We start from the raw sequence: 144,179 nt of genomic DNA, 5'->3' as shown, positions 1-144,179 counted from the left end.
CATTTCATCTGGGTTTGTAAACTCTTTTCTTTGAAACAAGTACTAGATTTTAGCTAGTGTAACTCGGATTTCCTGGTAGTCTCTCACTCTTTCTCAGCCACTTTAGGGATCACGTAGCTGGGACAGTCAGTAATTTTTCTGCTTTACGTCCAAGTGAGTGAACCCTGGTGCACAAGGACTGACATCCATCCCCTTCAGGGCGTTTAATGATCTAACTGGAGCAAACTTTTGAGCATCACTGTTGAAGAAGCAGCAGCCCAGAAGTGCTGAGGTGCGTTAACTCTCAGAAATTACATTGCTCAGGGAGAGTAAATCCTCCCCTTTCTGTTGTTACAGACTATTGTTCTGAAAAACAGGTCAGGTTGCTGCTTGTTCATATAATTTTTTGTCTAAAAGCTAAACCATTCCTGCTCCAGTCATTGCACAGATATCTGCTCTGGTGCCTCTCTGTTGCTGTTACCCTCTCACTCCTCCTCTGGCTTGCTCGAGGTATGTATGTCAAGTTTGTCAGAGTCACATCCCTGTGAAATTTTGTGATATGACCAATTGATTTGGTTTGTTAAAGTAATTCCTCGTGTAAACATTCCTTTCTGGCTGTCCTTTATTCCTCCTGCTGTACTGACTATTAACACGGTGTTAGAATTGTGGCTGTGGAAGGTTTGTGGATCTTGCCACTCAGTTTGTGCTCTGCTGCACACACAGAGCTGCTGACAAGAATTTATGATTCTTTACATGTCTCTTCATGAAACACAGGGAAAATGCGGGAAATTGCTGAGTTTCAAGAGCTGTAGGCTGCCAGAAGAGATTTCAGCAGACAGAGCTCTTTGGCCAAATAATGGTGCATTTTGCTCTCAGCAGCTCCCTGTAATTGTGAGTGCTTTTCATTCCCACTCTGCAGCTTCTGTCCTTTACAAAACTGTTTCACTTTCCACACCAGTGTGTGGATTACTCACCTTCCCTACTACTGGTGTCCCCTATTGGTGCTGCTCAGCCCTGCCACTCCCTCTGCTGCCAGGGTTTCTCCTCCTTCCTGCAGTACTGCCATTCATCCCAATTCCCTCTGCCTGACAAAGCTAGCAATCATTCCTGGGCATGCCCCACTTGTGGAACACTTGCCATGGAAATGAAGTCTCTACAGCATCTTCACTGAGGTACCAACTCTCCCTACACCAGGTGCTGGCAAAGCATCCCTGAACATCTGACTCCCTTTGAAATCCAACAGCTGCTTTTCCATTTAACCTCACACTTGTCCTTACTCAGGGAGAAAATGCAAACTCCAAAACAGCCTGTATTTTGGGTTGTTTGTGATGCATTTTCTAAAGGTTATGAGTGAATTCAAAAATCTATTGAACCAAGGCAAAAATAACTGAGCTCGACTGAAGGAAAAAGGCCAGCAGAAATTTCAGGGACATTTAAGAGCTTTCATACATCAAGCTCCTTTCCAAATGTTCTCAGACACCTGGTCCTTTCCATGCAGGGCTGAAGAGCAGCTTCACTGCCTGCTGGAATGCTGAGAAGACAGGGGGAAGAGTGACCTGGGCTGGTGTCAGGCAGAGCAGATGGCCCTTGCTGGAGGCCCAGGGAATATGGATTTGACCTGCCTGGGAAGGACATGTAAAGATCAAGTGTCTGGGCTCAGAGTATTCAGGGTCTTGTGCCACATCTGAGCATCCCAGGAGCGCAGGGAAGCAGCCAAGGCAGCATCAAATGCTCAAGGGATTCTGTCCCACACATCAAGGCTAACGCGCTGCTCATCACTGAATAAACACCTTTACAGATAAGGGTAAAAATCCTGAGCAGAAATCAGCACCAACCTCCTGGACCTGGGACTTGGGACAAGGGCTGGAATGACAGGACACAGGGAATGGCTTCCTGTGGTATTCACATTCTCTGAACTGAGACAGACATGATTCTCTCTCCCAGGATTTTTCCTGGGAAGTTGTGAGATGCAGTGAGAAGGCTCAGAGAAAGAAGAAAACAATTCTTATCTCTATTCGCTGCTCCTGTTTGGCACATGTGGAATGTGCTATGGAGATTGTTTACCCAAGAGAGGTTTGTTAATTGGACACAGTGATGGTTGTTTGGACTGACTGGCCAGTTGGGTCAAAGCTGTGTTGTGACTGTCTGGAGACAGTCACGGGTTTTTTCTTGAGTATCTTTTTAGTATGATATAGTTCTAGGATAGTATAGTATTAATGTAATATAATTTAGCTTAATAAAAGCAATTTATTCAGCCTTCTGCAACATGGACTCAAGCGCATTATTCCTCTCGCAGGGGGGTCGCACTGCTTCGATAGCTTCCCACATCCAGAGGGCAGGGACGGATGGGATATTGGGAAGGAATTGCTCCCTGTGAGTGCTGAGGCCCTGGCACAGGGTGCCCAGAGAAGCTGTGGCTGCCCCTGGATCCCTGGCAGTGCCCAAGGCCAGGCTGGATGGGGCTTGGAGCACCCTGGGACAGTGGAAGGTGTCCCTGCCACGGCAGGGGGTGGGATGGGATGAGTTTCAATCTCCCTTCCACCCAAACAATTCTGTGGTTCTATGACTGCTTAAAAATGTGAGAGTTGTCACCTGAAAGTGGCAGGTTTTTTATACTAAAATATAGTGTGTTCCTTGTAACCCCCTTGTCTGCAAAAATCAGGTATTTGGTATGCGCTTATCAGCTCCAAAGTGCCGATGAAACTTCTTTGTGATTTAGAAAGAAATAAGAATGTAATTTTGCATTCTGAATTGTGCTGCTGGTGACAGCAGTCAAATGGTAGATTTTCAAGGGCAGGAGCAGGGATAATCAACTTGGTCAAATTACAGTTTTAATTTAAGAAAAACTTCTTTCCTTACCAAGAATATTACCATGCATATTTTCATTTTATTAGTTTATGTACACAACCACTAAGTTATTTGCATGTTATAGGATTTTATTTTGTACTTAGCAAATGAATGACATCCAAGCAATTTTAGATTTAATTTGATCAATATTTAATGAATTATAATTATCATTACAACTCTGAGTTTTGCACTGCTGTATATTGCTGCATAATGTTTAATCAAGGGGAGAGAGAGACTAAAATATAACTGGAAAACAGCTATAAAGTCTATGTTAAAGAAATGTAGTGGGATTATTAACTAAATTACAGCAGTCTAATTTAATAATTTTACTAGTTACAGCTTTAAGATTGAATTTCAAGAGCATTTCCCTAATTTATATATATTGATGCCTGCAATATATATTTTAAAAAATACATACACAAAGACCAAAATTACTCTGTGATATCAGAGTTTGAAATCTCTGCATGATTGGAAAAAATTCCCAGGTGCTGTACCTGGGAAAATGGGAATGCCAGATAAAAAGGATACCAGCTTATATAGACAGAAGAGTCAAAAGATTTGGTTTATACATTGGTAAGGGCCAGGTATGTAAATATTGCAGGAATCAGCAAAACCATTTAATATACCTGAAAATAGTGAAATAGGTCAAGAAAATACATGAAAAAATGTAATTTTAAAAAAGTCAAAAATTGAACCTCTTTTTCCGCAAGTTAAATATTTATTTTCCTCAGAAATCCAGGTCAAGGTTTAAATTTAGTCATATCAAGGTGATTCCTCAATTTTGATAGTTAAGTAAAGCTTGTGGACTCTGAAGCACCTTCTCTGATACTGCCAGTGAGATAGAAACACGTGTGTGGGCAAAACTCATTAGGAAGCCTGGAAAAAGTCTAAAAAGTTCTGTTTTATAGAATCTCAGAACTGTTTGGATTGGAAAGAACCTTAAAGCCCAGCCAGTGTCACCTCCTGCCATGGGCAGGGACACCTTCCACAGTCCCAGGCTGCTCCAAGCCCTGTCCAGCCTGACCTTGGACACTGCCAGGAATGAGGCAGCCTCAGCTTCTCTGGGTACCTGTGCCAGAGCCTCACCACCCTCATAGACAAAAAATTCCTTCCCAATATCCCATCTAAACCCTCTTAAATTGGAGTTTCCACCATTATTTCCTCTTGTAATTTCCCAGTTTCGATTGGAGCTATGTGAACGTTTCAGCCATTTTTGAAATTATATTCTAACAGCTCATCTCTGGAGTTTTTCCATTGGCTCCTGAACCCTGTGAGTTCTCCTGTGGTTTACTCTGCAATATAAAGGGGCAAATGATGGCATTCTCGACTATGGTGGAAAGAAACCCTTTTTCCCAATGAGCCCAGTATTTTCACACCAGAGTTCTTAACCCTAAATTTGGTGTTGCACATGTCTGTTGTGCAAGAGCCTCTGCATTTTTCAGTGGGCCTTCAACTCTGGTTTTAGAAGGGAATTCTCTGGTGAGTGTGCAATTATCACACTTATTAGACACCAATAAATGATACTCTTGTAGTTTTTGAGCATTTTCCACAAGTCTTTATAACTTGTAATTACTTATAAATAAATTTCAGCCTGCAGCAATGCCTTCTACAACTCTACAGCTGTGCATGATGTGAAAACACACCTTTTTAAAGCTGTGGCACAAGCAGTGGTTTCCTTTGCAGTCATTGATTTGTCGGTGGGAGAAGCTGTGGCACAGCTCTGTCACTGCACTCCGCACACACTGCTGTGCCAGCCGCTCCCAGCTGCTTCCTGTGGGAATCTAGAGCATCCCTGTGGCCACCCTGGAAGGTCTGCGACCCTGGCAGGGGGTCAGGAACCCTCCAGTACAGAGCCCTGAGAGACATTGACTCTGCTCTCTATCCATGGAAAAGAGTTTTCAATCTTACAGGATGAATTACAAGCTCTGAGTGTAGCAATTAGTGTGGCACGGGTACAAAAGTAGAATTTTAGGATTCTAGATAAGGGGTCAAAGGGGGCAAGATGGAGGAAAATTGGGCATGCCTTGTCCTTCTCCTTCTTCTTCATGCCCTCCATGTTTCACTGTGGTGTTGGCATTTTTCTATTGGTTTAGGATGGGGACACACTGTTCAACATGGGTGATAGATATTGGCACATTATTGTAAATATAGCACACGTTGTTTCTAGTATAGAATGTTTGTAACATCCCACTGAGGGGCAGAGCCCCGCACACTGTCCTGCCAGACAGACCTGCTGCAGCTCAGAGAGAAAATATTTTAGATAAGAAGAAATAAACAACCTTGAAAACCAGCACAGACAAATTACGACTCCTTCTTTGGCAGTGGGGCTGAAAGACAGAGACTTTCTACAATCGGGATCATTTAAATATCACAGATCCCGACACTTCCAGCTGGTTTGCGGCTGGTTCTGAGCCCCCGCTGTCCTCGGGGTGCTGGGGAGTGGCCCGTGGGGACAGCAGCGCGTTCCGGGGTCCTTTGTGCCAGCCATGGCACTCCTGGCAGAGCTGCAGGGAGAGGAGGGGTCCTGCTGCGAGGAGCTCAGGGCTGGCCCATCCACAGGGTGGGCAGAAGACACAGACCTGAGCAGGAGCGCTGAGGAGGAGAGCACCTCAGGGTCCCTCCAAAGTGAGCTACTGCCAGAAGAGACACCAGGCAGGATGACCAGGGAAAAGAGCACCTCAGGGTCCCTCCAAAGTGAGCCAGAAGACACAGAGTCAGGCAGGATAGCCAGGGAAGAGATTGGCTTGGTGTCCCCGCCACGTGAGGCTTGGGCAGAAGAGCAAGACCTAAGCCAGAGTAGGGAGGAAGAGAGCACCTCATGGTCCTTTGTATTATTTTCCCAGCTGAGCCGTATCTATTAAACCTGCTGTCAGGGACTTCATTTACTGACAGTGAGAGTTCTCTCTTCCTTTTGTCAGAGAACTCTCCAATCTTACTTCCACTGGATTACAAATCTCCCATCTCTCCTCTGCTTTTATGGAAACTGAAAGCGATCGTTACCAAGCAGAACAGGATGGTGTTTTGAAGGTATTGCAGTGGACACGTTTGTTTTGATGGATGAAAAGGAAGTCTCACTTGAGGAGGGAAATGGTAATCTATGCATAGCTTTAATGTAAAAACCAAGAGCTTTGGAGATAAATTTCACAGGAAACAAATCTGGTTGGAAATAGGAGCTAATCCTAATATTACCACAGGACCAAGATACAGAAACCTACCTGGAGAGACAGCAGTAGGGCAGGCTGAGAAGTCTGAATTCCTCAGGAAATGTTTTGTGATATGCTGGAATTGGATATGAGACAGCAGCTGAAAGAAAGAACAGAAAAAAAAAAACAGGTTTTAGCCTTGAAATAACTTTGGGATTTGTGGCTGCAATAAAGAGTAAATACTTTTCAATTATTAATTTTTTTTTAATTACAGTCTAGTTAAGCCCATCTGAAGCAGTTGAGCCTGGTCAAGCTGTAGATTTTCACTTGGATCCAATTCCAAACTCCAGACCCAAGGCAGGTCCCAAAATGAGGTTGCGTTTCACTCATTGCAAAGTTAAAGAGAATATGCAAAAAAAACCCACATATCAAAATGAGCCGTGTGAAAACCACATTATTCCATGGCTTTTGATCAAAAGTTGGTGAGGCTCAGAGGTGAGATCTCTGTAGAGACAGCTGAGAGAGAGAGATCTATAGAGTTCTATTTAGGATTTCTCTATGAAATGAAATCAAAGGAAATAAAGAACAATAAATATGCCTGACCCATCTATGTACTGTCTGTGAAAATTATCCTGCTCCTGGGGTGGTTGGTTTTGGTTCAACAATTCAGGTTTATTCTTTAGCAGCATGTCCTCAGAAGAAAATCTGTAGTCTAATTTGTGTCTATGCCTGAGCAATTTGCAGAGGATTGTTGTTGTTACACAGAAAGTTTCATTTTTAGGATTTTTTTTCCCTTTATTTTCCCCTTATTATTCTCACTCTCTACTCTCAGGCCCACAAGCTAAAAAGCCACAAACAAAAATACAATTAGGGAAAGAACAGAAATACTCTTTAACATCTGTTCTTGCCCAAACAGGAGAATTTATCTAAGGCAAAGGTAAAATAAATTATAGTATGTTTCTATTTCCACTTGAGAAAGAGTTTCTGCACTCTCAGTTTCTGCACTTGTTTGGAACTCTCCATATTAGCAAAGAAACTGATTTTTCTCTTTCTTAGTCTTTGAAACACCTCCCCTTACACACTCTTTTATTTATTTTTAACTCTTATGTTAAAGGCTTTCATGAAATAACATTTTTCAACTTCATATCATTAATAATTTAAAATACTGGTTGTTACTGAGCTACAACATAACTTGTACATTGATTTTCCTTTTGATACTACTCCAAAATTAAATCCCTGGACTTAGAGACACAAGTGTTATTATCAAAGCTCTCAAGCAGAATAATAAGGAGATACCAATAACCATCTTGTCTACAAAGTGGAAAGAATTTTATTCTGTGGGAATTTCACATTTACATAAAACCACTTTGGATTAAATGTTGACTGCTACACAAGTAAAATTTGCTCACTGGAATTGTGGAAAACAAGGCTGTTCATGGAAATTCATAAGCATGCACACACAGCAAAGCACACAAAAAATCAGCTATGGCACTGCTGTAGGAGTCCCCAGTTCAGTGAAAAATTGCCCAGCCCACATTGTCCAGACTGGAAAAAATATATAGGCACTTACTCTGCGCTTTCACATCTTGAAACCCCAGAAGGGTTCTGAAATTCTTCAAGATTTTTGCCCTCCCCATCTAAAACAGATTATTTTCAGTAAATGGATCATATTAGAACCGGTGCCTTAGAAATTAAAGGGTTTATGGTGCTTTATGAGCTGTCCCTCACTCCACAATTGTTCTTCATTATCCCTCAACTCCAGCTGTACTGTGCTTCCCATAAAACCGACTGCATGCCCACACTGTGAGAAATGCTCTGGAAATGGCACTCGAGGCTCTCTGAAACATCTCCCATAAATGATCTGGAGTCACTGCTTGGGAAGAGATTGGGAAGGTTGTTCTCCCCTCAGCTCCTCACATGTCACCTTAATGGCAAATACAGCACAAGAATGAAGCAAGGGGAGTTTTTGCTCCCAGCACTGCTGTGGGCAAGCTGGCTCCCAGCACAGCAGGTTTGCCACTGCTGCTCCAGGAGGGATGTGCAACACAGCACTGAGGAAGGAACAAACAGTGGCCAGGAAAGGGCAGTGTAACATATGTGGGGAAGTAATGCCAGGGCTAAAAATAAGTGTGAGTAAGGGTTCTCTGTGATTCTGGAGTTCTGAGGTAAGAAACATTCTGCTTGTGCTTGGAGCAATGATATACAAGGTGTCAAACACAACTGAGCGTTGGGGTGAGTGTGGGGCCTTGGTTGATCCTCACCCTGTGACTGTGACACTACTGAAAATTCCGAGGGGATCAAACTCCCTCCCCACCAAAAAAAAAAAAAAAAAAAAAAAAAAAAAAAAAAAAAAAAAAAAAAAAAAAACCAGACCATCTTTTATAGATTAAAAAAATACAAAAACTTGTTTCTCATTCCAGCTTTCCATAGAAAACTCTTTCAAAGCCCAGAACAAAACAGGTGGATGGCTGAAGATTGGAAATCATAGAACAACAGAGTGATTTGGGTTGGAAGGGACCTTAAAGCCCATCCAGTGCAACCCCCTGCCATGGACAGGGACAGGTTGCTCCAAGCCCTGTCCAGCCTGGCCTTGGACACTTCCAGGGATCCAGGGGCAGCCACAGCTTCTCTGGGCACCCTGTGCCAGGGCCTGGGTCCCATCACAGGGAACAATTGCTTCCTAATATCTAACCTGAATTGCCCCTCTCAATTTGAACCCCTTGCTCCTTGTCCTGTCACTAGAGTTCCTGATGACATTTTGTGGTCAACTAAAAGCTCAGTTCAGATTTCCTAAAAATCTGCAGAAAAGCCTTATTGAGCTACCAAGATTCCCTGTTCAGGAATGGCTCCCAAGAACCATTTTATATTCTTTATCCAACAGATGATAAAACAATAGAGAGTAGGTGGTTATTTGGTAGTTATTTGGGTGTTCACTGGAATCATGGAATCATTAAGGTGGGAAAAGATCTTTAAGATCACCAAATCTTCATTCTAGAACCACCCCCATGTTCACCATTAAACCAATTCCCCAGTGCCAAAAACATCAAATCTGTCCCCATCTACTGCAGAATGAGTTCAGTTTTATTTTGGAGCCTGTATAAGGGATCAGATCAAGTCATAATCATCCCATGCAGGTTTCCCCTTTGCCACACCACCTTTCCACTTGGGGTATTTCCACACCTAAGGACCACAAAAGAAATTAATGTCTCAGTGTACAAAAGAGCAAGAATGTGACTTTTCATCACCCTTTGTTTAAAAAGAAATCCAGCCCAGGAAGCAGTGCAGCACAAAGGACACGCTGTCTCACTTCCCCTAGAATTTACATGGAATATTAACCAATGAAGAATTTTGATAATTTATGTTCTTGACAAAGGTTGTAACAAGAACAAGAAATGAGGGAAACTAATTTTTCATATGGGAAACAGTAAAATTATAATTCACTGTAATCGCTGCCTTGGATTTTAATTTTCTGGTTCCCTTGGGCTCCACAGTAGGAGAAACTGAAGGACCTCACAGAAGAATTAAAAAGGGATTTATATCAGTGAAAAAAATGGACTCATAAATAGTTATAGATATATATTGCAAGCTCTCACCAGACTGGTTGAAACCAAAGCAGAGAGCCTAATTTAGCTTGTCAGGGGTTTTTAATAATGATCCTTTCAATTAAAAATCCAGTAAATACATAATGGAAAACTTATATTGTTTTCAGTAAACAAAACTGCGGAGAGAGCTGATGGAAAAACAACATGCCAGATAAAATCTCTTCTTCCCTCCCATCTGCTTTCTCTCCAATTTTATTCAGATTTGAGCTAAAAAGCCCAAATAAAAAGCATCAGCACCCCACCATTATCCCAGAGAGTCAGGGAAATGTAGTTCCCTGCCTGCAGACACCAGGGACGTGGGAATGTGTCCCTGCCAGTGTCCAGCAGTCACGGCACACAAAGCTCAGATACTCTGCCTTTTGTTCCCAGAAGTGTGGGCTTTAGTGCTGGGAAGCTCTTGCAAGGAGACACCTCCTGTCAGGGCAGCATTTCTGTGCTCACACTGCACAGCTCTCACCTGCTCTGCAATCCATAGTGTGGAAGAAGGGAAGGGAGTGAAAAGAAATCAGTGAGACAACACCCAGAGTGAGACAACAGCTTGGAAATCCTGTGTCAGGAAGCCTCAGCTTTGTCATTCTCTTTCCCACAGCAAAAAAAACCCCACAGCTATTACCCAAAAGCTGTTAGGGTTGTTCAAACCCCTTTCCCAAGCACAGCCTGCAGTTTCCCAGTGGAATGAAGCACCACTCCCCTCAAGGAGCACTCCTGTCACTTGTTCCCTCTTGAAGAGCACCTTGGCAGCATCCCAAGGAAATTCAAAGTAGACACATCTCGCTGTGGGGCATTTTAACAAGTGCTCTGCCATGAAATGCTGCTTTGCCCACAGCTTAGGGAACTTGGTTTCATCAGAAAGCAAAAGTAAAAAAAAAGATATACAATAAGGAAGTGATAATTGAGAAAGGACACATTTCTATTTTATTCTTATAAGGAATCAGATTCCTTGGCATTTTTAGCAAGGAATGAACTTTATTTTAGCAAGAAATAACTTTATTTTAGTGGAAATTCATTCAATTTTTCTGTTCTTTAGCAAAAGATGATCAGAGGGATGGAATACCTCTCCTGTGAGGAAAGGCTGACAACTGGGATTGTTTAGCCTGGAGAAGAGAAGGGTCTGATAAGAACTTATGAGAACTTTGAGTGCCTGAAGACCTGGAGAGGGACCTGGGACAAGGGATGGAGGGACAGGACAGGGGGAATGGCTTCCCACATCCAGAGGGCAGGGATAGGATGTGATTTTGGGAAGGAATTCCTCCCTGTGAGGGTGGGCAGGCCCTGGCACAGGGTGCCCAGAGAAGCTGTGGCTGCCCCTGGATCCCTGGCAGAGTCCAAGGCCAGGCTGGACAGGGCTTGGAACAACCCTGGAAGGTGTCCCTGTCCCTGCCCATGGTAGAGGTGGAACAAGAGATTTAAGGTTCCTTCCAACCCAAACCATTTTGGGATTCTGAAGATAACTTGGCTCTTTCCCTCCACTCATTTTTGAGCACTCATGGAAACAAAAAAGCCCCAACTCTTGGGAACAGCAAGGGCTTCACAGCACAGGCTGGACAAGACCTCTGCCATGTCAGAGCTGGATGTTCCCAAAGCCATTAGGAATGGAGCAGCAGGAGAAGCTGGCAGGAACAATGCATCCTTAAGGATACAGGAAGCCTTCCTCTCCTCCCTGTCCTTTTCATGACAGTCCATCAGAGTTTGTCCCTGGCTGGGGACAGACACCTCCTGCACCCATGGGGCTGCCTGGTGGAAACACACCTGTGACATTCACATTTTCTGGACAGAAAGGCATAATTCTGTCTCCCAGGAGAAGCACAGAGAGAAGAAGAGAAAACAATCTTTATCTCTGCTCCTTTGTTTTCCCCATGTGGAATGTGGTGTGGAGATTGTTTACCCGCAGTGATTGCTGGGTTGGATTCTGGTGAAAGGTGTTTGGGTTCAGTGACCAATCGGGTCCAGCTGTGGCTCGGGCTCTCAGCAGAGAGTCACTGGTTTGTTAGTTAGATAGGTAAATAAGAAGTATGTAGAACAGTATAGTATCTCTTTAAATAGCATATTAATGTAATATAATATAGTTTTAATAAAGCTATCCTTCAGGCTTCCGATCTGGAGCCAGACATCAGCATTTCTTCCCTGAGTCGGGGTTGCCTTTTTTACTATATAAACACAGTCAGGAGCTCTGGAGAAAATACAGAAAACTCTTATTTCTTGCAAAAAGAGAATGAGGATTTTTGGTGGGAAGGCAGATTTGTGGATAAAAATGTGTTTTTCTCTCTCATACTTGAGCTACATGGGAAAATAGAAAAAAAAAAGAGAATAATTTAGTTCTGTCTTTACTACATTTTCTTTTGGTTTTGCCTGAGGTTCCTGATGGTTTCTCTGCTTTTCCCATGTCTTTCTAATAAGCCACCATGTCTTTCCAATAAACCATCAGAGTTTGCAATTTGTATTTTTTGTGTGTGGTGGGTAAACCCACGCTTTTTGAGGTTTCACATGGCCTCACACAGGTGAACCCATATTTCTGTACCTTGTTACATAGTACCTTAAATGTATAAAAAGCAAGTTTTACCCAGATTTTTCCCAGGCATAGCCAGGCTAACCCAGAGGGTGTTTGGGCACAGTAGTTCCCTGCAGCCTTCTCTGTTTCTCTCCAAGAAAACACACAGCTCATCTCCCTCTTCCTAGCAAAATCTGCAGCAAATCTTAATTTTCAGCCCGACAGCCCAGCTGAAAAATGTGTTTTCTGCAACACTGTTGTGCTTAAATGATACCAAAAATCAATTGTAATTAAAATAGAAAAAAAAATGCACCAATAAAAAGCTAAAAAAAGCAAATTTACACATTTTTCCAGAATACTGAGGTGTGTTTACCTCAGCCTAAGCACTGTCCCCAAATGGCCAGTTCTTCACTCAAAAAGTTGTCTACCCCCAGTGCACAGTCAGTGGGCGTTACCTGAGGAGCTGTAGCAATAATATTTAGTATTTTATTTTTTATCCCAGACAGGATGGTTTGCCTTCAGCTGTGGATTTCTACACCCTTCATCCTCAAGGCTAAATATCAACACCAAAAAAAGAATGAAACTGATACACAAGAATTATAAGAATGAGCCTGATTAGGCCATTATTTCTACAGCATCCAGATAGATTGGAATTATTTTCTGTAATACTTAAAAAACCAGATCTTTTTCATGTTTCAATTTGCACTGATATAAAAACACTTTTTTTTTTTTAATGAAAGAAAACCCACCTTATAAGTATTTTCCTGTTTCAAACAAATCCTTTTATCTAAGGGTGAGCCCAGGTTGTTACTTGAGATTGTTTGCATAAAATCTCATTAGCCTACTGATTCTCCTTCTAACACCTTAGGTAGTACTTCATTACCATGCAAATAGAGACAGGCTTTTTACATGTACCTTAATGCAGCACTGATTATTCTCCTTTCATAGCACCAGCAACAAAGCCCCGTAATGAAAGTCATCAATAATTGTTCAACAGGTGAAAGAGATTAGAATCAAAGAGACACTGTCTTATCAGCAAGAGCTTCCTTTTCCCCTCCAAAACACAAATTTGGCTGATGCCGTTCTCAGGGATCTGCAAGGCTCCCAGTTTCATCTTTTCCTCCCACAGACAGGCACAGTGCACTACAGGGTGAGATATTTTGGAATTCAGAGTGCAATCCGGGACCCAAAGGAAGCAGTGGTGCTTCCAGTGCTGCCTTTTCCCCCCATTCCCAGCCCTGTCCTTCCAGCCAGTTCCAGTGATGGCTCTGAAGCACCACCTCAGCTTTTAATTTAAACAATTTTGATGTGGAGGGTCCCTGCTTTAACGTGGCACACGGCTTGTGAGAAAGAACAACGGAATCAGAGAGTCGTGGAATGGTCTGTGTTGGAAAGGACCTTGAAGATCACCCCGTGCCACCCCCTGCCATGGGCAGGGACACCTTCCACTAGCCCAGGTTGCTCCAAGCCCTGTCCAGCCTGGCTTTGAACACTTGCAGGGATCCAGGGGCAGCCACAGCTGCTCTGGTCTGGATGATGTTTGAGGTCCCATCCAGCCCAAAGCATTCTGGAAAGTCATATTGGCAGTAGAGTGGCTACAAATCTATCTTCATCTTCACCCTAAGCACCCTCCAGGATGTCAGCCGAGCATCTCTGGGACTGCCCTTGGGACAGAGGTGCAAGTGCAGAAACTCCAGCAGGGAATGTTTGTTGGCAAGCAGCCTCTGTTGGGATAGAATCACAGAACCCCAGAACATCCTGAGCTGGAAGGGACCCACCAGGATCATCCAGTCCAACCCTGTCCCTGCCCAGACACCCTAACAATCCCACCCTGTGCATCCCTGGGAGCGTTGTCCAAACCCTCCTGGAGCTCTGGCAGCCTCGGGGCCGTGCCCATTCCCTGGGGAGCCTGGGCAGTGCCAGCACCCTCTGGGGAAGAACCTTTCCCTGAGCTCCAGCCTGACCCTGCCCTGGCCCAGCTGCAGCCAGGCTCTGGGTCCTGTCCTTGTCCCAGAGGGCAGAGATTGGAGCTGCCCCTGTGCTGGTCCAAAGGTGGGGATGCCAAAGATGTCCCTGCAGGAAGTGTAGCTCAAAGGAACCCATGCTCTTCACAAAGAGCTCAGCAGAGACTTTGGTAAGGAGCAGGACTGAAAGCAGAAAGAAAAAAAAAAAGTCCAACAAACCAGATTGGAAAGGCAGCAAAATGCAAGTGGCTTCACTGGTGCAAAAATGTCTTGAGAGAAAGCCCAGCATGAAGCAGGTAACCCAGTCCACCTGACTGAACAGTGATTTTATTGCTTCTTCTTTCATGTGATCACACCCAGGAGCTGCCATTTGAGACACCACAAACACTATTGATAGAGGCAGGCACTACCCATGGGGTGAAATTCGTGCAGAGCCAAAACAAAAGTGGAGGGAGGGAGGAAGGAAGGGTAGCTGGATACAAAACCTGCTTGGGAGAGAATGCAAAACCTACATGTGACCAAGGTCCTCTGCTCCCTGTGACAGGGACATGTGACACACCCAGGGAGTGGCTGGAGCTCAGGGAAAGGTTCTTCCCCAGAGGGTGCTGGGCACTGCCCAGGCTCCCCAGGGAATGGGCACAGCCCCGAGGCTGCCAGAGCTCCAGGAGGGTTTGGGCAACGCTCAGGGTGGGATTGTTGGGGTGTCCTGAGACAGAAGTTGGACTCAGTGGTGCTTGAGGGTCCCTTCCAGATCTGGAGATCCTGTGATTCCATGAGCCAGGAGCAGAGGTGTGCACAGAAGAAATATAGGGATGCAATAAAAATGTTGGAGGCAGCCTCCAGCACTTTTTCCTTAACAAGCACAAATGCAGGCACAGAGCAGCAGCACCACTAGAAATGTGGCTGTGAGAGACAGTAAAAGACACACCTGTCAGTGTAGAGTGCTAAGTGGGAAAAAAAAAAAAAAAAAAAAAAAGTAAAATAAAAAACACCTGGGATTTTAAGTGAAGGAAACACTTCCTACTTGTTTCTCCCAAAGTTAAGGGCAATGGCGTCTCCCGTGTAGGCAGACAGCACTTGGCTGTTAAATTTTCCTGCAAAAAAGAACATGTAAGAAAGAAAACATCAAGTAACCAGCCAAATAAAGGAAAGTAAATTTCACTTTTATGTGCCTATAGTTTATAATGAATTGGGCCCAATTTCTGTAGCAATTTTGTGCTGAAAGCCAGAGCTTTGCTATAATTCAGTTTGATTACTATTCTTGACTTCCTTTTCAATACTTTTCCTAAGAACCAATAGAAAAACCCAAGAATCTATTATCAAAAAGTCCAGCAAGGAGGGGAGGAGGAGGAGGAGGAGGGAATACATGAAATAACAAAAATTTAGATGTTTTGAGCAGAACCTCCTATTAGAAGGAAAGGGTTTACTCCAATGGCAATTTTTACTCCATTGCCAAGAAATAACCAGCAAAGGAGCAAAAAAATAAATATGTTGGAAATTCTGTTGTCTTGTCAAAAGCAAAGCACATTAATTGTGTAAATATAAATGTAATAGTAGTGATATAATTCAGCTCAAGCAAAGCCAGCTAATTCAGAATCCCACTGTCTAAAAGAGCCTGCTTCACTTATCAGCATTCCAGTCACAACTGCCACAATTTCCATTTGTGTTGTCAGAACACAGAAGTGGCTCAAAAGAAAAGGCAAAAACCCTAGAAATGCATGTATAATATTTACTAATCACTACTAATTCAGAAAGATTTAGGAATTTGTATGCCTTCAGCTGCCAAATATCATCTGAAATGTTTTAATACTCTCCAAGACCCTTACTGCCCTTTCACTTGCAAATTTTAGACAGAATTACATTTTCTTGCTTGCCTTCTTTGCACGGAAAGTGTGCTCTATGCAAAGAATCAGCATTATGTGATTAACACAGACAAGAAACAATCAATACAAATAAACAGTTTAAAATGAGCTGGAGTGACAGGACAATGAGGAATGATTTCCCTCTGCCAGAGGGCAGGGTTAGGTGGGATATTGGGAAGGAATTGTTCCTGTGAGGGTGGGCAGGCCCTGGCACAGGGTGCCCAGAGAAGCTGTGGCTGCCCCTGGATCCCTGGCAGTGTCCAAGGCCAGGCTGGATGGGGCTTGGAGCAACCTGGGCTGGTGGAAGGTGTCCCTGTCCTGGCAGGGGTGGCACTGGATGGGCTTTAAGGTCCTTTCCATCCCAAACCATCCTGTGGTTCTGTGATTCAGTGGATGCTGTTGGTAGCACCCAAACCGATGTAGGATGAGAAAGAAATGCCATATTCCTGCCTCTATTAGGGAAACAATTCCAATACAATGTTACTTATCATCCAAAACATATCAGTCAGAAAACTTAACATCTTTAATGGAAAAGATAACAATGTTTTGATCATGAACAGGTCCTGGCACAGGATCATACAAATTTGCAGTGCTGCTAATTCAGAGAACTGCTGCTAATTGGTTCCAGACAATCTTCTCCATGTTATCTTCTTTGATGCAATTAAGTAAGTTGATGAAAAACACAAACCCAGGGCTTACCCCAAAAATCTGTGGGTCTTTGGGTTTGGGTTTTTTAAATTGTTTTCCATTTTCTAAGCACTGCAACCCATAGATCTAAGCATGTGTTGATTAGCCAACCCCAAAACAACATTTTGTGAATACCACTAGCAAAGGGAAGAGAGGAAGAGAGAGCCCACCAGTTCTGAAAGGGTCTTTACAGAACAGGGTCAGTGTCAACAAACAGAAATGCTACCTGGTACACACTGGATACCAAGGAAATATATGAAAATATGCAGCTGGGCCTATGGCTGAGTGAGTTGTTTCTATCAGAATTCACTTTGAAAGCTATTCGATTAAATTGGACCATGGCAAATTGTGAGACAATTTGCATTATTGCTTAAAAATCTATGGTCTGAGTAAATTGCCCTCAAAGCTTCATCTCTGTTAAACTGAAACATAAGACTCGGTATTAAAGAGCAAAATTTACCTGTTGACAGCAGTGATGGAATGTCTTTGCTCTAAAGACATTGCTTAATTAAAAACAAATGGGGTTAATGTGAGTTAAAGCTACGAGCTCAAGTGCAATCAACAGTCAAGTCAATCTGAGAATGGGGTGACCTTCGAAGGAGAATGTTTTCACTCCTTAAACACATTGCTGGCTTTGGGGAAAGAAATATAAAGTTTAAAAAGAAAAAAGAGAAGAGGTTGTTAATAGGCTGTGAGGAAAGGATCTAAAGAAAAACAATCTTGCATCTTGCTCTTCCGTGGGTACTGAGACGAGGACCTATATTTTTAATGAATATTTTCTGTGCACTTTCATTTATCTCCTCCATATTGTTCTCCCTAAGTGTCTACAGTTAAATCAAAAGAGACACTCACTAGGGAAAAATAACCCAGTCGAGCCTAACAACAACAAAAGGGCTGTTATCCACAGGAATACCACAGCTTCTAAGGAAGAGAGAAAATCAGGGAGCCATTAATTAGAAAATTAGTTCCAACCAAGCTGGCAAGGTTTATTTTTATGTGGAAAACGGGAATGTTGCTGTTTACGTCTCTCAGAGGCCTTTAGAGATGCCAACTGTGAAGAAAGTTAGAAATGCTCAAAAATAAAGGAATTTTTTCTACACTTCAAGGCACAATGGCAGAAGAATCGACTAATTACATCCCCTCTTCTCCACCAGCACATGAACAACGGGATGTGTTGAGGAGTGGGGTGTGAGAGAGCAGCCAGCCAGGGCTACCCCAACCCACTTTTTATCCATAAAGATTCTGGAAAGCTTGGGAGAAGTTTTTTATGAAATTTCAGAGAATAAGAGTCTTTAGAGGATGCCATTCTGCCAACAGAGCCCCAGACCTGCCCACTGGGGAATTTCCACTAGGACAGGGGAATTTCCACAGCCCCATGAGGAAGTTCCCAGGGAATGAATGAGATTATAATTTTATAGCACAGTTACCTGCACAAAACTTATTTCATCTTCACAACTCGCTTGATTGCTTTTCCCATTATTATTGGAAAGTCATTCCAGAACCTCATTTCCTCTATCTGTGAGCAAACTTCTGGAGTCCAGCCGGAATTTATGAGCAGACTATTTGAAACCCCTCATTCTTATGCTAACATTTCCCTAGAACTTTCTCCATTGATTACTTTTCTCTCTAAAGTGCCTCTCCAGACAAAGGCTATCGCCTGTCAACTTTAATTTCACAACATATCATCATATAAAATAGGTCTCTATTTCTTTAGTCAATCTAATCATTTCAGAAAAATACGGGACATTTTGCAAGATAAATGTTGGAGAGACAGGATTTAACATGTGTAATAGGAGTTGGAGTAAGGGAGTGCCTGGAGGCAGGAGGCCTTTCTGTGCTCCATCCCTCCTGCTCCCTTCTCAGAAGTGGCACCTCCAAAAGGTGCTTTAATGAGCCTGAACCAGGCAATAAAACTTTACAAACACGTATCACCTACACACAAAATAAACCAGGAGCTGTCCTCTGTAATAAGCAATTTCCAAGGATTGAAGCACTCAATCCTTTCCTTTCTTTCCAAAACAAGGGTATCTTCACCTCTTTTTCTCACTTAAAATACAATTTAAGACTTTCTACCAAGGAATAGAAAAGGTTACACAAACTAATTGTGTCACAATTCATTTTCTCAGGAAAGTTCCCAAAATCCCAGACTGAGGATTAAAAGCCCTAGCTCGGGTTGGTCGTGCACAGTTCCCAAAGCCAGGAGGAGAACTAGCAGAAGGAATGCTCTGTCTGCACACTGCAGGAAGATAATGAGTCCTCAATTTACTTCAGGAAAATGATATGCAAAAAGAAGAATCTCCCATTATACAAAGGATTGTGGGAACACCTGCATGCTCCAGAATACCAGTTGGTTTTGGGCAAGTCACAGATTTTTTATGTCTTCTCTCTGTGTCTTTTCTAAATGTGGTTTCCATGGTCCACATTTAGAAAAAAAAAGAAGCCAATTTTTCTAGGTGCTTGCAAGATCCTGCCTGTGCTGACCCTACAGATGGGATGAGTAAGTGAGAATGTAGTAGTAAGTAAGAAGGGCAATGCCACCCAATCTGACCACAAACAGCTCAGTTAAAGTTAAACCAGCCAAAAAAAAACCCACATTTAGTGAGTGGCTTGGGGCTGCTATAAAAGAGGGGAAGACAAAAGATTGGGCTCATGTGGTGTTTCATGAAAGGTCACATGAGAATTGTGACAAACCAGAACAAAATCCATTTCTTCCCCATCACCAACATGAGGCCATGCTCTCCTCCAGACCAAGGTTATTTGTCTATCCATGTCCTAATTTGCTGATAGGCATCACACACTTCCATTCCTTTTCATTCAAAATTAGATAAAAGTTAGGAAATTGGGCAGCACACCGTGTCCCTGCAGAGAGACACTCAGATATTCAATGTCATCCAAAGTCTCCCTGATGTGAGGAGCCCAGACTAATTTACTGCCTCTCCTAGTCTCAACAAAATATAAACAACATCATTTACTGTGACCTGTGGTGTGCTGCTTTCCCTTCTATTTTTCAGATATGTTTAATAAGTTTCAGAGAAGCACAAATGCAGAAGTCAGAGACCAAGTGACAGGAATAATTTGCTGAAACCTGGAGATACACATCCCTCTTGTTTTTAACACAAACGGCAGCTTTCACTGCCTTTAAAAAAGATACTGAGAAGCTGGGCACTCTGCATTAGCCAGGTTTAAAACTCTCTCCAGGAACTTTCATTTCCTCCGAAATAGCAACATGAGAAGAAAACTCGAGTCAGGATCTCCACAGTCAGCTCCAGGACGGGAGGATTTAACACCACCCACCAAAAAGGATAAATGAGCCCCCAAAAACACCTCTGTCTGGAGCCAGAGGTGAAAGAAGGACTTTAACAGAAGCACTCCCTGGCCACGGGAGCCACAATCCTGGCAGGGCAGCTGCTCTGTGCCTGGAAATCAGGGACAGTTCAGGGAGCCAAGAAAGCCCAAACCTTTAAAGACAAGGTGTCCATCTCCACCCCAAACCCTTCATCCTTCAGGTGTTGGGAGAGCATCTACTTCAAAGAACCCTTCTCGTGGCTCTGAGAGCTTTGGAAAGTGTTTCTGTGCTTAGCTCATTCAGTTCCTCGTTAAGCTCGGGTCTGGCAAGGCTGGAGAGGATGTTCCACCCTCACACAGGGAGGGTGGAAGGAGATCAGCCTTTGAATCCCCGGCAGGGATGTTGCACAAGGCATTCACGTTTCCAGCCTCCCTGGAACACCCCAGAGCAGAGGAAATGTTCTGTGATTTACTGCCATCGGTGCTCTTGCCCAGAGCTCTGATAAAAAAAGTTGGCTTGGACAAAGTAGCAATAAATGAAACAGAAATAAAATTTTGCGGGGTTATTATCATTGCTGCTCTCATTTCAGAAGAAAGCCAGAAGGGGGATTTCCCAAGAAACTCTGTTTTTTTTAAAGACCTCCTAAGAGCCGATTGAAACTACAGCCAGCCATCCCCACTGTGGGACTAAAAAGAAAGCAAAGGCTACAATGAAATTGCAGCAGTTAGAGACACTTAGGGTTTATCTCGGGACATGAGGGAAATGCCTGATTTCCTGTAGCTGCTCTCTCTGTGATCCCAGTGCAGGAGAGACTCACCCACCCTGCTCAGCATCCCTTCTCATTCACCCCTCCCAGCCATTAGCAGATCCTCAGGCAGTGTCGATTTCTGGCTAATGCCAGGCTGGCTGCCACTGGCAACACTCAGATGCAGAGAAAAATCCTGAGCACTGATATCCAAGATATTATTGGAACAAAAAAATGCACTAGAGCACGTGCCTTGTCTATCCCATGGCATCACTTTGTCCTTTAGCGACTATAAATCCAGTAACTTGTTCTGATCCTGGAAGAATACAAATCTGGAACCTCAAATCTGCCAATCTCTGTGTATTTTGCTGGCTTAATTTATCAATACTACAATGAATATAATTTATTCAATAGTAGCAGTGAATCGAAAAAAAACCAAATGCACAAATGCTCCTTCTCTCCTGCTACTCAGTAACAGAGTGAATAAAATCCAGTAAAGGGGTAGAGAGGACAACTAAACAATCACATCTTTCTCTCATTCACCAAGACATGCTGAAGGCTTGCCTAACACAAACCCCTTCTAAAATAGAGAAAAATACCACGGAATATGAAATAAGAGATCAACACAGAGTTTAAAGCACACTCGTGCATTGGTAACAGGGTTTTGTGGCGTAGCCACAGTAAAATAATGCACGAGGGGCTGTAAAAAAACATTAAAACCCACACAGGCCTGGATAAAATTTAGCACTCTTTTACAAGAGTGGGCTGCCAAGGGGCTCTGGATTCACCCATTGAGGATTTCCCCCCTGGAAAGCCCAAACACACAGATACGTGTCTGCCCAAACGCATCTTTTATTTCCAAGTTGAAATTCTCAAAGAATATTTTGATCTGATGGTTGCAGCCATGCAGATATTAATTTAACGCCTGTAAATTTAAATTCAAGTTGGCAGCCTGTGCATAGAGCAAGAGTTGACAAGCTGCTTCCTTTCTGCGAGACAAAATGTTTATCAGGGTGCTCCCCAAATCAATGCTGGGGAGCTGCAGCCAATTTAGAGGCCCCTGACACTTATGAATTATGAATTTACCACTCAGTATCTAACTAGAGCCCAGCTATAATTAATATTAGCTTGCCTGGAATGCAGGAATAAGCAAACTAAAGTGCCTGTGGGGTACATAATTTTTGGAACACCACGATGACACAGCCAGGCACTGTGGAAGTGTGGAATGAATGTGACTCCCAAAAGGGTTGAGATAAATGTGTGCAGCTGCTCACAGGAGGCACCCAGCAAAACTATTGATTAAAATGTTATACTCAGGAAACCTGAGTTCTGTTTTGAAGCTGAACCCTCCAGAGTTTTCCCTGTCTCTCCATCCAGCCCTTCCTCCTCTGCAGCACAGGGAATGAAGAAACCCCAATTTCCCTCTTCCTCAGCCATTTGATTTAAACCATCCTTTACAAGCTGCTCAGGTCACCCTTTGTATCCCAAAACATGGACATGAAGCAGGATGACCCACATGAACAGGGTAGATGACATTTTTCCAAGGAATGTGATGGAGCCACAGAGCTCCTACTCCCACCTCCCAACACACTGCTCCTGTGCACCCACAGTGCTCTCCAAACTGGATATTGAAAAGCCTCACACCAGAAGAGCAGCCCAGGTTAATTTTGGATGGAGTTTGATAATTAGAGTTATCAGACAGTAGGAGCCTTCCTCGGGCATGTTTGAAACTCCCTCAAAGGAAAAACAATGTGATATTGTGAATATATTATTTCTTTGCAAAGATAAAAGCTGGAGTCATGCTGTGGTCATCATAAAACTTCTCTCTATTTTGGTTTCTGATGTTTTTCTGCACTTTCTGTAGATCTGCTCTTCCTTTTCTTCCAGATGTATCTGCTTTAGACAAAAGAATCTGAAAATCTGTAGTAGTGTGACACCAGCTTACTACAGCAAACTAGATCTGAAAACACTCACAGCCCACAAGTCCGTCCATTAAATGGATGGTTATTTGCATAAAACAATATATAAATTCTAAAACCTGCAGAAAATAGCTGAGGTATTTGAAGGTTATCACATCTTGCACCAAAACTCTGAAATATAATCAGCTTTGGGAGTAAATTTGTTCTGGCTGCAATGTCCCAGTGCCCAATTCTCCCTGCATTGCCTGGTGGGAAACATCCTTCTAGTGCAAGCCAGGGAAAACTCAAATTAATTCCTATATAGAAAGTTGTGGTTATAATCACCTTTTTTTAAGGAGGTGGAAGTTTGGGGAGCAGACTGTGGTCAATAATGAACCTGCTTGACAAGGTCAGGTGGTTTGTGAGGAGAAAATTGTTGCCTGTGTAAAAGTAATTAGGTTGCACTGAAGAGAAGCTGCCAAAGTCCATGGGGTAAAGCAGAGTAATTAAAGCAGTTTTAATGCCTATTTTCACCAGCAAAGTCTGGCTCTAACACTGGCTGTCAAAAAAAAAAAAAAAAAAAAAAAGCACACAGAGGTGATGAAATTGCATCATTTCATAAAAAGCTACTACTAAATAGTGAGGTGCTGGTGCTGAAATGCCCAATTATCTATCCACTGGAATATTAACCTCTGTGCCCACAGATGTCCAAGCAGGAAGCAGAAGTGGGGAATTTGGTGCAGTCACACATTCCCTGAGCCTTTACCAACACCTAAAGCCTTGCCAGCAGAGCAGCCCACAATTTAATTTGCTGTGCAGCTCCAGCTCATGTTCTGCTCTGCAAAACCCCCTGGAAGGGTCAGCCAAAGCTTTCTGCATCAACAAAAAAGCATTGACAGAAAGCCTTTGGAGCAAGGGAAAAGCAGGAGGAGCTTTAAGAGCTTGAGCAGAAGCTGGATAATCCAAAACTCAAGTTTTCCAGGCTGTTCAGGTGAGGGTGCCTGACCTCAACTCAGCTCTCCAATACCCAGACTGTAGCAGTCTTGGATTTAAGCACCATTTCTCCTCCCATATTTCCTGGGAACAAATTTGCCATCAAGACCAAAATTCCATCCACCAAAGAAAGGAACCAAAGATAACCTCAACTGGTAAAGAGATAAGATTTAATTATTTCCTACCACTACTGATGTTTTTATATTTCCCATAAGTTGTTGAGATTTGAGGGGCAGGCGTTGTTTTGCCTTTTGTTTTGTTTTTCATTAAGCAAAGCAGACAATTTGTACTCACTCTGTAATTTTCCCCTCACCCACAGAAGAGCTTTGAACAACAACTTCTTCCAGTTCTTTCCGTTTTACCTGCAAGCTCAAAGCCGACTTTCCTCTGCTGCTGACAAAGTGAACCTGAGCAGTGGGAAGCCAGTAAATCTCAAGCAGCAGTGATGCTTTATGTACCTTAAGTACTGCAAGATTAAAAATGTGGTTTTATCACAGTGTGATACCGACGTTAATAACTCGTCTGGAGCAGGAATTCAAAGCTTTCACTCTTCTATAATTGAAAGTAGCCCAGTTGCACACGGATTCAGGTAGCAACAGAGGAGCTCAGATCATCTTAGTCAGTGTTTCACTCCAACAGGAGCCTGAGAAGGGCAGTGGAGCATCACTCAGTCAGCATTACCAACACTGGGGTTTGCATTAGCAAATGAAGCTACATGCAAGTCACAATCCCACGCCAGCCGACTACAAAGCAGGTCAGGCATGCAGAAAAATTCATTCGTGGCACTTGCTGAAAGCAGAGAGAACATTTAAATTTCAGATTTTCAGCCCATCAGCAATAGCCTTACCTGCTGCTACATTCTCAGTTGTCCCAGCAACAAGCAATTCCTTCTCTTTCAGCCTTTTTATTATCGCTTCTCCTTTCCAGTAGGCTTTTGTGAGACAATTATTTCATAAATCTTAATTACTGTTTCATTTTGTTTTGACTGGGCTCAACATAACGACTGCAGGCTGTCACAGAAAGCAGCTGTCCCTCCAGCACGGCCACGGCCACCGCAGCTCTCGCTGCAGAGCTGGCACTCTCACTTCAAAAGGAGCCAGAGCAGCAGGAGCAGGACACTGGAGGGATTTCAGGGCAGGACAGAGGGACACAGGTTTGTCAGCCTGGGAAGGGGCAGGAGGAGCTGCCCTGTGCTGGCTATGGCATCTCCACAGTACCAGGGACAGGGTGGGAGTGCCTGGCTGCAGGGAGGGTGGGCACAGGTCACCAGGAAAGCAGGCAGGGAGCACGGGCAGGGAGGCTGGACTCCATCCGCTGCAGGGAGTGCTTGGGATGTCACAGCTCTGAAAAGGGTGGGGGGACAGTGGGGTGAGGCAAAGGCACAAGGGAGGCCAGTCAGGAGCACTCTGGTGGAGCAAGGAAAGGAAAGAAACCTTCCTCAAAATAGTTTGAAGAAGGCTTTACCCTGCCTGGGAGCTCCTGAACATCCTCTTTGCAGAGAGCTCTCCTCATAGGGTGGGCAGGACAAGCCTTCTCAGCTTGCTAAGCAAAAGGAACATTTAAATTCTTGTAACTCCTTTAAAACTTCTTCACCACACAGAGTTCACTTCAGCATAAGAAGTCAAACAACCACCAGCAAGAGCAATTTGAAACATTTGTCTGGATGGCAGTGCTATTTCACATCTCCTCTTTAGCCATTGCTGGCATCAAACGCAGCACAAAACCCAGAATCTGAAACGGTTCCCAATAAAAGCAGGACTTCCATAGCTGCCCTGGAGCACCATTAAACTGGGGCCACCTTCAGTGGTGGAGCTGCAAGTTAATTTTTAAATTTTCCTTAACTGATTTCAGCTAGCCATGTTGTTCCTAAACCCTATCTCACCTCCACACTTGGTTCACCCACAGACTTTTCAGGGAGCTGTTGCACATTTGGTGCTCCCTTATTCTCTAGTCCTGGACTAAATCAGGACTAAATCACTGTTAAGGATTAACTGCAGCATAAAACAGTTTGAGATGGGAACACTGCTGTTGGAATCTGAAATGCGGGGAACTCTCAGACCTTTGTGCCTGTAAGCCAAAGCCTAGAATTAAACACAAGATTTGATCAGAAGACCTTGGAAAAGGCTTCCAAACTTAGGTGCTAGAAGCAAGAATGTGGATTTATAGTTTAAAGCAGAGACACGTTAAGAAGAAGAAGGTTTAGAGTTTTGGAGTTTAAAATATAGAAAAAATAAAAGTTACAGAGGTAAACAAGGAGTTTAGAATGCAGCACTGTAGGTTTGTGTGTCATAATATGATTGGCTAAGAAAGCTTACACTGTAACATAAATCCATAAGACAAAATATTTAAGGATTTAGTCAAAAACATAAATGTCCTTGTTAGCAGTGTTTTATTAATCAATAAATCCTTAAAAAGTCTTGTAACTAGGAGTCTTGTGACCTTCTGAACCATGCTGTAAAGATGTGAGCCAAACTCACCCTTCCTGCCTATGCAGAAAATAAGAAAATAGACCTCATCATCAAAAACAACTCAGAAGTCCTGTCTCTCACTCATTCGAAATTCCTTCAAAAAGCCCGATACACTGCTCTTGTGCAGCTGCATCCATCTGGGAGTTTTGGGTTCTGTCCAAAAAGGGACACAGAGCAGCTCACTGCCTCTCAGAACTCATCACAGCTCCCACCAGCAGTGAGCTGGGAGTAAGATGGGGTTATAGACAAGGTGCTAACGCTCAGGAAATACTGAATCACACAAGATCATCCACTCCAACCCCTGTCCCTGCCCAGACACCCCAACAATCCCACCCTGTGCATCCCTGAGAGCATTGTCCAAACACTTCTGGAGCTCTGGCAGCCTTGACCACTACCCTGATTACTTGTTTCCAATAAAAGTGTCATTTTGACAGCTTTTGGTTATAATTTCACCCCCTCCTCTCCCAGGGCACACATTGCACCTGATTTTAAAAGATTATAAAAATGTCAAGGATGCAAAAATTCTCTGTGTGTGTCCACAGCTTTGGACCTAAATCAGCTCTGCAGTTACAATCATCTCTGAAATCCAGCAAAAGTCTCTGGGCACAAACTGTCACCATTTCTATTTCCTAAATCAGCTTAAACCAGCCTAAAACACAGGGCTCAGTTCTGCCTGTAAGCCTGTGTAAATGGCTCTCAGTGCATATACATTGCTCACTTCCCACCTGGATTTCCTGCTATTCCATCTCATTTGTGCAAAGCAGGCCCAGCTCGTGTTCCTGTTCCAGGTCAGCCTGCAGAGGAGCAGGAGCTGAGCACACAGGGAAAGAAAAAATTCACTCCTCCCTTGTAAATCATAAAGAAACGATGTAAGCAGAACACAACTCAGGCAAATCCCTGCATTTCTGACTAAAGAAATATAAAGGCAGCAACCAGAAACTTGCCAGACACCTGCAGGACTTTTTTAAAAAATCAACTTATGCAGACATTTATACGTTTTTCAAAAGTAAGAATATTTAAATGAAGTGGGTGAATGTCCTAAGGTGGAATTGAGAGTTTTAGTCAGCCATAATTTCATTTGAAAAGCCTAATAAAACCCCTGGATTTAAATTCCATATATATTCTGCTTTTGTTTTGCAGTTGTTGAAAATGCCATCACAAGAAAACAATGTACACCATTTCTAGTAGTGCATATTTATAGTTTATGGCTTCTCTATCCCAAGAAATTGCCATGTACATAAAGAAAATCAATCTTTTCCATTTCCAAACTGTTTTAGAATTTATGTTCATTTTCTATTATAAGCATTTGATCTGGTATATGAGAAGTCAGATGGAAAAGTTTCTACCCTTTACAGTCAGGAGAAATATATTCATGAGTATTTTTAGACTCTGCAATGTGCAAGCCTTAAAACCTGAGATATCCATTCACATTTTATTTCCTGATGCTCAATATCTTTTCTGTTGCCCGTTGATGATAACAATTCCTTTGAGGCATAATGAGGAAAAGCCAAAGTTTGTTCCACACAAATTCTTCCTTCCATTAATAACACTGACAGGGGTAGAGATGCTGAGGAAGTTTCTGTGCACTCGACAAAAAAAAAAGCAAAAAACCTAATATGAAGCTGTAGAAGCATTTTTTGGTTATATTTATCATCAGCTGTTGCAATTAAAGACTGACAAGTTTGCAAAGCCAGCAAAACAGAAATAACAGTTGAAGCCACACCTCTGGGGGGAATGGGAAAGTCAGGGTGTAAAATTATCACCTCCTGAACCTGGTCAGCATGGCTTAACAGAGATCTGGAGGAAAACACAGGTGTATGACATAGATGTATATGAATTTAGCTCATATTTAGCAATTAGCCAACTTGCTAAATACATAGAACTTCTGCTTGGAGGCCAGAAATCTCAAAAAGTTGTGAGTCACTGCTACAACTCAGTCTATGTGACCACTTTTCATCCTTAAAGGCTCAGACAATTCAAATCTGTTCGTCTGCCCTTCCTCACTGTCAGAAATGCAACTATTAATTAAAACTCTGAGTGGAAGCAACAACAAGCAAAAAAACCAGACTGATGCTGTCAAATTTTTGGAAAATGGCTCATCATTTTTTATTCCATGTGGCTGGTGACCAACTCTGGGGGTTACATTCCTGCTGAGACGAAGGCACCAGGAAATCTTGGAAGTGTTGGGTTTTCCCTCTTTTCAAATAAAAAACGTAGAGCAACCATGTCTGAGAAGATGCTGACACCACTCAGCAACCAAAGTGATGGAGAAAAAAACAAGGTTGGGAAGTCACCTGCTAGAGTTTAAACCATTACCTTGAAAAGCAAAGGTGAAACTCAACAAGGCAAGGCACAACTTCTGAATGATCTGCTGGGGAATGCCCACACAGGCAGGAAGGATTCCCCACAAAATGGCCCCAGAATTGATAAAAAGATATGGCAGAACTGTTTTCCAGAAAAGATTTCCCTGTTTTTGCTATCAGCACTGAAGCTATGCACCAGTTCCTGGTCATCATAAATAAGAACAGGGCAGAAAAATCTGGAACCTCAGTGCAAGGTATGAGAGGAGTTATAGGATTGTATTCTGCTTATTTTGCCCCAGGATTATATTTTGCTTAAATTTTAGTGTGCTCTGGTGAAATTTAAAAATCAAAAAGTAAAATGTGCACGTGGAGTGGCACTGGGAGAGGCTGAAGGACCTTCTGTGTGACAGGATTAACTCAGGAGGGGACAGGGAGAAGTGGCACAGAGAACACGTTGTGCCAACACTTCCTCCTCTAGGATTTGGCACCAAAACTCTTGAAGGACACAGGAAAAATTCAAACCCACAGTGAAATTGAGAGGCTGCAGCTCTCTGCCAACAAGTGACAGTGTTCCTCTCCAGTATTATGGGGGAATTTCTTCTTTTGGAAATGTGGAGCTTAGCAGGATTTCCAAAACTCTGTTGCATCTCAGGGATGAAGTGAATCAAATCTAAACTAATATAAATCAAGGTAAACACTCAGAAAGTACAGTTTGTCTCTATCCTACTTACACATTTCTGGTACTTCCTCTGCAGTTTCAATCACTTTTATTTTTTTAATGAGAAGAGAGGCCAGTCTGAGGAATTGCAATATAATTGTGAAATTTAAAGGTTGCCATCCAAGTATATTTTCATTAATCCTCTTTAGGTCTGAAATACCCCACCGAGCTGCTAATATCTAAAAACCCATTTAAAGAAGCTGAATGTTATCTGTAAAAATTAAATTGTTTACATTCACCATGGCTTACTGTAAATAAAAATGCTCATTTATTATTTAAAATGCAGCAGAGCTTGGTGAATTTTGTATTTTCCTTGCTCAGTTTTGGCTCTAACCAACTCCATAAATACATTAGCACCATCTTTTGGCTAAACTGGGTCCTGACCTATATTTGTATCTTTAACTTGCAAGTGGGGTTGTTGCATTTTCCTGGAATTTCCAACCTTTTGAACATGAGGAAGAGCCAAACAGGGAAGTGAAGCTCAGGCTGTGCCTGACAAACCAACCAACACAACATTTTCATATCTACACTGAGGTGCCTTTATGTTGTTGCAGCCCTAAAAATGAATTTTTAAAATTATTTTCCTTCTCCTAAAATTGTGTAAAGGTGATTTCTTTTTGTACAAATGCAAATCACCTCCACTAATTATTAATCAGATGCTTGTTTGCATCATATCTTTTTCATAAAACATGGAATGTGGGCCTGCTCTAGGGATCTGCTGCTACTTTGCCATTCACTTGTACTTTCTGTTACTGGATATAAAAGGCTCTAAATTCAGAGTTAAGGTGGTTTGTTAAAAGTATTTTCCCCTCTTTATTTTATCTTAGGTTTTACATGTGTTTATTGAAATTAATTGAAAGGTGGGATGAAAATGCAGCTTCTGTTTAGGCAAAAAATCTCCCCTCCCTCATGTATTCCCTTTATCCTTCTGACATCCCATCAGGAAAACCATCTTACGTCCTTGCTCTGCTAATGGTGCCTCAACAGGATCACATCAGAGCAAGGATGGAGGGAATATATGGCAAATAGGACAAATTCAGGACTTCAGGACATTGCACAAACTGGACTGCTGGAATTTCAAAAGTAACAGGTTGGGGTTTTTTGTGGGGGTAGGTTTGGTTTGTTTTCTGGTTGATTTGGTTTTGGTGTTTTTGTTTGTTTTGTGGGGGGTTGTTTGTTTTGGGTTTTGCTGTTTTGTTTTTAGTTGGTTTTGTTTTGGTTGGTATTTTTGGTTTTTTGTTTTTTTTTTTTTTTTTTTTTCTTCTCTGGATCTGAAGGGATTCTGGATAGACATTTCAAATATGAGCACCTGTGGAGCACAAAGGACCTTGGAAAAAGTAGAATTGTCTTGCTGAGGATCCTCTCAGTCCAGCTGCAGCCTCACTCCAGTGAAGTGTCCCAACCTGCTCCCACGGAGCTCTCTGGAGTTTGGCCAAACTCCTGTGGGATTACCTGGACCTGCAAGGAAAGGGTGATGAGGATCCTGAACTCCTTAGTCTGATCTGGGGAGAACAAACACAACTGCAGGTCACTCAGGGGGTTTCCATCCCATGAAATCAGCACACACACATGATGGGCTGCAGAGGAAAGGGCATTTCAGAGCAGGACAACAGCCAGCTGCAAAGATGGGTGATTTCAGACAGAAAGGACACAGTTTGGCACAACCTTCTGTCGAGTTTACATCATCCACAGACCTATTAATCCCACCAGAATCCCCTCTACCTCATTTGCAAAAAAAAAAAAAAAAAATATATCTTCCCAGAGGCAAACCAGCACGAAGTATTGTGTATTTTTAGTAATATTGTCTATATTCCAGCTGGGGAATGGGATCATTTGGACACTGTGTCTGCAAAGCTCTCACCATTCATCACCACCCTGGTCCAGGAGTGCAGATACATCAGGATTTGCCCCTGGCACTGAGTGTTGCAGCTTTGTTAATCTAGAGCAGAAAAATAATTTACTGCATGAGAGCAGCAGATAGCAGAGCTGAAGCTCAGGTGAGAGGGAGGCAATGAGAAATACGTGCCATGTATATTTATATATGTAATATGGGCATTAAAAAACACATCTTTGCAGTAACAGCTACTAGAGTAGGGTCAGTGAAAGAAAGTCAAAGAAACTTGCCTAAAATTGGCTGAACCTGTCCAAATAGAAGGCTCTTCTTTCTTCCTGTTCTTCCTTTGGACTTGTTTAGCTGCAATGAGAAAAACTGGTAATTATTTGCTACCTTATGACTTACGGCTAAAGCAATGCAGTTCAAAAGTCTCCTGTGTAATATAATATTTATCTATATAATTTTTACCTCTATAACACACATACCCACACCAAAACATATTCTTTTATCCCTACTGATATAATTTCCGGACTGAGAAGTCTGGAAAGATTGCTTGGACTGGATGATCTGAGAGGTTTCTCACCTTCATGATTTTATTATTTGGTGATTCTAAAAGAACATGTGTGGGAACAGGGATTTTTAAGGCCACAGATGGAAATAGGAGGCAGATAATAATGTCTTACAAGAATATTGACAGATATCTGAAGAAAATGATGCTAAGATGGGGAGAAATGCAAGGATGTACAAGAGCTTGTCTCATTCTAGCTGGCAACAACCACATCAACCACATCAAGGAGATATATGGGATGCAAAAACCCATAACTTGAAATTTCAGGAAGGTAGGGGAGGGATTTTTCCATTATTTACCAAATGAGGGGGAAAAGATATTCCAGGGCTACATTGCCTATATGATTATCCTACACATATCTTTTCAGGCAGGGAAAATCTTCAAGGAGCTGGTGGGATTCTGTTCCCATCTGAAGAGCCAGATGATCATAACTTTGCATCATTGACTGGAAGCACAGAGTTCAGGAAATGACTCTCCAGGGACCGAGCCTGGCTCCATCCCATTCCAGGTCCTTCCAACCACATCCAGGGGAAAAGCTGCCCTGACAGCACACACCAGTGACAAAATCCATGCCAGCAAAATCTAATACAGGAGAAGAGAAGGGCAAAGAACCAAAAGGAAAGAAAACTTTTATCATGATATTTGCAATGCAGAGGCAAAAACTGAAATCACCTGAAGCAAGGTAAAACTGCTTGAACTGAAAAATTAGAAATAGATGTTTCTCTTTTAATTCTGAAAGGCTAAAAATCTCACCACGTACCTATTTGCATGAGGAGGTTTAAGTTCAAGGAGATGTTTTAGATAAATTAAAAAAGAGTAAAACCTGGGTGTTCCTCTAAAGGTACTACCTCAACTTGTTGCAATTAGTTTAAATCAATTCAGAAAGTCTTTGAAACACACCAAAAATAATTTCTAAATAAAAATATGGTGAATATTGGGGAGGGAAGGGTTTGAAGGATTTGCAGGAAGGGTTTTGCAGGAAGGATTTTTCTCCTTGTTGCACTGGATTCACTGGTCATTTCTTAAAATATCTCCAAGGCTTCTAAATCTATAGAAGTTAATTTTTCTTTCTATCATCTGTTAATTTTTCTGTTAATTAATCTTATTTCTATAATCTGTTAATTTTTTTAAGTGTCAAAGCTTTGAAATTTCAACCAACAAAACATACCATTGTTTTTTTTTTCACCTTCCCAGTTGCTATTTAATAATGGGCTATGAAACCACTTATTTGAAGAGAGCCCAGCCAGCCCCAATGGCTTTGGGCACCTGCATTAAAAGCAGCACTGTTCTGCTCTTTAAAATGGCAATTTCCCCAAGCCAACCACACATTATTTGGATCCTTTGGCACAGTGTTTGTATGCTGTACCATTGTCATGGGAAGTGTTTTGTTTATTGAAAACCCACTCTCTGTGAGCCACTAAGCCAAGTAAAATTCTGTATTTAACAGCTCTCTGCATGTTGGGCACTGAGAAAGGACTGCTGCAGTCACTTTATTGCAAACAGCAGAAAATCAGCTCCTGCCAGACACTTAAATATTCATTTTTTAAATCACCTAAGAATATCTGATGGAGACTGGCTTGTTTAGAGACTGGTGTCACTGTTAGAGCCTCTCTCACTTCTTCATAAAGATCATTTGGGATGATGTGGGAAGACTAACCAGATTTTTCTTGTGGATTGAAGGAGAGCTGGGAAAAACAAGACAACTGGTTTTATCTCTCTACTATATTGTCCTCCCTAAAAATAAAAAAAAAAATAATAACTAAAGAAAAAAACAATCAGGAACCACACTGCAGCACCTTAAAAAAATCCCAAACAACAATCCATACATCATCTTGGATGATCCATTCCCTTCCATAAAGATAAACCTGAGCACTGCTTCCCTTCTGGCAGGAAAGGATCCTTTTAAATAACCCTAGCAGACACGTGTCACTGCTCAACAACTGGACTTTCTTACCATATTAAACCATCCTACCAAATACCAAGAAGGCCAAGTTTTCCCTGGCTCTTAAAAATCAGCCTCAACATGAAAAAAGATATCAAACTTCTCACCAACACTAAATCAGTACTCCCCAGGCTAAACCATAAATGTATTCAACCAAGTCAGCCTTAGAAACTTTTCATTTAGCTCTATAAAGATAACACTAGATCAGCATTTTCATTAAAAAGAAATGTCATGGCTCATTCCTTTCTGTGATTGAAGAGGAAGCAGCAACATCTTCCAAAACTCAGGAGAGAAACATATGCTGCAATAAAAAATAAACACAACTGTGATTGTTGTTCCATTTAATATTTCAGTCTGTGATTATAATTACTTCCTGATTGGGAAGAATTCTCATGTTAAAAGCCCCATGCAATGGCAGCTCAAGTAGATCAAAAAAAAGCAATGGCAGAACTCACAGGATGAGCCAGGTACGAGGTGCAGGGACAGAAACTTGACTGGTCTTCATTTGCTCTGGTTTTATTCTAATTGTGCAGCTGAAGAATATTTCACCCTCGCCACCTCTCTGCTACCTGTCCAACATCTGTAATTTAGCAAAGCCCTGGAACAGAACTACTGGAATACCGAAAACTACAGCAGATTTTGGTCGTGGCAGGTCAGCAAGTCCTTGTCCCAGATTGCAAGGCAAGATGTATTCCATTTGCCATCTGTTTGGCAGTTGTCTTCTGTTAAGTGGGCAGTTTTCCTTATCTCTTCTACAACCAATCCTCCCCCTGGGGAGACATCTGCTGTTAATGGGCTATTGAATGTCACTGCATGGCTGATAAAAGTTACAGCATCCCATTGTGAGATGCTCCGCCCAGAGGGAGGAGCCAAGCATTCCTACCTGGATATAATCTGAGCTTTTGGGACACCAGACTCAGCCTTTTCTGCTGGATTTCCAGGAGGACTGCAGCCATTCCAATTTGGACTGCTACCAACACCCTGACTAAAAGGGTGTCAGGTTGTAATCTGACTCTGTCAGTGGTTTTCCTTTTGTATTATTGGATGGATTTTGTTCTCTTTTTCCCTTTTCCTAATAAATTGTATTTCTGACTTGGAGTCTCTCACTGGTTTTGCTTTCAAACCAGAACAGTCCTTACCAGGCCTTTCCCTTTGATATCTGCAACAGCCAGAGACCGGGTATGAACGAGTCCTTGATTACAAAGGAAGCCACTGCCACAGAACAGGAGGCAGTGTCCCTGCGCTGGGCAGGCACAGACCCCACAGACTGTTATGGTCTGTGCTTAAAGGCTCCTAAGACAGACTAAGGAGTAAACATGGAGCAGAGCAAATGGGTAAGGGTTTGGCAAAACATCTTCCTTCCCTGCAGATCATTTGAGGTCAGAACTTTTCACTGGAGTGGGGATGAGTTTCGAGGAATGATTTGTCCATAAGTTTTTCTTCAGGATGAAATGACTGGTTAGAATGAAGGGCTGATGGAGAAAATGAGGGAGTAGGAAGGGGAGAGCCTCAAGAAGCAGGAGCTGAACTTCCCAACATCATGGCTGGCATATCTGGTTCAACCATGACCCAGAACTGTAAGAAGTCTGTGACCTGAAAAGCAGGAGGTGCAGCAAAGGTGCCTTTCAGGCAGCACACAGCCATTCCCCAGGACCCATGGCAGGGGACATTAATGGGATGGAGCCAAGCCCCAGGCACATTCAGCCTCCCCCCAGGAGTGCAACACCTCTGTGCCATTTCCATTGCTCCCCTGCCAGCAAACCCCTCTGCTAAAGCCTGATGCTGTCCAGGATGGGAGTTGTACTTGAATCCCAGAAAGATTTGGGTTGAATGGGACCTTAAATCTCTTGTTACACCCCCTGCCATGGGCAGGGACACCTTCCACTAGCCCAGGTTGCTCCAAGCCACTTCCAACCTGTCCTCAGACACTTCCAGGGGTGGGGAAGTCACAGCTTCTCTGGACACCCTGTGCCAGTGAGCTGCTGGGTATTTGGTGGAAGCAAATCCTCCAGATTCCTCTGTTTGAGAGTCAGTAAAATAGACTCTGATAACTGGAGAGAAGTGATGAGCAGTCTCAAGCCAAAAGCCAGTTTCTAAAGTTCACACATTTTCCCTTTGACTAAAGACTTCATGTTCAACCAGTGCGTAAACTCCACCAGAAAACAGCACTAATCTTTCTGCAGGAACCCAAGCCCAAATTTGCAAACCAAAGTGAAGACCTGAAAGAGTCTTTTTGTCATTTACTCAGCTCTGTCCTCCAGCTCTTTAGTACCACAATGTAGAGCACTAGTAATTCAACATAAATACATAACTGTACGTAAGGAGTGTGCATAGACTCACTCACAAACAGCATCCCCAAAACCCACAGACAAGGAGCTGGGAACCTTTGCTGTTGATCATGACTACTTTCTTTGTGTTAACTTTAAAATAGTAATGATCTTCTTTTATCTTAAATACATGAACAATGAAGTAAAACAATGTCAAGTCAGATGAGAGAACCCGGAGTCACTTCAAACAATCGAAATGTGACACTTACTGTTAAGTACAGTTCTGCTTTCCGCAGATTAAAGTACTCTCAGATCTATTTTTTGTTCTAGTCAAAGGCAGACACATTGCATAAAACATCAGGGGGCTTTCTTTGATCAGATGCATAACTTTACATTTCTTGTTAAACAGCTATAAAAATAAAAAGACCTTATAAGAGGTAAACTCAGAGGCTATTTATACTTTTCTGATGACAGCTCAAACGAGGTCTTGAGTTTAGCACCACTTTCAAGATGTAAAAATAATTATTTGTAGAGTAAGTTTTCAAGTTGCATCTCTAGAGGAGTTAAAGGAATGATCCACAGCTCTGTGCAAAACAAGCCCCACTTGGAGAGGGTTGTTACCTTCATTGAAATAAAGCTCTGCTTAATATCACTGGATTAGAATAGAGAGACTTTCTGAGCATTAATAGGGCCTTTTTGTGCCACTCTGCAAGTTCACAGGAATGATAAAACTGTCTTAATTAAGTCTAAAGATTTTCTCAGCATAAGAGATTATCCCTGGGAGAGGCTGCCAGAGCAGTTCTTTGTCTTTGACAATTAGATCAGATCTGAGGCACAAATGGCAAAGCCCAGAACAGGAGCTTCTAAGAATAAAGCATGGCAAGGACAGGCTGGTGCTCAGCCTCAACCTATAGCCTCGTTTACTGAGGGTTTTAAGGCTTTTCCAAAAATAAAAATGAATTTGAGCTATCAAGTTTTTATATTGATTTTCCTCTCTCTCATTAAAAAAAAAAAAAAAAAAAAAAAAAGGAAGGTTAATCAACTGCTGAGGAATTGGAAGGAGATTAACCATAGGAAAGAACTTGTATACAAAGGAAAATGGGGCTGTTAAGATCCTCATATGTAGGGTGAGATAAAAACCATGCTGGACTAAAGGCTGATTTCTCCAAGTTTTTTTATCTTGCAGCTCTGCAGATTTTAGTGCACAGCAAAATAAATCCAGCCACACAGCAAATGGCTGCTTTTACTGGGAGCACATTTTTTTGTTGGATCACCAAGTGAGCACCAGGGATGCATGGAACAGTTTTGGTTTGTGTGTTTCCCAGGCAACTTAGTTTTAGCAGTCAGAGCAAAGAGAGAAGAAATTCTTCTTAAAACATCAAAAAAAATCAAATAACCTGCTGGAAGATTAAATGAGTTTTATCCTCATTTATCTAAACTCATCATCAACATCCTTAAACTCAAAGGGGTGTGGGTCAGCTCTGCTGTCCTTTCCTGAGCCACATCTGAAACCATGACAGTGTTCAACCACTTTGAACAGCATCGGCTCTGTGTGTGCTGCCAATCTCACCCCAACCCTCAGGAATGTGAACTTTCATCCTCTGAGACACTGGGTTTTAAAAGTGCATTTTTTTTTCTTGCCATAGTGATACAATAGCATTTCTAAAGTCTTGGTCTCTCCATAAAAAAATGCTTGTTGGTTATGCAAATAAAGGCCAGCTCAATGATTTGGGTTGAGTTAATTGACACAGTTAGGAATTCATACACGCAGCTTTTCCAGACTGTAGAAAAGAATTTCACTCTCATTTGCAAGACCAGCTCGGAATCATCAAAGTTGGAAAAGACCTCCAAGATCACACAGCTGCATTCCTTTAGTGGCCCACTCTGCACAATCCCTCACCTGTTTTCACAGCTGGAAAAACAGCACTTAAATTCCAGCTCCACACTCATTAAAATTACATACAGGTACCTGTGTTGTGTACCTGCCAATGTATTATTTATTCTCCTTCCCGAAACTGGGATGGATTGTGCAGTTCTCCTTGAAGAGGAAGCCAGGAGCAGAGCTCAGACAGCTGACCCACAGCTGGCCAGGGGGATATTCCATCCCATGGAATGCCATGCCCTGTGCATAAACTGGGGGAGCTGACTGGGAGGGAACAATCACTGCTGGGGGACTCAGATATTGGGCATCACTCATCTTTCCTGTTGTTTTCCTCTGTCTCTCTCCCTTTCACTACAATTATTATTATATTTTATTTTGTTTCAATTATGAAAATGCTGCTTTCTTCCCAATCCTCCTCCCCACCATGGGAGGAGAGGTTAAACCTCAACAGACAGGTGATTTTTGTCTGCAGCTTTGTTATTCTCAGACAAGTCCTTTGGCCAGTCCCAGTGCCATCCCTGGCAGGATTTTTTTCACTTCAACCAAGAGAGGAACCACGAAATCCACTGAGGCTTTCAATTTATCTTTCAGCTGTACATCAAGCATTAAAGGATAAATATCCACCTGGTGAACAAGGAGCTTTGGTAACACATCATGGGAAAGAGAGCTCTATTCCACTTTCCAATATCAGATACTGCCAACTGTTCATGTTTGTGCAAAATAATTTGCAAAGAGCAGATACCAGGAGATGGGGCAAGTGGTGATGAAATCTCCTTCCTTCCTTCAAAGGTTTGAGGATGTTCTTTTCCATCAGTTCAGCTGGATCTGTGCTAAAATGCTAAATAATCCATTTGTATAATCTCCTCTGAATAATAAATAACAAGAATAATAAAAAACTAGGAAGAATGACAGAGTGAATTCTGTGTCTACACCAACAGGAGCTGATGTCAACCTCACACTCTCCTTTGCTGCTTTCAGAGCATTTTTGTTTCACTTTCCTGTGAGACCTAAAGCAATATTCTGCTTTTATTTCAAAGTTTACATTCCTATGATTGATCCTTCTTTGTAGTGAGCTCCCCTGTGGGTGCTGCTCCACTCAGAGCTCAGAAAACATCTCTCCACCCGCCATGATCTGGTTTTCAGGGTGGTTTAGACAGTTCCAGGCCAGGCTGGATGGGGCTTGGAGCAACCTGGGACAGTGGAAAGTTCCCTACTGAGAGGGACCTGTCACCTGCCCATGGCAGGGGTGGAACAAGATAAGCTTGAAGGTCTTTCCAACCCAAAGCAACCAGTGATTCTGTGGTATCTGCAATAAAATCCCAGTTTCCAAGTCACAGTTACTGTCCAAAGAAAACATTCTGTCTGTATGGCAAGTGATGACTGGAAAGCAGAGGGAAGAAATTCCCTGTGCCTCACAGGACTGCATCCATGCAGACGTGACAAATGGGGGGACAGGCAATTTGGCAAGACAGAGAACAACCAGAATTCATGAGCATGTTCCAGGTAAATGTTAGAGGATTATCCCTCAAAGAGACACAGGTTGGGGTCTGGCGAGGAAGAACCTCCCAGCTGCAGCCAGGCAGCACAAGCCAGAAACAATTAAATTGAACTAATCTCAGCTAATGAAGCAGCTCAGATGGAAACCCCTCAGACAACTGTGACACACAAACAGCCTCCTCCAGTGAAGCTTTGGGAAAAGGCTGAAACTTGGCCATAAAGCCAAAGCACACACATCACTTGTGAGCAGGTCAGCACCTTGTCCTGAATCCTGGAGTTCTGCATCAATATGAGGAATGTGGCACTGGACTATTCAATGCTAGCCAATAAACATACAGGAAGGTTCCAAGATACAAGAACAGTCATCAAATAAACCAAGGTAGAAGATGAGATTCATGTCTTTTAACAGTTTTTGTGCTGGCCCTTTCAAATTATCCCAGAATGTTTTATACCTAAATAATTTCTAAACCCCCTTTCCGCTTTTCTTTAACAGATATGTTCTACGCTTTTTTTTTTTTTTTAAGTTAAACTAAATGGTAAGAATATTTCCTCATACACTTTTTATTTTTAAATGAAACATGTCATGTTATACATCAGGTTAGGAAGAATTGTTGGCATAGAGTGACTTTAAAAAAAACCACAAGGTTCAGAAACTTTCCATTATTATCCCGTTATGGTCAACTTTGAGTAAATATTTTCTCCCATGGGGTGAACCTTGCTTTAAGAAATTCCATTCTTCCATACCAAAAATGTAGCATAGCTAAAACCTGATGTTTGCAAATGTACAACCAACACCATCTAAAATAAACTTCAGAAGGCACCAAGATTGATGTTGCCTTTGCTTTGGAAATTTTACCGTGGTACAACACTAGAAAAACACAAGACTAATCATTATCGTCAAACTTCTCGAGGAGGAAAAATCAAGCTGACCAAGACCATCAAAATACTCCATGTTTCTAAATACCACAGCCAAGGGCTGATGAAGTTTCCAGTCAGGGCTTTTAAATCAGAATTATCCTAGGTAAAGGCACCAGGAAAGCTCAGCATGCTCATTTCAGGTGCAAATCAAGCTGCTCCCAAAGGATGGGCAAAAAAAAAGTTAACAAAGCCTTGGCTGGCACTCAGCTTGAACCCTGGTTGAATCACATGTACAGACATTGTGTTTCAGGGAAAATAAAAGGTATTGCTGACATCAATACATCAGAGCCAAAGCTGCACAAGTGTCAGAACTGAAGGGCTGCTTGATGTAGCCCAAATGGGGAAGCAGGAATTACAAATGGCCAACACCTGCTGCATTACTGATCTGGATTCTCTTCTTCTGAGCCTGTGGGCATAATTTGAAATTTCTGTTCCATTTGTACTAGACCAAAGATTTCTGTCAAGGCACCATCTGTAGCAATGAAATCCCCATCCAGTTCCAGTTCCTGACACAAACCAAACTGAACCAAATGGAGATTAAACCTGCAAAACACCTACATGCAAGCACACCCTTCCAAACTATCAAAGTCCTCACCCATCAGATTGTATTTACACCCTGTGTAAAATCCCTTCTGGGATCATTTGGAACAAGCCACAGCCAGGAAAAGCCTCAGTGGAAGCAAAAGCACAACAATTTGAAAAAGGCTGACAGCCTGCATCCCCAAGGCACTCTCCAAAATTGTTCCTTTTATTCCTCTGGGGACAATTGGGGTGTCTGGGGCACTCCAGCAGCTGCAGGTGCTGGTCCCAGGGTGGGCAGGAACCACATGCACGGTGCAATCAGTGCTTTGGAGCAGAAAAGGGAATTGTTTCTGATATAAATTGTTTCTGAACTGCTCTGTTTTCTTTCTTTCATGATCTGCTGAAGGAAGTAAATGACTGGGGATGGGACAAGATCCAGCACTTTTGCATAGTGGGTTTTTTTTTTTTTGTTGTTGTTGTTTGTTTGTTTGTTTGTTTCCCTGGAGCATTCAGAAAAACACTGGATTCTCAGCCAGGTAGAAAAATAGAAATGAGCATCTTACAAGGAGAGAAAAAGGAAGGGTTTTCAACACTGCACATTTTAAGCTGGGACAGGGCACACAACCAATTGTTGTGCAAACACAAGATGTAAGAAGAGACATTTGTGCACATTCCTGTTTTGCTGAGCTGTGAGAGAGGAAGGGAAGGTCTTGGAACACACTACTACAGGGTGGGACCAGGAGGAGCTCTGTGCAGTGGGGTCATGCTCAGCACCTCCCTCACCCAGCAAATATTAATTATCTGGGGCTGGTGACCCAGCAGAATTGTTTGGCATGAGAACTTCTCTTTGAAAGGAGTTTAAGATCTTCCTTTTGCAAGGAATTTAAGAAATTGAATGCCTTTGACACCACTGGCATGAGGATCATCAGCAAATATCCATACTGAGTTTACTCCCAAGGGAAGCTGAGCTTCCAGGCAGCAATAAAGAACCAACCTGCTGGGGAACCTCCTGTTCTTGGAGAAGTCAGTTAAAACCTTTCAGGGAGAAGAGATAGCTGTAACATGGGTCACCATGGAATGCCAGAGTGGTTTGGGTTGGGAGGGACCTTAAAGCCCACCCAGTTCCACCATGGACAGGGGACGCCTCCCACTAGACCAGGAAGGTCCAAGCCTTGATGTCCATGAGCCCTGGCTGACTTTCCTAGGAAAGACATCCCACATTTTAGCACCAGTTCATGATGATCCTGCTGTCCCCTTCTCTGCAGATCTCAGGCAGATCCAGCACAACCTGGGCTGGGGCAGGACAAGCACTCCCAGGCTGCTCCCTTTGCTTGTCCACAGCCAACCATGAATCTGCCAAATCCCACCTGCCTGGGGCTCCTTACAGACATGAAATACTTTCTACAAGAGACACAGTTGGCTGGGTCAAGAAAATTTTTTGAGCTGTTGCCACAGACAGTTAAAATTTATGAAGGGCTTCATATTAACTAGATTGTATATAAACATTTTAAAATGTAGAAGTAACTGGAATAACTCAAGAGCTGAAGCCACGGGGATTTGCTTTGAAAATGTTGCATTTTTCCTCTGCAAACATTTACATGTGACCAGAGGTTTTACACCACACCTATGTAGTTGTGGCTGCTGAGGGAGAATTTTGTGGCTTTTGTCCAAAGTCACTTTGAAACAGCATCCCCTCTGAGAGGATGGGTGGATGGTTTGCTGCTCATGTCTTTTCTGACCTTTGAAAAGAACACCCAAAACTGCACAGAAGCAGCTCTTCCACAGCACAAGTGGTCTATTTTATTAATTAACACTCAGCTGAGCCCTTCTCCCTGGTCCCTGCAGACATGGACAAGGAAGGGAAGTTAAAGTCAGACTGGAGAGGTAAGGAGAGGCTGAGCGCCCAGCAAAGCCCTGGCACAGGAATGCAACCTGGGATTTAAACATCTTAACCCTGTGAAGGCCAGGATCTCTCTGTAAAGTCCCAGAAGCTGTTGCTGCTCCCTCATGCTTCAGTTCTAGCTTGCCATTGATTTGTGATTTATGGTTAACCCATGCAACATCACCTTGCTGAACCTGCAGGCAGCCTGAGACGATTTTGGGGCCATTCAGCAGGATATATGGATGGTCTTACCTTCCTTAGACCCCTCAGTGTGATAGCAGATTGAAAACCTCCTCCTGACTTTCTGCACTGGGATGTTTTGCTGAAGGTCTCCCAGTGAAGTGGAAGGAAAAAGAGTAGAAGTCAAACCTGTGAGATAAAACTCAGTTTTACAATTAATCTGAGCATGTGTCAGAGGAGAGTTAGGCTTAATATCAGAAAAAGGTTCTTCCCCCAGGGAGTGGTCGGACAAAAACACAACAAGAAGGGACACAAAGACACACAAATTCTCGTTAAGAAGACATTTTCCTAAGTGCTAATGTAACAGAACAACAACAGGTGAAAACACGAGAACCTAAAATTAAAATTAATGGCAAACTTCACAACACATTCCTTTAATTCCTGAAATAATAACAGAGAGTGCAAAGCTCATTAGAAATTCCTCACAGGACCGAACTCAGACTCGGGGAAGAGTTAAAAGAGTTTAAATGGGCAGCCTCGCTATTTGCTGGTTTGCTCTCAAAGTGTTGCCTTGCACTGGATTAATTTAATGTGCTAAGGAAAAGGGCGAGAGAGGTCCCTGCAACCAGAAGATTTCGAGGGAAATTGTCACTTTCTCCTCTTAAGTGACAATTTTGTAAATTCTCGCTGTGACAGGAACAATCGAGAAAGGGAATTAGGGGAGGGGAGGGAGATGCTGATGCTGGCTTTGGCACAGAAGGAGCTCCACAGCTCGGCTCGGGGCTTCGCTCAGGAATTCGGCTCCTGCAGAGCACGAGTAGCATCTAGAGGATGTGGGGAGAACTTCCAGAGCAGGGAAAGCTCATCCTCGGGAATGGGAACGGATTGGGGGAGAAAACAAGGGCGTGCCCATACCCCCTCCCCATTGCTCCTAGAGCTGCTTAAACAGCTCCAGGCAAATCCCACTTTGCCAAATTTAAATGGGATATTATGCATTTCTGCTGACAAAAGAGGTAAACTAATAACACACATACACACAAATATCCCACAAATCCTACAGCAGGTGGGGAAAGGTGACAGACTGCAGGGAGGAAGAGTCCAGTGGAAGGTGTCCCCACAATGGCAGGGGTGGAAAAAGGTGAGTTTTAAGGTCCCTCCCAACCTAAACCAATCTGGAATTCTGTCATTAGAGGGTGAATATTATTTCTCCATTCTGCTGGAATTAACAGCCAGCAGTGGCAGAGGACTGGTCACCTGGCTCAGCCACCTGAAGCCTCATCTCTGATGAGAAGGGATGCAAAAACATCAGCTCTTGTAACAAAACATCTGAAAACTACAATCCAAACCAGGAGACTAAATTAAGAGCTAGATATTAGGAAATCTTTTTGAAAATAACCTATTTTTCCCCCCTTCAGAAGTAGCTTTTACAACACAGTCAGTTTTCACTTAGACTTACCAATGAGCTTGGCTGTACAGTCAAACCTGTGCTTTTCTGAGCAGGAAGAATAATTTCCTACTGCTTCAAAGCAAACAGCCTTGGCTGGGTTTACATGTCTGAATGTCCCTGTGCTAGAAGACATCCAGCACAAGCTTTGGAAGGGCACCTTCTCCTCCTTTCCTATTTCATTACACATTTACTAAAATCAGAGCTCATTTTTTTGCACCCCCCACAGCTGCAAAAAAAAAGCAGCAGTAAAAATCCAGGCAGATTTCAACCAATCTTTCTCTCTTCCTTTAGTGAAAGTCCACCTAAAGCTGCAGCTGTTACCACGACTTCTGCCCAAGGCACCACTTCTTCTGTTTGTTCTGGAAGGGCACAAAAAGCCCTTTAGCCATCCCACATTAGTGTTGCTCCCGGAGGCAGGTGACTTCACCAGCTCCCTGCCAACCCACCTGAGCCAAAGGAACACAATTTACATGCAGGGCCAAGAATTTATTGACAGGTTAATTAAAGTCTTGACAGTCCAATCCAGGAATTAGTATTAGTCCAACTGCAAGGATACAAACATTTGGGGTGCAAAGCACCCAATTGTCTCAGCCCTTTTGCAGCAATGGGGTGGTTACAACCTGCACATGCAGAACTTTCTCACATCTCCCCCTTTTTCTGGGAGCTTCCCCTTTTCTACTTCTTGACCCACCCGTCCCTGAATGTCCTTTCATTGTCCTCAACATCCCACCTTCCTCAATGGGGGGAGGATTCTGTTAATGGGATTTCTTCTTCTCCACTCTGTGGCTTTCTGAATGGTTTGCTTACTTGCTTTTTCCTCATTAGTGCATAAATCACATGCTATATCCAGTTTTCCTTTTTTTATGGGCAGTCACTTTATGCTGGATTCTTCTTTGTTCCCTCTGTTATTCCCCAAATCAGCTTTATCAATGTCCTTGTCACATCCCTGAGTGCCCACTCCTTGCAGGTGTTTACAAGGAGTAAACAACCTACAACACCTACAGCCCGCTGTAGCTTCTCGTGGCAGCATTCTGGGGGCTCTCTGCTATATTCTCCTCTTTTTGGCTGCTAATAAGGAGTTATTTCCACAAAGATTCCCCTCTCCAAGGTGCTGCAGAATGATCCACTCCAGCGGAGCAGGCATCGGGAGGCAGAGTAATTCACATGGATTCATGTGCAAATAAGACAAAAGTACCAGCAGCTCTTGACTTTCCTTCAGTTTTTTTTTAAAGAAATTCTTTCTCCTCACTCCCAATCACCCTCTGAAACTCCCGACCAACTGGAATTAATGGTTATTTGAAATATTGTTTAAAAGCCTAAAGAACTAAACGTAAAAAACTCAGCTTACACTCTCTGGGGCAAATTCTGCAGGGCTGTCAGATTTGGGCTCATTTGTTCTTCTTCCCAAATGTTTGTTGTTCCCCACTTCAGGGTTTGCTCCAGCTCCTGCTCCTGCTGGGAAGTTTCCAGCTGTGACAAAGGAATATCAAGCCCAGGAGGGCTGGTATCTCCTCCACAAGTGTTTTTGTAAGATTAACAGCTTCCAGCAGCGTCTCCTGAAAACTGGATCCCACCTGTGGTGTCTTAGCCGAACTCTTAAATAGATCAGGAATTGGGAGCCGATTTTGCCAGGGGTCAAATTGATGGTGGGATCTGTTGCTTCTTGATAGTTTCTCACTTTTGGAGAGGTTAAACCACTGTGGTTTGGTTTTCCTACCAGCTCAGAACACGTTGGGTGCCTTTGCCTTGCCTCTACTCTCCTCCTGCTATCCCTGAAAATACATTGGAGTCTCTGTGAAAAAGTGATTGCTTTTCAAAGAAAGAAAAAAAAAATCCCAGAGATAAAAAAAAAAAAACAAAACCTCATTAAGTTTCCCAGTAAAATTTTCCTGCATGGGAATGAGCTTGACGTGGCATTCAGAAACAGCAACCAGTGATGCCAGGGACACTGTGGGACAGAGAGCTGTCACCTGGGTCTGATGTACAAACGTGGTGGCCTGGGGAACTCCTGAGGAGCCCCAAAAGAGGGGGAAATAGCAGTACAGAGGTTAAAGCCTACCTGGAGAGAAATAAGCTGCACATGCTCCTCGTTCCCATGGAAAAATAGAAATTGTGTGCTACAGTGTGCTAAGCAAGCAAATAGCAAGTAAATCTGTTCCTGTGGAGCTCCTGCAGCACCCCATCCCCTGGGAAAGCAGGAAAGCTTTCTATCATCACCTCGGGTGGCTCATGCAGGTCGGGATAATGCAGCCTCGAAAGCCGAATTCCCCAGCACTTCATTTCAGGGCCCTGTGACTTCATTTCCAGGGCTCTCCACTGAAATGCTCGCAGCCCTGAGGGACAGCAGTGTCACATTTTACTCCTCTACCTTTAGAGACAGACATGATCTCGAGAAGAAGCTAAATTCTCTTCAGCTACAAGACCAATTTAGCACCATAAATGTGCAGTGAGAGACAACCTCTCTGTCCTGGCCTTCAGGGAAGCCTTGCTGGACCACAAGAGACACATCAGCATCGTTTCCACCTCCATCTCCCGGACTCCCTCCCCTCAAAGAAACAAAAACGTGAATAAAGCGTTAAGAGCCGACACTACCCACAAATGACAGATTGATTCCGTTTGTTGCTTACTGCTCTCTTGGGCTATTTAGTGTTTTTCAATGCTAATCCATCTTCTCCCATTTACTGTTTGTATTTAGCAGCAACCCGGGGTCAAAGCTGAGGGTGAGATTACAAAGGGGATTTCATTGCATTTTCAGAGGATGTACAAACACATATTGACCTCTTGGGGTACTCCCTTCAAAATCCAGCTGTGCAAGGTCGGATCAAAGCACCGATCACTGCAATTGTCCTTTGAGCCATTTGCAGATTTCCTGACCCCTCATAGGAATAAAAGCGAAGAAGATTTCAGTCTTTTTTCAGCCCTGAACATGCACCCACACTTCCCAAAACCCCACATTACCAAAATTATTTCCTGTGGCTTAATTCCCATTTGCTCAACAGATATCACACAGAATCCCAGAATGGTTTGGGTTGGAAGGGACCTCAGAGCTCATCCAGTGACACCCCCTGCCACAGGCAGGGACATCTTCCACTGTCCCAGGTGGCTCCAAGACCTGTCCAACCTGGCCTTGGACACTTCCATATCCCATATTTGTCAAAAATTTGACCTGAAATTTCTATTTCAAATGAAATATTTTTCATTCATTTATTTATCTCCAGATAAAACTGTTATAATTAGAGATTTCACTCCAGCTTGTTTCCAGGTTCCTACCAAACAGGAGAGAAAATAGGAACCACTTCTTTTATTTTTAGCAAACTCATTTTCTACCTGTTTTCCTTTACTTTCCCTTGTCTTTTGCTCCAGACACAGGAAAACCTGGCCATATTCTAGGAAAAGAAAAAACCAAGGCGATTTGATGGAATAATTCCAGTTTTACTGCTTGGCACACAGGAGCTGGAGGAGGATAAACTCAAATACTCAGAAATATAGAGCAGTGTTAGAAGCCTTATGAGTATCTGGCTGGCCTGATTGATGTCCCTGAGCCTCCCAGCTTTGCCTGGACCAGCCAGCCAAAGAGAACACCAGTCCCTGGGATGCCATATGGAAAATGGGCAATGACACACATCCTAAGGGTGGCCTGTAGGGTAAACAAGGTGAGTAACGATCCCCATGAGCTCCTTTCTGGTGCTGGAAATGAGTCTGCAATTCCCATCTCTGTATTCAACTCCAAACATAACCCATTCACAACAATTTCAGATTCACAGAACAAAGCTGGGCCCTTGAATTATGGCTGGGACAGCAGAAGGTAATAAAAGAAAATTTTATAGAGCTGATAGTCATCATTATGCACTTGTAATCATAGAATCATTAAGGTTGGAAAGGACCTGTAAGAGCATTGAGTCAAAATCCTGTGTTTGGCTGGGGAGGAAATAGAGGGGACACAGATCACCACATTTTCATTTAAGAAAAAAAAAATTAAAATAAACCCTGGCACTTTGATCTCCAGTGTTTTGCTCCTGCCCCACTGAAATTTCTGTCCTATTTAATCCAATAATGACAGAAAACAATTGACGACTCAGACTTGTACCCATTTCCAGTTCCGTTCCTTCTTAATGATCCTTTTGACTCCAGGTGCAAAATTGTCTTCTGAAAAGGGGAAAAAAAGAGAGCCACAAAAAGCAACCTGTGCCAGGGCCACACCACCCTCACAGTAAAAAACTTCTTCCTTGTGTCGAAGGGGGGGGAACATTTACACCAGATTTTCACTGGTGCAGCTTGATCTTGTTACTTTCTGCTTTGCCTTCACCACCTGCACTTTCCAGCCTGCTCTTTAAAGACTCATGGACCCCCCTCCATTCCTATAAAACTTTTAGTGCTTCTTGTTAACAATTCCTTAATATCTGTCAAAGATGGGCTAAAATGAAGGAATATCCTTGTGCTTTTCCAAGCCATCCCACAGACCCAGGTGGTAGCGCTGTTCTCTCTCCACATCCTGGCAATTAATGTTGGCTCCCCCAGGTAGAGCCAAACTGCAAATAAAGAGGAACATAAAAATGTCCAGGCCCCATCTATTGCAAAAGGCAGAGGTTGGCACCCCTTGTTGCTGGAATTTACGGACTGCCTTTTAGTTTTATCATTTTATCCCCCTTGAACGCTAAACTCAGTTAATCCTGGGTAGCAGCATAAAACTTGCGACCAGAGACAGACTGTAAATCATCCGAGGGTGTTGTGGCACAAATCCCTGTTGGAAAAAAAGCAGCAGCACTTAACTCCTTCCCCTCCTGTTCCTCTTTAGGGCTCCAGGCAGGCTGCAAGGTGGTTATTTATTCATTAGCACCTCTGAGGTGTGCTGCAGTAGGTGTGAGAGGAACAGGTCTCATAATTAGCCAGTGAAGTCCATCAAGGGTGAGAGCAGGGGAAGGCCCAGAGACAGAGGAGGTGATCAGAGGACACGGTGATGCTCAAATGCTGCAGGCACAGGGCACGAGGGTTCATTTTAAGCTTCAACCCTCTCCTTCCATCCCACTGTGAAAAACACGTTCATTCTGCTGTGAAAATGTAAAAAGTTTAATAAAGGACAATAGGAGACAAGGACCACAAAGCAAAGGTTATTATGGCTGGGTGCATCTTGGCACTGAACCAAGAGCACAGTGTTATCTTCGGGGATATCCCTTAAATACCTTTTCCCTTACATCAGCCTGTTGCATATTCATAGACCGTTATGCATAGTAAACTTTTTCCCCAAACTAGTTTACATGTTCTAAGAATTGTTTAGCATATCTCCTCTTCAGATCCGCCTTTTTTGTGTATTCCTTGGTTGTGCTTTTAGTCCTTTTTTATCATCATCTTCAGTTGATGATGAAAGCTGTCTTCAGATGGTGAGTGCTGATAGTTGGCAGATCTGTAGCAGGTGTTCTCCTCATGTTTATTGCATGTTATCCCATCCAAGCAGGCATTTTAACACAAGCATACTTATATCAGCTATTTCACTACTATGTCCAAGCTTAATTAGCAACAGAAATAAAAACTATATCTTTATAACAAAGTTACTTTAACATTACACATATAAAATGCATTTTAATATTTGTGACAAGCCAATATTATAATATATATGTATAACACCACTCCTTCATCTGCAATTCTTGGGCTCAGGCTCTCCGGGAGCCACTCAAGCACTTGACAAGAAGGAGCTCAGGAATGAGCTCTCATCCAAACGTTCAGGTGGGATCCCGAGGAAAGCCATTCCCACCTGCTCAGGCTGCTCCCCAAGTGCCCCCAGGAACTGACAGCCCACCCCCTAAATTATAGCAAAAGTGGCCCCCTACATTTAGGAAGAATGAGCTCTGACTCCAATGATTTCAGAAGGCTAATTAATTACTTTATTATACTACATTATACTAAAACTTTATTACACTATATTATACTATAACTTTATTGCACTAACATACTATCACTAACTAGCTATATCACTAATAAGAAAAACCTGTGACTCTCTGCCCAGAGTCCCGACACAGCTGTGGATCCAATTGGTCAATGAATCCAAAACACCATCACCAGAATCCAATCAAGCAATTACCTTGGGTAAACAATCTCCAGACCACATTCCACATGGGCACAAACAGCGAATGAGATAAGAATTGTTTTGATTCTCTTTTCTCTGCTTCTCTCACAGCTCCTCTCAGGAGAAATCCTGAGAAAGCTAAGTCTCCCTCTGTTCAGAGGGCATGTGAATACCACACTAAATCACTACAGCAGGCACCATCCTGGGAAATCTGCCTTCCCAAGAACAACAAAGAATCCCAAATGCATTGTCTTAATCAGTTAGTGGAACTTTAATCAGTTGTGCAAGAGCATGGATGGATGGATGGATGGATGGATGGAAAGGCAATGGAGAAATGCACCTCTGAGTTAATGAACAGGATGCTGAACCTCATCCTGTGATGTTTCCACTTCACACCACAGTCTCCCTATGGGATATAGTGGGTTTCTCTGGAAGATCTGGTATGGGCTACTAATGGGGACTAAAAAACCCCACAAAAACAATATAAGGAGTAAAACAGCAACAAAACCCAACCGAACAAACCTCATCTGACCCAAAACATGAAATTAATCAGTTTATCAATCCGTTTCAGCTCACAGCTGTGTCGTTCACAAGGGCAGGTCTGGAATGGGTTTCAGAGATGCAGGTATTTCTCATTTCCCCGGGTGGTGGTACTAAACTTGCAGCTGCTGCTGCAGGGACGTTTCAGATGAGCTGCTGCCCTTCACATCCATGGCTTTCCTCGCTGGAGAACAGAAATCTGAGCACAAAGTCCCTCAGTCCCATGTCCAGCACAAACGGAGGAGCTGTCCCAGCACCAAGAGGTGGCGCCCAGAAACCAGGAGATGCTGCCCGTGGGACTGGCGTGTGCTGGGGCACTGTCCAGCACGGCGAGGCAGCATCAGGGTGAGGAGGGCAGGTGGAAAACACACATCAGGACGGATATAAAAACTGTACAAAATGAAGATCAGCCCTTTCCAGCCTCCATTTCCAGCCTTCAGGGCTCCTCATGCTCCAAGCACCAAGCTCAGGTTGCTGCAGCTGTGTGCTGTGCACACACCAAATCAGCAATTTGTTCTTTCTCCATATCTTTGCTATCCATTTATTCCAGACCAACACTTGACTCCTTCTCCTGGCCTCAGCTTCAGTTTTATGCACCCTTTACAGGAACACTGTAACAGAGTAAATTACAAAATTCCATAGTAAAATTCCTTATTGTGTTTTTCAGTTTCCTTAAGCTAAAATCTCTTGGGTTTAAAGTGAGAAGTGAATATTCAATTTCCATGGTTTGAGCACAAACTACTGAATGAAGAAAAACAAACCTTTTACTGTAGAAATTAATTGAATTAGGAAAAAAACTCAAAGTACAAGTCTAATCATGATCTTTCATGTTACAAACGTAAATTGATGATCAGCAACACATTGAAAGAGAAAAAAAAGAGAAGGGGGGAAAATCTGGGTAAAGTTTGTCATTTAAATTCACTGCAAAGAGATTTCACTGAGGCAAGACATTTTAAGCATTTAAAAAATAGATTTTTTTTTTTACCAAAAAAAAGAAGGAAAATATTTACACTGAGAAATTGATAAGCCAGTACTTCAGAGTACCCAGTCACTGACTGAGTGCTGTAATTTATGGGCTGAGATTTCTATGGCTGATGTATTCCAGCCTTTCTGAACACTGATGAAGGACATAGCAATTAGCAAGGAGGACATCCTGTAAACCCAAGGGAAAGAAGCCAAAGTTAAGCAACCTTCTAACCACTTTAATAAAATAGTCTGGATTAGTACCCTGAGCAACCTGGTCCAGTGGAAGGAGTCCTTGCCCATGGCAGGGGCATGGAATGGGGGGAGCTTTGAGGTCCCTTCCCATCCAAAGCAGTCTGTGATTCCATAATTCCTCACAGCTCTCTCTTAAAAAATAAATAAATTAATTAATAAATAAATTAATTAATAGAAAAAATTGTGGAGGGCACTACATTATTTTAAGGCACTTTTGAGAAAACTCTGAAGTTCTGTTCTGTACTGAACCCTGTGGAGCCTCTTTGGCCTCTTAAATACTCTGTATTTGTTTTTACCATTTCTTCTCAGTGCCAAAGAGAGCAACATTGAATTTCTTCAAAGTACTCCCTGAAAAATGACATTTGAATTTAAACACCTCACCTGCTAGAACTAAAAATATGTACAGTGCCTGGAATTACATATTTTCCCCCCTGTGCTTCTGCATCTGCCTAATAATTATTGTCATTCTGATTTAGGGACAACATACAGGGGACAGCTGAACACTGCTGGGAGGGTAACCTGGACAGAGCTTCAAGTAAACATTTTTTTTTTTAGGAGACAAGGAACAAAATAGGAGCTTTGCTGCAAACACAGGATCTAACTAAATTTACAAGGGGGAAACACAGAAAAAAATATTGGACTTCTGGGCCACTCCATCAATTTTGTTCCCACTGAAACCACCCCATTTCCACAGTGCCACTAACCAGGGTTGGCTTAGTGCTGGAAGGAACTGTCATTGAAAATTTCCATTCATGTCCATTTCAGAGTAACAACAAAATGTTCTCTGGGATCTTTTTTTTAATTCTCACATCAAAGAAACATATCCTGTATTAATTCTAAACCTAGGAAGTGTTAAATTAATTTTTAACATTTCTCCCTGTTACAAATTCATTACTTTTGGAGATATTTCTTGTAGTTTTTACACAGTTCTGAAAGTTTCCTTGATTTCCAAAGAGATATTTCTTGTAGTTTTTACACGATTCTGAAAAGTTCCTTGAGTTCCTAAAAACAATTATCATTGTGGACTTATTTGCTGAATTCCAAAACAAATTTTGCCACTAACTGGACAGAGTTTGCTCTGGATAAAAATACAGATCCTGCACAACTGTCCTTAATCAGAGTCCTGATGGATCTGAGCCACACTTTGTTACAGTATTTGAGTGTCTTCCAGCCTCAGGATTCTGTGATTCGTTGTCAGGAAGGCAAAATAAAGCAGGTAACGATTACAAACTAAACTGGGAAGTAATCCAGCCTCATTTGTGCAAGTAAATATTAACTGAGAAGGAATGAAGAGTTTGTTTAGTTCAGGTTTGGAGACTTAAAACAATGCTGTGCACGCCTGGGAAAAACCTGATGGCTCATTAGTGCTCCTGTTGGGCTGAAGGGTCGGGGAGCTTGGAAGTGATGCCAGTCAGAGGCTACAAAAAAAGGCTGGATGACTTCCAGTGGTGTTTCGATGGAAGTCAGGCTGTTGGGGATGTCCATGGCAATGTGGGGAAGAGGTGCTGAAATTTCTTCTCCTTTCTTGGTGCCTCCATTCCTCCTGTTCTTCATAGAATCCCAGACTGGTTTGGGTTGGAAGGGATCCTAGAACTCACCCCATTCCAACCCCTGCCACAGGCAGGGACACCTCCCACAGGTTGCTCCAAGCCCTGTCCTACCTGGCCTTGGACACTTCCAGGGGCAGCCACAGCTTCTCTGGGCACCCTGTGCCAGTGATCTTCCCCCAGACCTGCCTCTGTGTGAGTCCCCTCACTATGGAATTCCGACACAGAAAATGTTTAACCTGAGATTTCCCCTTGCTGCTTACAAAATGCAAAAAAGTGCCAGAGACCACTCTGTGGTCGGATGTGTGACCCTCAGGACTTTCACATTCATAAAGATGGGAGAGAAGAGTAACTAAGTTTAGGAAATAGTGGCAGGAATTTTTGCTCCTGGAAAAAAAAGAAAAAAAAAGAAGAAAAAAAAAAGGTTTGAGATCAAACCTCCCATCACTCCCATCATACTATCAGCACAGGTAAATGCTCTACACTACATCTGAGTTTTCCTCTAAAAACAGTGAATCAACAGATCTTATCCACTGGAAAGGATAACCCTGGCAAAGGGTTGGAACAAGGTGAGCCTAAATGTCCCTCCCACCCAAACTGTTTTGGGATTTTTATGGATGAATGTATGGAATGCCAGCCACAGCAGATGAAGTACTGCAGTAGAGCACACCCAGAAAACATTACCCAAGACACAACCCAAAGCTCACAAAAATACAGGGACTCTTCCAAAATTTGTTGCTAAATCTGACACATCTTGAATGTTATGTTGGCTCTGTCATTTCTAAAGAACAACTGCTATAAATAATTGTATGTGCTTATCTGCATCTAAAAGTCTTACAGTTTAAAATTAAGCCCAAGTAAAGAGTCTCATTTTCTTTCTTGCCTTCTCAGAGTGATAAATAATAATTTATGAGCTACTTATCTATTAGGTCTTTACAGTTGAAAATACCTAAAGGCAAGAAAACCAATAGGGCACAGAGCAAAATATGAGAGACACATGAGGATCCCTCTCTGCCATTCCCAGCCACAGTGCCAAGGTCTCTCCTGGGCACTCACTGACTCCCGCAGCTCCTGTTGGATAAGAGAAAGGGCCAGCAGCTCTCCCTTGGTTTGTTGGCACCCCAAAATCATCAGAAATCTCGATTTTCCTACTTTTAGATGCAGAGGTTTATTTTCTTTTTGTTTTTACACACAGTTGTCCTTGTTCATAACATGAGTTATGGGGTGGCAAAGGTTTTAACAGCCACAGCCCCTAGGAAGTGAATGGATCAATGTGTAAAACACTTGGCAATTAACCGTGCATTAACTAACTAAACTCAGAGCCTTGAACAGCACTCACAGGTGGAGGGGGCTGGGTTAAACTCGGGGGCTCAGTGCACAGAGGCACTGAGAGTGCCGTCTCCGTGTTTTCCTTACACTTACCTAGAGAATCCCAAAAATATACAGCTGCTCAACTATTCAGTCATGAATGTCTTGTATCCATGTACAGAATTCTGAGGCAAAAAAGCAAAGAGAAGACTTCCAATTATTTTTCCTGCATTGCCACTGAGGAGTAGAGGAAGAGGAAAGCAAGTTTTGGGGTAAGATTGCTGAGGAAAATCTGATGACAAATGGGCAGCTAAGCCTTCCTATAAGAGACGACTCAGACCTGTCCAGTTTTCCACTGAAATGATTTCTGCTCCAAGGTTAATCACCTTTTTTTTGCAGCTTGAAGAACTGTGATGTCCCTGAGCCACACATTTGGTTACAGAGGTTGCCTGAGGGACAGCCAGGTTGCTCAGAGGCACCTGGTATTAATGTCCTGCAAAAAGCTGTTTGTGCATCCAGGAGGAATGTCAAGAATCATTAAATCCCCATTTACTGGCCTTGTACATCACAGCATTTATCACTTGGGCATGGCCTGGCAAAGGGCTTTCTCACCTCTGCGGGCTGAGGGAGGCTGGAACTGCCCGGGTTTTGCAGGGAGCAGCCCCTGGCTGCCGGGACTGCCCTTCCCTCTCCGGGTTACATCGCTCTGCCAAAGACCTTCAGCCCACAGTGAGGTGGGCTGGGGACAAGGGGACGCCAAGGACACCATCTGGGAGCCACTTGAGCTCTGTGTCCTCCTCCTGCTGGGAAGCAAAGGCTGGATCTTCACATTAATTTTATTTTTCCTAAACGCCCTGTGTTTATTTGGATGGTGAAATATCGTTGCTTGGCTATTACCTGAGGATTCATAACACCAAGTTCTCTGTTTTGTAAGAGCTTTCCTCGGTGTCCCACCACACAGGGAACTGGGAAAACATGAGCAAGGGCTGTTTTCCACTGCAAGGATTTGCCATCAGAGAAGAGTGATTCAGTGGCATCCTTTAAGCCAACAAATATTTGTAAAGTGCATCTTACAACACCACGGGCAATTATAAAAAACTATTTCAATGAAGTTGAATTTGTCAACCTGACATTTATTACATTACACAAGAGAGCAGGAGAGTTGGCTTTGGTCACACTGCAGAACACAAATGTTGGAATTTTACATTTTACATTTACATTTTACATGGAATTTGTAAAATTCCAACACAAATGTTGGAATTTTACAAACTTCACCAAACGGAGCTCCATAGGAGGAGCTCTGGTCTCACCCTTCCAGCCACACACACAGAAGGGGCTGCTGGGTTTGGACCTTGCCCTTTTGGGCATCCTCTCCTTTCTATTAACATCTGTTTAAGGAATCAAACAGGGTCTGGGGGGGTTATTTCATTTCAATCAGCTCCACCAACACTAGATTAGATGTTGGGAAGGAATTGTTCCCTGTGAGGGTGGGCAGGCCCTGGCACAGGGTGCCCAGAGAAGCTGTGGCTGCCCCTGGATCCCTGGCAGTGTCCAAGGCCAGGTTGGATGGGGCTTGGAGCACCCTGGTCTAGGGGAAGATGTCCCTGTCTATGGAACTGGATGAAATTTAAGCTCCCTTCCAACCCAAACCCATCTGTGATTCTGTAACATTTGCTGACCTGTTTTGTACTCAGCCATGCCATTGGCCCAGTCCAGATCTCTCCTGCTAAATCCTTTTAAATCAGTGCACCAATAACAAGCTCTAAAACAAAACATGAAATAAAAAGGGAAAATGATAAGACACTGATTAAAGACCACTCATGCCCTGGGTTACAAGAGTTCAGAACTGCCTTGGTTGGGCAGAGGGAGAACTCACAGCAGAAGGATGGTCTAAAACCCAGTGTTAGACTAAACTCTGTGTCTTCAGATTTTCACTCAGATTGATAGGAATTTGGGTGATATTGTGGGCAGTTATCACTGCCTGGAAGAAAAACATCTACATTAAAGTGGGTGCTGTACAAAACACCTGAGGCTGCAGCCTTCAGGACAGAGAGAGGCTTTCTGACTCTGGGAGTGCATAAAGCCCACAGTAGGCAACTCAGTGTCCCTCAGTGTTCTCTACTTTTCACATCCTCACTGTTTTTAATAATTTTATTAAATTTAGGTCACTCTCATCACATTTTGCTGCTTTCACAGCTCACCTTCCTTGCCACTGGTACTAAATAATTTACAAACACAAAGACCAACCCCAACCCTGCTGCCCTTTCCTCACAGAGAGACCAAACAGCAGGACAATGATCTTTGGGACTTTAAATATTTCCTTTATCTGGAAACGTGCACTGGCCCCCAGGGGTGAGAAGAAAAGTGGGTGGGTTTGGTCTTGAGCAATGAAAGTTCATAAGTTGAATATAAATTTTAAATACATATATTTAACTATATAAATACCTGTGTTCTTCATCTAGAAGATTGTATTTCCTGTATTTCAAATAATTTACACTGAAACATTGCTCCCTCACACCACCCACACCTGCTGCTGGGTCTTCCAGCTGTCCCAGCTCACAGCCATGCCATGGACCGTGGTGGAGTCCCCATCCCTGGAGGTGTTCAAAAACCATGTGGATGTGGCACTTGGGGACCAGGTCTAGTGCTGAACCTGGTGGTGGTGCTGGACTGATGGTTGGACTTGATGGTCTGTTAGGTATTTCCCAACCTTAATGATTCCATGATCCCAAGATTCCAAAATAAAAGAAAAGGAAGTGAGCAATAAAGACACAGTGGATTTCAGATGTCAAATTATTCTCTAATTTGTTTTCTGGCAGCTCTTGAAAAAAAAGACAGAAAAGACACAAAAGGCTTGTGGTCTGGTGGGTTATTGAAACCTGTTCTGTATCACCTTGGAATAAATTTCTTTACCTAAGAATGGGTTTAAATCGTGGTTTAAAACAAGGTGTTAGAAGAGGCTTGAAGCTGAGGGAGGAACAGCAAATGAGAGTTAAAAAGCATTACTAACTTCTGGACTTCTGCAAGATCAAAAAAGCATCAGTTCAAAACAGCTTCCTCCCAGGGTTATAAAGGGACAGAGCAGTTATAAAGGAGGAGCAGAGGGACCTTCCCGTCACAGACCCGACCCCAGCCCTCCAGGCTGTTTCTCTGTGCTGGCAGCATCCTGGGATTATTAATTAATGCCAGAAGCAGGGGCTGACCCGTCACACAAAAATGCCCTCAAGGCAAATCCCTGGGGTTTGGTGAAACCGGACCAGAAGGATTTGCATTGAATCCACAGCTGCAAAGCATCAGCGTCTCTGCTTCCCAAACACGCTGGCGAAACATTTCCCTCAATCTCTTTTAAAGCCGTGGCGTTAATTCCGGTTTGTGTTTTCCAGCACACGCCCTAAACGAGCTGTGAGAAAACGTCTGGAAGGTGTTAAGCACCAGCGGGATGTAGAGGGTGTCTCTCCTACGTTCTCCTCCTCATCCCAGAACTTACAGACTGCCTGGCACAAGTCCTGTGTCCCCTGCTGTCAGTGCTGGCCCAGCATCCATCCCCCCAGTCCATCCAAAAAGTTGGGTGAGGAGCAGAAATGCAGCTAAATTACAAAATAGCACCAAATAAATGATACAGAATCATAAAATCATGGAATGGTTTGGGTTGGGAGAAACCTTAAAGCCCATCCAGTGCCATCCCCTGCCATGGGCACAGTCACTTTCCACTATCCCAGGTTGCTCCAAGCCCTGTCCAACCTGGCCTGGTACACTGCCAGGGAAGGGAGGTGTAGCTTTACCAGTCTAATTCATTCTTCAATGGCACAAGTTACAGTTTCACACTCAGATAAGCCCAGAGATGCCTGTTTTTCCCTGCTCAGTTTTGACTTGCCTAAAGCAATGTACCTGGGTGACAGTTTGAGAGAGACACAAAGGCCAAAACCACCTCAAGGTTCCCAGGTTTCTGTGGCCAGTTTGGCCACAGCCTTTGAGGAGGACACACTGGAAGAGCATTGTACTGATTAAAGACAAAATATTTAAGTATAAAGGTGGTTTGATGTTAAATTCCCCGAGGTTTTTCTGACAGGTCTCGGGCCGGCCTCACGAATGGGCTGCTGGCTCCAGGTGAAGATGGAGCGGCAGGGAAGCCCCAGGTGCTGCAGAACAGTTCCCTCTGCAGACATCAGACCCAGCCCAGCACCAGTGACCCCATCACAGCCGGGGTTCCCCTTTCAGTGCCCCGTTTCTCCACATGTCTTTCTCAGACCTGGCTGTGTTCCTGGTCCATCCAGGCCCATCCTACCACATGGGTCTCTCCAAGCTCCTTGCTGCCTGCTCAGGGAGTTCTGTTCCCAAACATCTCCTGACAAAACCTAACAAAACCGGGAACCTTTTGGATTGACCTTTGTTCTCTGATTTCAGGTTTGTGAGGCCTGGCACTCATGGGTTACACAGCCACCGAAGAATTCCTGTTCCTGTGGAGTTTGGTTTGTCTAAAGGTTAAGGAGTTGCCGTGTCCTGGCTGCGCCCCAGTGCCTGTTCCTCGCGTGCACAGCAGCGCTGTGTTTGTGTTGCCATGGGGAATTCCTGGGAACCCTCAGAGCCCCGGCCTCCCACCCTGTGTGAGAAGGGCCCTGTGTAACCTCCTGGGTGAGTCACATCCCCACACAAACCTGTCCATCCCGGGTGCCAGCAGTCAGTGAGGGGTGAATTTACAGCTCCAGGAAACGTCTGCTCCGCTTTGCTTCCAGCGAGCAGCAGAGCAAGACCTGTTATGTCAACACAAGTGGTTGCACAATCTGGTGTTTGATCCCACATCCACTCACGAGCACACGCAGCTCTCCTGGAAAACCAGCTCTGTGTGCTCTGTAGGAACAGCTCTGCAGGTCATCACTCAGTGCTCAGGTGTCATCCCACAGACAAAACATGCCCAGGGGAACGGAAAAGGGCATTGGCTGCAGCCCCAGGCCCTGCCAAAACACATTTTCTTCTCACCAACACAAACACGCCAAGGCCACCGCTACAGAGCTCCAGTGCAGCCCAGGTCAGTGGGATTTATTCTGAACATTCCTTTCTGCTGGTAAAGGAAAAGGCAGGCAGAGATTTCCTGTGCCCATCCCAGCACTGCAGCCTGCCCCAAGGTCCCAAGGAAGAGATGCTCATGGCCACCCTCAGTGCTGGGTGTCCCAGAGCCCACCAGAGCTGCTCTCCAGAGACCACCAGAGCTGTTTTCCAGGGCCCACCAGGGCTGCTCTCCAGACAACACTAGAGCTGCTCTCCAGAGACCACCAGAGATGTTTTCCAGAGCCCACCAGAGCTACTCTCCAGAGAACACCAGAGATGTTTTCCAGAGCCCACCAGAGCTACTCTCCAGAGAACACCAGAGATGTTTTCCAGAGCCGTTTTCCCACCAGAGCTGCTCTCCACAGCCCACAACAGCCATTTTTCCAGGGCCCACCAGAGCTGGTTTCCAGACCCCTACCAGAGCTGTTTTCCAGGAACTGAGCTCACCCCCAAGGCTTCACCCCCTTCACCAGTGCAGGGTGGCACTTCCATGTCCTTCAGGCATGAAGGATCTTCATGTGCTGCCCCTACAGTAATGTTTGAAGCCTGAAAGGATTCATTCTCTAAATCCACCTTTTTATGCCTCCTAGGGATCACATGCTGGGTTGGGAAAAAAAACTGTACACACAAAGCAGAAGAACCTGGATTAAAGGGAGGGAAAATGAGAAAGGATCAACATTTCTAGGTATGGGAAAACTCTGTGTGGTTGGTGTCACATTGTGTGTCAGAAGAAGGTTTTTCCTGCAATATTATTCTCCTTCCACATTATTTTTAATAATGTCTATGGAACTTCCCTGCTTTATAAGGAATCCAAGATTGAAGGCAGCAAAGACTCATCCCATGCACTGTCAGTCTTGTGAGCTGCCCCACACCTCTTCACAAAAAAACTGAAAATAGCCCACAAATTATCAAAATAAAACTGTCTGAAAACAGCAGGTGACAAATATAGTTTTATTTTTTATCATCTGGTAACACTGTGATAATATAAATTGTATAAAGCTGATAAAACTCTTCCATGAAACAGAGTAGGTACATATTATAAAATAAAAAATACAAATATTACATTACCAAAAGGAAAGGCGACATTTAAAAGAAAATATTACAATAATATAATGGTACCAGTTCCTTTCCATATTCCAGAATTTATGGAAAATGTTTAAATTATGCAGCACTAAGATAAGTTACTTTTATTTTCTCCCTTGATTTTAAACATGCACTAACTCAAACAGAAATAAAACCTATTGATCAATAAAGGAAATGTTATTTAACCACACAACTTTGCATGTAGACTTGGACCAACCTAGGCTAGTGGGAGGTGTCCCTGCCTATGGCAGGGGGTGGAATGAAATCAACTTTAAGATCCCTTCCACCCCCAACCATTCCATAATTCTTTGGTGCAGTGGCTGTTAAAAGAAATGCACTGTAATTATTTCCCTTCCCAGGGATTTACTGATTTTAGCAACTAAAGTTTTCAGAGGTGCAGCTGCATTTTCTGTGCATTTGCATGGTTGCAGCAATACTGGTTGAGATGGTACTGAAATAATCTCTCTCTATGCACGGTCTTTCATTATTCAAAGTACTAAGAATATATGTTTAAAATAGCCCTTAAGACTTCACATTCTTACCTGGGCACGTTCTACCAATCCCCAGCGAACATTGCCACTGTCCCTTTGCAGAAATGTGTTGTTTTAATCATGCTCAAATGCAAAATCACTGTCAATTCATGAAGAAACATTCAGGTCAGAAATACACAAACAATAATTTAACACATGGTTGCCAGTAGCTCAAGAGTTCAAGCAATGTAATTTTGAGGATTAAATAAGAAAAAGAAAGTATCAGAGGTTTCGTTTTTTGCTGAGTGGTACAGACATTCTCATATAGCAGTAAAGTGGATTTCATTTTTCTTTTCTAATTCCATCTTACCCTTCAAGCTATGCCAAATTTACATCAATTAAAATCAAATTACCCCCCCCCAAAAGAAACCAATTGTTTACAATTTTATATGAAAACAAAAAGACACTGAACCAAATGATCTCCAACTAATTCCACAGTTCTAAAAACAAAGATCTCAACCTACTGAAATGTTTTTATCTCTCATAAAAGCAGTACAAGGAACGTGAGCATTCACAAGAAGATGTGTTCACGAGTGTTGCACAGCCCTGAGAGGAGCAGGGATGCTCCACTCCAGTCCTTTTGCCTGCAGTTCCAAAGGCAGGAGCAGTTTCTGGGCAGGGCAGGGGCACAGCCTCTACGTGTGGTTGTTGTTGAGGTTGCTCTTGTTGAAGAACCTCCTGGCCTCCACACTGCTGAGGGACACGGAGCAGCGCGAGGGGTTCTGCTTCCTGTACTCGATGCTCTCCATCATCGCCTCCTTGATCACCTGCAGCCAGCAGCAGAACTCACATCTCAGCACTTGGAAATGGACAGAAACAGCCCCTCCTCCCATTAACAGCTGCTGCTCCCACTTTTAGCTCCCCTCCATCACTGAGCAGAGGGATCAACGAGTTTTAGTACAAATAGTATTTCTTGAGTGTATAAAATACTGATTTTAATGTGGTTAGTAAAAATATGAGGGAGGCCACTAACACCAAAGAAGTCACACAAAAATATACAGTATTTAAAAAGCCCCAGTGAAACTCAGAAATGTAAATCCAAACATTGAGAAAAACCCATATTTCAAGGATGTAGAAAGTAATTATTATGTTGAGAAAGATTAAATCTTCACTTTTATTTCCTTTGTGCTGATGTAACAAGTTTTCTTCACTATATTGATTAAAACCCCTGTATCTTTATCTGGGATGGTCATTACACTTGTCACTCCACAGATGTTGGGATCATGATGTCATGTTTCACTATCAATTACAAATAATTATTACTGAGTTAGCTGATAAAGAAATTTCCTTCAGAGAAAACCTCCAGTGTCCTTTTTGTCCAATTAGACCAAAAAAACACCCTGAGTATGAAGTCCTGCATATCATGTTTACATCTTTAACAGTGCCCTTTGCTCAGCTATCCTGAATGGTTTGGGATTGTAAAATGGCAAAACCAAGGCAAGAACCAAATGAGAAAATCAGGCAAACACTGAGGCAAAGCCCTGTACCTTCTGTAGGGCAGATCTGGGGCTTTCCTCACATCACCCGCTTCCCCCTGTAACAATCCAGCCCCTTTAACCCTCCATACTTACATCCATGTTGTTGAGGGTGTTGAATTCCATGAGGTCATGGAGTCTCTTGAAAGCCTCATTGGGATACTGGAAGTTGAAGGTAGAGAAAGGTGTGTCTGGATCATCAAAAATATCAAAGTCTGCAAAATCCTTTTCTTCTTGTGTTTCTCTGGGAACGCCTGCACAGGACAGATACAAAAATTCCATCCAAATGTTAGGGCTGAGGATTTTATTATTTTTAACAGCTCCTTTGAATTAATTCCCTAAGGACTACAGACAAAGCTGGAGTTGTTTCAGAGGTAAAACATTCCTAGTACATAACCACCAAGTGATTCCAGAGGAACAGGTGGATTCAGCATCAGGAATTGTGAGCTCACCTGGAGCTTTGTACTTCCTGAAGTCGATGTTGGCCAGCACGAAGTGGATGATGGTTGGACAGTCCTTCTCCGAGGAGGTGTCCTTTGGTTTGAAAACATAGCACTCCTTCATGCCCTCCCTGTCAAACACGTTGGGGTCTATCTTGGGGAAAGGAAGCTTGTTCATTTTGGCCCATTTTTCAGCCAGCAGGATTTCCTGGAAAGAGGAGAAAGACTCAGGTGCACAAAAGCTTCCACTGCAAAGGCAGGAGGTGTGCAGAGACAGGGATCATGTTGGGTGGTTAATGTAATCTGTAAATTAGTAAGTCTCCAACACAGGAAGGACATGGAGGGAGTCCAGAGGAGCAGCTCTGCTGGGAAGAAAGACTGGGAGAGTTGGGATGGTGCAGCCTGGAGAGGAGAAGCTTCAGGGTGATCTCATTGTGACCTTCCAGCGCCTGAAGGAGCCGACAGGAAACATGGAGAGAGACAATTTCCAAGAGATGGAGTGACAGGACACAGGGAATAGCTTCCCACTGCCAGAGAGTAGGTTTAGATGGGATATTGGGAAGAAATCCTTTTCTGTGAGGGTGGGCACAGGGTGCCCAGAGAAGCTGTGGCTGCCCCTGGATCCCTGGCAGTGTCCAAGGCCAGGATGGATTGGGCTTGGAGCACCCTGGGATAGCAGAAGGTGTTCCTGCCATGGCAGGGGTGGGATGAGGTTAATGTCCCTTCCAGCCCAAACCACCCTGTGGTTCTCAGGACTAATCAAGTCCATCTCAGCACTGATGACCCAGCAGGACCAACTGAGCACCTCACTCACCCTGCCCAGGCTCCACCACCTGCCACATGAGTCACAGGAAGGAATGTGGTCTGCCCCAGAAACCTGGGGGTGAATTTACAGAGCTGACAGTGAGGGAAAAGCCATCCATAATTTTACTTTGCAAAGCAGTACCAGTGCTGTGGCAACCACTGAGAGCTCCTAAACACCAGGCCATGCATTGCTGTACTCAGAATTAATCCCCACACTCAGGGGTTTCTCAAAGCACGCCGAGTGGAGAGCTCTGGAAAACAGGATTCTTTTTCCTCATGACAACCCAGTAAACAAGATAATTTGTAAATAATGACTCAGAAGCATGTAATGAGGGTGTGTGAGAGGGAGGAGAGGGAAGGTCAAACATCTTTAATCTTGGTTTTCAATGAAATAGGACCCTTCTCTGGCCTACTGTTTTGGATACGCAGGAGATTAAGAGATAGTGGGTGTAAAATGGTAAACCAAGGCTCAAGTCATTGAGTAAAATATTAGAGTGCTACCATAGATACAGGCCCACTTCTGAAGTGGCATTTGCTCTTTGCAATGCACCAATGGGACAGAACTGGTTCCTGTTCCTGTCCTCTGCCTCAGGAATACACCTGTGTCTGTCTCAGCAAACATCCACTTGTGCTCCAGAAACAATTCCCTTCTACAGAGGCTTCTGGAAAACCTCAGGCACCATCTAGTTTTCCCACCATTTTTTAATCGTGTTGAGGAATTTTTTGCATTTTGAAAATGAAGGTTTAGAGAAAAACCTTCAGGATGCCACTTGAGTGCTCACTAATCTCTCCATGTCCCCCAAAACAATCCAGAAAATTGCAGCTTACAATGACAGAATGCTAAGGGTAGCAGGGGTGACCATATACAGCCCTTTGCATGGACTCCACCTGTGGAATGTTAAAAAAAGGGAGGAAAAAGATGTTTCAGAAGCAATGGCAGTGCTGTGTCAGCAAATTTAGCTGCTAGGGCAAACACTCTTGACAAAAAAAGGAGATATATTCTTATGCAAATAGAATATTAAAGGAAAAAACAGACTCTGGGATTCAGTTATTTAAAGAAAAACAAAGGGTCTCAAGCACTAGGAAGTCTTTTCAGTGCTCTATTCTCCCCAGTAGCCCCAAGAGATCTAGAGATTACAGGAATTTCTTCTTTTTATTCTGTAATTTGGCTTTGCAGTTGGCAGCACTGATGTCAAGTTCATTTTGCTACTGCTGTTATTTTCTAATGTTGTTTTGTGGGTTTTGTCACTCCATAACAGCTGCAGAAAAAGAATTCTCCATTTGTTCTAACTGAAATTTGTCTGTAAAGCAACAAGGAATGCCAGTTGTTTCTCAAACAGGAATGTTTTCTGAGTTCCCTTAAAAATAATTTTAAAAATCCATTTGAGTTTGAAATAAATGACTCTTTTGAGGATGGTAGAATCACTACTGTTGGAAAAGACCTCTAAGATCACACACAACCAAATCGCACCATGCCCACTAAACAACAGCACAAAGTGAGAAGCTCACAGCAGTCTCTGAAGTGCTGGTTTTTCTGTAGCAGTTACCAAAATGATCCATGTAAAGGCTTTGGGATCAGCTGGAGCTGTGTGGATGTGCAGGTTGTACAGACTGACAGCTGCGCTTTCCACACCTGCTGCAGAAAGCAGCCATGGCATTTACTCCCTGTTCTCCTGTTGCTGTTTTACTCTGGGCTGGATGGATGTAAGAGTTCCACTTAAACCAGTGCTGGGATTATCCTGGTGAGATGTAAATGAACAGTTAGCCCTGATTCCAAAAGGTTATTTATTTAGCAATCCTGAGATGATGCATTTCTGCAAGATGATGACACGAAACCATCCATTTACATCACAACACACAGAGGAGAGCAGCTGGGCGGAGGGAGACTACGGCTGGGAAAATGACTTAATTGTTTAATTCTGACAGAAAATAAAACTCTGCAATCAGTGCCAAAGCAAAACTTCCATAAAAACAACCGAGCTCCTGCTTCAAAGCAAGCTCATTATCCCTCTTTGTGCCAGCTGCCTCATGAAGGCATGCAAACAGGAACTGAGGCACAGGGCAATATTTTGCCTTGACGTGGAAAGAAATATTCCAAAGATGTGGATACAACAGCACCAAGACCTTTCTGGGACCATGAGGAATAGAACCGAGTCACCTTGAACTCCTGAAGGCAGGAAGGGTCTGTGTCACTTACTTTGAAAGGAGGGCTGGAATCACTTGGCCTGGCTGAGAAATCAAAGGAGATGATGAGATCCACACCTCTCTGGGGCCTTAGGATGAGCGGGTAGGGCAGGTTAAAGGTCAGCCCACTGTCCACAATGTGGATCTTCTTGCTCTTCACATCCAGGGGCTCATAGATCCTCTCAAACTCGTCAGGATCTGCGTGGAACACGGGAAAACCAAACCAAGCAGGGACACCTGAGTTAAGAACTGAGGTTCTGATGAGCTTTCCAGTGCTTCCCAGGTTCTGGGAAGAGCATGGAATTTGACCTGCACAGTGTATGTCAAGAGACATATGGGGGTGTCAGAGGATGGTCCCAGACTCTGTTCAGTGGTGCCAGTGACAGGACAAGGAGCAATGGCCATAAACTAAAACACAACAAGCTCCACATCAACACGAGGAGGAACTTCTTCCCTTGGAGGGTGCAGAGCCCTGGAACAGCTGCCTGGGGAGTGGAATCTCCCTGTCTGGAGACATCCCAAACCCCCCTGGACGTGCCCCTGTGTCACCTGCTCTGGGTGACCCTGCCTGGGCAGGGGGTTGGACTGGCTGATCTCCAGAGGTCTTCCAACCCTAATATTCTGTGAGCCCCTCAGTGTCCTACAACCCCTACCCAAACCTATTCCCCCAGGCTCCTTCCCAATCCCACATCCTTCCTAGCTCTCCCAAATTTACCCAGAAATCCTCAATGTGGCTCTGCCCTCCTGTGACACTTGTCAGTGTCTGTTTCTGCTCATTAAATTGGGACTATCAGATCTTGTTTTCCAACCTGCACCAGACCTGATGACCTCACACTCACCACTCCAGCAGGAACAAAGAGAAATAGTGACCCATATCCCTAATTCAGGCACTGGACAGAATTCCCTGCCAGCCACTTGCTGCTGGTGCTGTCCCACTGTGGTATCCACCACTGTTTTCTCTAAGCCCAACCTGATGATGTTTCCCTCTAACCCCAACATTCCCTCAGGTACAGCTCAGGAAAAAACAATCCATTTTCCCTGGGTGTCTTCACACTTGTCCAGGTCTCTGGACACTAGAAAATGAAAGTGTCTGGACACTACTAAACTATCCCTGCTGTAATTAAAAACTTTCCCCCAACAGTCTTTTCTTGTTCTTACAAATATTTCCAGTGCATGGTTTTGCTTTTCACCAAAAAATCTAATGCTCATATCTGTAGAGGGCAGTGTAATGTAAGGAATGCTGGATAGAAAAATGAAATTATTTCTGCTATAATTGAATTTCCTGGCACCTACTTATTGACAATGATAGTAATCTGGGGAAAAAAATGGCATTTTTGAAGCAAAGAAAATCTATAGAAAATAACTCTAAGTTTTGTCCCTGTCATTTCAGGAGCAGCATGTTGTGAGGACCAAACAAAATCTTAAAACAGATTATTTCATTTATTTCTGTTGTTATTTATAAGAGGACTCTTTTCTAAATAATAAGGCACCAATTTCCCACTATTTGCCTTGATTTCTAAAGGAGAGAACAGTTTAAATCACTGCATATTGTTAAAGGGCTAAGTGTGTTTATAAACCTATTTTAGAACTAGATGTATTTCATAATCATAAATTAGCATAAGTGAAAAAAAATGTATCAGTACTTATCAAATTCATCAAAATTTTAAAAAACAGTAAAAAACCCACATTGACTGCAGTTCTCTTTAGCACAAGTACACCAATCTGGTTTTCCTCTTCTTGTTTAAAGAAAACATGTCAAGTATAATTTAACCCTTGTTTTCACTAGAACTTCTAAGGAATTGCAAAAATATTTTTTCTCAAGTTTCATCTTTTCTTATGTTACAAAAATTGAATTTGAAAGATCCTTTAATCAGGAACAGCATCAGCTGTAACAGTGTTTGTGATGGGAGTGTTATTACTGCCACACAAACTTCCTCCCAACACTGAAGAACGAGATGGATCCTCTTGCTTACAGCCCTCATGACCCTAAAATCAAATTTATCAAAATAATCTTATTATATTTTAAAGGAGAAAATGTCTTCATGTTGTCGATAAATTTATAACAGCCATATAAATGGGTTTTAGTAATCACAGTCTTCATAGAATCCCAGAATCCCAGAGCCTGGGACATGACTTTTCAGTCTTTTAGGAAAGATGCATTCCTATTACCAGCACCTTTCAGTCCATCAAACAGCAGACTGGGAGAAAATGGGAGGACAATTTGGGACAGGGTTTAGTGGTAGTGCTGGGTTGATGGTTGGACCTGATGATCTTAAAGGCTTTTTCCAGCCTTAACAACTCCGTGGGTCTGTGTTTACCAGCCCAGCTCCATGTTTAGCCAGCTCAGTCCTGTCAGCTTCCCAGCAATGGGATACACAGACAGATATTTGTTAGGAAATCATAGAGGGCACGTCCTAGAGACCAAATCTGCCACAGCTCCAGTGGGAGGAGGGCAGATCAGAAGGGCACTTGCTACTGACGTCCATCTACTACAACTGTTTCCATAAATACTGAAGTAAGGAAGCAGGGATTAGGGGTTATTTTTCCCCATTGTTATGCACTTGGCATTTTCTCAAATCATTCTGGTGTGTTGTAACATCAAGAAAAGAAACAGAACAACTCTGAGTTCAGAATGAAATCACTCCTGATGAAATAAGAAAATGTTTAGCATTATCTCCACAAATAGAATCTGTGGAAAAGCAAAGCCAAGGGCTTTACTTCCAGACCAAGCAGCTGGGATCTCTGCTGCAGGCACTGCAGACCCTAAATTCAATCCTCAGCAATGACTGTAAGATTGCCCTAGGTCAGCCACAGCTCATCCTCTGCAGAGGGTTTGGGACAACTGGAGATGGAAAGTATTATTGATATCCTTTTTGATTCACTTATTTCTCCTTTGGAGTGTATGGCAATAAAGGAGAGTAAGTCTTAAAGCAATACAGACTTCCCTCTGCACTCAAGCTGACAGGTAAACTGCCAGTGCTAGGAATAAATATGCACAGCTTAAATGCATCCAGTGCCACAGTAATCTAAGGATTTAAATTTTACACCACAGTCTCCTTTCCAGCTGTGCCTCTGGGCTCCTCAGCTCTTCCACATATTAGGAAAGTTCACAGCATTAAAATGTGGATACACTCATCATACTACTGAATGATTACATTTTCTATTAACTACTGACATTTCAAGGGGTTTTAAACTATTCTTGACTATAATATTGCAACCACTCGCAGCTGTCAGATCTGAGTTATAACTGCAGGTTTATGAATGTGGGCTTTGGCTAACAGCAAAAAATTGCAGTCATGTCAAACTTTTCCCATTTCAACCCACAGAAGTTTCAGGCACTCCGAAGTAATTGTGTCAGAGGTGCAGAGATCTGTCAAACCAGCATTTTATTTCCATCTAAATCAAATCCCAGGAAGTTGACAGTTGATTCTGAAGACTATCCACGTGTCTTAATTATGCAAAATTCTCATCAACTGTCATTTTTTCCAACCATAAATTTCCTATCCACTTTCCTCCCTCTTTTCTAAGTACTATAAATATTAAGACTACCCAGTTGTAAACTCCTCTGAGATGACAGAAATATTTAGAAAGTGGCGTCCAGATGGAAATTACTCTTCAAGCCCTGTAAGGGATTTGTTACATTAACAAATACACATTAGAGCAGGGCTGCTACTTAAGCTTTTAAATGACATCAGGTATTTACTGTTGCTTAATGAGCAGTTGAGACAATCTCCTTCCTCTGAATAGGAAATGAGGGCTGAGGAGAATGGTGCTGTCACCAGGGATAGTTGGGAGAGCTGTGCTGGGAGGAACAGCCTGGAGGGAACATCCCCTTCAGAGAGGTGTAGTGCTTGATGGATCACAGAATCATAGGATGGGTTGGAAAAGACCTTGAAGACAGCTCAGGACCATCCCCTGCCATGGGCAGGGACGCCTTCCACTATCCCAGGTTGCTCCAAGCCCTGTCCAGCCTGGGCTTGGACACTTCCAGTGCCAGAAGAACACCAAGAAATTAACTGCCTTCACTGAGCAGACTGCAGTGAATATTAAGGCAAAGGCTCCAAAATCCTAACCAAACACAATTCTTCACAGTGACAGTTCTGCACACCACATCCCTCACAGAGTGAGGGAAGACTTTGAACTTCTTTTGCAAATTCATATTTTTCTGACATTCTTATCCTCTATCAGCATTCTTGTTTAAGCCAACATGAAATATAGGTGCACCTGCACATCAGGGACCCTGGAATGGGAATGGTTTGTCAGGTGGATTCACACTGGCAAGAACATGGTGCAAGCAAAGTAAGAATCTATCAGCCGTGCCAGGGCAGGGTCAGGCTGGAGCTCAGGGAAAGGTTCTTCCCCAGAGGGTGCTGGGCACTGCCCAGGCTCCCCAGGGAATGGGCACGGCCACAAGGCTGCCAGAGCTCCAGGAGGGTTTGGGCAACGCTCCCAGGGATGCACAGGCTGGGATTGTTGGGGTGTCTGGGCAGGGACAGGGGTTGGACTCATGATCCTGGTGGGTCCCTTCCAAAATTCACTGATTCTGTGATCCTACAAGTGAAGAAGTGTGTTGCCTCCAGGGGTTTTTCAAAAGATGAAGACAGCAGATGAGCTACAAAGGTTTTGCAACAGGGAAGCCCTGCAGGAGAACAAGGAAAGGTTTAATTTCCACCAGCAGGCTTAGCATCAATAAGAGCCAAGGAACACCCTGGATACCCTTTGGAGAAGGCCAAGACAGTGAGAAAGCAGATGTAACAAAGGGCACCATACACAAAAGCAGCTTGGTCCCCTTCTGCCAAACCAAGAGCCACTGTCCCTCCAGTGGCTGCTCCACACAGTGTGCCAAGGGACAGGGCAGGGAGCAGGCAGGAGTCACTGTGTGGTGCCCTTTGAGCCCCCCAGTCCCCTCACAAGCTCCACTGCTGGACAATGTCCACAGTGCTGCTGTGGCCCTCCTGGTGTGATGGTACCGTGCCGGGAACTCGCTGCCTCTGCCTTCATTAATAACCACGCACAGCACCAGCGTGCTGGGAACTGACCTGCCACTGCTGCCGGCTCCTCCTCCTCCAGGGACTCCTGGGTGAGCAGCTCTGCCAGAGGGGACAGGGGGTAGCAGCTGTTGAGGTTCAGCCCCAGCATGAAGTTGTGCACCTTGCCAGCACGGCCCTCGCGCGTGTTGAACAGGGCGCTGTCCCCCACCAGGGCCATCAGCATGCGCTGCACCCAGCTCTCCTGGCTGCTCTCCTGCTGCCTCTCCTGCTGCTCCTGCCTTGCCTCAGCGCCCTCGGTGCCTGCACACAAAAATGAGAACACCCAGCAGTGGTATTTAAACACAGCAAGTGTAACCCCAGCATTGCAGGGGCTATAAAATAAAGGATCAACAAAAATAAAAAGGTTCTTTCAATGAGCCAGGGGCTGGATGATGGAGCTTTGAAACAATGATTTCAGAGAAGTGCAGAGAATTCACCCTTTCAACTTCACAGCCCAGTGAAACTTTTCTTCTACACCACAATAGTGTGGATGCGTCCATCGGGAAAATAGACTGGGAACATTAAATGACCTGAGCAGGGCTTTCTCTGTAAGCTCTGCTGGGCTCAGCGATAGACCTGAGCTGATAAGATCCATACTTGATATAGACTTAAATTCATCTGGATGTGCACTGACAGCCCTTCTCCACCTTTCCTGCCTGTTAGAAATCTAGCTTTGCTCAGGAAAGCAGAATCAGTCTACATAAAGGATAATACTATAGCATGGGAATTCTAAAATACCTGAAATTATCATTACAGTAAACTCTAAACTACAATTAATATCTGGCTTTAATTAAATAAAGAATTCAATGAAAGATTCAGACTTGGATGTCTGCAGTTGGAGCTCGCAGTAAAAATGACCTGGACTGGCACCACCCTGCATTCATTTACCTGTCAGAACTTGACTTTTTGGTGGTGTTTTGGATAAGAAAATAATTCAGGCTCAAGTTTGATACTTTAAATCCAGCTTTTAAACATGCCTCTTTAACCCACGCTTTGAAGTAACTGAGTTTTACATAAGCAGAGAGAAAACAAGCATCAGAGAAGACCAACATCTGTCCAATAACATTCTATGAAAGTGAGAAGGATTTACAAATGTTTACAATCCCAGATTTGTTGGTTGTTCACTATGGCTACAGACTAGGAGAGAAATGTGTTTGGTGCTGGCTGTAGTGTTCAAACAGGAAATCCAAAAATAAACACAAAACCTGGTACCACCTACGGTTTTACACATAAGGGGAGTTGAAGAAGCAATCAATTAGCTGAGCTAACGACATAACTCCCTGTCTCACCATACAGGATTTTCTCTTCTTCTGTAGATCCTGAAATCACAAACAGCTGCATTCTCATCTTTGCTCCACTTGTTAAAAATAAAACTCCATTTTTGCAGGTGAAAATCACTCCAAAATATAATCAAATACAGAAAGCTGACTAAGACACCAGAAATCTCCAGGTGCTTTAGGTTCTCAGAGGTAATTGTCAATAGAATCTTTTCTTCCCACTGCCCAACATTCCCTTTGTGGCTGTGCCTCTTCTGGGCACCTGGATTTGGGCACTGTTACAAACACTGTGCCATGCATGAGGAATTTCCAGTATCAGATGTCATTTGTAAAGGTGCTAGAAGACACTTGTGAATGCTGGAAACACACATTAAACCAATCTCAGGTAAATATTTGATCACAAAACCCTTGAAAACAATGGATAGTGTTGGTTTAGGGGGTGGGCAACAATTCCAAGGTGCCTCTCAGCTCAGCAGCTTGCTGGAAACAGACTTCCAGAGAGCTGTGGCCCAGCAAACCACATTTTTTGGGATGTATGTGGAATTCCAGACGTGTGTGAGAGAATCACCTGATGATCAGCTTGAGCAGGAGACATGAAGTGAAGCCCAGAACCCCCTGGGGTCTCTTTTTCTCTATCTTGCTGAGCCACACAAAGCTGATGGGAAAAGGAAACGATGAAATGAAAACTGAGCATTTCCTTACCTTTTGGATGCTGTGACTCATCTTCACTGTCTGAGCTGTCATTGCTCACAAGGTGCTTTAGCCTAATATTTTCTGTTGAAAGAAATATAAATTCCTTTAAACTGCAGGGGTTTAACTGGCAGAACAGTTAAGAATTTCAAAACAATCTGAGTCATAAAATTGTCATAGCCTTTGTAATAGAAAATACAGCTGAAGAGACTGGTTCTGCTGTGGACATTACAATGTGAGCAGCAGGTGAGCAGATTGAGCCTGCAAGTTTTGGGCTGGAAAAGAAAATGTAATCCTAAAGCAGTACCTCCCACTCCCCTCTGCACCACATACCTGACACACTTTATTCACCTTCATTAAAATGTAGATGTTTAGCTTCTGTCCTCTCAGTAGCTCCTACTGAACTAGGAAAATGTTACTGTGGTGCCAAAGTGGCACTGGGACATCTCCCGCTCTGGTCCAGACTGTGGTTCAAGTCACATGAATATTTTCACATCTGACCCCACTTCAAAGAGTATTTTTTAAATGGTACATGAAACGAGGCACAGATGACAGATAACATTCTGTGTCTCACTACCTTTCAAAAGCAAACTTTTCCATTATCACATTTATTGGCAGGGATCCTCCATGAGGAGCTGTTAACACTCATGAGTTCTATCAGAAATAGGAGGTCTCGTTATCATCCATGAAGAAGAGATTATCAAACAGCTGAATTCCATCCCTTAGGAGGCAGACAGAGGTTATTATTTAAAAACTATCTCAATCTACATTTGCTCTTCTTGCTCTTCAGAAAGATCTGGCTGTCTAGGACAATTTATTTATTGGTCAGATCTTCCCCTGTAATGCTGTTTTCTCAACAGGAAACAGAAGTGTAAAAAGCCTTCTATCATTAACTACATTCTCAGATAAAACTCAATAAAGTCCATCCAAACCAAGCCACAGCTCTTTCATTACAGTCATCTTGCCATTTCTGTGCCAGGAGTGAAACCAAAACCACTCATTTTGCAAGCAAAGGACCAGATAATCCACAGGCTGTGGTTAGAATGGAGCAATTTAACAACCCAGAGATGAGAAAATGTAGCTGCATTCTGCTAAACCCTTTAATAACACATCCCAGTGTCAAGAGACTACACAAGTAACTATTAAATACTTGTCAGCTTCTGCTGTCCAAAAATCACACAACAACATAAAGAGAGGATTCTATTAGCTACCAGAAAAGAGCTGGATAGATGCATATGACTTTCAGCAGCTCCAAGTGACAAGAAACAAAAATGAAAGAAAGGAAAGAACTTCCCCAATGCTCTTTCCCCACCTCAGCAGCATCCAGGAGTGCCAGCAACTAAAGGTAATTAATTCCACATTCTTAAATTACTACAAGCAGTGCCATACTTGCACAGAGGGAGAATCTTGCTAGTAATTGCTCTGCATAGTGGAATTATTTACTAATAGTACCTAATTCTTCTTCCATGGTGGGTCCTTTATTCTGAGAATTGGAGACACCAAGGACTCTGTTAAATAATATTGAAAATGCGCTGCCCCAGACACCTAAAAGAGAAAAAATAAACGATGAATGGTGCTTGGCAGAAGGAAAATAAGACTCCACAAACCTTAATAAGCACTGTTTAAGCAGTTGGTTGCTTTCTGAACACACCTCTGAGTTTGGAGCAGGCCAAGTCATAAGCTCAGATGCCCAAATCAGAACAAAAACCCATGGAAATTAGAAACAAATCAACAATGCCAATCCACATTGGTGAAATCTTTCAAATGAATGTCTTCCACAACTGAGAGCTTCACTTCCTGTCTCACACTTTGTGTGACTGCATTTAAAAGTCCATGAACTACTGAAATTGCATTTATTTTTTAAGCCTCTTTCTGTCACATACTCACCCATCAGGAAATGCAAGGGATTTTCAGTATATTTCTTCACCACTGTCCCCATAAAAAACTTGCTTCCAAACAGATCAGGAGACATGAAAGTGCCATACTTGGCCATTCCAATTTCATATGGACTGAATTCCACCCAGTCTGCAAAGTCAGAAACAAAACTGCTCAGTCAGAAATCTCCGGATGGAGGAAAACACAGAAATGAACCAAGCAAAGAAATTTTGGTGAAATGGGAAGCCAAATAACCATTAGGAATATCAAATCAAGGTCAGTGATGTCTCAGCAGGGAAAGAATCCTCATTCTCCCTTATCACAATAAACTTTGGTGAAAAGAATGAGGTTGGAAAACCAGAGGTATAAAAGGAGAGATCACAAATGAGGAACACACAGTGACATCTGGTTTTCATCCCCTGCTTCAGCATGGTTCGCTGCCACATGTGGGTCTCAGCTCCAAGCTGCTTTTCCTTCACTGCAATTCCACCAAAAACATGGAGAGCAGTGACTGAGGTGGCACAAAACCAATTACTAAATAGCCCAAGGGTTGTGAAGTATTCTAGTAGAGGCATTTGGATTCTACCCAAACCAAAAGTTTTGTAGGAAATCCAATATCAAAAGGCAAAGCTGAGAGGCAGCTGATAAACTTATCAATTCAAACATTGCCAAAGATCTCCTTAAAAGTCCATTTTATTGAAGAGAGAGCTCAAGAAAAATATGGAATAAAATGTTCAAATGTATTTTCTGATCTTTGCAGAAAATATCAGAAATTATTTGCATTCTATTGATGTAGGCCTTTGAAAATGGATCTTAGCTGACTTGGAAACACTTTGTTTGATACCAGTGGAGTTGCTTCCATCAGAGAATTCAGTTCAAAAAGGGAGCAAATAACAAACAAAACATATCTTCTCTTTTTAGCATTTCACCCATTCATCTATTTCACTTTCCCTATTTTTAGCAGGGATTGGTTTGACTGGAAATAAATCAGAAGTAATTCTGAAAAAGAAAGGCAAAAGAGACAGCTTTGAGATATCCCCACATGTCATGGAATGCCATCCACCCTCACAATATTCCTGCTGACGTGTGGAGCAGAAGGTGAACACTTGTCCTGAAAAGGAAAGATTTAATCATGACTGCTGGGAGTTTCATTTCACAGGGTAATGCTTATCTGAGCTAAGTCAAATACAACATCCTATTTTCCAAATAAGTCACCCACAGATCTTCACATTCACTGGAACAGAAGGAAATTCCATTGAAGACCCAGTCAGAAATTTCATATTTCCTTTTAGCTGTATAAACATGAATTGGCAGATACATGTGCAGAACCAGGGAAACAACAGTGCTGAACTGAGAATTAGAAGTAATTTGTGTTAGCCCACCTCCAGCTTGCATTTGCACTGAAGGAGATTTCTCAAATCACAAAGCCTGCTCAGGGAAATAAAATTTCTGCCTTAGAATCAATGTCAATTAGGAAGTGAAAATATTTCTGTTCAAAATTTACTATGGCTCTCACATCAGGAATAGCTAAAAGGAGGAATGGAGCTTAAAATAAGAAGCAATCAAGATCCAGCACCCTCTGTAATGACAGAGATGTCAGCCTCAAAAGGCAAACCCAAGATCCACTGGCACAGGGAACACCTTTTTATAGAGGAAAGTAAAGCCTACAGGTGCTTCTGATCTTGCTTAGGGAAAGACATTATTAACAAAAGATAATTTTGGTTTTAAAACAGTAATTCAATTAAAATATATTGAAAAACAGAAATTAATCTAAAACCCAAAATACTCCTATATTCAAACAAAAAGGTATCCGTTTCCTACGTAGTAAAGTTAAAGACACATTTTCCCATGAAATATTTAGTCTAATTTACAATTCCTCATTTTCATTTCCAGCCAAAGCTTTGACAGCAGCTTCTCCAAATAACTATTTTAGGAAATACAATACAAACCACCTGGCACTTCCCTTTCCAGTCTTGTATATAACTATACAGAGATGCACACATCCTTGTCTTAGTGTAGCATCATCCACAACTGGACCCACTCTCACCTGAAGTTACCAGAGGGGATTAAAACCTATGGAATAAATACAAGTAAAAGGGGCTTTTTTTTTTATGTTACCAACAGCACCTCACACTGGGAAAGAAGTGAAAAAGAGACATGATATCCAATTTGTTTGTCCAATTTTAATCACGGAATCATTAGAGTTGGTAAAGACCTCAAAGATCATCATCTGTTGATGTCACCCTTCTCTGAATGAGAATGTGACTGAGGACATTTTCCTTTTCCTGTTTGATACACTAATTTCAACATCTTTTCCCCGTTGAAGTCACCAGGTTTCTCTTTGGCTTGCCACTCCTACCTGAATATGTCATCACTTATCCCTGAGTAACTTCTTATCACTCTGTCAGATTCCCAGAAGTCAGATGCAATTAGTCTCAGGTGCATTAAAAACAAGGGTTTTTTAACCAGCCACACACCTCCCCTCCTTGCCACAAGTGACTCAACACAGATTGGGAACACACCTGCAAACATCAGCTCTGAGACATCTGGTTTGACGTGCAGACAGGTGAAGAGTGGCAGAGCACACTGGGCATTATTGACCTTCTCTTTCATATTGCTCAGAGTGGTGTCCATCCTCTGCAGGGAAAGAAAGACATTGGTCCCAAACACATCCTCTAAAGGCCTGCTGATATATATATATATATATATATATATATATACATACATATATACACACACATATCTATCATATAAAAATAAATATCACATATTTTTATTTTATATAAAGATCTGAGTGACTCCTCTTGCCAATGAAATTTGATAAGTGACGTGTCAGGTTCTGATTTAAATTAAACATCTGTGAATTTTTTTCATCCCTTGGTACACAGGGACTTGTCACCAACCTCACACAATCATTAACAGCCCTTCAGCATTAGAATTCTATAACATCTGCCACTAAATGCTGTGTTGCCTCTTTTTCAGTGTTTTAAATTGTTTAAAACCTATTATCAGTGTACACTCATGAGGGACAGAAATGCCTAAATCACATCTGCAAATCTATTGACACATTTCAATCTTGCCACAAGATCAAATCCAGCTGCTGCTCACCCGACTCATTTGAACTGGAAGTTTTTGTGCCTGATGCAGCCAATTAGGAATTTTCAATTATAGAATACAACAGTATGAAGCTCTCCTGTTGTCTTATTTTCAAACAAACCAAGGGGATCTTTCACATTGAAATTAGTACTTTTTAAGCAAATGCTGTTTCTTATAGCAAAATGTGCACTATTAAATGTCACTAAGGTAATTAAAAAAAAAAAATAGTACCAGTGGGAGTTATATAAGAGTTTGACAGCTTTAATAGCATCAAACAGTACTTTAAGAAAATGCTGATTCTTATAGCAAAATGTGCACCCTTTATTAAATGTCACTAAGGTAATTTCAAAAAAAATACGGTAACAGTGGGGATTATATAAGAGTTTGACAGCTTTAACAAGCACTCACATCATGGATCAGTGTTTCCCCTATGAGCATCCCAAAGATGTCTGTGAAGGTGACAGGCTGCCCTGAGCTCTTCTTGTTCCACAGAGCCTCGACGTAGCGCTTGACCTTCTGAGGGGTGAGCAGCAGCAGGGGGTTGTGGCTCACCGAGTTCATCAGCTCCTCATTGATCTCCTTTGGGCCCTTGGCTGGGAAATCAGGGTGGGAATACAGAGTTGACATATACCTGCAAAGGCAAACAGGCTCTGTGAGCATCAAACCTGCTGCAGTGTCAGCTGCCTGGAAGCTACACGAAGCTCATAAATGAGTTGGTACAGTTACCGATTAAATCAGGTTAATTAACTCTCCATTTATACAGAAAACTGTAATTTTCTTTTTCTCAAAGCACAGAAAGCTGAGCAATTTGTTCTCAACACAAGCACAGGATCAAACACTCAACATGCATTTTCCATAATGTGTATGAAGCAAATGATTAAAGAGTCCTCATTTTTCTGTTTAAGGGATAACAGACAGAACATCCTAAGCTGAAAGGAGCTCCTCCAGTTAGCACAGCTGTGTGGCAGACTGCAGGTCCTAGAAGGACACATGCAGTTCTCTCCCTGTAAGAGGCACCTCTCTGCCCTCCAGTTCATTATCACTACTAAAAAATTCCTAAAATATCACAGAATACCAGAATGGTTTGGGTTCGGAGGGACCTTAAAGCCCATCCAGTGCCACCCCCTGCCATGGGCAGGGACACCTTCCACTAGGCCAGATTTGCTCCAAGCCCTGTCCAGCCTGGCCTTGGACACTGCCAGGGATCCAGGGGCAGCCACAGCTTCTCTGGACACCCTGTGCCAGGGCCTGCCCACCCTCAAAGGAAAGGATTTCTTCCCAATATCCCATCTAAACCTACTATCTGTCAGTGGGAAGCCATTCCCTGTGTCCAGTCACTCCATCCCTTGGAGATTGTCTCTCTCCATGTTTCCTGTTGGCTCCTTCAGCCACTGCAAGGCCACAATGAGGTCACCTCAAAGCTTCTCCAGGTGAACAATCCCAGCTCTCCCATCCTTTCCTCCCAGCAGAGCTGCTCCATCCCTCTGACCATCCTGGTGCCTCCCCTGGACTCTCTCCAGCAGCTCCAGCTCCTTCCTGTGCTGGGGCAGCTCTGCAGGTGGGGTCTCACCTGAGCACAGAGGCAGAATCCCAATCCCTGTTCTGCTGCCCATGCTGGGGACTCAGCCCTGGGTACAGGGGGTTCTGGCCTGGATATGGCCCCACTTCCCAGGATATGATGCTTCCATAATAAACTGAAGCACAGTAACTACAGCCTGTGCAGAGAGTTAATTGACTGTGAGGATGAGGCCAATCATGAGTTTGTCACTGAGAAACAAGCTTAGTTTTACTGCAAACAAACCTCAGACACACGTGCAGGCAGCCCTGGCTTCCACTTGGTTGGGTTAGGCCACACCAAGACAGGCCCTTCTAATCTGTGAGAGGCTCATTTACTATTATTTACCCAGTGACCTGGCCCAGGTACACATCCCTTAGTCCAGGCACAGCTCTGAGACACACACGGGGTCAGCCTGGCCCTGAGGTCATGCCCAGCCATTTCTGTGACAGCACAACCAGCCCTGTCCCACGTGGGCTGCCAGGACTCCATCCACGGGCTCCGCGTCAGCTCCTGCGTGCAGGGAAAGGGGAAGGCAGCTGGAGAAGTCAGCACAAGGTTGAAGCAAGATGGCAGAGAAGCATTGATCCAAGGTTAGGCATGCAGCTGAGGGGACAAGCAAAAACCTGCCTGTGCCACCAGGAAAGGAATTCTCCACCCTTCAGGAAAAAAAGAAAAGAGAATTATTTCCAAAAGATAGACTGAATGGAAAAGAAAGAAAAGGAAGGGAGTGCCAAAGTGTCAATTTATTTATTCATCAAGCAAGAAAAGACTGAAGGATGACATCAGAGAGCAAAGGCAAATTTGTTCAAACACAACTGTCTCCAATCTGTTCCTGACTGGAGCAGTGCAGATAATCTAATATAAATAATAATCTCGCTATTTTAATTCAGATTTTATAGGTTTACATTAGATCAACTATGTATTCACCCCTGGGTTTTCCCCAAAAAAAGACCTCATAGCCAGCAAAGTGACGTCTGTCCTGAGCAGGGATTGCAAACCCTTCCCTAGAAACACAGGTAATGTTTTACAACACGACATTGCACTATTCCACTGCTCTTCATCCACCTTCTGCTTTTCACAGCTGTGACAGAAGTGCATCCATCTCTCTCAATGGACAGGGATAAATCTGTTCCCACCACGAGAGAGAAAAATGGGTTCCCACCTTTTATAGTCCAATCTAAAGGACAAAATTACTCCAGTTCACAGACACTTCTGGCATTTCAAAACCTCCTGGCATTCTGAAAGCTTCCCTCTAGTCTGGGAGAGGGGAAGCAAGCTTAACACAATGAAAAATAATTGACAAAAAAAAACCATACAAGGAACAGAACTGATCATTATCTCCTTCAAGAGTCAACTCTGGGGTTAGAGTGTGGAATTAAAATTCACATGCTTCCTTAGAGCTAAACCAGGCAGATTCCCTGCTCGTTCATATTACAACAAGTCTTTTACTCTCAAAGAATTGAGACATTTGTATAATCTCATGCCCGAGTCTGAAAGGACCCTCGAGGTCTCTGCTTCAGCCTCCTGCTCAATGCAGAGCCAGCCTAAGTCAGATGAGGCTGCTCAGGGCTGTGCTCAGCCAAGTTCAGCTTCCACATGAGCACTGCCTGAGTCAGACTGAGGATGACACCGTCCCCAGCCTGCTCAGGTGAGCATGGCTCAACACATTCCAGTGCTTGGCCACTCTCCCTGCAACATAGTTTCCCTAACAGTTAATCCAATTACTCCTTGTCCTTTCCCTGAGCATCTCCAAAAAGAATTTGTGTTCTTCACAGATAGTCATCAGGAACTGAAGATAACAGCAAGATCTCCTCCATCAATGCCTGTGCCTGCTCCTCAAGGTTAAATGAACTATTTTAAAACCTGATGTACTGTCTAAATTAAACAGTGCCAGTGGGACTGAGACAGTGGGTAATCCACAGAGGGATGCCCTGCAGGGTTGAAGCCAGGCCCCAGACATTCCCAATAAATCCACCAGGATTTTACACTGGGTGTAAAATGGAGCAGAAGATCTTTCAGTGATTTTGAGGAGTTCTAAAAGCCCTCCTGAAGCATACAACACATTCTGGGTTGATTTGAGTCATCAGCTTCAAATCACAAGGGATTTTTTTGGTTTTTCACTTTTAATCAGGAAAATAAAACAACACACATTAGGTGTTGATACAGAAATATGGGCGCATATGTGTGGCACCTCCATCCATCCATTCCTGGAAGAGCAGCTGGAGTCTGAGCTGTCCTTGCCCTTTGGGGCACCCAAAACACTTCCCCCATCAGATCTGGATGTGTAAAATGTGCTGTAAATTATAACCATAGACGTAAGTCAGCTCTGGTGACAATTCCTTCAGGACTTGCTGCAGGGAAGCTGAGGATAAGCAAGAGGAAGGCCTTACCAGGTGGATCCAGAGAGCCCAGCAATGTAGGTGGCACAGTCCAGGACTCCTGACTCATAAAGTGCTTTCATGACTCCAGCAAAGCCCACCATGGCCCGGAACCCCCCTCCCGAGCCCAGCACAGCGATCACAGGCACCTGCAGGGATGAGACAACACAAGCACCACATCAGGGACAAGGGACACGCCCTGGGAGCACTCAGTCCAGCCCCTGGACACCCCAAGAAGAATTACAATTTATTTGAAGAAGTCACCATTGTAGCAAGATTTCAAAACAAAAAACATACTCAGAATTTTTTTAGAATGTCTGTCCTTCTTATCCATGATGTGAAATAGAGGAGATATTAAATTTAGTTATTAAAGGAACTATTTAGTTATAAGACCACATGGATTTTTAAAGCAGCCTAAACACCAGCTTTAATTCAATTCATATCGTGACAGAGACAAAGGCAGTAAAATCTACTAATGAGAAATAGAACAGAGACAAATAATATTTTGACTGGGAATTTAAAAACAAGTTTTATAACAAAAACATCCACTATTACTACAAAGCATGAAGACAATCTCAATTTTACCACCACTTTGCAAAAACTACCAGAGAGCTAATGGGAATTCATAGGCATCTGGACAACTACTCAGCCACCAAGAGAGGAGTGAGCAGAACCATGTTTATTATGGCATCAGGTTAAAATTGTGTCCACAGGGGTTCATTTTACACTTTTCTCCTTCTTACTTCCCAGCCCTGACATCCAGGCTGTTCCCCTCAACTGCACAGTTTCCCCAGGTATCTAAAAAGAAGACAAAAATAAAATAAAAATTCATTTGCTCCCACCATCATATGTTTTGGCCTAAGTAAAGGGCTCATCTGGTTCCCAGTTTCCAAAATCCAGGAGGATTTTCCACTGTTCAGGGGTGACAAAGGAACCACCTCTTGATTGTTACTGAGCATAAAAAGAATGGCACAGCTGTGCAGAAAGACCCTATCTGATCAAACTGCTAATCTGTCAAAAATCTCCCTGAAAGGCAATTCCAGGTGCCAATAAACAGGATTAGTGACAGGAAAAGGATCCATGTGATGACAGAGTCCTGTTCTTTCTGCAGACTCCATGCTCCAAGCCATGAAACTCCCCTGAGGACTGACAGTCCCAAGGAAATGCCCATGAACAATGACCAAGGCACTCAAGATGTTTCTTGAGGCTTCCACTCCCCAAAACTGCTTATTCTTGATGCAGTGAGATTATTTTGTTACCTCCTTCATCAGTGCTCAGCTTTAGTAATAGAAACCACAGGTATTCATCGTGCAGCTCTAGAGATAGGGATCTATCCCAAAAATGACACAGCCCCGGGAAGGATTTGGGATATGTTTTGTTAAGCCAACACCCCAATAACGGAGCAGCTGCTTTGAAGGAAGAGCCATGTCAGTAATCACTCCTTTAATAAGGTGGGGAGGCTTTGAAAGCTCCTCAGGAGCACTGCCCACTCAGCCTGAGCAGACACATCCCAACAGGGTGGAGATGTCACCTGCAGATGCAAGCCTGGAGAAGCTGTGTGAGAACACTCCCAGAGCACCACTGCTCCACCCATCAGTGCACTGGCACTGGGAAAATGGGAGAGTCCCTCAGGAGACAGAGGAATCCACTAAGGAGACAGGCTGGGAATGCCCAGGAGAGACACCAACATCCTGATTGCAAATGTTTCCTGATCCACAAGCACTCTGGGCATCCCAGGTTCCTGCACTGGGAAAGGTGGGTACAGCAAGGGGAAAGAGGATTATGGAGTCACAAAATCATTCAGGTTGGAAAAGACCTCCAAGATCATCAAGTCCTACCATAAGCCCAGCACCAACACCATGTTCACCACTAAACATTGTCCCCAAGTGCCACAGCCACACTTTGAGCACTTCCAGGGATGATGATTCCAGCACTGCCCTGAGCAGCCCCTTCCAATGCTTTACAGCCCCTTCCATGAAGAAATTTTCCCTAATATCCAACCTGATCCTCTCCTGGCACAGCCTGAGGCCATTCCCTCTCATCCTGTCCCTGTTCCCTGGGAGCAGAGCCTGACCACCCCTGGCTGTCCCCTCCTGTCAGGTTTGTTAAACCAGCTTTTTAACTCCAATTTAGTTTCTGACGTGTTTAAGGGCACAAAATAGTAAAAACTGAAATGAAATACACCCACCCTGCAAGTTGCTCTATGGGATAAATAGGGCAGAAGCAGGGGGGGGTGGAGGGGGGGAATGAGCTGTAGCCAGAGCACCCAAAGCCAAGAACCAAGAAACCACACCCTGATGAAGAACAGAGAAAAGAGGATATACCAAGGGCTGCACAATTCCTCTGCTGAACCCCAAATCCTTTGTACAGAACCACCAGCACTCAAACCAAAAGGTTCTTAATCCTATCTTCCAGTAATCAGAAAAAGCTAAATCATACTAAATCTTGTTTTGGGAATGAGTCTTTATCCAAATGCCCTGGAAACACAGTGTGCAAAATCTGAATACCTGTGGTGGAAAAAGAATGCCATAGGGCACACAAATTATTATTAAAAAATTGTTCTGCAAATCCAATCATAGAGAACTATATGCTTTCTTTGGAAGATTATGGTATTTTTAGAAAATTGCTTGAAGCAGAAAAATTAAAAAAATAAACCAAGCAATAACAGAAGTACGAGAAATCTCCACCTCTGTGTTTCTAGAATGTGCCTCAGGATTAAGTTAGGAAATTTGAAACTACTCACTTCCCCATCCAGACATGTATAATGAATTCAGAGGTATTAAAGTCTCCCAGTATCCCTGCAAAGCACAAGCTACTCACAGATGAAGCAACTTGGGTGAATTTTGAGTATGTGACTTGCCCAAGATTAAACAAGACCCACAGACAGCTAAGACTACTCAATGTCTCCCAACTTCATGTTAAGACTTCAAACATCCTATAAATCCTCCTGCCATCTTCCATCTGTAGCAATAAAAGTAAAGCTACAGTTTAATTTGAACAAAAAGGGTTTTTTCCTTGCTAGAAACAGATAAAAATTCTGTAAGCTTAGAAATACACATTTGGCATATGAAAAATGGGAAGATGCAATTTAACTGATAAAATTTCAGTACTGGAGTCAGTGAGGGATACCAAGGGAAGATGATGGACACAAAGAATAAGAGATCTTAGCTATCCTTTGTAATAATTCATGCACAGATGCCACCTGCAAGGAACTGAGACCTGAGGCACTGAGTTCCAACTGGAGCTTGGCAGAATATCCACATCCTTTCTGAGGAAGATCCTATTCTGCTCTAGGTCACACCAATGTCACACTGACAGAGTCCTACTCTGAGAAGATCTGCATGTGTTAAGATTAAAATAACTGAACTAAAAATTAAGAAATTTCAAAAATGTTCCTTCTCAATACACACCATTTATCTCAGTCCAATTCAAATGTGTACAATACTCGTTAAATTCTTTCATGTTCCTCAAAGTTCACAGCAGAACATTCACAAAGCAAGACAGAGTTCAAAAGTACACAACAATAAAACATTTACCACCTGCTCAAAGCTTCACAGAAATGTAAAAGATATTCTTCAGTTCTAGTTGCAAAAGACTGTCACATTCTCTTTATATTAAAAATGTACAAAAGGAATCAATGTCAATGATGGTATCAACCCAGATTAATTCATGGACTCTGTTCATTGCTTGACAGGCAGAAAATGTTCCTGTCACAATTCTGGAAGCAGCACAGGAGAGGGAATGGGCAAGGAAGGAAGAGGATGGGAAAGCTACAACAAAATAACTAGATCTGTACCAAGTGGATTCTTAATTAACTCTAATAATGCAGTGTTTTATGAAACCACTGAAGAGCTCAGTAGGATCTGGGGCCCTCCTCACTGTGGTGTGAGGCCCTGGCACAGGGTGCCCAGAGAAGCTGTGGCTGTCTGTCCCTGGATCCCTGGCAGTGTCCAAGGCCAGGTTGGATGGGCCATGGAGCCACCTGGGATAGTGGAAGGGGGTGGAACTGGATGATCCTTACGGTCCCTTCCCACCCAAACCATTCTCTGATTCTGTGAGATGTCCCAAGCCACCATCAGCCCATTGAGATCTGCTGGCTTCCCTTCCTCTTGGCTTGGTCCAAAGCACCAGCAAGTCAAGGAAAGCTGCAGTTCCTCATGTTTCAAAGAAATAAAATTCCATAACCCTAATCCAGTCAAACTGGCTCAAGGAAAAGAAGGAAGGGAAGAAATAAACTAATTTCCAAGCTGACTCTAAATTTAAACCAGCTCATTTCCTGTCTAGTCTTTCAGGGATGAAGGTCACAGAGCACGGGATCGGTACTGGGCATGCAGGGGCATATTCTGTGCTGGGTGAGTCCCAGAGCCACTGCAGGATTCAGCAGGTATTTCACACACCCTGAGGCACTTTTCAGATGGCAATCTCCCATCAGAGCCAACACCTTAACAAAGCCTGGGATTCAAACGGGAAAAATTGGAGCAGTTTGTTTAAAGAGTCAATGAATCACAGAATCCCAGAATGATTTGGTTGGAAGGGACCTTAAAGCTCATCCATTGCCACTCCAGGGACAATTTCCACTATCCAAGGCTGCTCCAAGCCCTGTCCAACCTGTCCTGGGACACTGCCAGGGATCCAGGGGCAGCCACAGCTTCTCTGGGCACCCTGTGCCAGGGCCTCACCACCCCCACAGGGAAGGATTTCTTCCTAATATCTAATCTAAATCTCTCCTTTTATAGTTTCCCCCAGTCATAAACTTTAAATTATAAATTTAGAGCCAAGAAAAATTACTCTCCAGGCTAAATATTGTATATTCATAGAGGAAAAGAATTTTTATCATCTATAATTTTTCTACATCAAACCCTTCCACCTCGCACGCCTCATTCTTTCCTCTCACAGGCAAATGAAGGATTCCAAAAGGGGATGCTAACCCTGGTGGGAACTCTCCACACTTACATCACGGGAAGTGGTCAGGCTGTGGCTGTTCTCCCCCAGGAATGATTTGATGCTGTGCATGATGTTGTCTCTGCGCTGCTGCCGGAACCTCTTCTCCTCATCGCACAGGGCCATGCTGAACCGCAGGTCCGTGGAGGAGCTGTTTGGGAAAGGGACAGGCTGTCACAAGGGGCTCAATTCCAAACAGCACCACAAACATCTCCCTGGGAATCCAGCAGAAAACCCTCACCCACTTACATAAGAGAAATTAAATGGTATTTTTCATTTGGCACCATCCATCAGTGCTGAAGTGATGGAGGCAAGGTGCAATGTGTCTTTAAGACATGCATTTTATATAGAACTCATTGAAAGCAAATATTTAAATACAGCAAGCGAGTTCTGAACTCACATACAATTATAAACCTACAGCACAGTTCATACTGACACACCACAGGAAAAACTAAGCCTTTTTCTCTGTATTTCTCTCTAGGTTTTGGGACAAAAAATATACACAAAGCTGCATAAGGATCTCAGTGCTGAACTTAAGGTACAACTTCAGCTGCCATTTCCCATGGACAGCAAAGAGGAGGAGTGGACAAACCCACCCTGGTACCCACTGAAAAGCATATGGTGGTGAAATGGATCCATTTAGGCTCAGATAATAATTCCCCAGATTGGTGGAATGGATCCATTTGAGCTCAGATAACAATTCCCCAGATTGGTGGAATGGATCCATTTGAGCTCAGATAATAATTCTCAGATTTTTAAAACAACCTATTATGTAATAAAATAATAGGATTAAGAAAAAGGGTAAAAAGAGTCCCTAGAAGCAATGTTCCATGAAGATATCCACAATCTGCATGGATATCAGGGAGTAGCAGCAGAACTTGATAAGATCCTTTACGTTTCAAAGCCTAAGAAGACACAGCCAAGCATCTTGTGTTTATTTAATGTCAGAGATACAAAATGCTTGTAATGTACAAAGCCTGGCTGGTTCAGGGTGGTCTCAAGGACCACCCACAAATGCATTTTCCTGGTACAACATAATGAGCAGAAATTATCCCTGGGGGATGTTTGTCATCTGGAGTAATCAGGAAATAACTTGACTATTACAGTGCTCAGTGCTCCTATTTATAGCTACAGACAAAAAATTACTCCTTAAATTCCTTGCTCTCAAAAAATAATTTTTAGACTTGAAATGTATTGTTCTGATTATGCCTCAATATAATTTATGGTCTTTCACCAGGATAGGTGAAGAATGAGGGAGAAAGACAGCTAGAGAGGGGGGGGAAAAAGGACAAATAAAGGTAGGCATCTGATTAGCTTTTACATGGAGAACTCCTGGCCCTAAATCTTCACCTAAACCTTCACTGTGTGGTATTTACATTTAAATACATTTGAGGGGCAGCTCTGTAACAGCAGCTGAAAGTTCATGCGAGGGGCCAAGTTACCAGAGGAAGTGAAACAGTGAGGATGAAGCTGCACCTGAGTGAGGTCTGTGGGTTTTTTAGAAACAAAGCTCTTGAGAAGGAAAGGCCTTCACATAAACCAGGCTGGAGATCTACGGGGGATGGCCTCGCTCCTACGAACATTTGGAAGGGTCACACCTCTTAGTCCCAGTAAGGGTGTTGAGTCAATAACAGAATTACAATGTGAAAATAAACCAAAGCTGTAAAATCTCCTCACTTTTACAGTACCTGGTATTTCTATGCTACAACAAGGAATTTTTGCACTCTACCTCACATGTTTTTAAGAAAATCCCACCAGGTGGGACTCTTGGGGTGTCCTGTGCAGGGCCAGGAGTTGGACATTGATGATCCCTGTGGGTGCCTTCCAATTCAGGATATTCTGTGATTCCATTACAATTTTAATGAACAGTTTAAAATAAAAAAAAAAAATACTTTGCTGCTGGTATATTTTCACCCTTTAAAAAAAAAAAAAAGACCCAAAAAAACCCCCCAAAAAAAAGAGATACTCACCATACTTCCAGAGACAATTCCAAAGTCATTTCTGTGACCTAAGCAAGAAATATTTAAATATGGTTACAGCACTTAGAGAGGGAAAACCCACAAACACACCTGGAACATCAACTACTACTGTCAGAACTTTTCTTTCTTTCCTCTTCACTTTTTTTAAAAAAGGAGGATATTTTTGGCACATATGAATGAGATTTTTTTCTATGGATTTTTTTTAAAGCACATGGTGTGATTCCAAAATACACCACTAGAACTGAATACAGTGGAAAATGTTGGTAAGTGCTGGCTTTCATCCCTCAGATGTCACTGGTTTGCCTTTCTTGCACTGCTAATCTCTTCCTGACAGTGCAACTCATCTGTGTCCTGAGGGGATCTGATGCTCTTCACCCACTCATGGCAGGAGAACCAGGGGATCACATCTAAGTGCCACCTGTGCGAGGGAATCACTGCTCTGTGTTCCACAGGAGCCACCAAGTGTCTCTCCACAGCTAAACATGCCTTAATTAGCAATCAGGAAGGGTGATGGCTTACAGCTTGCTGGAAAATGCAATAAATGTCACTGCACAATGGCTTCACTTGCCAACCACGCTGAACTGCCTGGCCACGAGCTATGGGTTCGCCTCCTCTGCCTTTCACAGAGCACTGTAAGGCTTGACTGCAGGCAAGAAGTTAAAAAGTTATGATTAAAGGACCAATTCCCTGTCAGACACAATCCAGGAGTACTGGCTGTGGAACTAAGAGAGAATGGAGAGGTATTTTCACCCTGTCTCTGTGCAATGGCCTTGCTGGTGCAGCCCTGGAGGAGTGACAGACTCAGATTGTCCTCTACATAAAACCAGATTCTTCTCCTCTCTTGGGGCATGTGAGCACCAGGGATGGAGCCACAACACCCCAGACTGAAGGTCTGCCTGACCCTCAGACAGCAGTGAAGGATCTGTGATGCACAGCTGCCTCTGACTCCCACAAGCAGACCCAATTCCTGACACGGGAATTGCAAATGAGGCCGGACATGAGCAAGGTGGGGGGAAAAAGAAAGAACAGGCATAGAAACAACAAAGGGAAGACATGAACAAACAGAGTGAAGAGTCACTGAGGAAGCACTTCAAAGGCAGGGAAGCAATTACATTATTCCCCACCTGGCATTACTAATTTAGAAAGCACTCCTGAAACCATGCAGTGATCCAATGCTTATAAAAATGTATGCACATGAAAGAAACCCTTGGAGGAAAGCATTCCAACAGGGCCATATCATGGCATTTTCTATACCTTACACAGACTGCCACAGATATTTCAGGAATATTATTTCATTTTCAATTTCAGGAATTATATGTATACATTGTCTACATCAGGCTCAACCTGACTTCATCTCCCCTTAACTATTTGCTTATATATTTCAGAGTGCATTTGGCTTTTTTGCACTGTTTTTTTCCCCTATGACTCCCTACCAAGATTTACTGAACACTGATGATAAATTCAGCAAGGCAAGGCCTTATATTAATGGAATGAGCTTTGTTAACTGTGTTTGCAAAATCTATTCATCAGTTCCTTCTCACTGCCCCATCTCATGCCTGGCAGAACCAGGACCTGCTCTCAGCCCATGCTCTGGAAGCCCAAGAGTTACTGAAATACTTAGTGAAATAAATATGCAGAAACTTCAAAAAATGCTGTTATTTTAAAAAGGAAAAATAATGCAGGGTATCAAAATTCCAACTGCCCTAAGGCTATGCCAAATGAAATGCAAAACTTCACATATGAAGCTCTCTGGTTTCCAATAAATAGGCCTTTAACCAGTTATTTGCTGCTAACTATGCTTTTGAATTCATATCACATGGAAAACAGCAGAGTGGTGACAAATCAAGATCTCTGATCATACAATAAACCATAGCCCAAACCAGAAATGCAGATGGTATTTACAGATTTCAATATGTGCAGAACAAGCTGAATTCCACCCAGATTTAACAATAGTTTCCAGGAGTTACAGTGCAGGCAGACAAGCCCTGTTCAAGAGACTCTATCTTGATTTGCAGACGTGTTTAAAGGGAATAATCCAATTACTGCATCACCTGCATCACTGCATGTTAACCAGGTCTGTGTTACAACAAGCCACTTCCAGAAAGTGAAACATGTAATAATAAAAGAATTCCTGCAGCTTTCTGGAAACCACAGGCAGCAGCAGGAGGGGCAATGCACTGACCAGCAAACTCTGAGTAACCTCACACTAACTGAGGGCATGAAATTAAACTGCACTGAGTGTGGAAGAAACTGCTTTAGGCAGAGAAAGTCCCAAACTAGACTTTTAAAGAGGATTCTTCCAGCAGGGACACCAAGGCATTCAGTGGCACTGCTTTGCTTAATTCTCCTCTCAGCAGGTCTGTAAGAAGATAAATAATTAAGGCTTAAAAGTGTATTTAGGCTCTGTGTTTCTCCATGGGTTACAGTGAATGCTCAGAAAACTTCTGACCAGGGCAAAGTCATGAATGCCCAACTTACATCATTGAAAGTTAACTGGACCTCCTTCTTCTCTCCCAGTTTCAGAGAAGAGATGGGAAATGTGGATGTGCCAAGAGTCTCGTCCATAACATAGTTGGCATCCATGAGAGTAACCTGAAAGAGATATTCGGATATTCAATTCCACTGCAAGAAATCCCTTTTTAATTCCATCAAGCCTATGCCTGAAGTAAACAAAAAAAACCAAAAAAAACCAAAAAAAAAAAAAAAAAAAAAAAAAAAAAAAAAAAAAAAAAAAAAGAATGGGCCTGACCCAACCTAGTCAATGCCCAGTGCCAGCTGACATTTCTTTTAAACCAGGATAAGTGGAGGTGGCACTTCAAGGAACTGAGCTGCAGGAGTACACCAAGATTACTCATGATGGGATTTTCATCTCAGCACCTTTCTGGCAGCAAATCTCATCATCTTTCTAATCCCTTCTACATATAGTAGAAGCAAAGCACAGTACCTTCAAATTTCCAGTCAGCAAAATTTCCCTGTGGAGAAACTTGTATAGTTCCAACTGTGATACGCCAAAAAACATCCAGCAACTTTTCAGAGAAGATGGAATCCACATACCCCAGCCTTGACTCTACAGACCAAGATTGTTACAGCAGCGATTTGGCAAAGGGTGCAGCATTCCAATTTACACAAAGCTGCTCTCTGTATCCAGCCAGACCTTCAAGTCTCTTCTCATACCCTCCATGTTGGAGCAGAGACCTTCCCAAAATGTGATAATATGCAAAGAAGGATGTGGATATGGCAGAACACCATTCCATGCTTTTGCTCTAATCCCTGTGGATCTATGTTTAGCAGACTTTTTTGCCCAGTGGCTGCTTTCCAAGTCCTCAAGTAAGATATACAAAAAGAATTTCAAATTCTCATTTACAAGGCTTTTATTAAATAAGATCTCCAGACTAATTTGATTTACGTGTTCTTTTTCCACTTTGTGGCATTTTATCTTCTAAAATATCACATGTTCGTGGCTTGGACTGTATCTTTTGCAGAAAACAAAAGGAATCAAGATTCAATCACTTGAATAATTAGTTGCTACATCTGGGATCAGCCTCTTCTCAGCTATAAAGAATCTTCTTCATCCTGTGCCACAAGCAACCCTTTGAAATTATGAATTCTCTTTGTTTTAGGATAGAGCTCAATATTTTAATGGTATTTACATTGCTCTGTTTCCTTGCAGAACTTTATGCCCATTCCTGCAATCTCCGAGCGCTGTCTCTTGAAACCAAAAGCAAAAACTTCTTAGTGGGATTTTGAAGAGCTGCTTACACTTCAGAGGGCAAACTGCACTTGGGATCGAGTTAAAGATGCAGATTGAAACAATCCAAGGAGTCACCAGGATTGTGGAGTCTGAGCTTCAGACTTCACAGAGGGTTTGGGTGGGGAGGTGACTTTACATATTTTTGACACTGCACTCCACTACAGAATCCAAAGGCTCTTGCCTACACTACCAGGTCCACAATTAAACATTATTAAATGCTATCATCTATTCTTTGCAGGCAATTATCGGGGAATTTCATTGCACTATCTCAGAACCAGCAACAGCCTTTAGTTATTGTAAAGACACATTTCTACCTATAATCTACCTTTCTGTGTTTGTGACTGTAGTAATTTTATCCTTTTCAAAACCCTTGAACCAAATTTTGCCCTCAACAAATTCCTAGGGAAGCTGCCTAAGTGTAAGGGAGCTCAGAGCAGAGCCCAGGCTCTGTTCCAGGAGGCCCAGCAATGGCACCAGAGGAACAGGCAGGAACTGATTCCCAGGAAATCATTGTGAATTCCCTACTTTCTTTTGTCTCTAGTGCAGGATGCATGGGATAATTTTTCATGACCCAGCAAGCAGACCATGGGTGTAATGCTCAAGCTGTAGAACCTTCCCCAGGAACACAGGGAACTTGCAGGAAGCACAAGTCCCTTTCAGACCCAAGGTCTGATGGTCACAAACTCAAGGAAAACATTCACATGCTGCAGCCTCTGTCCCAGTTGGCCAATTTAGACTGAACATTGGGTCAGAAGAGAGCAGGTGGCAGGGCCATCCTCTGTGAAGAACAGAGCTCACAAAGGACCAGAGCTAACCTTAAATCCTTGCCATGCCCATTCAGAAAACACACCTAACATTCAGCTCTTGTGTGCAGCCTGTATAGTTTAACACACTGAGACTGAACAGTGGCTTGGCCAACAAGGCTGCACATGGAGTGAGCAGAAGAGCCATGGGTGGGCTCCAGGCAAGGAGGACACAGCAGAACCAGCCTTTTGCTTTGTCTCCATGGGCAGACAATTGACTTAAGCCTCACCTATGCCCTATCTGTAAGAGCTGAATCAGGGTAGGAAGCAGGGAGTACTCTGCAGCTGATGTGAGGAATAACAAGCTGCTATCCCTCAGGAGCTGTCCCAGAGATGACTCACAGGCATGTCTTGTAATGACTCTTCAGGCTACTCTGAATAATTCAATTTATCCAACACCTCTTGCTTAGCACCAGCTAAACCCAGGTTTAACTTTTAAAACAAAGGGGTGATCTTGAGACTTCAGATGCCACACACATGTAAACCACTGTTGTTTTACCCTTCATCTCCCCAGCCCAGCCATGGGATTTACCTCCAGAACATTCTCCAGATTGGGGTCCAGAATGAACTCGAAGGTCTCGTTCCACACGGGGTTGATGTCATTGTTGAAGTGCTTGGTTCTCTTCCTGCAGTCAGGGGCAGTGGGGATGAACAGCTCCACGTAGGGATCTGGGGTGTCAACTGTGGAGCAGAACACAGGTCAGGCAAGGGAAAACTCCACCTTGGGCTGGAAAAATTGATACAATTCTGTGAAATCACAGATCCCCTCATGGTAAGGGACAGAAAGATATACAACTCCTTAAGTTACATACTTGTAATGACAAAAATGATACAACTATACCAACAATCTCCCCAAAAGAGACATTAGGCTTTTAGGAGGGGAGGGGAAAAGCCTTGAGGAAACAGAATGGCACAGGGACTAAGTGAAGTTTATTGGGAATATGCAAACATCTGGCAGGGAGTGGTGTTTTTAAAACCTTTCACTTCTCCCTCTCTTTCTAGCCTTTAATGGCTTTGGCTTGTGTCACAGCAGCAAGTATCCCACAAAACAATGAAAACAAGCAGTTTGCTGTGGGTTTTGGATCCTCTTTCACCTTGGCAGGTTTGGGAGTGATGGAGGAAATCAGTCACAGCACTGCAGTGCTGCACACAGCTAAGGAGCACTCGGTTCTGAAACACTGCCACCACCACAGTTCTGGGGAATCACCACAGGATGAGGACACCTCATTCACACAGCAGAACCCCGACTGGAAACAGAGATATGGGAACTGCAGCTGATAGCAATTACCAGGGGGTGAAAAGGAAACATTGGCAAATCCCAGCAGATGTGTCTAAAAATAGTCATTCCTAAGAGCACCGAATGCAGCCCTAAAAATGCACTTTCTAACAAGTTAAAGCATGCAGGGGTTTTCTGTCCAATGAGGGCTTTTTTTTGTGTCAAATGGAGCCAGGGCTCAGATGCTTCCCAGGAGAGCAGGGGAAATTATTTCTGTGGTTGCGGTGGATCACGAAAATCCTCCTGCTCTGCTGTGGTAAAACACCCACGTCTTTCCAACACTGAAACATGGAATCACAGAATATCCTGAGCTGGAAGGGACCCACAAGGATCATCAGTACAATTCCAGGCCCTGCACAGACACCCCAACAACCTCACCCTGTGCATCCCTGGGATCGCTGTCCAAACACTCCTGGAGCTCTGGCAGCCTTGGGGCCGTGCCCATTCCCTGGGGAGCCTGGGCAATGCCCAGATTAAATCCTATCATGAGGGAAAGCAAGTTCAAACATTCCTCCTTGTACACATTTTAAGTCTAAAGATACCTTTTTTCAATAAAGGCAAATTTTAGAACTCTGGGAGTTTAATAAGACCTTATCCATGAGATTCCTGAGGTCCAGAATCACTTCTCCCTCCTGCTGGGAGAAGAAGGAAAAGAGGAAAACGAAGAAGTTGGATAATTTCAAATCAAATCAAATGTATTTTGAGGAAAAAACCTTTACCAAACAACCAAAAAAATAAGGCTTTTGGAAACCACTCAGGAAGTTCTGAATGTGTCCCCAGGCAAATCCTATTCAGTGTTATCCTAATCCAACTTGTCAAGGAGTTTTCCACTGTGCTCCATACCTGTGGGGCTCAGCTAATTGCTACATTGAGGTGGTCTCAGTGCTCCCTGAGTAATGAACAAGCAGCTATTTAAGGCTGGAGATCAGTGTGGAAAGGCTTTAAATAGCAACCTTTATTAGCTCCTGAGGAATTATGTCTGATCTTGTCTCTTCATTATGGGCAGGGGAACTGGGGGATCAAGCCCCAAGTCTTTCCTCACGGGCAGATGTTCCAACTTGCCAACTTTTCCATTCCTTTCAACTACTACACAAAGCTCTGCCACAAAGAAAAGAATCAAGAGAAACAAGGCTCTTTGAAACTAAAAATCCATGAAGTGACAAGGTCTTGCTAAGCCTTGATATCCAGCATGACTTTGGCAATAAACACCCAGGGTTGCTCTGCTAAGAGACTGAAGTTGCCTACAAAAACCTGGATTTTTGACAAAATCCCGATGGCTGAGCAGAGTTCTGGGCAAAAGATCAATGCCGCACCCTCCCTTCAGATCATGCTGTGATCAGTCCCAACTCTTACAAAAATCTAATTTTTCTTATCGACACAAACAGCAAATGGTTTCCTATCCATATTTAAAACCCCAAAGCATGTAGAAACCCCAGACCTCTGTCATGCAGATCCATTACTAACTTTCTATCAGGCAAACCCTGGTAAGTGTTGAAACAGGAACTAAACCCAAGGCATAGATCAACTGAACTTGGAAAAATCAGTCTTGGTAGTTCAGTATTGCCAAGTCACCTCACTCCATCTCTTTATTGGCTTTTTAACCCAAGGCAAAGATTTAATCACCTGCCCTTTCATGTTTGAAAGTTTATTTGGAGCTTTTTCAGTTAAGAAAATGAAAATTTATTCTAACTTCCTTCTTTAGATGAAGAGAAAGTATACAGGAAGACTGCTTGCTCTGATTAAGATACTGCTATAAGCAATACTAAAGACTTCTTTAAGGTATATTATACTAATCAAAATCTCACTCCTTGGATGGGGACCAAAAACTACCAGCAACCTGGCAAAGAACACAAAAGTACTCACTTAATGTATTTCAAAACACTGAAGTTATCGAATGTACATTAAACAGCCAGCTTGCACTCTCAGCATCGGTGTTTTTATTCCTGCCTGGGCTTCTGCTAATTTGCCAGCTAATGTTAAAAAAAACCTAAGCTGAAATTGTAACTAAAAATAGCTTGATCAGCACTGTTATCACAGAACCCCAGAATGGTTTGGGTTGGAAGGGACCTTAAAGCCCATCCAGTGCCACCCCTGCCATGGGCAGGGACACCTTCCACTAGCCCAGGGTGCTCCAAGCCCTGTCCAGCCTGGCCTTGGACACTTCCAGGGATCCAGGGGCAGCCACAGCTTCTCTGGGCACCCTGTGCCAGGGCCTGCCCACCCTCACAGGGAAGGATTTCTCCCCAATATCCCATCTAACCCTTCCCTCTGGCAGTGGAAGCCATTCCCTGTGTCCTGTCCATCCATCCCTTGTTCCAAGTCTCTCTCCAGCTCTCCTGAACCCCCTTTAGGCACTGGAAGGCTGCCATCTATAATTTGATTTTAAAAGGAAGAATCATTACGGTGTATGGTCAAAAGCTGATGTTCAGTCACGACAAGAGAATTATCTATGTCTGAGAATGATCTCTATCTGGACCTGATGACCCTAAAGGTCTTTTCCAGCCTTAAGGATTTTGTGTAGGGGCAGCACTGTTGGGGAACTGGTCTTTTGTTGCAGCAGCTGCCTCAGCAGCAGCCACCTGGGGGAATTGCACTCGTTCCCAGGACATTTCTGAGGAAAGCAGAGTTTCTGTGCAGCTCAGCCCTAAGGGTGTTCCTTATGCAAGCGCTGCTGCTCCATCACCATTTCTCAGAAACAAGGCAGGCTGAACCAACAATTAAGCACAAGTATCTCAAACCCCACCTGCACTCTAAAAAAACACAATTAAGGCTTTCAGCATGATGCCAACGAGGGTCCTGCAATTAGCAGCTTGGAGGCAGATGAAGTCTTGGGTAATTAACAAAATGTTGATGATAATTCAGATTTACAGCCCCCCCCCACCCAAAGCTCCAGGAGCTGAAGACACTCATCCAAAAATAAGAGCAGAGTCAGCATCCTCTCTGCTGGCTTTAAACTGCTGCCTTGGGAATGGCTGAGAGGTAGAAAGTAGGGATTCACTGACTTTTCCTCATCTGGTTTATCTCCTGGTTAAGTCATGGCTATAGGATTCTCCCTTTAAATTACATTATGAATCACCAAGTGAAACACACAGTGGACAATAATTAAGGTCAAACATTTTCACAGTGAAAAATGAGTAATGCTTTAAGCAATCTAGCTATTAGGGAAACCTGTAAAATGTTCTGCAATGACTGGAAACCATTTGATCTTATGTTATTAGTCTGATGAGATGGCAGTCATCAGGCCTCCATATTCATATGATTAATATTGCAGATCTATTATTTATATTTCAGTCATTTCAATTACTTCAATAGCATAAAGAAACTATAGAAAGCCTGTTCAAATATAATACTGAGATAGACACATGTCTATCTCAAAATAAAAACTGGTAATAACCCTTAATTTATCCACCATTAAGTGCAATCCCATTGATAAAACTCACTAGGTACCAAGTGACCTTTTTTTGTGTATTGCCCACCATTTTTTGGGCTTGCTGCACCACAGTACAACTTGTTTAGCACATGCAGCTGAGCAGCCTGGCTGAGGACAAGCCAATAATGGGAATTGCCCTCTCTCCTCAAAGGGGAAGGAAGCTAAATAACAACAGAATTTCTATTCAAATTGTGAATTTTATGGGGCCTCAGAGTGGCATGGAAATATGAGTTGATGTCTCTGCCATGGTCAGGAAAAAAAGTAATGAATTTTAAAATCATGGATTTTCCTAGTTCCATGTGATTTTTCAGTTTTTTAAAAAGGAATTCTTAAAAACTGTACTTATCAATAACTGTCCCTCCAACCATGGAACAGATACTTGAGATGCTCCAGACAAATCCATAGCCTAGCAGTAATGCAGGTGCCAGGAGACCTGCCAGAAGGCCACAGCAACCTAAAAACCCCAGGAGTACTCCCTGCTGCTTGTGTTTAAGGCACCACAGGGAATGCCAGGGCTGGTGGCTTTGGGGATTTTGCAAAGGGGTGATGCAGTGCTAGATTTCGTGAGCAGAAGGTGACTCCAAGGGAAGTAAGGCAGCTCTGGAGCAGCAGCTATGCTATGAGAAATCCTGGGATTAGGTAACACCTTCATTAAAAATTATTTGTGCCTTTTATGACACTGCTTTTCATCTCTGGTGTTACTTCAGTGGAGGAAAGAACCAGCTCCCAGCACAGGCACTGCACTATCACCCAGTTCACTGGTGCAGGACACCATTGCTTCCACTGATCCAGCCTTGAAAGGGCAGAAAAAAACCAAAAAAAACAAACAAGTCAGCTTTTGGTCAAACCACATCTGTAGAAGTGCCAAGAGGAAAGAAAGAAATACTGCCTTCTCTAGGCTATCTGCACAGGCCTCTTTGCAGATACACACTGAGAAGTGACTGAAGCATTAAGCAAAATAACATTTTTCTAGTAGTGTGCCAGAGTCTAAAGGGTTTAGGGTTTTTTAATTAATTTAAATGCCTAGTTCTCACTACCAAACTAGTGGAATACCTCATTCCATGCATTGGTTTTGCACAGCCTGGTTTTTGGTAGCAGGGGGGCCATAGGGGTGGCTTCTGTGACAAGCTCCTGGACGCTTCCACCATGTCCAGCAGAGCCAGTCCCTGATGGCTCTGAAGCTGGACATGCTGCTGGCCAAGGCTGGGCCAATAGGAGAGGCTGGTAATGCCTCTGGGATAACAGATTTAAGAAGAAAATCAAGACAAAGTGGGACACAGGTTTTCTTCTAGTCAGAGAAGAGGAGGAGGTGAGAGCATGTGAGGGGAACAACGTGGAGACACCAAGGTCAGTGGAGAAGGAGGGGCAGGAGGTGCTCCAGGGGCCAGAGCCGAGATTCCTCTGCAGGCCCTGGTGAGACCAGGGTGAAGCAGCTGAGCCCCTTCATGGGGATCCATGGGGGATGCAGAGATCCACCCACAGCCCCTGGGGATCCACGGGGGATGCAGAGATCCACCCACAGCCCCTGGGGATCCACGGGGGATGCAGAGATCCACCCACAGCCCCTGGGGGATGCAGAGATCCACCCACAGCCCCTGGGGATCCACGGGGGATGCAGAGATCCACCCACAGCCCCTGGGGATCCACGGGGGATGCAGAGATCCACCCACAGCCCCTGGGGATCCACGGGGGATGCAGAGATCCACCCACAGCCCCTGGGGATCCACGGGGGATGCAGAGATCCACCCACAGCCCCTGGGGATCCACGGGGGATGCAGAGATCCACCCACAGCCCCTGGGGATCCACGGGGGATGCAGAGATCCACCCACAGCCCCTGGGGATCCACGGGGGATGCAGAGATCCACCCACAGCCCCTGGGGATCCACGGGGGATGCAGAGATCCACCCACAGCCCCTGGGGATCCACGGGGGATGCAGAGATCCACCCACAGCCCGAGGGGGAGGTGCCCATGCTGGAGCAGGTGGATCCCTGGAGGAGGCTGTGACCCAGTGGAAGATCCCTGGAGGAGGCTGTGACCCAGTGGAAGATCCCTGGAGGAGAGAGGGCCCTGCTCCCAGGCTGGAGCAGCCTGGCCTTGGAGCACTGCACCCCATGGACAGGGAGCCCCACGCCGCAGCAGTTTTGGGAGGGCTGTGTGCCCGTGGGGGGGACTCACCTTGTGGCAGGTGTGGTTTGGCTGCTGCTGGTGAGAGTGGGCCCACGCTGGAGAAGCTCACAGGGAACTGTCTCCTGTGGGAGGGACCCCAGGGTCTCACAGGGAAAGGACTCCTCTCCTGAGCAGGGAAGGAAATCTCGGTGATGAACTGACCAAACCCCCACGCCCTGTCTCCCTGAGCTGTTGGTGGGAAGGAGGGAGGGGCTGGGGGAAAAGGTGTTTTAAGGGCTTATTTTACTTCTCATCATCCTCCTCTGATTCTGTTAGTAATAAATTCACTTGGTATTTCTAAGCTGAGTCTGTGAAATGCATAAATGAACATTCTTGAGTTGTAAGAGCCTTTCTGATGGATCTGTGGGACAGTTGGAATCCTACAAAATACAAGGCAGTACCCAGATGATGAATCACAGAACGGGTGAGGCTGGAAAAGATCTCCCAAGACCACTGAGCTCAACCATCATCACTGTGTTCACCACTAAACCTCGTCCCCAGGTGCCACATGAACATGGTTTTTGAACACCTGCAGGGATGGGGACTCCAGCACTGCCCTGGGAAGCCCCTGCCAAGGCCTGAGCACCCTTTCCATGCAGAAATTCCTCCTGGTGCCCAACCTGAGCCTCCCCTGGCCCAGCCTGAGGCCATTCCCTCTCCTCCTGTCCCTGTTCCTGGGAGCACAGCCCGACCCCCCCCGGCTGTCCCCTCCTGTCAGGAGTTGTGCAGAGCCACAAGGTCCCCCCTGAGCCTCCTTTTCTCCAGGCTGAGCCCCTTCCCAGCTCCCTCAGCCACTCCTGGTGCTCCAACCCTTCCCCAGCTCTGTTCCCTTCCTTAGCTCCGGACTCTCAGTATCTTTCTTGTCGTGAAGGGCCCCAAACTGACCCCAGTTCAGATTCTTCAGCTCATGCTTTTAAAATAACATTTTCAAAATGAATTAAAAGTCTCCTTCAGGCATCAACCTGCAGAATTCCTTACCCAAAAAGCTGTGGATGAGAAGACCTATGTGGATTGAAGGAAAAACAGTGAATTTTCTGCAAGAAAAACTCAGTGACAGCTGATTACCCCAAAGGCACATCCAGCTCAGGGAGTCTCACCAAAGGCAGCCAAGGAGAGGAGAGGATCAATGGGAAGTGCCACATTCTTACCCTGTTCATATTTTTCCTTTACATCTCACTGTGACTGATGATCTTCCCAATCCTCCCTTGGATCAGGCATTAGCCCAACCCTAACACAACTTCAAAGCACTCCTGGGACAGGGAAAAGAATCGAAAGCAAGAAAAAGTCAAATTATCACAGGGAACAAATGGGAGCTTCCTCCTAAACGGAGGGAGTGAAAGGCCCAAACTGGAGGAGCAGTGATGTCCACAGGTCCTGGAGGGGAGCCCCACCAGGAAGCTCTGTCTGGAGACAGGACATCACATGGGACAATGTCACAGCTGAGATGGCCATAATGTACACAGTAACACCTCACCACATCAGAAGGCTGCAAGCATCCACCCTTCTTGTCCTTTAGCCCAGCCTTTTATCCCCTCATGTTCATGCACTGCACCTGTGTTCCCTCTGTTCCCTTTGGGATTGCTCAGTGCACCTGGGCACTCCATGGCTCATTGCTGTCAGTGCTGCTCACCTGCTTCTCACAGCTGAACCCACTGGGGATGAGGCTCAGCCCAGCCCCATCCCAATGACCACACACTGTGTGCCTGCAGGACAGGAGCAGCTCCCAGCCACCACGAAGCTCTGGGGCTGGTCACAGCCTGGCAGGGCTGGAGCAGGGACAGGGGGTTCTCCAGCCACACAAGATGGATCCCAGGCCTGAGCCAGCACTGTTCCATGTCACCATCACAGCACAACAGAGTCATGGGAGAGCTTCCTCTAGGATGGGAACGAGTTTTCACCAAACTCTCACAGAAACAGGTCCCCCCTCAGTAACTCCATGGCAAGCACTCACAGACAGAATTTCTCATCAAAATTATATTTTTACAGCTGGGAAGAGCAGCATTATCTGGATCAGTTTCATTGTGGAGCACATGAGCCCATTTCCAACATGACTTCTACCTCCCAGCACTGGATATCCCTACAAAAGGGAAAGGATACTGGGTGTGCCAAGGAAACTGAAATCTAGCTTTTGGTTGCCTCAGTGTTATACTGAGATCTGCAGTAGACATCTTGAGCAGTTGTTAGCAGCACTGTTCATTTAAGATTTTTTCTTTTATCCATCTCTTAGGAATCCATATTTCAGCCACACGAAGACTTGCACATGCAGCTTGTAGGATGTGGAGGATTGGCCAACTCTGACCTACTTTTCCCAGGCTGTTAGGCTGGAAAAGAGGAGCAGTTTAGCTTGTTTTCCCCTTGCACAAATCAGGAGCTGCTCCAGGGCCTTGCAGGAAGAGCCTTATCTGATGGCACTCCACCAGGCAAGTGCACTGTAGCTAATTCAGGGTGCAGGACTGGCCAGCTGTAGTCCAGAGAACAGCTGGATGAGTCCTGAATGAGCTGCTGTAACACAAACCATAATACAAGCAGGCAAATCTCCAATTCCTTCCTTTCAGCTAGGCCAGGTTTAAAACCCTGCTCACACCTGCCTGGACTGCCATGACTTGGGTTTAACCAAGCCAGCTTCAACCCCAGGAGCTCTGGCTCATGGGGAACAGCCCCAGGGGACAGGGGTGTGAGGGATGAACAGTGCATGCTGGACATCCCTTCCTCATTCCCAGATCGCAGGGCCAGACAGGTAAAGGTGTGCTCCCATCCCAGCTTCCTTTGGAGATGCAGGAAGCCATGAGGAAGGGCATCTCCTGAACTTGGGGGGATGTCCACAGATGGCTGCAGTGGCATGGGCTGACCATGCCAAGAGCCACCCAGGAGCTCCTTCCCAGCTCTGTTTGGGCAAGTTTTGCAACCAGAGCTGAGCTCTGGTGACTGCACTGCTCCCAGCACTTGTTTATCTGAGCAGCTTAACTGCAGTGGAGATGCATCCTTGATTTCAACAGGGTGGGCAGCAACTGGGAGAGAAGCTGAGTACCAGTGCTGTGAGCTATCAAGCTTTAAACATTTTTAAGAAGGGATTTTTTTCCTATAAATACCCAGAATGACACGGTTCATTATCATGGCATCAAAAGAAGATGAAGCAAGGAAAAGCTGCAAATCCCAAACAGGATTAAGCAAGATGAGTGATCGTTAAGAGCAGAGTCACACAACTGGTTTCTTCTGTAGATACCACTGTTTGTTGTGAAAGCCAGCACACTTAAATACATGTTTAAAGATAGAAGACAAATTTTATAATGCTTCCTCTGACCCAGTTTTCCACCAAGATCCTTGAAAGTCCAGAAGGGGAGAGATGCTATGGAAAGGAGACCCAGTTTGCAAGCATTTCTCTTCCACAATGCTGCAGTTTGGGACTCTGGGTTTTTTTTCCTGCAAGTTCTTGTACTGTCATGGAAGTAAGGAAAGGCCGTACAGTTTGGGTGGCATCTGAGTAGACTCAAAACTACACATCTACTGTATAGGAACTCACTGGGCCAAAGGCAAGGTCTTTTTCAAGAGATCCGGTTAGGTAAGTGATTTTACAAGGTCTGCAATCAGCAGCAGGCTAAGCAATTAAGATAATGAAATCCTCACCAAAGCCATGCAGATTTTCTGATTTTTCACCTTGTAATAGCTTTATGTAGCAGGTTTTGGGCAGCAAGGGCATAGAATCCTAGAATGGTTTGGGTTGGAAGAGGCTGTAAAGCTCTCCCTGCCATGGGCAGGGACACCTTCCACTAGCCCAGATTACTCCAAGCTCTGTCCAGCCTGGCCTTGGACACTTCCAGGGATCCAGGGACAGCCACAGCTTCTCTGGGCACCCTGTGCCAGGGCCTCACCACCCTCACAGGGAAGAATTTCTTCCTCATATATTTTTTTCTGTCATCTTTTTCACTGGACTGTGTTTCTGCCAATTCAGCAGGGTCCGTTGGCTGACCCCAATCCCAATGACAGCTGGCAGAGGGAGGCAGCAGAAAAGAAGGAAAGGTGTACAGCAGGAGGTGAGTTTAGCTTTATTCCTGACTGTCCTACTCTGCTACAATTAACTGGCAATGAACTACAGTCATTTTCTCCAACTGAGCCCATTTGCCTATGTGGGTGAGAGGTGAGAGCTGTCCTCATGTGACCCTTCCATCATGTCCTCTCCCCATCCTGTTGACAGAGGGAGTGACAGCAGCCAGCCAAGGTCACCCAGCACCCATCTGCTGCACTTACTCAACTCACAAACCTCCCAGGCTGGACTGGAGCTGAGCACACCTACCAGAGCAGCAGCCTCTAAAGCAGGATTTAAACCTTTGCAAACTACAGCTGCATCACCTGCATGTTGACAGGAGGGAATCCAGGGTGTGGGAGTCACCCAGACAAGGACACTAAATCTGAAACAAGTGACACCAATAAAGGAAGGACTTCTATAGAGGCAACAGTAAATGGACAGACACCTGAAATAAGAAGGGACTTGAATGAACTGCTGGGAAAGAAAGGGTCTGCCTTCAAACCTCTTCTGCCCCCTTCCCACCATCCTGGGTGGTGAGCTCTACAGGAAATCTCATTTATCACTCCACGGATTCACATGATGACAGAATGGCCATTCATGAAGAGCTCAAGAAATCTTGGAAAACTTTCTAGAAATACTGGTTATCTTCCCAGCCAGGGCTTGAGGAGACAGAGGTGTGGATGGCCATACCAGAGGAGTCAGTGCCTCCATGCCACCCATTGTGAGGGGCACCACGCACACCAGACCTGCCAGCTAAAACTCCTTGAGCACAGGTAGAGTTCAGAGCCTCCGGATAAAAAATATCACACAAAGTACTTCAGCATATTTGATAAACTTAGATTTGCTCAGATCTCTCTAAGAGCTGTTCCAGAAAGTCTTGGAAAGGCTGATATGGAAAAAAAGAACAGCAAAACAAACAAAATCCCTCATGTTGCCCCAGGCTCCATCACACCACAATGTAAAATTAACTCTCTTGTTTCCAGAGCACCTCTGGTTCATAACCTAGAGCAAAAACAACAGAAAAAAATAAGGGCAACCCCCCAGAAGAGTTAACAGCTTGGGAGTGTCTATGAGGGAAGTGAAATTCAGGCACCCACCCCAAACAGGGCTCACACATGGTCTGTCACAGCCATCTTCCTGTCCTTGAGACAAAAAACCTGATGGAAAAGTTCAGCAATTCCCTCAACAAGTTTCATTTTTGGCAAATCAAATAGAACGAATATATATACATATATACATAAAAAATCTCTCTCTCTATATATATATATATATAGGTTGACACAATCAACTGTAAAGCCCTTCCCCACTCACAGCTTCAAGCACCTCCCCACAGTAATTAACACAATCATTCACTTCATCAAGTAGCTGCCAGGCTCCCAGGACGGGAATAAAAACACTTTTAATTTTCCAAAAATTAAAAAAAAAAAAAAGCAAAAAAAAGCAACAATCTGTTTTTTTTCTCGCTTTGGGGGATTTGCCGGGACCTCAAGGACCAGCCCTGGGTCCTTGAAGCTCAGCCAGAGATGCCCCAGACTGGGGGTGCCTCAGGCTACTGAGCTCTGGCAGTTATCTCAGACAAGAAGCCAAGCAGGTTTCAGTGGCCCTCTACAGCATCACTCTGGCAGGCTTTATCAAAATAAAATGTTCTTCCTAAGCAGCTTCTTGATTTTGATGACTTGCTAAGATAAAAGGATTTTTTTTTTAACAATTATATTGAAGGATAATATTTGAAGTTTATACTATAGGGTCATGTTTGCTCTGGTGCACAAAGTTGCCACGATCTTCTGGCTTTTGTCACCCTTTCCATACTTCCTTTAATGTCATGTCATGGGGTCCCCACTTCAACCTCCCCTTTTTTCCCTGCCCATGCTGCCCACACTGCCTCATGACAGACATCTGTATCCAAGAACCTGTGTCTTTCCATTTAACTCATCCTCTTACACAAACTCATGGGCTCCTTGTTCCACTCTTCCAGCACCTTTCCTAAGGTCTCCTTATCTAAAGACCACCAGATGTATGAAATTCTATATATCTGTTTGCACACATACACACACCACTGCATCTTCCCTGTGTGCTCCTTACCCCACAGGGGATGACAGACTCCTAATTCCCTCTTTTCCCTTTTGCCAGGGCTCCCCTCTCTTCCCTTGTACTTGTGGCTGTTGAACATCCCCCTCTCAAGTAACCCTCCTGCAATTTTAGCCTCAACAGTAGACTTCAATTATGAAAACCCCCTGAAGCAAAGCTGTGGGTCAGAGCAGGTGCTGTACTTCGACCCAAAAGTAATTTCCAGGAGTTGGGAAGCACTTTTATGTGTTTCATAAAAGTTTTTATGTGTTTCATAAACACATAAAAGTCCAATCAGCTTGATGGGAGAGCAGGAGCCAACGGTCACACTCATCCTCCCTGCCCCCAGCCTGCAAGCACTGGGAAAAGGGAGAGATGGTCTGGCAGCAAAGCAGACAGACCTAAGGAAGAAGGAATATTCTTTTTGCAGATTCAGCCAATATTCTCTCCCTCTTCCCTCCTTAAGAGCAGAGCAGAGTTGTTCTTCCTAGTGGTTTCCTGTTCAGCTGTGAAGTCCAGAGGCTCAGCAGTCTCCCAGAAAGAGGAAGAAGTGCTGGTGTCATCCATCTCCCCACCACAAGATCTGCTGGCCCACTTGGGTGGGTTTTTTTTTTTTTTTTATTGTCTTACATTTTTTCTGCTTTCTGCACTGACTCAGCAGAGAGAGCTCTGGGCTCTTTCTTTCCCCCAGCAAACCACAGCCCTGTGAGGTGGCAGCAATTTCCAGTTTCACTGCACTCACACAGCACTTCTGACTGAGCCAAAAAGCTAATTGTAGGTGTTGCTGGCTTGTAGGTAAATCATTTACAACTCACTCAGCCCTTCTGGATCAATGGAGAGAAGGAGCAGCAGATCTGCTCTCTGAGTGAGAGTGAGCAGTGACACAGGGAACCTGCCCTGGCTTTAAGAAGACAGACAGAAAGCCATCACCAGCCCACTGACAACCATTTAATGCACAATGAGTCACCATCTCCCCCTCCCTGCCCAGGCTCATAGAAGAAAAGCAAAATAGAGAGAGAGATACTCACGCATGTCACCAATGGCTCCTTTGGTGACATTTGTGGCTTTCCTTACTGTCACAGTGAATATGTGTGAGTACTGGTGTTCCACCTGAAAGTCAGAGAGTGAGAGGTGATTAAGCTCCAGAACCAAAAAACACCCCCTCTATCAAAATAAGGTTTCATTTTGTCCAAAAACAGAGAGAGAGAAATCACCCAGTCAAAACGTAAGGGAAACTCATACTGGATAGAGCATCCTAAAGCTGAACTGCACCCTGGAGCTTTACCAAGAGGTACCTGCACTGGGGCTGCTGGATTTTCCTGCAGCCACACCTACTAATCTCAACCAACAACACTCCTCCTCACCACAGAACCTGCTCCGAGGCATTTAGTCAGGCAGAAACCACCTGAGTATGGCAAGGGAAAAATAAAAATGGGATATTTTACAGTTTGTCTTGGTAATTGCCTTCCCCTGCTAAAAAGAATGACGGGAATTACTTCAAAGTCTGTGTTCTGGAGCAGATAAATGCACACTGCACACACAAGGGGTAGAGTTAGTGCTGCACCTTCTAGTACACATCAATATTCAGTGTGAAAGCAGCCTCAAGACAATGTAAGGAAGGTGCAAAGCAAGCTGTTAAAACAGTCACCAGGACCTTTCATGCACTTTCTGGAGGTTCCCGTTTCCTGCAAAGCCCAAACACGCAGCAGGAGCTGCCTGCCTAGGAGCAGGTGTGTCCTCAACAGACCAGGGAAGTAGGAAAAGACGTAAAATTAAGAAACAAAAAGAAAAAGCCGTAATAGAAGAGATCACCAACTCGGCTGTACTGTTGCTTTATCTATTAGCCCTGAGTTTGACCAACCTGCTGGACACCACTGAGAATCACCAGTGCAGACTGCAGGGCAGCCAATCCTGCCTTTACAGGGACACAGAGATTGGAAGGAAATGTGAGGTATTAAAGCCATGATCAGGTCTCACACAATTGTATATTTTCTATCTTTTCCTAACCACCCACTGACCTGTGAAGCACATTAAAATAAACTCAGTCACTGGGACCAAAACAACCAGGGAGAAGGCCACCATCACAAAATTCACTGAAATTCATTCAAAATCATAGACAATATCCTTCCTATAGGACATGCTTATTCAGGCTCTGCCTGCTGCTTTCCTGCTATTTTTTCATCTGGATATTTTCTTTTTTTTTTTTTTTTTTTTTTTTTTTTTTTTTTCCAGAACTGGTTGTTTCAGCCAAGTCTCCTTATTTTGTGTCTATGGCTCACACCCAGAGACCTGAGCCAAACTGGATCCCTCTCATACAAATAAAAAGTTAACATCTTATAGGTTACATGCCATTTTCTCAAAAAAAAAAAAAAAAAAAAAAAAAAACCACAAAAAAAGGAAAGCCAAAACTAATCTTCTATAGACAGCAAAGTGACTTGTGAGTGCTTAAGTGGCATTTGAGTCAGGAGTCATTAAAAAGCACCTCCAGTGACACCAACACAACTCCTGCAGCAGCCTGAGGTGTGCCAAGGCACAGCCACATCCCCGTGGCAAAGGCTCCCGGAGAAAACGCCCACAGCCATCCAGGGGTGACTTCACTGCAGCCATGCCTGACCCAGACACGGAGTTTATCAGCTTTATCTGGCTGGAATCACCCCCACGCTGTGCCAGCTGCTGCAGGATCCAGCCAGGACTGTCTGCCTGGCTCTGGAATTTTCCCATGGCAGCCATAGGAGTTATCTGGATGCAAGACCAAAGGAGCAGGCGGGGGGAAACTGTGGCAATGCCAGCTGTGGCGCACTGAAACCGTCATGGCACAGCAAGAGGTTCAGCACCCACAGGAAAGGGGGAATTCAGACTCTTCCCAATACTCCCAGTGGGAAGTTGCTCACCTCGAAAGCATCAGCCCCAGCAGAGAGGGTTCAGCTGTGGGAACCCAGAGTTCCTAAGGAGTAACACCTATTTCACAGCCTTCCATGGGCTGAGATGAAGACATCCCAATGACTGAGTGACATCCACCACCTCCTGCACTGCAGCTTCCAAGATGGATGAACGGGAAGGAGGATGTGACTTCTCCTTGAACAAATTTCTGCCTCTGCTATAGGCCAAAAAGAAGCCCAGAGTTTTCCTCCACAGCAGGGTAAATGGGGATTTTCATGGGTATCTGAGAAGGGCTGGGAACACAACTGTGTGAAGCCACCCCAGCTCTGTCACTTACCCTGCCTCAAGAATTTTACAAGCTCTGACTCTCCAGAAACCATGGGCTCTTGCTGCCCCCTATTTCCAGTTTGCTGTCTGAGAATGTTCAAAGCTGCTTTATTATCTCCCTATTATATTATCTCCCAAGTATGTCAGATTGATGAAGTTGGTTTCACAACTGGTCTCAGTTTCTTCATACAGACTGAAGCATTTCCTTTGTCATATCCAACCTTGTAATTAAAAGAAACAGCTTCAAGTACAAACCCACTACCCTCCTCCTTTTTCTCAGCTGTCAAGAAAGAGCTTGTCCTCACTGGAGACCACAAATCAGAGATCACTGAGCATTTAACAGTGGAGTTATAATTAAGTGACAAGGATGGGACATGGGCGTGCAGGATTTAGTTCTCAGCTGACAGGTGAAGTTTGTGTGCAATTCTGATGTCCCACAGCTCTGGCAGGAAAAGGGGGATACTACACAATACTCCCTGATAACAAGCACTCTGTAAAGTAATTTGCTTGCATCTCCCATATGCCTAAACTCATATGCCTAAATTCTTATGCCTACCATCAAAGCAAGGCCAAGCCACCACTTCCCAGTTTGCGCTCTTCACAGCAGCACAGAGATCACCTATTTCTATTACAAGTTCATAACTGTTTTACTAATGCCTTCACAAAAATTGCTTTTTATTGACTTAAGCAGCAACCTCCATCATTCCAGCTGTTGTACTGCCAGGAAAATTAAGTCTGGTTTAAGACTGGGATCCTCTGAAAGGCATGTGAAAACACAGAGGCCTGGCAAAACAGAAAAGCAGTATGTTCTTTCCCTGAGCCTCACCCAAAACAACACACTGAGGATTACAATTATACACAGTTATTAATGTTTGGCCATAGTCGTACACTTGGAAGAAATTTGCCACTACTGAAATAAACAACCTCCCTCTTAGTAAAAAAACCAAAAATAAATAAATACACAGATATGCACAGGAAGCTCAAAAGTCTAGATCTCTTCTTGCACCAAAATAAATGTTTTTCACGCAAATTAAGTGCAAGGGGAAATTAAGGCAATTTTCCACTCAGGGTCCAGTTTCTAAGAAGATAAAAAGGTCTAAATGTCCATATTTCAGAAGCATTTTTTATTAGTTTTTTAGAAGGAGTTCTGTTGAAGGCCCCTGAAAACATAATGAGAAATATATTGACTCTGAATGCCTTTACAAATCCAGCCCTTGCTAGTTTAGATGACTAAACTGCATTTTCTCAAGTGACTTACATTCACCTTAAGTCTTGATAAAAATCTGTACAAATACTTCAAGTACTTCTGAAAAACAGATGATGGTAAATAAATCACTTAAACGTTGCAACACTGAGAGGAGCAACATCTACATTCCTTTAAAAATCTAGGACAAATTTCAAAAGTTCACAATTAACTCCAGTGCAAGGTGTCCCTACCCGTGGCAGTGAGGTGGGATGGGCTTTAAGGTCCCATCCAATTCAATCCATTCTGGGATTCTACGGATTTAAAAAACTAAAATACACCATCCAAAGTGACCTGCTTTACAGATATGTTTCATTTCACTTCTTCTTCCTCCATAAATTTAGAGAGGAAAAGAGAAAAACCAAAATCTCACCATGCCCTGTCTGAATATGGGTTTTCTGAGTTATGGGAACTCGGGCCGACGGTGTTCACTGTTCAGTCCACAGCACTTTCCATGACTGCACAGCCATGGTTCAGCATCTCCTGTTTTCACACCTCAGCTCTCCTTTGTTCCTCTCTCAACCTTTGAGTGCTTTCCTTCCCCTCAGGAAAATTTCCCTAATTATCTGCTTTGCCCTCTTTTAGATGTCCCTGCATTTGTGAGCACACAAACACCACCCCCTTCCCACCAGGGCCTGGGACACAGCCCCAGGATCTCCCGGAACACGGGCGGGTTTTGCCTGCCGCCCTTCCGGACGTGCCCAGCGAGGCAGGGATTTGCATGTGCTCAACATCACATTTGTCATATTCCAGAATGCTGAGTCACAGAGCAGGGCTCCACCAGGACGTTGGCATTCTGTGTGCCAGGCAATCAGGCAGACTGCACAGGTATTAAATGGGCTTACTTCCTTCATGTTAAGGACACTTGAGCTAACAATGGAGCTGGACAAACGAAAATATTTGCCTGTTTACTTAAGTAATTGATTTTCATGGAGTTCATGCTCTTCTTTCACAGGGTATTACAGTTAAGACAAACTTTTGTGCCCACACACAAATTTTATCTTGAAGTATTTATTCCATTGTTATAATATTTAACCTCCATATCAAAGTAAATGAAGAGGTATTACACACTTTAATTCTTTGCATTTTTGGAATAGTCAGTTCTGTCTGCATCTGCAGCAGCTTTCTGAACATCTTAATTTATACCTTAGAGTCTTTCATAAAATGAGAAAGAAAACCAAAAAGCTCAAAAAACACACAACAGTCAGCACAAGGACTCCTGGAAAATGCAGAATCCTTTTGAGTAATTTCATGCTAAATATCATTTAAATCCAGTATTTTTGCACTGATGTGAGCCTGCTGCCCATGACTGCTCAAAATGCCAAAAAAACTGTCCGCAGGATTTCAGTTTTCAAATTAAAAAACTTCAAAGATTTCCATTCACTTTCCAAGCAATTAAAGGATCAGTTCTTGCACAAACAATGTTGATTCTGGAATTAGCAACATTCCCACAAGCAACAGTTCAGCATTCCCAGGGAGCTGTAACTACATTTACTACATACACACTTTTTATTTACTATATTATATATGTAGGACAGCTCCATTCTGTTGATTATTGGTATCAAAAAGTCCTTTTATGTAAGTGATTTAATAAAATACATAACCGAGTGCCTCAGAGACCTCTCCCATAAAGGTACAGATCATTCCAAGCAATCCATCCAGAAGAGGGCACTGATGCTGAAAGGAATTAAGTCAGTATTGTCTTAACACAGACATCACCCTGAGGTTTGTCCTCCCTCCCAGCAGTTCACAGGACTGGGCAGGGAGTAAAAGCCAGTTTGACATCTGCTGGCTGCACACTGGTGTGGAGGATGTGAGTGCATGGGGCACAAACCACAGGGCTGATAAGAGATCACTTGTAGGAAGCACAGGGAGTATTTTTAGCCATGTAAAAGTAAAACACTGTGACAAGTGTGTGGCAGCTATCTCTGGGGACACCTCATTGTTGCTGCTGTCAGCCGGGTGCTGTTACGAGAAGCCCCTGACAGGAACACACCCAGTGAGGCTCTGGATTTGGGCTTGGGCAGGAATTGCCATGCCAGTGTTTGCTTTGGAAACTCACTTCCAGCACAGCTGGCATTCAGAGGCTGCTGAGCCACTGAGGGCAGTTCTGCTCCCATTTCCCTCCTCCTTCCCTTGCTCCTACTTCTACACGTCCACAAGATGAGCTCACTCTCCCCTTGGGCCAGCTCCAAAAGCACAGAATGGAATTTCTACCCATTCCATGGAATCCCAGAGTGGTTTGGGTTGGAAGGGACCCTAAAGCCCATCCAGTGCCATGGGCAGGGACACTTTCCACCAGCCCAGGCTGCTCCAAGCCCTGTCCACCTGGCCTGGGACACTGCCAGGGATCCAGGGGCAGCCACAGCTTCTCTGGGCACTCTGTGCCAGGGCCTGCCGACCATCACAGGGAAGGATTTCTCCCTAAGAAATTTTTGTCTACTTTTGTATTGAACGGGTTTTTTGCTCATTCCATTGGCTCACTGCCATCCCAAGGGTGTGACAGCTGGGACAAGGATGCAGCAGGAACACTGGAATAAAGCAGAAGGAAGGGAGCAGGGGCACAGTGTGCTGCTGAGTGGCACAGATCATCTCACTCTGAGTTTGCACGATATATTGTAAGGATTCTCGTTGAACCAACATTAGTGACATTCACCAGTTTAAGATCTAAATATCCCAAATTGTCAACTTATCTCTCCTTTATACTAATGAAAAGGGAAAGAGTACAACCCCCTGCCCCCTCCAAAACTGCACTGTAAGCAAGAAAGCTGACACACCTACCATTTCTTGAAGGAAATAGTAACAACTCAAATGATATGTGCTTATTTAGAGTAACTTCCAGCAGGGAAGGCATTATACAAGACAGTGTATATGTATCAGAGAAGATGGTGTGTGTATATATATAAGATTCAGTGGTACTTACCACAATGTGTTGATAAGGATCTATGATAGACATTTTTGCCTTAGTTTATTCAAGGCAACTGCCAAGTATCTATTTCAATCCCACACAGGAGAGGCTTCCCCTCTTTTCAGAGTGGAGTTCAGTATGAAAGGTTCTTCAACTAATAAATTAAAAAGAAGATATAATTAAAATTAATTTGTTCCTTTTAAACTATATTTTACAAAGCAAATCAGTTCCTATTCTTTAGGAAGGTTTCCACAATTCATTTGTTTACCAAGAACTTAATTTCACTATAAGCTATATAGATATAGGTATTTACCTGCCTGAGCTGGAGAAATTTCTCGTGCTTATTTCCTCTACCTCAGGGTAAGTGCAGGAATCAAGTATCTTAAATCATGCCAGTGGTTCTAGCAGCTCTACAGATAAACAAAAGAAGAGAGGAATTATATTTATCCCATAACTCTATTCAAGTATTTATGCTTCCGCGCATTACAGTCCTAGTTACAACTGCGAGCTCTGCAGGAGCAGCAATACTGCCCTCTGTAAATCCAGGACAGCAATTCCAGCTGGGGCTGCATGCAACCTCCCGGCCAACCCCGGCTGTCTGGAGATGTTCCAGAGGCTTGGAGGAGCAAACTGCAAAACCAGGACTTCATGGCTCTTCCACAAGCTCTCCATAGGCCACTGCTTTCTGAGCACTCGGTGAAGATCAGGGGCCACCAGAGGCCTTCAAAGTCAGAACTGTTTTCAACCATCAAAGTACCGGAGGTTATTCCTTTCTGCATCTTTCAAAAACTCTGGGAACTGCTGGACAGGATCAGTTCTCAGATCCAGCTGGACCATTGTCAGACTTGAACCATCAGCAGAAATTTCAAAGTGAAAAGAAGTGAAGCACCATTTGGGGTTTGGTCTCAAGGCAATGATTCCTAATTCTGAAATGGCAGGATAGGCCCTAAATGATTGTATATATCACTCCCAAACCTCTGCTCTTGAGCAACTACATGAAGGCATGACAATTAAAATTTAGTTTCATTATGATCACTAGAATATTACAATGTCCTTTCTTTAATCACTGAATCATTAAGGCTGGATAAGCCCTCCAAGATCAAGTCCAACCGTTAATCCAGCACTGCCAGGTCCATCAGTAAACCACATCCCAAAGCACCATATCCCACATGTTTTCTGACCACTTCCAGCAACAGCGATTCCCTCACTTCCCTGGTCACGCCTGACCACCCTTTCCTTGTCAGCCCTAACAATAGTTTGAGGCTAGGAATCACCCTGGGTTTATTTATTCATTTTTATCTGAGGAAGTGTGAATAAGAAAGACATCAGCATTGGCAAGTCACGGTAAACGTGCCCAGGGACGTATATCATTTCTGGAGGAACTGCTGACATCTTGGAAGGCAATCCAGGAAAGGGAACAGCAGGAGCTACCCAATCACCATAGCTGAGAGGAAATTTCATAGCAGAGAGGAAATTTGTAAAACCAGAAAATACTCATTTCCCATAAGTGCACAGCCAGCTACCACACTCACTTTGAGAGGATACACAAAACCGAGCCAAGGAAGTAAGAGAACAGGTTAGACCCAGGACGAAAAGCCTGGTTCGAGTTAATGTCCTGCATCCTAAAAGCAGAGTTCCAGTTCCCCAGATGATCCCTCAACTGGTTCAGACATGAGATCATGCTCTCTCTCCCTACAACCCCCCGCCTCACTTGTTCCAACATCTGCAGGAAGCGCGTTCGTGATGCTGCAGACAACGGCCTCTTTGGCTACGGGGCCAGGACGAGTCCCCAAGCGCCATCTGCCCTCCATGCTGGATGAGGCAAGGATCGTGTAGATGGACAAAAATGCAACCACGTCATCAGCAACTGCATCGCAACACCCGCGCAGAGCGCCGGGCAGGGCTCTCAGCGGGACAGCGGGGCCAGGGAGCAAGGAGGCCTCGTACACAAAGGCCGGCACCCCGGGGTCCCACGCGGCTCCGACCACCAGCACGGCACATGCCAGCCCTGCCCACGCCGTGCTACTCCAAATGGCAGCTCCTGGCTTGCTGTGTTCAGCAGAGTCACTCAGGATGTGATAAACACAGGCAGGTACCCGAGCACGGGCCCCAGTGCCATTTCAGGGGCCCAGGGCTAAAACTGCGGGTGCTGAATGGTGGGTGCTGCTGCCTATTACCTGTTCCTGTAGAAAAGCAGGTTGAGTTAACATTCAGGCAATGCAGTCAGACCCCCACCCAACACTCACCGCAGCTGGCTCAGCGAGAGAGGCAAGAAAGGCTCTTTTGGCAAGGTTTTATTCCAGCGAGTAAATCACACGAAGCTGAAGGGAACCGGGCCAGAAAGAGGACCACCACATGGTGCAGGCAGCTTAAGAAGGGGAAGGGGTGAGGGGGCAGAGCTGAGGGCAGGGGAACTGGTCTCTAGGGGAAGGGGGGTGGCCACCAGTGATATCAAGCCAGTGAGGGGACAGGGAAAGGGGAAACTGGGGGAAGTGAGACAGAAGTCCATGTGGGAATCTGCCTTTTCCCCCCAGGAGGACCAACTCTATGGTAGTTAGTCACTGCCCTCGCCAAGGCAGAGGACTTGAGAACTGACTGAGAGCAGAGCGCTCATGGGATGCTACACAGGGCTGGCAGAGGGACAGCTATCCATGCACTTCCCAGAGCCAGCAGGACATCTCAAGAGCAAGCAGACATTTAAGTGACTTGAATACTTAACCCCTTACAGTGGATTTAATTCAAATCAGCTAATTACATCCTCTGGAAGCTCGTACTGCCTTACCCACGGAGTTTGGGTAAAGCACACAAAGAGATTTCTAGATCTAAAAATTGTAGTGTGGCAGAGGAGCCAAATACAACACAACCAGGAAATTCTGATTACGCTCATCAAGAGCCGTGAAGAAAGTCTTGAAGAATGTTTACTGCAAACATCTGCAGCAAATAGAGCTGTAATCCCAAAATTATCTTGTAAAACACTTCCCCTACATGCTGTCCATCCCACACAGCCTAAAGGGAAAGTCTTCATGGAATCAGAGAATGTCTTGAGTGGGAAGGAATCCCTAAGGATCATCCAGTCTGACTCCTGGCCCTGCACAGACACCCCAGCAATCCCTGAGAGCGCTGTCCACACTCTCCCGGAGCTCTGGCAGCCTTGGGGCCATGCTCATTCCCTGGGGAGCCTCTGGGGGAAGAACCTTTCCTGGTATCCAGGAAAACCCTCCTCTGGCCCAGCTGCAGCCCTTCCCTGGGTCCTGGCCCTGGTCACAGGGAGCAGAGATTGGAGCTGCCCCTCGGGAGGAGCCGCAGCTCCCGGTGAGCTCTGCCCTCAGCCTCCTCTGCCCCAGGCTGGCCGTAACCAATTCAGGGCTGGATCACAAGCACACACAAAGTCCTGCCCTTGAGCTGGAGTTGGTATCCCCGCCCTTGGCAGATGCAGGGGAAGCAGTGCCTCTAAACACATCTTCAAGGACACTCTGATATTACCAGCACAGGTCGTTTTGCTTCCCTGATAGCTGATGGTGTCACCCATCTGTGAGTGTGCTGCTGCTGGGGCTGACAGCATTCCGTCCTAAAGGAAGAGCACCTCAAGGCAGCACCACCAACATTAACTAAGCTGGCCATACTGTTTAACTGTATATTATAGGTAATCAAAGAAGAGATTAAGTTAACTGGAGAACAGAGGGTTGTGTGGAAACCTTCCAGCAGCCTTTCAGGATGTGAAGGGACCTACAAGGAAGCCAGAGGAGGACTGCATCAGGAATTGTGACACAACAAGGGGGAATAGCTTCAAACTGACTGAGGGGAAATTTAGATTCAACATACAGAAGATATTCTTCCTTCTAAGGGTGGGCAGGCCCTGGCACAAGGTGCCCACAAAGCTGTGGCTGCCTCTGGATCCCTAGAAGTGTCCAAGGCCAGGCTGGATGGGGCTTGGAGCAACCTGGGAAAGTGTCCCTGCCCATGGCAGGGGTTGGCACTGGATGGGCATTAAGGTCCCTTCCAACCCCTATGATTCCATGACCCTCTGATTCTGTTTTATTGGTCAATGTCCAAATTGACACAAATTTACAAATTACACAGCAAATAAGCTACAGTTTAGCCTGGCCCTGTCATGGACAGCCAGCCTTTCCCTTTCTCCCAGTGCCATAAATCCCAGCCTTGTCATGGAGAGCCAGTCTTTCCCTAAGTGCCTAAATCTCACTTTCAGCCAGAAGTGAACTCTACTTCTAGCTCTGTTTCATTGCCAGGCACAGTTTCAGACACCATCAGTACCAAGCTATCAGTGGATAGCTGGATCACTCCTTGAGTCAATAGTCTTCTGTGATCTCAGCTCATACTCACTTGAGGTGACAGACTGAAGTGGAGAAGGGATTATTGTCTTGGAAGACCAACTATATAACACAGTAACTCACAAAAAGAAGCTACACACGCACACAGGCAGATATTATTACTGGAACATTTTCATTCTCAGTACATTCCTGGATAATTCATTTGTACAGGATATGTCAAAAGATAAGAAGAATAATGAGATTTTTCCCATGCTGAGCACAAGCTTACTCTGGAGTTAGTCTCACAAGTGGAAAAGCCCTGAAAATGAGTAAACACAGCACAATATAAATATCATTGCCAGAATACGTCTTCTCAAGTGTAAGAAAAATCATTAGAGGGAGGTTGTTTATATCAAGCTGTCCAATTCTTCTTAAAAAATCAAAGACACGAACAAATTTAAATATAATGTGTGACTCACCAGCATAGTCATTAACTTTCAATCTATTAGGAGAAGAGTAAGGGGTAGAGAATAAGCTAAGTAATGACTCAGACTTTTTGTATGAATGTCACCCTCCATTTGTATCAAATCAGATTAGAGCATTTTATTTGGTTAGATTGATCCTGTGATTGTATAACAGAAATAACAAATACTCTGTTTCTACATGACTTTGTCTAGCATCCTGGAAAATCACTGTAATGTTATTTCTTAATTTAGGGCTTCCCACACAAGGAGGAAGGATTACCTCTGACTCCATGTAGAGCATCCATCACTCCACTTCCACCACAAATGAAAAAGTGGATTCTCTGCTGATGTGCCAAGTAGATCCATGGGCCAAGGCCAAAGGGATGAGGGTCAACAAGGACAAGTGCTGGGTCCTGGCCTCGGGTCACCCCAACCTCCTGCAGCTCCAGCTGAGGGGAAGAGTGGCTGGAAAGCTGGAAGAGGCCCTGGGGGTGCTGGGGACAGAACTTAAAAATGAGCCCAGGTGTGGCCAGGTGGGCAGGAGGCCAGTGGCCCCTGGGCTATGCCAGCCCTGGTGTGGGCACAGGCCCAGGGCAGTGGCTGTGCCCTGTGCTGGCACTGCTGAGGGGCCTCGAGGGCTGGGTCCAGTTCTGGGCCCTCGTGGCCACAGAGCCCTGGAGGGGCTGGAGCGTGTCCAGGGAAGGGAACGGGGCTGGGGAAGGGCTGGAGCACCAGGAGGGGCTGAGGGAGCTGGGAAGGGGCTCAGCCTGGAGAAAAGGAGGCTCAGGGGGGACCTTGTGGCTCTGCACAACTCCTGACAGGAGGGGACAGCCGGGGGGGTCGGGCTCTGCTCCCAGAACAGGGACAGGAGGAGAGGGAACGGCCTCAGGCTGTGAGGTTGGACATCAGGAGGATCTTCTTCAGGGAAAAGGTTGTCAGACATTGGAACAGACTGCCCATAGTGGAGTCCTCACCCCTAGAGGTGTCCAAGGAAGTGCTCTGGGCTGGTGACAAGGTGGGGGTCAGTCACAGGCCTTTTCCAATCCCAGTGATTCTGTAGTTCTATGACTGCTCTCCCCATGCCTTGCTAAGGAACTGTGGGTGGGAGGAAGGATTCTGAGCAGAAGGGCGAAAAGTTCAACCTTTGTGCCACATTTTTGGAGGACACTGTGAAGTGAAGCTTGTCAAGGAAGTTGACACAGCATAGCTAGACAGGAGATTTTAGGATCTCACTTCCTGCTATAGGGGAGTTAATAGATGAAAAGATAGTGAATCTTTTTTTAAAGATTAATTGTTGGCCTGTAAGCAATTACTGAAAGTATAGGTGACACAGCAACAGTGGAAGGAGGGCTGTAAACACTCTAGCAGGGCTGAAAGTCTGGAAAAGTCCCAACAATCACCACCAGTGTAAAGTTTCTCCTTTTCTAGTGCTGAAGGCTACTTTGGAGGCCAAAAGTGAGGAAGACAAAAGTTGCAGAATTATCAAGCCACAGATACACTCCATGATACAGGAGGCAAGGCTTGGTGAGTCAAGGGCATCAGACATGGTCCTTTAATAAACTTGAATTAGGCTGGATTCAAAACATCCTCCCTTATCTTATATTCTGCAAGGAATGGCCTCCCCAACAGGAATATTCAAGAGGCTGGAAGCATCTCTGCCTGAATACCCTCACCTGTGTGACGATGGCCATGGGAGTTCCCTGGACTGAAAACCCAGCCAGGTGCTGTAGTTTCCCCATAGATAGCATCTGCAACTCTGAGGAAGAGGCAACTGATTCAGGGCACAATGGTTTATGTTACAATTATCCTGCTTACGCAAAGGGGACTTAACAAGAACCACTCGCTGCAACAGCCTTGTGAGGTTATGAGAAAAACCCATGTCCCCATATGTGAACTCGCTGTATGGCCAACTCACAGAAGGACTTCAAAGTGGAAGTGAGTAAATTCAAAGTAAGGAGTTCATTTATTCAAGGAATGAAAGAGCTCCTTGAGTTGATACCTTTAAATAACTGTTCTTCAACATCATATTTTACTTCAACTGGAATTGCACTGGAAATAAAAAACAGCCTTGAGAAACAACAACAAACTCAGCTGAGAAATGCCAAGAATACTCTTTAAAAATGGCAACAATTACTATCCTTTGCTACAGAAATCAAAGCCACAAGGCAGAGTCTCAAAATTGGTCAAAAAACCTCAGGCAGCTGACCAGTAATCCCCACTGCACAGGTCAGGCTTATGTGGGAAGCAGCACACTTGTTTTCCAGCAAGAAAGCCAAGAAACAAAGAGGAACATGAAAAATCTGATGGAAGTTCCATGAAAAACAATTATTAGGATATGGACCTGGACCAATTAGAATGCATTACTCAAGCCCACCTCTGCAGGTAATTTACTATGAGCACAGTGCAATTAGGAAAAGCAGATGGAAAAATGCCCAACATTTCTATACAGTAGGAAATTGGGACCTAGTTATTCCACAAATAAACTTTCCATCACATAATCCTGGAATGATGTGGGTTGGAAGGGACTTTAAAGTCCATCCAGTGCCACCCCTTGCCACAGGCAGGGAGACCTCCCACTGTGCCAGGTTGCTCCAAGCCGTGCCCAACCTGGCCTTGGACACTTCCAGGAATGTTTGACAATTATTTTTTAAGGGTATTTGCACTTTTGGAAGCCCAGCTTAAGGTTCACTTCTGAATTTCAAGATATTGGGTGCCCCAAGTACCCAGAACCAGGCTCTCTGAAATGGAAAAACTCACTGCCAGTGGCAGCTTCCAAAGTCTTGCCAGGAATGCAAACACTTATGCAAGAACTCCTAAAATTAAATGATAGACATCTCAACTGCAACACCTGACTGGGCAGAGCTTTTTGTTGACTATATTCCTTTAAAGCTCATGTGAAGGGGGGAAAGGAAGGGAAAAAACCTCCCTGCCTTTCTTTCTTACCTGGAGCATTGACAAAACTTCCCACTTACTCTGCTGCACTATGGTCAAGAGCTGCTGCCTGCCAAAACCTCAGGATCCCCCTTCCAGAATCCTCACTGGTACCCTGGCAAGAACTGTTGCTGCATGATTTAGAGCTTTAGAATCAGCTTCCAAAAATCTCATTCCAAATCCAACCCTGTTCCTTGGGAACAGCACCAAGCTCAGCCAAGTTCTAAGTATTTCTGAGCCAATTCCTTTTAAAGATTCTATTAAAATCATGAGGATTTGATTCTTACATATCTGTAACTTATCCACGCCTTCATTCCCCTTCTTTTGCTTCCCTGCTATAAAGTAGGAATGGTTTAAAAACAAGAACTCTAGGGAAAACATTAGAAAAAGCTTTTATTTAAGTATTTATGGGGTTTGGGGAAGAGAATCCAACATGCAAAGATGCCTGGTGCACTCAGGCTTCAACTGAGGCAGCTGACAGCCCTTCTGCACTACAGTTATGCAGTGGTTTCACACAAAACCCCAAAAAATCAGCTAAAAATGGAATGAGCTGGTAAAATTTAACAGCTAGCTTATGGTCAGTAACGCATGTAAAACAAATTTAGCTGACCGTCAGGTCAATATTTCCTTTCAGTATCTTTTTCATTCTTTTTCAGTTCAATTAGTATCTATTTTGGGGATTTCCTGGCCTCTTGGCACAGGCTGTAGCCCCAGCCAGGCTGCTGGCACTGCCAGGCTGGAGGAAGGGTTGCACACACAAGGTATGTTTTGTCATCTCCCACTCGTCATGTCTGCACAATGTGACTCAACTTTCTGGTTTTGAGCTCCTCACTCCAAACACGAGCTCTGGTCACTGTCTGCAGCCAAGGGGACAATTGTGCAGCACTTCCTTTGGTCTCTATGGTCACAGCACTTAAAGCATGACAAAGTCAGAGTCACTCAAGGAAATCTGTCTGGACTTTCTAGTAAAAGTAGGCATGAACAAACTTCTGACGCTGACATTTTTCAGCCTCTTTAAATACTGAGAGTAAAATTTATATGGAAATATTTCATAGCTATTGACAAGCTGGAGTCTGAGTAAGTAACATAAATATATGTTTTACACACAGACACAAAGACAAACATAGACATGCCCAACACATATATTACATTTTTGAGAGAAGAAATTAAGTACTTCCATAACAGTGATCTTTGTCTTGTACCCAACCCCTGGCTGCTGAGCAAAGCCAGACCTGGAGCAAAGCCCACCTGGCCCCACTCAGCCAAGCCTCTGGCCAAGCAGACCTTCAGCCCTGGATCTGAGCTGTTACACAGAATCCCAGACTGGTCTGGGCTGGAATGGACCTTAAAGACCATCTCATCTCGTTCCACCCCCAGGGATGCCACTCACTATCCCTGGTTGCTCCAAGCCCCATCCATGCTGGCCTTGGCTATTTCCAGGGATGGGGCGGCCACAACCTCTCAGGAGCAAGCAGTCCCTGAGCTGCCAGCTTGTGTTTGAAGGCAACCTCATCTTGGCAAAGCGTTTGCACAGGGGTTTGATTTTCTGCACAAGACTTGGCTGGGCTCTCCTCCACCCTCCCATCCTGCTGGAGAGGGCACACAGTGGCACCTTCCTGCTCAGAGACCACGCTGGGAGCGGCGCCTCACTGCCCCTGCCCGAGCTCCTTCCTTTTCCTGTGCTGTGGCTCTCACAACTTCCCCACGTTCTCAGTTCCCTGGACAGCTCTGCCAGCCCTGCCCTGCTCCTGCTTTGTTCCAAATTCATTAAATTGAATTTGGAATTTTGGTTTTCTGCCCCACCATTCCGGACGGATTCAGAGTGCCAACAGGGAAAACACCGAGCTGTGGCACGAGCTGCCGATTTAGGAGGAAAGCTTTGGATCAGGTGCCACTTCATTTTTAGATAACTCTTATCTACACAGACACACAGTGAAGGCCTGAGAGAATGAAGGGAAGGACTGAAGCCACTACTATTGTAAATGCAGGTGAACCCAGTGGGAAGAAATGCTGATGTCTGACTCCAGTTCAGAAGGATGAATTATTTCTTTATTATAACTATGCTAAAATACATTAATATACTATTTAAAGGAGACACTAAACCTACATACCTACTTGTTCTAACTACCATATCTAACTCACTCACAACTGGTGACCCTCTGGCAAGAGCCCAGCCACAGGTGGATCTGATTGGCCATCAGGCTCAAACAATCCTCACCAGAATCCAATCAAGCAATCACCCCAGGTAAACAATTCTCCAAACACATTCCACATGAGAAAAACACAGAGCAGAAATAGAAACTGTTTTCTCTTTCTTCTCTCTGTGCTCCTCTATGAAAAAATCCTGAGAGAGAGAAGAATGTGCCTGCCACACACTACAAACGAATGCCCAACATTTTATTGGAAAATTTTTCTCCATCATAAGCAAAAAAAAAAAAAAAAAAAAAAAAAAGTAAATTTCTCTTTATTGTAATATGACTCTACCAGTACCAGGAGGTAATTCCATCAGTGGTTACACAAAGCAGAAAAAACCCACAGAAGTAACAAAACCCATAAAAACATAGCAACTTAAACATGGATTTCAGGAGTATGATACAGTAACTCGCAGTCACTAAGGAGCCACAAACAATTACTTCAAAGGTAAAAGGACAGCAATCAAAGGGAGGAAGAAACCCCAAATTTGCATATCCCCTTGTTAAAGACCTTTGCAAAATCTGGGACACAAGGGGACTTTCATGCTCCTCTCTGAGGCACAGAGGATTGGTTCAAGAAACTTAAATGAACTATGACTACTCTCTTACCAAACTACCTAACCTTCTAATTTAACTATTTCTTAAGACACCGAGGGCTTACTCCCTCCTTGCCAGCTCAAACTCTCTCCCAGCATATGAAACACCCATGGATGTGTTGGCTCTGTGGTGAAAGGGAAATGACTGACACATTACAGAGCAGAGAGTACATAGTGCAGGTGTTTGACCACTTTGCAAGAAGACTTTCTATAAAGAAAATAAGCACAAAGAAAAGAAAACAAATAAAGAAAATAATAATAAATAAAGAAAATAATAAATAAATAAGAAAATAAATAAAAGAAAATAAGCACAAAGTTGTCAGAAGAGAATTACATCAGTTTAAATAAAACCCTTTGGGGGAGAGTTTAACCCCACTTATACTCAAAACAGCACTTAAAGGAAAACAGTCACTAAGTGGCCAGGAAAGGCCACTCACCTGGGGGAGAAAGACCTTGCTCTGCCCACACAATTTCTTTCAGATGGTGATTTTGATTCAGATTTGGCTTAATGCCTCAGAAGAAGCTATTTCATTTGACAGAACCATAGAAGGTCTGAAGGGACCTTAAAGCCCATCCAGTGCCACCCTGTGCCATGGGCAGGACCATCTCCCACTAGCCCAGGGTGCTCCAAGCCCTGTCCAGCCTGGCCTTGGACACTTCCAGGGATCCAGGGGCAGCCACAGCTTCTCTGGGCACCCTGTACCAGGGCCTGCCCACCCTCCCAGGGAAGGATTTCTTCCTAATAGCCAATATAATTTTCTCTATAGCAAAAAAAACCCTTATAAAAATTTAACCTGTGTTCTCCAGGCCACAGGAGAGTTGAAGAGCTCATTGAATAGCACACTGAGTTAATGAATTTGGGATTCTTGGAAAAAGTAATTTAAATATAAAAAGCAAAATAACACTTGGAAGCATGTCCCAGCTGAATGCAATCACTCAAAAACCTGTGTGGACATGTGCTATTCCAAGTGGAAAATGCCAGAGAAATGCAAGACGTTGGCAGGCTTTGCCATTAGCAAAGAGCTGGTTCTCACTACCATCAGCACAGCTCCCTAAGGGAACCTTACAGTGCCTGGGAGTCTGAGAGCATCATCACTGAAACAAACACACACCCATAAAAACACTCTGGATTTAGGGAAAGCCAGGACCTGCTTCCCAGCACCCTCCTCTCAGATGCTGTCCAAGCTCTGTTCCCATTTTTGTTAAGTTTTTCACCAGCACTGTCCTTAAGTCACAGCTGTGGGGTTTTGGTTACACAGAGAAAGTGACTTTTTCTTCACAATACAACAGTCCAAAAACACCAGGTTTGTGAAAATTACAGAGTCCTGCCTTTATCAGGAGATAAAGGGGTGTTACACTCAGTGCTATGGTTAGAAACTCATGATCCATTCTGCTTGGATTAAGGAGGACAAGGATTCAAACAGAACAGCAGCACATGAATAGTTAGTTCTGTATTTTATAGAAATTGTCTAGGATAAGAGATGGCCACTATTGCAATGTTCACTTCAACACACACCCATATTGATTAAATTAAAGAACAGATGTGTCTCAAAAGTCTTTCAAAATTCTCCATTATAGGCTAGTTTTGAAAAACAGAACACAATAGGATCAACCAGAAAATTTCCATTTACTCACATTCCACAACCACCTTCTCCCCAAAATGTAGTTTCATGTTGTTTCTTCCAGTACTGCCAGATCAGGCAGCAGCTGCTGGCTTTGCATAGAGCTCCAGTTTTGCATGTGAGGTCCAAAGGCAGAGTATTTGGGATGGAGCATGCAAAGTGTTGGTGCATGCCACAGCCAGAGCTGCTCCCTGTTCAGAGCAATCATCCACAGGTGCTGTTTGCTTTCCCCTGGGATGGGACAGAATGGAACCTCTGCTTGGGGACATTTGTTTTTAGCATCCACTTGACAGTGCAGTAAGTTAAATACATGAGCAACACAGTTTTAGTAATTAAATCCTATTTATAATCCCTACCCTTAAGAAACAGACATGGTAGTGGGAGGGACAGGGAAGCAACACCAAAACAAAAGTAACCTCACACCGAACCTGTAAGGCTAAATCTTTCTATTGCATGGTCTGGCCAAGGCCATGGAGCAGATGGGATGAGACAGCCTGGACATGTGCACCCAATTCTTACTCCATCAGCTCCATCTATCCCAACATTCCACTTATCAGTCCTGTCCTTCATGCATGTTTCATAAAATGCAATCCCCTGGGGGCTGGGACTGCCGTTTACAGCAAGAAATACACATTTGTACAGATCTTATTGTAAGATCTCTGTGTGTGCGTAAATAAGGACCTTTATAATCCCAGTAAATAGGAAAGAATAATTTATTATAGAAGTGCACATTACTACTCATCTTGGCAAAGGATATGAGCACTGATAGTACTAGTAGGAAAAGAAATTAGAGCCTTACTGATTTATGCTGCAATCATTCTAAGGAAAATACCAGATGAATACCAAAAATTAGTCAGTTTAACAGCTTTACTATCAGATAACCACAAAAAAACACAGATGCAGCTGATACATCTCAAATAGTTCAGAACTTATATATGTGGAAGCTTTTGACCCTGTATTTTGTGTCTCCTTTCTAAAGTTGCACATTTAGGGAAGCTGGAAAGATGGAAAGAAAAAGATTTTTGTTTGCAAGCTTAGCTGTGTTTTTAAAAGTACACTTTCAGCATCCTAAGCTGAAGTAACGTTGTTATCAGGAGAAAAAGCAGCTCTGTATCTTTCTCTCCAAGTTACCAGTTCTACCACTCATCTGGAAGGAGATTAAACATCGCAATTAAAGAGGGCTTGCCAGCAGAGCTGTGCAGCCTGGACAGCAGCCCAGTGCTCAGAGGCACCACAGGCACCACTCACCCAGCTCTGACACCAACCCCAGAGACTGCACCCCTTGCACAGAGCAAAGGGCACTTCCAGAGCATCATCTCTGTGCTCTGAGGGATATCTCTTTGGAATCACACGGACTTTATCATGGAAGCACCTGCTTTTCCTCCAGGGATCACTTAAAGAGTCTGGGACACTCACACAGTGACTCCTACTCCAGCTGTTTGTCAGTCCAGATCCCAAAAACATCCTTCCCAGGCCCCCAGCCAGGGAATAATTAGCATTGACTCCATGATTGCAGAAGGCTGATCAATTGCTTTATTATATCATCTTACACTATATTATACTCTAGTTATTAAGAAACTCTGTAACCCTTCCAGCCAGTCCAATACAGCTTTGACCTAATTGGTCAATCAATCCAAACACCATCCAGTGTCTAATTAAGAAATCACTTTTTGGTAAACAAATCTTCCACATGTGCACAACAGCAGGTGCAACAAGTAGAGATAAGAATTGTTTCTCATTCTTTCTCTGATCTTCTCACAGCCTTCCCTGGGAAAATGCCTGGGAAAGTTGTGCCTGCTCTCTGTGGCCAGAGAGCTGCTGCCACACTTCCCCACATGTGCTGAGAGTCTTGGAATTACCAGCACACAGCAAAAGTGTGAGCTGATATGGAAGTGTCATCCCCACAACCTGCACTCTGGGAAAGGAAAACACTCTGGGGGAAAAGCTGCAGTGCCTGTGTCCCCTGGCACAGCTGCCAGCTGAGACAGGACCAGCACAGGCTGAGGAAGCAGCACAGCTGACAGCCCATAATGTACTTGTGAGAAAATCAGTCAAATCTGTACATCTATCAATATATGGCTGATATTTTCCCCTCACCAACACTGTTGGCTCATTTTTTACAGAAACTGTGTCATTCTATATAATACCACAGAAGCCCAGAGTGATTTGGGTTGGAAGGGACCTCAAAGCCCATCCAGTGCCACCCCTGCCACGGGCAGGGGCACCTTCCACCAGCCCAGGCTGCTCCAAGCCCCATCCAACCTGGCCTTGGACACCTCCACAATGTGTTCAAACTGGAGAATTAATCGATATTTCTAAAAAAAAGTCCATGAATTCTCACTTGCAGTATCACCACAATATTTTTCATTAAAAAAAAAAAACAGAGCAAAGTTAAATGTTTAGTAGGTCCTTTTGCTTTCCCCATAATTTGTTTAAAAAGAAAATATTGGAAGCTTTTGGTGCTCAGTTTGGTCCTGCTTTGGAGACCACTTTCCCCTGTCCTAGAGCCCCCCTCCCACCCCTGCCTCATCAGCTGAGTAACTCTGCTCCAGACGTTGACACACAGGCTACTGGAAATTGGTACAGTCAGGAAATTTGGGTCATCTCTCTGAGGTAAACAGTAAATGAAAATCCTCAGGAAAGTCTGAATACCAAGGTGATGAGGGGCTGGTTTTTTTCTTCTTTTTAAAAAAGGAAGAATTCTTTTGAAAGTATTCTGTTACTATATCACGTTATTATAACCTAGGGCAGTGATGAGGTCATTTCCATTACCGAGGCAGGTTCTGGGATTTGTTTTTCAGACTACTGAGAAAGACACAGTTATATCAGTGCCTCAGCAAACCCAGACAAGAGTTCATCACCTCACAGCAAGGTCCTGCTGGCCCTGCCCATCAAATCAAAGACAAATTCTTCCACAAATTATGTAGAGCTTCTGTTTAGAAAGAGACAAATGAAATAAAACCAGACCAGTGGCAAACTCAGTATAAAAGAGTGTCCCATGAGTGGCCCCCAGGCTTTAACTGGAAGCTGAATTCCTAGCTGAGCTAGAGCTGTAGGGAAGGACCTGCTTTTATTGCTTAAATCATGTCCAGACTGTAAGGCACCAATATTTTTAATACGTACTTGCCCATCAGTGTCAACTAAACAATTAGTTAAGAATTCAGTTTTGCTCCCTCAAGGCCACTCCCATTCCTCAGATACAGAGGATAAGTGCCCTGAAGGATAGGGAGACTCTGCTCCACAGCATTGTTATGTGTCAGGTAAAAAGTAAATTGGAATTTAATCTCTCAGCTCCACATTCACCACAGGCCATACCATACTCTGAGCTTTTACCTCTTAAGCTAGAAATTTCCCACAGAAAACTAAGTATTTTCTCACATTTTGTAGTCAGTTTTCATATACTTGAACTTCTGGGTACAACAGGGAGACACCTCATTCTCTGGATGCTACTTGCTGCTACCCCTGGTATTTTCCATCCCAAGCCATTCAATTAACTTCATGTGATTTGATTTCACAGTTCCCAAGTCTCCAGTCCCACTGCCAAGGCTGTCCTGTTCCAACCTACATGGAAGTCACCGAGGTTGCCACATCCCTGGATATTGCACATCAATTCAAACACTCCAACAGAGCCATTCCCATTATTCCTGCAGCAATGTGCACCCAGAAGGTCATTTCTGCATTGCACTGGGTCCAGCCCTTGGCATTGCCAGGAAGAACTGAGGTTATCCAAAGTGTCAGTGAAGTCTGCTCAGTGGTTTTGCAGGAGGGAAATACTTAGTGCTCACCCCGTGCTCGTGATTTTTCCCCTTTGTAGGATGAAAATTGATGAACTGAAGGGAAAAAACTACGGCAAAACCTGAAATATTTCCCATTCTAGCTGGTTTAGGCCAACTGGCAAATGCAACCTATTCAAAGTGCCATGAAAATTAAACTTATGATAACAATGTTCAATGGAATATATTCAAGTTAAGATGAAATCAAATATGCAACTCAAGTGATACAGCAGCATTGGATAACTTCTCTTTTTTTTTTTTTTTTTTTGGCTTTTTTTCTAATTTTTTTTAAGAAAAACAAGTAATAAACAGCGCTTGGTGCCAAGAGTCAAACTGGTGTTTTTCCAGTGCAGATTGACTGGCCATGCACGAAGAGATTAATTTATGTGATTCAAGCATAAATCAATATTTGCATTTCTCTTTTGTTATGGATCCCTGCCACAGGGGAACAAGAGAGTGCAGAAAGCTGGACAGGGCCAACGTGAATATTTGGACAGACAACAGTGCTAGAAGAGCATTTATCTCTACACCGTGTATTGAAAACTTCTCACTAAAAAAAAAAAAAAAAAAAAGCACATCAGTTTTCAATTTATGCTTTCTGTCTGGAGTCCTTAGCAGGCTGAACAATTCTTGGTAACCACAAAGCAGCTGATCCCATGCATCAATAGCTTCACGTGCATCTCACCCTACTGAGGTGCAGAACAGCATCTTCTGCCAGAAACAAGCCCTACCCGCACCACTGCTCCTCCCTCGGGGTTGGAGCTTCAGCCGGGAGTCTGCATCCCATCATGCACGTGGGAAATTCCACACTCAGCAGTTCAGGCGGCCGAAGGGATTTTCCCCAAAGCGAAGGCACAAGGTCAAGCTCTGGGCAGGGGTCACGCAGCCTCAGCAGCTCCAGCTCCCCAGGGGAGGGGACAAACCCCAGTGCAAAGCCCAGGGCTGCTGGGGGAGCACGAGCACAGGAATTGAGGCAGCAGCTTCTGCACAGGTGCAGCAGGGCTGGCCAGAGGCCGGGCAGAGCAAACCACCCCGCACCTGTGAGTGTGCGAGTCCCAAAAACGGCACAGGGAACCCCATGGAAACCGGGCTGCTCCAGGCCAGGCTGGACCGCGCTTGGAGCGCCCTGGGCTAGTGGAAGGCGTCCCTACGCATGGCATGGCGTGGGACTGGATGGGCTGTAGGGTCTTTTCCAACCCAAACCATTCCGTGATTTTGGTCCGTGATCACACCAATGTAAGTGAACAGAAACCTGCTAAAGGCCGTGACCAGGAACTCTTACAGGCATTTCTCTCACATCAGACCCAAGAGAAGAGCTGCTCTCGCAGGCATTTTGCAGAATGTTCCCTCTGCAGCCGCCCTGCCGCACTTCCCCACAGCTCGCACGGCCGACTGCTTCACCGCCGGTGCCCGTGCCAGTGCCAGTGCCAGCCGCGGGACAGGGGCCGGGCACGACCCGGGAAGCTGAATCCCTAGCTGAACCAGACGGATGGGGATGGAGCTGCGGGACCTGAGCGGGGTCCCGCTCCCGCCCGCTCCCCCCGCGCTGCCTCCCGCGTACCTCTCGGAGCCGCGCGGAGCGAGCGCAGCGGGCCGGGCGCGGCCGGGGCTGTCCGCGCAGGGACTGCGCCCCGCGGGGGCTCCTCCGGCCCGGGCTGCACCGTCCCGTCCCGTCCCGTCCCGTCCCGCCGCGGGGGCGGCTCCGCACCGGCCCCGTTCCCGGCGCCGCTCCTCGCCCGGCCCCGCTGGCCCCCGCTCGCTCCCACCCCGCGCTTACGGCTGCCGGGCTCCGCCGGGCGCGTCCCGCTCCGCTCCCGCCGCGGGCGACTCCGCGCTCCGGGCGGGGAGGGGCCCGCGCCGCCACCGCCTCTTAAGGAGGATCCAGGCGCCGGCCGGGGCTCTGGGGACAGTAGCTGAGAGGGGGACATGGGGTGAGCGGGGACAGCGGCTGCGAGCGGGGACAGCGGCGGGGCTGCGGCGGCTCCGTCGCTCCGGGCGCTGCGGTGACCGGGCCGAGGGGACGGAGGAGCCCCGGGCGCTGCCGTGGGGAGCGCTTGGCCGGAGCCGGAGCGAGCGACTGATGTGGCAGAAAATAGTAACCAAATAAATGGAATTTGCATTAAAATATCCCTTGCGTTAAAAACGCCTTGCTGTCGCGGCGGCGGTGGATGTTAGTGTGGGAATATGCCTTCCTCAAGGTGTTTGATTCAGCAGGTGTGACCACAAAACTTTCATTCTGTTCAAGTACCTCGTGAACATTTGCACGTGTAACACTTTCACTTACAGACTCTTGGTTTTGAAAGGATGGGTGTTGAAACAGGGGTGACTGTGCCCTGTGAACCTTGGCCAGGTCCAAGGTGTTGCTGGATCACTCAGTCCCCTTTGGTCCACTTTACACTTCCATCTAAAAGTGGAATTTTAAGTCATTATTAATTCTATCACTTTCATCCTTTGTGATGATCAAAGAGGACCTTACAATTCCCTTCCATTCATTCACATTTTTTCTGTTTTGCTTTAATAGATTTGAAACTAAAGTGTTTTGAAATATACTGAAATTGGAAAATTTATTTCTAGATTGTATTGTATTATTTGCTGCATTGCTCAACAGGGAGTGGCCTTAAGCTGAAGGAGGACAGGTTTAGATTAAGAAAGAATTGTTCCCTGTGAGGGTGGGGAGGCCCTGGCACAGGGTGCCCAGAGAAGCTGTGGCTGCCCTTGGATCCCTGGCAGTGTCCAAGGCCAGGTTGGACGTGGCTTGGAGCACCCTGGGCTAGTGGAAGGTGTCCCTGCCCATGGCAGTCCATGGGACTGGATGGGCTTTTGGGTCCCTTCCAACCCAAACTATTCCATGAGTTTGTTTAACACCCAAAAAAGTATTTCCTACCTGGGCTTTTGGAGCTCACAGTGAGTCAGTGGGAGAGTCTGATAGGCTCAAACCTCAGCTGCTGCTCACCCATAACCTGCACTCTTAACATGACACCTCTCAAAGATGCCAGTTCTTCTCCAGACATACCAAAAGACGAGACTGAGTTTCACTTCAATGTTGACGTCAAGCTCTTTCCAAAGACCCATTTTTATGCTGGGGATTTGCACAAACTCAGTGCCTAAATTGGAACTCACTTCTTTGAAAAATGTGGTCTTAAATAAGCAAAGATAAAGGGGAGAAGAAAAGGCTTTTAAATTACTCAACCAAGACCTCAAAGTGCAGCAAACCAAAGGATACTATTCTACAAGTGAGGGGCACATAGGTGGCATTCACATTGTATTCACAAAGTTAAGTGTCTGGCAAAGCAGTAGCCACAATTAGAGGACAGGAAGCCACTCCTCGGCACAAAGCAAGCCAGAAGCCTCATTTTCTCCATTATCTTAGCGGTCCCCTGATGTGATACACTGAGGGGCTGAGCCACTCTGGCCACCACTGATGATCTGGTGGTCTGGCTCATTTGTGAGGGTAGGGAAGCAGGGTAAGGAAGAGCTGCCCTGGAAGTGCTGTCACAAAGAAGGGCAAGTGTATGTTTAGAAAGCCAACCTAGGACTGCCAGCTCAAAAAGTGCCTGTTTGATGTGGCAGCATCCTCCTCCACATCCTCAATGTGCCATTTGAGGGAACATTGACCAGAAAAATGCAGTGAATCCACGATGGTGCCATTATTTGGGTCCTTTTGTCTTCCACGTCAACCACTGTCTGCGGACCACCTCACCTCATCTCCTGGTAGGAGAGGACTCTGAAATGTGTCACACCAGCTCAGTATTGGTCTGGAGACATGTAGAGATGACAAAAACATGAATCAAGTTAGTTACCCTCTCCCCCTTCACTGGGGATTGACCAGCAAGGCTGAGGGTCTGACCCCCTCATCTGTGCTCTAAATCCTCCAAATGCACTTCTTTGAAGTGCCCAAGAGATGCCCTGCTGAGCCCAAGAGAAGCGGAGTTCCCAGCGCTCCGAGGTGACCATGAGTGCCCAGGGCAGGTGTCAGCCACTTGCCTGGGGGTCCTCCTGCTCCACCTTCTCCCTGGCACAGCCCTGCTCCAGCCACGTGCTGCTCACAGGCCTGATCAGCTGCCCCTGAACTCTGCCAAGGAGGGGGCATCTGCAAACCCAGAAGTTTATCTCTGACTCTCTTTCTCGGCATTTGAAATCTCTCCAAAGCGCGATTCCCAGGGGACGGCTCTGGTTATCGTTTTTGTGGTTTTACAGACAGCAAATGCTGGAATAAACACAGCCCCCAGCAAACAGGGGAACTCCAGTATTTCCATTAGAACTCCCAGAGTCAGTTCTGATTATCAAAACTCCGATTTCTCCCTGGTCAAGGAAACAGCTCAGACTCCTGATAAGGAGCTGAGTAACTAAAAGTCAAAAATTCCTCTTCCCTTCTTGTTGACGCAAGGAGAAATAAAAAGCTTTTTTTGCACATTGTGACTGTTTTTGTTACTTCATATAATTATTTTTGATCTTAATCCTGTTTCTTCAAGAAAATTATGGGTAGGGTTTCATGATTTATTTTTTTCCCCTGTGACAAAGGAAGTTTAGGAGCTGCCTTCCCCCATCCCTCATTCTCCCCACACACTGCAAGTCCTGTGCTGTGGGATGCCTCACCAACTAACCTTGGAATGCGTTAAGAAACCTCTTTCCCTTGTCTTTTTTTGTGAAGTTTGTTGTTCTAATTTCAGGCTACTTCAGCCCACTAAGAGCTGCCTGCTGCAGGGTCCCTGACCCCCCAGCCATGTGTGTGTCTGGAGGTGCCAGAGCCCCCAGACCCTGCGCTGCTCCCCTCCCTTCCTGCGGCAGTGGGAACGAGCCCTGGACTGCGGCGAGGCAATGACAGGGTGTGGAAAAGGGCCTCGAGAGGCACCAAAGAGATCTCTCCTGAGGCAGAACTTCAAGGGAAGCAATGCCAAATTACAGGGGCCCTCTGAGTGTGTCCTCAAGGGCATAGCTTCAGGCAAACCATGGAAAAGGGAGAGTGGGAATAGCAGGACAAACACGCAATTAAGTAAACAAGAAGGGGGTATTTTGTCGGATGCTTCACACAAACTGACTACTTTCTTCCAGACATTTCACCATGTATCAGAGAAAAATCACTCTTTGATCAGGCTCACAAACAGGAGGTGTTCCATGGAAGGCTGACATTTGCTCTTGTCAAAATATCTCTCCTCCTGTGGTGAAAATCATTGTCTATAGCACATGAGGTGAGGGGGGGACTGTAAATTTGCTATTAAGATTTCTCCAAGTGAAAATTAGCCATTTGCTTATCTATTGCATGTCTCCTGACATGGTTTAGCTGGGGTTCTGCCTAAAGCAGGATTTTCAAGCTGGTGCCTCCTATCATTGACATCTGGCATCTGGCAGAGTAAATGCATTCCTTTTTACCACTTTACTCCTTAAGACCATTTATCAAATATATCAGGACTGCAGAAAATGGCTTTTCCTCCAAGCCAATTTGCCTTTGCCCTTACTTCCCCACTCCCACATGGAAATATTTCCCCTATGACATAAAAAATAACTTATCATTCTGGAGGACTTTCCACTGTGAATGAGAAAACTTTGCACCAGAAGGGACTTCTGGAGGGAGCTCTCAGTCAGGTGTCTGATTCCTTGATATTCCTCTCCTCCTTTCTCTCCCTGCTTCCACCTACAAGGTGGTTTTCTGGGGCTGTGGCCAAGTCACCCCTGGCCCTTAAGGAAACAAACATAAAGGGCTAAAATAACAGCAGGTTTCAGTCACAATCCTGTGGTCCTGAAATATCCCCCAAGTGCTTGAAGTGCAGCATGTCAGGGGAAACCTTCATATTAAGGGAGAAGTCAGTCCCTGTAATTGCCTGCTATTGGATCTATGGTGTCTGCCCTCATAAAATGATGGGATCACAGGAGAACCGTCTGGAAGGGACCTCAGGAGGCTCCTATCCAACCTCCAGCTCAAAGCAGAGGCAGCTCTGGGCTCAGACCAGGTTACCCAGGGCTCGATATTCCCAGCTTTCCTTGACAGGAATCATGAGACTTTGACTTGTGGCTTTTCATCAAATTAGAATAATTTTATACAGAGAGTGATCCTATTTATACTGGGATATTTTAAATGAGATGAGTACAGGACCAAATATTTTACTAAAATATATTCAGGTGTGCCACTTACATTATGGATGTAAATAAAGTTGCCTCAGTCTAAACAAAAATCAGTCACTAGAAGAGGCAATAGACAATAAACCCCAAACATTTTAAGAACATGAATGCCATGAAGCTCATTATTCTGAAGATCTGTTGTCCTCACTGTCATTTCCCACCTGCCTTCTTGCCCAGTACCTTGTTGACAACTGTGCCCAGCAGGTTCCCCTTGATTTCCCCTTGAAAAAATGGTTATCACATATTTATGGGTATAATTTAATGTTCCCTGGGAAGAAGTGAGGACTCACAGGTCCAGAAGTCTCAGCTCTGTCCTGTAGCCATTATTAGAGACAAAGTCAGTGCAAACAAAAAGCTACAAGAAATAGAATTCAGTTGGAAATTCAAACTAAAAATCAGTAACTAATGAAGTCCTTGTGATCAATACATAAATCAGAAGAAATTAAGTCAACCCCACTCCTAAGAAGTGCAAAGAACTCCCCCAAGTATCACAAGAAAACTAAGAGACTATATTGGGATATACTTTTGAAGAGATATATTTTCATTAAATAGCTGACGGTGTTTGGACAACCTTGTTTGCCCTTTTGAGAGTAATGGCACCAGCAACATTCACTTCACACTCTGTTATTAACATCATGGGTCGCTGGTTTTATGGTTCATTCAGGCTCTTCAAAGACAACACTCCACTTAAAGGGTAACTTGCACATTTCCTCTCTCAAATGAGGCCATTTCTGTTCTAATGCCTTCCTTTTCTTTCCATGCAGCCATTACTCTTCAGCTTCTCTGTTGACTGAAATCAATCTGAGCTCTGCTGTGACCACAAGAGACTTGGTTCTACGTCAGAAATGATGATGGAAATCCAGGAGCAGTGCAAAACTCCAGGTGTGACAGACCAACGAGAAGCTCTGAAGGAATGTGTTTGCTGGGTTTTGCATCTTCTTTGACAAACACTGCCTTCATCTCTTTGGGTTATTTTGTCCTCATTCTCCTGACTGTTACTTTGTTTGTCTCACATCCATAAACTAAATTAGACATGAAAACCCCACATCAAAGACTGATATGAGACACTACACCAGGCAGAGGGCTGGGTTTATTTCAAATATGTCCTAACATTCAGGAAAGTTCCTAGATACTATCAAAGTTTTTGACTATCAGGAAACTTTATTCCCTAATGCCCTAAATCTATTATATTGTTATGACAAAGGCAAAGCACATAAAAACATTTCCTAAACACAAAGAAACACTCTGTAAAACAAGCTAAGCTCAAATAGGACAATTTTTTAACCAGTAGGAGTTATGGACCCTCAGTCCTTTTCTATCACAGGAAAAAAGATATTTTTGTGTGCTGAGGCTGAATTTGAATTTTCAAAATACTTCTAGAGCAGCAGAACCTCAATGTACTGATTCAGTCTGGTACCAAGCATAGTAATCAAAAACAATCAAAAATAATAATCAAAAATAATAATCAAATATAATCAATAATAAAAAATAACCAGAACAGTAAAAAATAAGTCTTATATGGAATCTCCCAGCCTGCTGTTTTGGGAAAAACTGAGTCAAAATTTTCAGAATTCACAGAGAAGTGAACAATTTTTTACATCTGCAGAATGAGGAAATTGTATTTTTTTCTAGCTTGGTTTTTTGTTTGATGCTGAGGAATAGATCAGCTGGAAGTCACACAAAGCCTTAAAATACAAATAAAACCAAGGAAATCAGGAGCCAGCTGTTTCTCAGGTACTGTACAGACTTGCACATCTCTTCCTGAGAAACTACAAAATCTTTTCTCTATCTTATAAATGGTCAAAGGCGCTCTGGAGTAAGAGCAAGCCTAAAGATTTCTCACTGACAGCTGAATTTCTGAGTTGCTGTTCCTTACCAGATTGATCCTTGGCAGTCAGTTTATGCAGCAATGAATATTTCCATTATTTATTTCTGAAGTGGAGGATCCTTGTGATTAAAGACATCTGCTCCCAGAAATAGCTGGAAAACATCAGGATGAGGCAAACATCACCCACACCACCCTGCCTGGCAGCAAGCCATCACTCTCCCCAGAATAACAAACGGACAGATCATTTTGCAAGTAGGAGTTAAGAAACAGAAGTAAAACCTGGAAATGTTCAAAGTCACTATCACACAGAGATCAACACAGAACAGTGGATAAATACATGGTGCATACAGAAGGATTTTTTAACAATTCTACAAACATATCTGGGCATTCCAATAGAGCAAGAAAAAAAGTACATTTCATGTCTCAGGACCTGACTATCCCAATTAGTCTTTTTGCACAATGTTGAGTTACAGAAATACTCTGGGTAATTTTCCTATATCTTACCTCATTCTCTTAAACTTTGGGGTCTGCTGGCCCCAGCCTGGCATCCCTGGTGCTGCTGCTCAAGGCAGTATGAGGCAAGGAAAGGTTTCCAGCCCTGTGATCCCTGTTCTGTAGCTCCATGGACTCATGCTCTGCGCTGGGACAGAGGGGTTTGGGGGGTGTGGGGGGGGTCTAAGGCAGCTAAATTCCTAAGGAATTAAAATCTCTGTGGTGGATCATTCCTAAGCATGAGCTGTGCTGTGGGATTTTTACTTGTTCTCACAGTAATGAACAGGACCCTCCCAGGATAAGGTAGTTCTTTGTTACATAAGAAAATTGAGGAGGTCCCTAAGATTCTGTGAAAAAGGGAGCTCTGTCCCCACAAACAATGGCTCTTCTGGGAGGGCCTCTCTCCACAATCCTGCATTTAAACTCCATCTCTGCCTCACTTACCCCTGCCTTGGGAGAGAACCAAAGATCAGAGTGCAGAACACCAGAACAGGAGGGTCAGGCTGGAGCTCAGGGAAAGGTTCTTCCCCAGAGGGTGCTGGGCACTGCCCAGGCTCCCCAGGGAATGGGCACGGCCCCGAGGCTGCCAGAGCTCCAGGAGGGTTTGGACAACGCTCCCAGGGATGCACAGGGTGGGATTGTTGGGGTGTCTGGGCAGGGACAGGGGTTGCACTCCATGATCCCTGTGGGCCCACTCAGGATATTTTCTGACCTGTTATAAATGAATCAGTCCATATAATAATTAAAGGAATTTATTAAATTAAATCAAAGTAAAATTGGAAAAGCCACAAGCAAACCAGCACCGAGCGAGGCAATCGGTGCTGGCTGAACTGGGTCCAGACCATGCATCTCCATACCCTTGCAGTTCACAGGGTACTGATTTCACAGGGTCTTTTTTATACTGTTTCCAGACCTAGCAGGATTCGGGGGGGGGGGGGGGGGGTCCTCCTGTTTCCTTTTGTCCTTTTTCACATATTCATGCATGTTCTTTTCTCGTGGTGCTTCTAAACCGGGGTTTTCCAGAATACTCTGATTGTTGAAATCCTGTTAGATGGTAATTCCCCCGAATATCTTGTTTTGGTGATGAATATTCATCTTATCATTCAAGGCATATCTTCTAGACAGAATAATTCTTCAGAATAGCCATCTTTTGAGAAAGGAATTCATCCTGTGTATATTGCTCTTTCCTGTCACTTGGTTCCATTAAAAAGGATACTGTATTTTTTAGTCCTGAGCATGAATTTATTCTAAATAATTTGTTACATGACCCAATGATTCATGCTTTATCTACTCACCCCTTACAAGTATCACTATCTACTGGAAAAGAATACACAGTAATTTGCCAAAGAAAAGCTTTATACAGGAATTAGTAGAGGATGTTATTATTTGATAGAGCATAATCCTTTTTATTAATGACTAAATGGGTGCATTGGGCTTAGTCCTCAATGATTATGCTTCTTTACATTCCTGGATATTCCCAAAATAAACTATGTGAAGGGACATAACTCTGTACTTACAGTGAGTTCAACAGGGCTTACTCCTGTGGAGGTGCCAAGTAAAACATCTGAAGAAAAATGCCCACAGATTGAAGCATAAACTATATTTTTGTCAGTATGTGACGTGGAAATGTTTCAGCTTGCTAGTGGCAGAAGGACACAGCCCTGTGCCACTTGCAGGAGCAGGCAAGTGAATGCAACACATAAAGAAAACAGCTCACTGATAATACTGATAATTTCATAAAGATCCTGGTGAAGAATCATCATGGCAACAGGGTACTCAGGTATGCAAATTGTTAGAAATAGTGAATATGCAGAAAATAAGGAGAACAAAGCAGTTCTTCTGCTTGACACATTTGCAGAATTTCTTTTTTCTCTGTTCCGCATTTTGTTTGGGGGAATTCAGCCCAGCCATCCTGGTGAAACAGTGCTGACTGCAGAGCAGGGCCCTCACCTGCAGCTGCACCCTCCACGCCTGGGCCTGCAGACCCCAACCTTCCTCCTTTTGCTCTGCTTGCTTTTTTTTTTTTTTTTTTAAACACAAAAGTAGCATAAACCACGACCAGCGTTCTCCAGTCGTTGTCAATACCCAGAGCTCAGCAAGCAGGTTCAGCACAGTTGACATCAGCATCCCCTCTCATTTGATGCCAAGCACTCAGAGCTTATTCCAGCATTTTGCTTATCAGACAAACCCTTGTTTCCTTGCTGTCTATCTCTTCCCTTTCCACATGGGAGGATGGCATCTTATTCAAGGAATGTAAAAATATTCCCTGCTGCCTTTTCCCTAATGAGACCTCTCCCAAACAAAGCTTCCTGTGGAGACAAATTGTGACAAAGCTGTATAAAATCTTGCCATCAATCCTGCAGCCAGCTCTGGTTCTGAATACGACTTGGCACCACATTTTTATTCTATTGTGGACACATTTGCCAGTGGGATTGAACATCATGTAAAAATGCATGGAGGCTTTAAGAACATCTGTTTCAGTCCAGGTTTAAACCAGCAGAACTATAAGGTGATGGAAGCTTCTCTAGTCAGGACATCACTTAAGCCCTGTAGAAGTCCCACTGATGTCAAAGAAATATAAACATATGCTTAATTTTAATTGTATGCTTAAAGGCTGGTCTGAAATGGGTCACAAATAGCCACGTTCTCTATTTGTTCTGAATTCTATGGGATCATTTCCATCAGGGGAATTAATTCTCATTAACACTTCCATTTTTCCAAGACCAAGTCCTTTCTGCATTCTCTATGTATAAACCATCCGAAGCTTAACCAGGAGAAAATCCTAAAGCATGAGTACCCGACAATAAAAAACTACATTTCTTACAATAAAGTGCTGAAAACAAACCATTACTGTGCTTAATGATTAATTTGCTACGTCTTTGGTTTTCAGCTTTGCCTAAGGCTGCAGGCTGTTCTTCCAGGCCATTACTTGCTACAAACATCCAATTTCCTATGTGTTTCCTTGGGATTTATTATAACACTACTGAGGAGTAAAGGTCACCAGAAGCCTTTTCCACCCATACTCCACCTCTCCAGTGTGGTTCTCAAGGCCTCTGATTTCTGATGTCCCTTTGGGAATAGCACCCATTGTCTTGGTTTGAAAGACAGGTGTCTGCTAAGGAAGGCAGGAGCCTCCCTTGGAGTGGAAAAATATAACCCTACAAATTACTATAATTTTGAAATTAAGGTGTGGCAAGCACATTTCTCTCTCTCTCTGGATTTTTCATAAAGGTGCGCAGAGAGAAAGAAAGACAGTTTCTATTTCTGCTCTGTGTTTTTCCCATGTGGAATGTGTTTGGAGAATTGTTTACCTGGGGTGATTGCTTGATTGGATTCTGGTGAGGATTGTTTGAGCCTGATGGCCAATCAGATCCACCTGTGGCTGGACTCTCCACAGAGGGTCACGAGTTGAGTTCATTAGAGATCTAGTTAGAACAAGTAGGTTTGTAGTTTGCATGTCTTCCTTTATAAAATATATTAATGTATTTTAGCATAGTTATAATAAAGAAATAATTCAGCCTTCTGAACTGGAGTTGGACATCATCATTTCTTCCCATTGGGTTCGCCTGCATTTTACAACATTAAGGGGTTTTCAGGCAAAGGTATGAGGGCAGGAATTCTTTACCAGCATGCACAACAAGGCAGACAAGCAGCAGCAGCTCTGCCTTAGCCGCAGCCGGAGCGGGAGCGCAGGCCCGGCTCCTTCCCTGCGCTGCAGTGCCGGGCACGGCCAGCAGGGGCGCTGGGCTCGGGGCACGCGGTGATCGCGGCCGGGCCCAGCGGGAAGGGAAGGGAAGGGAAGGGAAGGGAAGGGAAGGGAAGGGAAGGGAAGGGAAGGGAAGGGAAGGGAAGGGAAGGGAAGGGAAGGGAAGGGAAGGGAAGGGAAGGGAAGGGAAGGGAAGGGAAGGGAAGGGAAGGGAAGGGAAGGGAAGGGAAGGGAAGGGAAGGGAAGGGAAGGGAGAGGCTTTGCTCCACAAACCCTGGGCAGCCGATCCCGGGGCAGATGGGGACAGGTCCCTTGTTTAGTGAGGGGGGTGTTAATAAGGTCCCAGTTCAGTGGCTGCTCTCACAAGCAGAGGCTCACCCCATGGCAGAAGCAGCCGCTCTGGGCTGGGCCCCGGCGGCAGCAGTGAATTCCCTTCTCTGAGCAGCAGATCTGACCGTGATCCTCTGAAACAGAGAAAGAGAGAGACAGCCAGCAGCTGGCCCAGCCACGTCTTTTACCTGCCCAAATCTCTACCAGCCCAAATCTCATGGTATCTCTGCCCCATGTAGAGAAACTCCCAGATAAGAGAAGTGCAACCAGATGCCCTCCTCCCCTGAGCTTGGCCACCACTTTTGTTTTTCTTAAGTACCCAGTTGTTAGTGTTTCCTAGCAATTTTTGGGAAAAAATTCCCTAACTAAAAAGAAACGAAAGGAAAGAACCTACAATACTCATCAGTAAAGAATAGATGTGGAATGTCATCAGTGATGGAACATACAGAATCATGGAATGGTTTGGGTTGGAAGGTATCTAAAAGTTCATCTTGTTCCACGTCCTGCTATGGGCACAGATACCTTCCACTGTCCCAGGTTGCTCCAAGCCCTGTCCAGCCTGGCCTTGGACACTTCCAGGGATGCAGGGGCAGCCACAGCTTCTCTGGGCACCCTGTGCCAAGGCCTCACCACCTCACAGGGAAGGATTTCCCCCCAGTATCCCACCTAACTCTGCCCTCTGGCAGTGGGAAGCCCCTTGTCCTGTCCCTCCATCCCTTGTCCCAAGTCCCTCTCCAGCTCTCCTGGATCCCCTTTTGGGGCTGGAAGGGGCTCCAAGGTCTCCCCAGAGCCTTCTCCAGCTCTCCCAGGCTGGCTCCTGTCAGGGCATGACTCCCCAGTTAGTGGGTGTCAGTGTAGGCAATGGGCATTCCTTGCTCTGGCTCCTCTGGATGGACACATCCCCTCTGCTCTCAGGCCAGCCCTGAACTCAAGTTCTCATATCACAGCTCTCTGCTACCAACCACATGAGAAAAGACAATTAAAGTGTGTCCTGCTACCTAAAACCCCACTGTCATTGGGATGGAATGTGTGTTCCAGGCAGGGCTGGAGGGATTCTCAGGCGCTGAGATAAAACCCTCAGAGCAGCTGTGCTCAGAGAGGCTCTGGCACACGGAACGGCCCCAGCTCCTCGGCAGGATGCTGTCCTCCAGCAGCCACTCCCAGCACAGCTCTGGGGGGTCTGGCCCAGTGTGCCTGGGAGGAGGAGAAAACAGGACAGGGTTTTTGCCATCTCCCCTGCCTCTCACAAACAGTTTGTGCCTGCTTTGCTTCTTACCACCCCCTCCCCATTCCTCATGTGCTGGTGAGCACCCTCCAATGTTTCTATCACTTCTCAGAGAGAGAATGGGATGATCTGCAAGACATGATTTTCCCCTCTATCCAGATGAATATTTCCTCCATTACTTCATCTGCTATTTTTAAAGACACCTGAAACTCTTTCCCCGACAAGTGTGTCCATAGAAGGTGAACTGTCATGGAGCCAAGTTGTGTATATTTACCTACTTTATTACCCTCTCAGAACTCCAGCCTTCCAGGCATTTACCTGTTTTATTTCTGGGTCTGAACTTCTTCCAGCTCTTCTCTACTCAGAAGGGAATGACAGGATCTAGGTGGAATTGCACTTAAAACCATTACATCCCACTCTGGTACGGGATGGGACCAGTCTCAAAATCATACTGGGTTAACTTCCTAATAACTGGGAAGTTACTTCTTTAAGGAAACCATGATTGTTGAGTATATTTGATTTACTGCTAATCAACCCATTATCAGCCTGCTGGAAATTTCAAGTAGTTTTGCACTTGAGATGGCAGAATTTCATTTTTCTCCCTTTTGACAATGCTTCACTCAAAGTCTGTTACTAAGCTGTTGTCCCTTCAGCCATTAGTTTTGTAAAACTCTCCTAGGAACGGATGTTGGAATTTTGAAGGGGCACATTACTATTCCTGGATATAAAGAGTCATTTTTAACCTAAGCTTGAACAAAACACCTGAAATTTTGAAA

At 44.2% G+C, this 144,179-nt stretch overlaps 1 protein-coding gene across 3 annotated transcripts; it reads right to left on the bottom strand.

Annotated features, from left to right (window-relative positions):
- Nucleotides 1-60,610: 60,610 nt before the first annotated feature.
- Nucleotides 60,611-131,522, bottom strand: PLA2G4A (phospholipase A2 group IVA). Of its 3 annotated transcripts, none has more exons than XM_053950250.1 (19): nucleotides 131,483-131,522; nucleotides 114,173-114,269; nucleotides 113,875-114,013; nucleotides 107,530-107,611; nucleotides 94,069-94,217; nucleotides 91,461-91,574; nucleotides 88,974-89,011; nucleotides 87,016-87,154; nucleotides 82,075-82,211; nucleotides 78,535-78,757; nucleotides 77,553-77,667; nucleotides 75,043-75,180; nucleotides 74,608-74,700; nucleotides 73,168-73,239; nucleotides 71,198-71,449; nucleotides 66,172-66,356; nucleotides 63,183-63,378; nucleotides 62,827-62,984; nucleotides 60,611-62,022 (listed from the first exon to the last, which is right to left on the bottom strand). In XM_053950250.1, exons 3-19 carry the CDS (start codon nucleotides 113,905-113,907, stop codon nucleotides 61,891-61,893), a joined length of 2,256 nt encoding a protein of 751 aa, XP_053806225.1. In that variant the 5' UTR covers nucleotides 113,908-114,013; nucleotides 114,173-114,269; nucleotides 131,483-131,522; the 3' UTR covers nucleotides 60,611-61,890. The 3 variants fall into 3 exon arrangements, with proteins under 3 accessions (XP_053806225.1, XP_053806224.1, XP_053806223.1); XM_053950249.1 differs by lacking the exon at nucleotides 131,483-131,522 and adding an exon at nucleotides 131,267-131,353; XM_053950248.1 differs by lacking the exon at nucleotides 131,483-131,522 and adding an exon at nucleotides 118,872-119,169.
- Nucleotides 131,523-144,179: the final 12,657 nt, after the last annotated feature.

Source organism: Vidua chalybeata, chromosome 9 (assembly GCF_026979565.1).
Source record: "Vidua chalybeata isolate OUT-0048 chromosome 9, bVidCha1 merged haplotype, whole genome shotgun sequence".
Lineage (NCBI taxonomy): Eukaryota > Metazoa > Chordata > Aves > Passeriformes > Viduidae > Vidua > Vidua chalybeata.
Note: the sequence above shows the minus strand (reverse complement) of the source record. Positions and strands in the feature narration are given on the sequence as shown.

Excerpts from the sequence above, each read along its gene's own strand:
- PLA2G4A (XM_053950250.1), bottom strand. The coding sequence starts at position 113,907 with ATGTCTATCATAGATCCTTATCAACACATTGTG. Across the intron at positions 73,240-74,607 it reads CACCATGGAAGAAGAATTAG|AAAATATTAGGCTAAAGCAC; the intron begins GTACTATTAGTA and ends TTCTTTCAACAG. Across the intron at positions 71,450-73,167 it reads TGAGTCACAGCATCCAAAAG|GCACCGAGGGCGCTGAGGCA; the intron begins GTAAGGAAATGC and ends TTTTGTGTGCAG.